At 32.0% G+C, this 134,738-nt stretch overlaps 1 protein-coding gene across 1 annotated transcript; it reads left to right on the plus strand.

The window, feature by feature from the left end:
- Positions 1–19,534: 19,534 nt before the first annotated feature.
- On the plus strand, positions 19,535–114,887 carry LOC132939236 (uncharacterized). Its single transcript, XM_061006310.1, has 7 exons — positions 19,535–20,648; positions 97,673–98,903; positions 105,196–105,327; positions 110,900–111,090; positions 111,429–111,572; positions 111,659–111,783; positions 114,166–114,887. The coding sequence occupies exons 1-7, from the start codon at positions 20,266–20,268 to the stop codon at positions 114,276–114,278; spliced, it is 2,319 nt and encodes a 772-aa protein (XP_060862293.1). The 5' UTR covers positions 19,535–20,265; the 3' UTR covers positions 114,279–114,887.
- The last annotated feature ends 19,851 nt before the right edge of the window (positions 114,888–134,738 follow it).

Consider the following 134,738-nt stretch of genomic DNA (forward strand, 5'->3'; position numbering starts at 1 on the left):
ACTACCCTAAATGATGCTGGCAGACAAAAAAAAAAACACATCATTGTAAATACAATACATTCTTTCGCTCCGCTCAGAATCTAAAATCGAATTATTGATGAGTAGTTCATGAGTTCTAAATTATAATTTATAAGTATTTCGTTTTTAGTTGAGCGGAGGTGTAATGAAACTACTGAGGTTCCCCAAAAAATGTTGTCTACTTATCAAAACTTTGAATACTTACTTTTAACTGATAAACTATTTGTCCGAAATTTAATTTATTGTTATAGATCAAAATACTCCAAATAATATTTTCCTTCGATATGAAACAAAAAATGTATGTTGTCATTAAAAAGAGTAGAAAACATAAAAAAAGATAACGACTAAACATTTTTTTCCAAAAATGTAAGTCTGTAGCGACTTAAAAAATATTTAGAAAAAAATGTTGTTGCTTTATGAAATAATGAATATCTTATAGAGTATCTTACTTATGGATCACTTTATAGATGATAGATGTATTGTATACATTGTATACATTATATACTTAATTTTATGTTATAAACTGTATAGATATGTTATGTATATATAACTCTATAGATAACCTAACTGTAAATAATATTAATTATTTCTAATTTTGTATTCAAGTAATGACTGTAGCCTGTAGGTACAGGTGCACAGCGAGACTAGACAGTAAACAATTTAGATTTATAAGCTTAAAGTCGAAAAAATATGTATGTGATACCACAAGTCACAACACATCAGTGGCTGCGGCAGCGTGATCTATTTATAATATATAAAAGTTTAATTCTTGCTTTTACTTTATTGATTATAGAATCTAGTCTGTTGAATATTCGAGTCTATTTTATATTTCTATGATCAATGATTTTGGAAAAAGATATAATATATTTTCAATTTTGTATGTTTTGACCATTAGTGAACGGCACTTTGGGTAGGCAATTTGGAGTCTGTATTATTGTCAATAATATGAAAAACTTTCCGTTTACTTATGAGATATTTTAAATATCCTTAGAATAGAGAATAAATAAAGAATTTCAATATTAATCACTAGATGGTAATAATTTATCCCGTATTTGTAAATTATTGGTACCTACCTACTTGATATTATATTCGCATGTTTTTCAATTTTTAATCAAATAATATACCTAAAAAATATGCTGACTAACTGAATAATTTCAAGTGAAATATTAAATATCTTCAAATAATAATTAAAACAATAAACTCGTCTGATTTAAAAATGTAGTGTGAATAATACTAATAAGACGTTATATTGTAGGTACCTACGTCCTATCTAACTTTCACAATTGTATTATATTTCCTAAAATTATGAGAATTAAAAAAATTTACATATCATGACGTTATACGTAGTACGATTTTAAACCAACGCTTTGTTCCACCTTGTATGTTATATATATATATATATATATATATATATATATCCTATATTTACATTAGGTCATTGTTGTTTATTATACATACATTTTGCAGTACATTTTGGTGTAACGGGATTGCAAATGGACGATTATTTGATTTATTTCAACCAAAATGTACCAATATTTTGTTAATCATACCGATGGATCTGATAACGTGATAAGACTTCTGAAAACTGATTTGAATTTGTTAATATGACTATTTGAGCTAGATCAAGTCATTTTTTCAATAATGTTGTTCCAAAACTCCTATACATTTTGTTTGAATATTTAAAATGTACAACATTTAAAATGTTGATTTTTTGAAAATTAAATTAAATATCTTAAAATGAGGCCTTACGAAAGTGTCATCAATGGGTGGCTTCTTCAATCAATTTATTCATGTTTTATTTTTTATATAGCTCATACTCTTATAATTGTGCTTGCTGGTACAGATTGTATACATAGTACCAAATAAAAAAAAAAAATGTGGCCTGATCGATCTCAAGAAGACTGTATTAACGAAATCAAATCAGTTTTCAGAAGTCTTATCGCACGTTATCAGGTCCTTTGGTAGGATTGACAAAGAGTACATACAAAAGAGCATAAATTGTTTACCGCGTTCTCGCTCGCAACGCCGTGATGGTCACTTGTACTTGCACGTGCGTGAGGATTCCGCTATTTTATTTACACACAGTCATATACATTAATGATCACTATCTTATTAGTTATTACGAATACATTTAAAAGACCTGCATGCAAACGATATGAAAATTGCCTATTTTGAACTCCTTAAAAACTGTCCGTTTGCATTCCCCTTAATATTTTGGAAATTTAAGATTTACCATAGTAATAGCGTTTACCATTTGTTTCTTACGCAGTTTTTTTTTTTAAAAATTAAGAAAATACCACGACATTAAGGTATTATAAATTCATTTGAATATATTATTTTATGGTAATAAACAATGGTAAAGCCGTTCTGTTATAATAGCTGTACCTATAGTTGCATTATCTTAAATAGATAATTGAGAGTAAATTTAATTTTAAATGCATAATAATTAATAAGTTTTAACTATACCGCGCCCCTTTTTTAATATAATATAATATTATATAATATGTACTTATGTCATGCATTCACGTTGGTGTAGAAGGAGTTCGGACTTTTGATTGCATTAAAAAAATGGATTTGATACAATTGTCGATGAGAAATTATAATTATAAAATAATTTATTTATATTTCGTTATTATATACTTGAGATATTTACTATATAATTATATAGTACGCTTTTTACTTTTTTGTGTGAATTATATGTGTTGCGTTTGCGCTGTTGTGTATTATTTATGTATAGAGAGAATGTTTTCTACAGTTATAATACTGGTTACTGGACAGTTCCTAAACTGTAAAGAAAACATGAAAAAATAGGTACCTGAGAAAAGTTGAAAAATTATACTTCTAGTTTTAGTAAGTTGGATTTTCTTGTATATATTTTTTATATAAATTTAATCTTTAATCTCCAGAGTCCGATGTTTAGGTTTGACATCAGAAAGATGTAAGTCTCTTTACCCACTTTAAGGAACTTTTACGCGCACCTTGAAAATCAATCTAACTTACTAATCCTTACATCTGAAAATATAACAATCCTCCGCGAAGATTAAAGAGAAACTGGTGTAATGATTAAAAATTAATTTAAAGAAAATATATAGGATAGGTAGTTATCACGTCAAAAGTATTACTATTAATCCCTTTAATCTATTCTTTCGAGTCAACATAACTAAATAACCACATATTTTCTTGATTGCTCAATGTACCCAAAAACAATATTATAAATTGTATATTATATTCTAATATATTATATTTGTATGTTTTGCTAAATTTTAAATGCAATATTTTAAAGAAAAACGAACCATCAACAGTTTGTAAACAACAAGAATATCCAAACCAAGTTGAATTAATTCATATAATATTCTGATTTATGAACTTGTAATATCGGACTGTTCGTACTCCAAGGATGGAGTATAACGATGTAAAAGGAACATGCGCATTGTACTTGGGAAATTTGCAAAATATACTCCCGATAAAAATGTCACGTTTCAATTCGCGTGGACATACCGACATATTATACATTAATACATTATATATTTATATATTATTATTATACATATACAAAACATATCTGCGTTAAATTTTGCAATACATTTTGATCGATGACTATGCGATAAAAATACTAATTTACACGGGAATCCGTCAACTATAAGCTGTATCGATTAATCGTGTCACGTCTCGCGTTGTTCATAATAATAATCATAGATTTAATAACTAATAATGGTTATTATGTCTATGATAAATGATAATAATAATAATATATAATATTTGCGGAGTCGAATAATGAAACGTAGGTAATAAAATATATATTATAACATTTCGCAAAACTATACCAATATGTGTTGAACTCTGGGGAACAAAACGAGATCGAATAACACGGGCTCCGTGTCTGTTTTTTACCCGCCAAATATAAATAACGCGTACACGATATCATAATATACACTCATTATTATACAATATCTCCGGGTTGTATATATTATTATAATAATATAATATCATCATACTGCGGCTGCAGCGTGTTAATTTTACGATTACACAGCACGAAACCTTTTTTGCGATTCCGTTCACTGACGATGACTATATAGGTGGGTGGGTGCATAATAATAATAATAATAATAATATGCAGTACCTATAAAGTATTATATCGTATTGTAGTGCCTGCCGTACGTTTTGTGAGCAAATAGTGTTTATTTAATGTTGCGCGCGTGTGCACATAATATAGTCGTCCCGTGTTATGCAAATCGGATAGGTAGGTACTTAGCGAGAGAGAGAGAGAGAAAAAAAAAACGAGAGAAATTAGTCGTGGCGAGCAATAATAATTGCCTTTATCTATCTATTATGATGGTCATTCTTATTTTAATTACAGACCGACGCCTGAAACGTCCTCCCTTATTTTATATTTTATATCGCTGTCCGTAATAATAATAATAATTGTAATAGGTACGCCGCCATCATCGTGACGATAATTAGCTGAACGACGATGCTGTGTGTACATCATAGCCATCATAATGTGCGAAGTTCAATTGCAGCGCGACAGTCCGCAAATTGTTTATTGCTCCGCCGCCGCCGCCGAGTCGAGTCCGTTTTCACCTCGAGGCGCGTCTGCCCGATTACAAACGTATAATATAATAATGATATTATTATAATATACGTATTAAATTATACACGTACGTCACCGCGTACAGCATCGTTCTGTAAATTTCCATCGTAAAACGCCCCGTGGTTTCACGTTACTCTATACAGCTGCGAGTCTAGGTATAATTTATAATACTACATAGGTATATAAGGTAGGTAGGTGGGTATCTACCCATAATATCTACGATGATGCGTAATATAATAATGTGTTGGATCGTATACGTCGTGTATTTGGAACACTTTACACAATATCATTATTATTATTATTATCATTATTATACTATTCTAATACGGTTCGGATATAATAGGTATAGCGCGCGATTAGCCGCAGCTGCTGTGCTGCTGCAGTTGTATTGAGGCGTAGCGTTTTAATGTTATTATATTTACCAAAGATTCGAAAAATGTTGCATTCACGTGCGAATTATATATTATATGTATCTAGTCCGACGTCTATAGTCTGTACCAAGTCGTTCGCAGTATATTATATTAATTATTATTACGGTCGAAAAGTATTTCTAAGGTCATTTAAATTATGCTGTGTTATTATTATATCGCTGTATATATTATACGTATATCTATTTAAAAAAACATAATATATATTTTATTAGGTCATATATCATCTCAATATGGTCAACTAAAAATAATTCCATCATTCATAACACGTTTTAAAAAATGGTTTAAAGTATCTTAACGGGATTTAATAGTATTATACAGTAATGCGTAATATATTAGAAAAAAAAAATGCTTAACACATTTTAACATTAGTTTTTAATTTAAATTATGTAATAAACACAATTGCCCGTGATAATTGTGGTTAACAAAATAAAGTGGAATTAATTATGTTTAATTAAAATAACATTATCTTCGTATAATTAATTTCATTATGGTAACGAGACATTTTAATATTGTTTAATTAAGAAGACCTTTCGAGATAAATAATATGTAATTTTTTTGAAACACTTGACTTGTGCCATATAGCTATTTTATTACATTTTGTTATTAGTTTTTATTACGTTATAATTACACGTTATGTTAAAACATATTTTGTATATACATTTACTAAAGTGAAGTTTATTATCAGTTTAAAAAAAGTGAAAAAAAGAATAGTTTGACATAAAACTGTTTATTTAAGTAATTTTGTATGCATCACATGTTCAGATGTACTATATTAATTAACATATTGGCTATAATTAATTAACACACATTTATTGAGTTACACTTCCACAATTAAATTTTAATGTAATTGCGGCGTGGATTATAGTTACGATAATTATGTATGTATGAGTGGGTGCTCAAAATATTGTCGATAGTCGATAGACGGTTGAGTTGATTTTCAAATCGTTTACAATAATTGTTACTGAAGCATACTTCATTGTAATAGCTAATAGGTATTAAGTATTAATAATATGGTTTGTGGTTATGATCGGGGACGGGTTGGGACATAAATTCGGCCCAAATAAACATAATGTGCGTGGTCCTTTTAATTACATTTTAAATAAAATAAACGATACCAGCCATGATTGGTTTAATAATGAAAATAATTATATTTCCCAATACAATATAATCATTATGATTTTTTCTTTCTTAACTGAGAGTAACAGTGATTTATTAAAATAAAATATATAAAGTTTATATTATAAACTGTGTAAAACTATAGGTTATTATCTACCCGACTATTCCGATCGCTCGATTTTAATCCATACGATATATATTATATACCATCTAACCCACCTTCCTATATGAATTATGTATGGCAATAATTGTCAAACGAATATTTCGGTTATGCTGAGTAAAGTCGTTTTGTTCTTATTTACTCATTGTAAGTTTGTAACCGTACATAATTCATTATTCGTTCGTTACTCGTCAAGTTGTTATTGATTCTGGATATATGGTATATTTTAATGGTTAACTGTCCTTGGGAATATTCAATCAAACTTCGATGCTTTGACAGCGTATTATATATTATTATTTCCAACAGAGCCACCGAGTAACAGACTTATGTAATACCAATACCTACCATTGAGTATAGATAGTACTATCTATACTCGATGGTAATTGGTAATACTCAAATAATATGAATTCAAAGCGTATTTGGTAAAGTACTATTAATTATATTTAAGTGTACCTATTCTTCTGAAGAAACCGTTTACCTATATAATATCCGAATGACTCAGCGAAATCGAAAATGCTATACCTGTAAGTAAAATTTACGATGGAATACATTTTTCTTGGTTATTGTACTCGTATATATTTTTAGATACTAAGCGGAGGGAGGTTTTCAATGACATGTTTTTTTTTAAAATTAAAAAGAGCAGACATTTTTGTGCATGCGAATTTATATGTAGATTGGAAACCGTACAAATCCGCCTCAATGTAGTGCCCACACTGTATTATATATTTTTTAATATATGTATATTATTTAACACACGCATTTATATAGCGTTTGTGTTGCACGAGTTAAAAATAATCCTGATAACATTTCATCACGTGACGGATATGATATATACATTTTTACGTATAAGTACCTAAGTAATTACTGCAGCCAGGTGTGTCGTTTTAGTTTTTTTTGTTGGTGTCGAAAAGTTTGCTAGTAACTGTAAGTCTATTGCCTATACCAGTCCACAATATATCAGTTATTGTATATGTATACACGATATAGATAGGCAATAAGGCAATTCATTTTTCTCTTTGACATTAAGATGGAAAATCATCATTTTTATTATTATTTGTTCTTTATAATATAATATAATATAATATAATATAATATAATATAATATAATATATTACTGTTATATATTTTAAATACTTACTCAATATCAGATTGGTATAGGTGCAGATTTATACACTGGCACTTTCATTTAACTTTTGGCGGACCAAAGATTACATTTTATAAACGATATTATCGATATGCACTGGCGCGACAGTTGCACTATAAAATATATCATCATCATTATGATTATTAACGGAACATTATGTCCACAGTGCACTGGTGCCGTAAATATTTATGTAATAAAATAAATAGAAGAAACGTTACTCCGTTTTTGATGTCGTTAATGGTTTCGAAATGGATTCCGATTTAATATCGAATAAACACATTCGCATATTATATCGATCCTCTCACCGCCACCCAGGCCTTGAGATGGTTCATAACAAATATTATAATAAACGTATAACTGGATCGCAAACTCTTGCAATCGTAGGCCGATTAACGATCGCCGCCGCCGGAATTGTGTTTAAAATAATATTATTATTCGGTCATCGATATTATTATGGCTCGCGGTGTCGCGGCGGACTTTTTATACCATCGTTTGTAGGTACCTATATTATTATTATATATATTTATATTCGTAAGTACCTATATTATATTATTATTTATTTATTTTCCGACGGCGTTTCTATAGAAAACAAATTACGGGGGAACGTGTATATGCAATAAAATAAAAATGAACTTATATCATCGGCGCACACTATATTACGCGTACATAGATATATACATATATAATATAGGTAATATATATGTACACCGTATACACCTGCGACGGATAGGTCGCACGAGATGCAACTCGATTAATCATTTCAAACGGTTTGCGATCGCCGCTGCTGTTGCAGTATGATCGTGTGACGAAACGGTGCACCGCGTTTGGAAAAGTAGGACGGCCGTGTGAGATGATCGATATACATAATGCATAGTGCATACATCGCGTTGGACACTATAGTATTATATATTAATACACATTAGAGTATAATGTAATATAAATAATAGATAGGTACGTACCGTCAAAGGCGGGCATTAACTATTTAAAAAGTTAAATCTATATAATAGTTAAAACGTAAATTTTTATACTTTTTAACCTATTACATAACTATAGGTGTGCAGTTTTTTTTTAACTTTATAGGTAACTATTTTGCCCAACTCGACTAGTTAAAGTATCCATTGTAACAACACTTAGCTTTTTTATGTTAATTTGAAAAATTATACCCTAAATTAAAATATATAATAATATCTATATAGGAACTGGTTTTTTTTTTTATCACGCTTCGTATACCTACAATGATTTTAATTAAAATTAACAACTACATATCCCTTGATTAAAGAAATTAGTTGATTAACACGTGTATTTACATAAACCATAGGTTAAAATATTAAATATACATTAAATAACTACATTTGTAGGAAGCGTGCATAAGAAGGGATAGTAATGGATACATTTTTAACTAAATTTTTAGTTATTATTTAAAATAAATTCAGAGTTGAATAACCGCATTATAGTATATAAGTCACAAGAGATAAATGATAATATATTTAAAAAAAAATAATTAACTATATACCATTTAAATGAGTTAAGTTAAGTTAAGTTATTTACATATGTTTACTATAAACTAATAATTTTACTTGCTTAACGTTGACTTAACTTAACTAACTCAAGCTAATTTTTTTTCTTTAAATTGCCCATCTTTGCATACCATAATGATCTAGGTCTAGGATTTATACTTTCAGATTCGACAGTTATTACAATATTAAAAAACGAATTAAGGCGTTTTCCATAAAAGTAAAACATATTATTATATTATTACGCGACGATCGACATCACAGCACGATTTTTATCGTCAGGATAGGCGGAATGAAGCATTCATTTTTTGTACCGAAACCCACTCGACAGTACCTATAATATTATATTGTTTATAATACGGAATTATTGCAAAGAGGTTTGCAGACTGCTGGGTTAACGGTCGCGTGTTTAAATAGTATGCATAATAATATGTAGGTACTTCACCGTTTTAAAAAATGTTTGTTCACTCGTGCAAATCACATAACGCATAACTTTGGATTTTATCAAAATGATCTGTTTACGGTAAATTGCTCCGACTTATTAGTATACCTATTACATATTTATTGTTAGGTAATAGGTAGCTATTAAAATGAACCCCAAATTAAAAGTTGAAGTTTAAATAAAACCACAAACATCAGAACTATTACAAAACTAAATAATTTTTTAATCTAGTTTTAGATTCTGAGTGGAACGATGAATGTATTGATTTTACAATGATGTGTGTTTTTTTTAAATTTTTTTAAATTTTTGTGTCTTTCATCACTTTTTAGGACAGTAAAAGTGCTTGGATTTTCTTCAACAGTAACTTTTCTGATAGGAAAGTGAATCTAGTTGGTACTTTGGGGGGGGGGGGGGGGGTCAAAAGTAAAAATTTCCTAGTAGTTTTCAAAAGCGACGTGAAAAACAAAAGAAAAATTAAGGAAAAACGGGAATTTTTACGCAAAATCTGTTTTTGAGAAAATCGATTTTGGTTTTTGGTGTAACTCTAAAAAAAATGACCGTAGGGACATGAAATTTTGACTGAATGTTTATATTAGCATTTTCTATACACCATACAATTTTGAAAATATTTTGACTCTTTTTGAGCTGTTTACGGACATTGTCAGTCTTCAATTTCTTTAATTTTTTTTTTCTATAAATATCAATAAAATTTTATTTGTTGACTAAAAAAGCTTGAAAATTTTATAGAAGGCTCCTAGGTTATTGTTTCATAGGCAGATGAAAAAAATTAAAAACCCTTAGTCACAGTTTTTATATATAAGCATTTAAAGTTCAAATTTTGACAAAATACGGAAAAATCACGAAAATTAGCAAATTATTTTGAGTTGAGAATTCATAAAAATTTTTCTTTTTAAATCTAAGATTTTAAAATGTTATACAAGATTATCCATAAGTTTGTCTACCTTTATCAAAAAAAAAAAAATGTCTACAAGAAGATCAAATTAAATTTTTATGAGCGTTTGAAATGTTTTTACAACATTTAATATTCACTCGATTTCTCGTGTAACGATTTTCTTATTTTGTTGTAATTAAAAAACGTATGACTGTAGATACTTGAAAATTTCACTGAATGTTTGTATTAGCATTTTCTATACACGATAACATTTTGAAAATAATTTTACACTTTTTGAGCTGTTTACGGACATTGTCTGTTAACTGTTTTCAATTTTTTTAGTTTTTTTTTAAATAAATATCATTAAAATTTTATTTGTTGGGTAGAAAAGCGTGAAAATTTAATGCAAGGCTCCTGATATAGCGTTACAATAGCAGTTGAAAAATATTGAAAATATATAGGCACAATTTTTTTTATAAGCATTTAAAATTCAAATTTCGACAAAATGTATCAAATTTAAAATGTAATCATTATTTTGTAGTTAAAAATTTATAAAATGTTCAACCTTTGTAGCTAAGGATTAAAGGTTATATATAAATTAATTTATTCACAAAAATATCATCAAATATACTTGGTAATATCATAGGCTGACAGACCGTTTTCGCTCAGATTCGTTTGTCTTATACAATAATATTATATCATTGAATTGAAATTTAACACCATCCACTACAGTGACCCACTTATAACCTACTGTACAGCAGAGTGACATCCACTTACCCACCTTTTTTTTGGTTTGTAGCTAAAAACATCACATTAAAAGTAAAGAATTCGAATGTGTAAGATTGTTTTTGATGTAGCGAATTTGTGTTTCAAGTTGTTAAATTTGTGTATTATAGTCATAGAGTAAAGACTGAAGGTACGCATTAAATATAAAATAATAAGTATACCTATTTCCCATGTAAATTATTCATATGCAATATTAATTTAAGAAATTTCACGTGTTAACTAGGAAATTGTTGAATAAACGTATTATTAAACAATTTTTCTTTATTGTGGACATGTATAATAAAATATACCTTCTCGGATTATTATTATTATTTTTTTTTTTTGCATATTTTGTAAGTTTCTTTTGCCTTGGGCTGTTCTACTGAATTTCTCAACCTTCGTCAGATTATATATATATTGTATTGTTTGTTATATTATAATAAAAATTTAATTAACTGATATGATTCGCACAATCTTTCTATTTTGCTCCTGGCGCACGTATCGTATTGTGTAGGTACATATTTTCCTTTTTATTTTTTGCTAAGAAAATATTTAAAAATATAGTATATATATGACTGGATTTGGGTATAGCAAATATACAATTCGATTGTTACGAAAGCCAATCTATGTATTGTAAAGATTACGTATATTTACTTTCATATATTCATTTTTGCGTTGAGTGTATAATATACATAATAATATATAGTATGCGTGTAACATTAATTGTTATTTTTCTTATTTTGTCTGCACGCGATAGTAAAACTTATAATCTCAACGATATAAACTGCTGGTATATAATATATATTATTTATGTACACTTGTATTAGTATTGAGTGTTCATTTAATATACTTATATTATAATTATAATTTAATTGTAAGGAAGAAATTGAGTTATCACTCATCAATGATTATTCATTGATTTTGTTCCTAAGATAAATAAGTAGGTATACATTATTTGTGGAGTAAATAACACTAAGTTGTAACTGAATTTTAAAATAAGAGCACTAGTTACCGATTAGTAAACAACTTAATCCGTAGTCGTGTACCGTACCTATATTATCATAGTATTTGTATCATAATAATTATGTAATAGTCTCAATCATTAAAAGAATTATAACTCATACATTTATAACTTATTCATTTTTTATTTTAATAGTTTCAAATTAAGTATCATGAAATACGATACATATTTTTGCCATCAACAACGGAGTATATAAGCCGATACAATTATTATTTTTTTTTATAACTTATTATATTATGCAATAAATATAGCAATTATATTATATTGTATCGAAGGACATTCAAAATAGTTTTTTTTTTTAATTATATAGGAATTTTATATTAAAAATGTGTATAAAATAGTCTATTTGGAATTACCTGAATTAAGTATATACAAAAAAAGTAGGGATAATTTTATTTTCAAGTAAATTAAACAATATTTGATTGAATAGGTACACAAGAGTTTATTTAGTTATACGATAAATATTTGTTAACGTATACAAATGTATGATATTCCATTTTGTTTTATAGAAATGAATAATTCTTCCAATTTATTAAATATTATTAAATCAGAGGTCATATATTGCAATATTTTGGGTAAATTGTTATTTAAAACAAAAATAATGAAAAAGTTAATTTTATATTTACGTTATCATATTATAAGGAATAAGTATTGATTGAAATCAGTATAATTTGTTATTATTATCAATCATAATAATTATATGCTTATAATATGTGGCACTCATTATGCTTCTACTAAGTAGTACTTAAATTCGTAAGTGACCGTAATTGTGAAGTATAATATTGCAAATTATGGTACCTTATCTTATATTCTATCGATGGAAAAATTAATTTTATAAATCATTTCAAGTTTTGAAAATAAAATTGATGGCATTAAGCATTTAAATATACATATAAAATAAACGATTGTTGTATAATATGATATGTTTATAGCCAACCACATTTACAAATTGATAGAGACACTTGTGATTTCTATAGTATGGAGTATGGACACTATAATTGATTCCCATCGTTGGTTAGGTAAGGTTATGCAGAGACATAAAACACGACGATATCGTTAGAAATAAATACGTATAAGTATGTATAGTATGTTAGCTTACATGTTTTATTTTGCTGTTTTGGATATTTCGTCAAAAAAATTAAGGAAATAGACTTAAAAGTATAATCTGTGTTTAACGTTTATAAAATTATGCATAAATTATAGGTATACTTATTTAAAAAAAAAGTTAGATACATAATATTATTTTAGAATTAATAATTAGGTACTTGTTCTACTCATTATCTAAATGAAAACACTTAAAAAATACATTTTAATTTAGAATTCATATTAAATACCGCGAAAGTAATAAGACAATTCTTAGAATATTATTTATTTAGTATAATATAACCTATTTTACAAAAGAATGAAGTAAAATTACGTTTGTTAAGCGATTGTGATTTTAATAAAATTACAGTTCTAAAAAAGTCTAATAAAATTCTAATACATAAAAGACCATCTTCTATTATTATAGTGGTACACATAATTGGTACTTTGCAGTCGGTGCAATTTATAATTTATAGACCATTTTACTAATGACTGGTAACGGTAATTATTCATTACATCGGAGAAAGCTTCGAGAGTAGCTTAATTATTATTCATCTACACGACTCCATTCATTATTAAGTTATAAAATACAGTGTTAGGCTTTAGACTAATTTAAGCAGTTTTACACTCTGAGCAGCAGTAGTTACCTACACAGCACTGCAGACGTCTCATCGTGAACTTATAAGTGTGAACTAAACGTGTGGTTACAATTCTCATTCATCGCGTAGGCTATCAACCTACCTTACATTTAGACCTACATTCATCACAGACGCATTATATTATACATACAGTTGCAAAATCATTAATTTGTATTTTTGTCCATCGTGTTTTAAGCATACCAATTTATCACAGAACACGTGTTAGATCAAATTCATTGATTAGTGCTGACTGAAGAGTGATGGACAACATGTAGAATAATTAATTAGTACATACCACGTATTAAAATAATATGCTTAAAGGTATTTAGAAATTAGTTTCAAAACTAACAAAAATAATTCTAAAACCAATAACACGATCTACCTACATAAAAATTAATTTTCTTGGCCATTTCCAAGAACAAAGTATAGGTTTCTAATTGAAAAAAAAGAGTTGCATATAATATTTTTAACGAATAAATTAAAAATTCAATAATACTATACTATTTAGTATTTACACAATATGAAGCCCTTTATCAGCAATATTCATGCTTATTTGTTCGTCTTATTTATAGCCGTTTTAAATTAATTAATTACAGATTTCAATATTATACGCATGTGTCTGATGTCAGTTCTCTAAACTATATTGACAGATGGTTATTGTAAAATGACCACATACAATGGATACATTAATGAAATGTATTATTTATTTGTTACATAGTTAAGTTGGACATTAAAATATAAATGACGTAATGCACAATGGTATATTAAGTATATTTTCATAATTTCATTACATAATCTCTATTTTATTCATAATTTGGTGTTTGTTGCTGTTAAAGAACAAATCCTTATTTTTAAGCTTAAACGTAATGTCAATAGTAGGCGAGTGTCTCAAGTCTCAGTATTATTATTATCGTATTATTATATTATTACCATTATTTAATTATAGTGACAGTTTCACTTATGTAAATTTAAATAAAAGATACATTTTCAAACATTTTATAATATCATATTATTGTATAGCACCTATAATATATGAATCGCAACGCGTGAAATTTCGCCCGCAGATCCGGGCCATTTGATCAGTAATCCAAAATACCTACGTAGCTCATAATAATATGTCGTAACTATATTTGGAATATTATTATTGTTTATAGGTTTGGTATAGAAAGTCCGGCTTAAAGGAAATATAATATTGCGATTGTGATAATGATAGACCATGAGATTCAAATTCGATCATGTGTTCATAACCTCAGTATCTTTAATATCATTGCGGTGGTCCTTATACGCTGCTTTGCGATTTTATAACATATTTATTTTTTGCAATAATATAATAACGTACACGCGCACCTGTACAGTATGCGTTATACGATAGGTATACAAATTACTTTAATTGATGGTGACTGACTTGACGATAATATCCTTCGGGCAACCGCTTTCTTTTCAACGCCGAAAGACTACCTGACTCAATTTACCGCGGTATGGTCTAGGATCTAATTTTTTCACGATCTTCATGAGACAGTCTATGGTCAGACATTTTTTTTTTTAAACTCGCTCAATTTAGGTTACGTATTATATTAAAGTTATTGAATCAGACATTCAGACTGTTCATTGGATATCTAAAATTAAGGGAACGTCGTATCCGCATGTGTTGTTTCCGTCTTATATATCAAAATGTACGTCAAACAGTTCCAATTTTGTGTTGTTAGCTTAAATATTAGAGTGATCTATTATCAAACTTAAATGTAGGAACTTCTCTCACTGGTTCTTCGCAATATTTTTATTTTGAAGTGAGATATGAGTATGTACAATATTAATATTTGAAAATGCTCATAATTCACTTTGAAAATTAATACAACGTAAAAAAAAATAAGAGAACACATATGATGTTCATACGTTTAAGTTTGATAATAGGTCAGTTCATTCTAATATTAATTTAAGTGAAAAACACAAAATTGGAACTGTGGACGTACATTTTGGTATATTATGCGTTAGTAAGACGATGATCTCAATTATTTTTTTCATCGATTACTTGCCTAATCATTAGTCATATAAATTATTGTTATGTTTGAAAATGCGTTTGTGGAATTATATTTTTAATTAGGTAGACAAGTGTATATTCAGTTTCTATAAGTTTCTACACTTTAAAATATTACCTATAATATCACGTTTAAATAGTATAAATTACGATAATATAGCCAATATAGGTATTAATTGTTTAATGTTAGTTAGTTAACTACAATTAATAAGAACGACAACCCGATTTTCTAAATCACAACTATTTTTAGATATTAAAAAAATGTTTTTTAAAACCAAACCTTACCTAATAAATTGTGCAAAGTGAAAACTAACACAATATTTCAGTTGTAGTTTTGATTTTACGACTATAATATTATAAGCACAATATGTATTACACAATTATTGTATTTTATTATTTATTTGAAATTAACTTTTTAGGTATATTATTTTTGTCAACTTTCTGGATAAATTACTCACAAATACGCTCCTCTAAAACTGACGAACTTTTCATCAATTCTTGGTTAACTAGGGTTCAAAGTACTAGGGACCTAACCCATTAAAACCCAACCGGGTCTGGGTATTTGAACCCTTTAGTTAACCATAGTCAATAATAACATAGTCTATGGATGATCCAATTAACCGATCCTACAGATCAGACATTTCTTTCAAACGTTAATAAGTGAATGTCGTTATGCATAGGAAATTATTATTGTTTCATACCACGAAGTACCGGTCTAATAAGCCTTATTTGCTTGAAAGGTTTGTAGTAGTGGTCTGACGTTCGAAGGTTTTGCAGATCCCCATATTTGGATTCTTGTACATACGAGCAGACAGGCCTGATTACGGACTTTGATATTTGCGTTTTATTAGTTAAGCTAATTTTCGATTTCAGTATAAGACAAAGTAGGTTAAGGCAAATGTTGAATTGTTTAAATGTTATTTTTGTACATTGAGACATATTTTGTCGGGTGATATCATTTGAGCAGTAAACAGTTTGTCAACTGAAGTTTAATTGGAATCGCAAGTTAATGATCGCGGGTGAAAATGTGCTACTTAATTAAGAAGCGTACTAGCGTTCATTTTCTGATTCAAACTTTACTGAAGGTGTGTGTTTTTAGTTAAGTCAACGCTTGTGATTCACTACACACTACTCGTATTAATTAAATGCAAAGGGCACGTGGTCGTTTATGCCAATTCAAAAAATCAAGAACAACCAGTTCAGATCATGCCGTGCCTGGGACTGAATAAGCCTTCAGGGTTTGCATACAGAAGTTAGGACTTGTCTAAACAGCCAGACCTGTTCAGTCGAGTTTGAAATTAAAACTTAACGTGTTGTTTGGAGGTTATTAAATTTGTTCAATATATTTATTGGGAGCCTTTGTTTGAGACTAGAACTATTGTATATTAGTATCTAACCTAGAATTTCTAGCCAGTATGTAAAAATGTCAAGTATTGTTGCTTGTACGATTTTTTTATCATCATTGTTCACTTTTTCGGGAATTTTTGTGTCCAATTATATGAGTATATAGACTTAAGGCTAAGTTTTAAATTTGATCACGTTCTAATGCGAATTTGCTTTGATTTAATTTTATCGATAAGCTCTCATAGTTATCTTTTTTCAGTGTACGTATTATGTGAATTACAAATTGGTATACCGACTGAGTTTCCATTTAGGAAATCTGAGTTTATCGACACGTGTTTGGAACAAGAAGCCATAGTGGCCATAGTGGTTTGTGTTTTAAAAAAATGTTCATGGAACTTTGGAGTCTCCGTAGAGAAATTACACAAAACTATTATTGTCGCGGAACCTGGAAATACTTCACCAGCGTTATCATACTGAGAAATGTATCAGCTCCCCGTTATAAGAAGAGGTGGTTAAAATACCACCAAAATAGTAATATTATTACTTATCGGTAAGTAATGTAGATTCATGATGCTTTTATTACTTTTATTTTTCATTAAAATCTCGCTTTTACAATTTTTATAAGTACTCATCATATTACCATATAATTGTATTTGGTATTATCTGAACTATTATCACTGTAAAGTGAAAAATGTGGATTACTTTGTACAAAATAATATAATTACGGCATTTTAAGATAATGTTTTGTAAACGCACTAATAAATGTGTATTGCAACCCAATAACCCTAACAGTTTCGATTCAAATACAAAAAATAAATAAATGTGTTATGTAATTTCACTTTATATATTTATCAGTAATTTATCATTGGTCATAACTTTAGTCACACAACATGCCGTCTTTAATTATCGTTTTTATCTTAGAGTGCACTGGGTATATAGCGTTGGCAGTATACAATTTTACACTGCACGTGAACTGTTTGAATAGAACGGCGTTTTGAGTATGCAATTTTAATGTTGATCGTTATTACATTTTTATATGGTATTACTTGTCATACTGTACCAATACATTTTGTGGACAGCAATATGGGAAATACTTTTACGCAATACGCAATACAAAAATAAAAATCTATAACCACAGTTGTAGTTAAACTAGTTGTGCATAAAAACATCAACATTATGGATTCTAGGATATTAATTTATTAAATAATATGGTCTTTAAAAATTATTTATGGGTAAGTATTATTTAAGATGATAAAAAAATATATACTATATATAAAAAGGTAGATTACAACTTAGTAGTACGCAATATCGGGAAAACGATGGGAATCTTCCACCGCCTTTCACAATCATATGCTGTGCTGTTATATTATTTCAGATATTAAAATATTAGCCGATCAAAATACGCGGAAGTCGTGTTCTTCTCACGCACACGACTGAACGAAATTCTGTGTCTTTTACCATTTGCATAATATGGAGATTAAATGGATATTAGGTGGGTATATTATGGTTTGTAACAAAACATATTATAATAAGTAACGTCTAAATACTGCTTATTACCTCCATAGTAAAGTACATGAGCCTTTCAACTACGTTGTTCGAAATTGTAATCCAATATCCGTGGAAGTTCACATCAAAGTCCAATATTGAATTTTAAATAGGATCGTTCGATGTCTCACAAAAAACGAATATTTTTTTGTATATATAGCGTCGCCTATAGGTTACAGCTTACAGGAAACAAAATAGTTATTATAAATATGGATATAATTTCAAATTTGTATTTTATGTTTGGTCAAAACTATCCGAATGACTGTGTTAAAAATATTTTGACGTGAGTATAGTGTACCGCGGGGTTTAACAAACAGGGTTTTACGACTTATTTTTAAAAAATTAGTTACGTTACTTGATATTTTTCCTCTGTAAGGAAAACTATATGAATAATAAATATGATTTTGGCGAGGGTTACCACGGTAACAATAATGTTATAAGCGTTACGAAAATCGGTAGGAAAAACAGTTGTAACCAGCTCAAAAACAAAAATTAAAAAAAAAAAAAAAAAAAAACTGTCATGGACGAACCTTATGGGTCGTTATAATATTTTGTACCCGTTTCGCATTATAATATTACATTATTATGTTTGCCGAAAAACGGCAAACCTAACCGATACGACATTGTCATAAAATCGTATCGTGTCATATTATTATTATTATTATTATTATTATTATACACGCGATCGGTCGGTCGCTGTGCGTGCGCAACGGCGGCGGTGATTCGACGCACACGACACCACCACGACGATAACATTTGACGCTGCACAGTGAAAGTAAAACCGTATATCCACTGGCGGCGCGCTCATAGTCGGCGGCCCGGGCGCGCGTGTGCGTGCGGTCCGCGCGTGAGGGCACCCGTCAGTCGCGCGCCGGACAATCGTCATACACAATATAATAATAATATATCCACATGCACTCACACACAGACACAAACACACGCGCGCACACACGCACACACGCACGGGCGCGCACATACACACATCGCGAGTGCACACACCTGCAATAACACCGCCGTGCACGCTGGCGAACGAACGCACGCCGGCCACTTATCATCGATCCGCCGCCGCGTGTTATCGTGCGCCGATAACGTATATAATATACAATAATACACAGTGCTATAAAATATCAAAAACGTCGAATAAAAAATAATAATATATTTTAATATTCATACCAATACGTGATATTATATAATAATAAAATAACAATAAACAAATAAAAATTCGGTTTTTGGAATTTTTCGAGTTTCGCTCGCGTCTTTCGTGATAATTTTCGGTTCGATTCGTCGTCGTCGCCGTCGTTTCCCCCGGGCACCGGGAATTTGAGTTTTCCCCCCCGTTAGAATCCCGTCTATTTAAAAATATTTTTCTCATATTTGTCGACCGGGAAATAATCGGTTTGGTTTTTTTCGCGTGGTTTTTCTTCGACATGTATGCGTCGGGCGACGCATCCGCCTAGGACCCTCGGTGATCGCCACCAACTGCATCTCCAACAACACCTCCTCCACAACCACTGCCAACGACGACGATGAACGCGATGACGACAGCACTGCTGTTGGCAGCCGCGTGCTCGTTGCTGACCGCCGTGCCGGCCGCGTCCGGTTACAGGGCGGTTCGCACTTCCGGTCCGCTACCGGTGACTGTACACGTCCGGTCCGGTGGTGTAGTCGCCGGCGGCCCGGTCGCCAACAGGACATCGGGCGCTGGAGTCGTCTTTCCGGCGTCTGTGGCGTCGTCGCCAACGACGACGACCACGACAACGACCACGTCCACGTCCACCGGGGCTATGGCGTCAGCCGCCAACGCTGCCGCGGCCGCTGCCGCCGGGTTTACGTCGTTTTCGACCAGCAGCTCAGCTTCCAACCACACCGCCGCCCGGAACCAGACGAGATCTGAGCGACTCAGAGCAAGGTGAGTCAAGCATGCCACTGTAAAATAAATGCTGTAATAATAATTAAAGTGTTGACTATATTATGCGACAGCCGTTATTTGTTTGGTCGCGGTTGGAGACTTTAACGCGCGCAAGACGCACCAGCCCCCAAGGGCGTGTGAAAAAATTCGAATCCTGTAATATTTAACTATGCATATAAAACACTTTCGAGCATTGGCCAAAACTTTATTTTCTTTCGTGTTCTATTATGGTGCTCTGTGGACAATATATAGGTATATTATTATTTATTACTATGTTGCTCTGCTAAATAATATAGTCTCAAAAGTTACAAGATCCGAACGGTGTTCTTTTTTGAACACGTTACATACGTATTATAAGTCATAAGTTTATAACATTGATTTTACGTAGGTATTAGCATTATCAATATAATATTATTGTTGGACTAGATATTATTCAAAGAAACCTTATAACTTTGAAGTTTCCTTCGATGTTTTATACTAATCTCGCGTGTACCAAAAACATAATATTATTATACAAGTATACTGCGCGATTGATCAAATTAAAAAATATAATTTATTTTTTATTTTTAAGAGATAATATACAATCTATATCGTAGATATAATAAGTATTAAGTATAATATGTGGGTTAAGAAAACAATAGAACACGATTTAAATAATTTGAGGAGATAAACCACCCAGTGATGACACTTTCATTTGATTTAAAAAATATAATTTAAAAACATGTTAAATTAGGTTTTTTATGCAATACTTGTTAGGTAGGTATATTAGAATAGTTTAACTCACTATATTCATAAACCATTATTTAGTAATAAATCATCGATTAAAAATAGGTATACATTTAATTTTAATTGAATAGAATATTATTAAAAAAATTATTATTATAAAAAATAATAGGGATTTAGTATATAATAAAATATAATATTTTATTGTTTTATTATAATAGTATTATAACAAAAATGATACCTATAGAAAATTATAACATTTCTGGAGTGTTATATATTATTATATTAAAGTTTATTTTCATAATCAATTATTATGATCATAATATACCTACTAACACAATAAATATTTTATTTTTAATCAACAAAACGGAATTCATATATTATTAGTTATTAATAATAGATATCTTATCACTAAAGTGCCTATAAAAAAAGTATCAGTTTACTATGTTTTTTTGGATTTAAAATTGTATGCTGTTTCAGGTTTTTATTTCTGTCATGGTGGATTTATTATTAATAATAGTTTATAAATTAAGTTTAGGTAGCTTATTATAAATTTAAATTTTTGCTGTTAATTGAAAATTTTATACTCAAAACTACAACTTAGAATATTAAAAATATACGTATATTACACAGTGTAATAAGTTAAAAGATTTACTGACTAAACCCATATTAATGAAACACCCTATTTATAAATGAATACTACCTATTCATTTTATTAACTGGTTTTGTTTATTTTTTTACAATTTATTTTGTATTTCATTTATTATATCCTTCCTTTAGTGGCATTCATATTTTTTTTAACATTTCATTCTAATAAACATTATTCACATGCTCCGACGATATATATATAAACCCAAACGAGAAATACTACATATTGTGTCAAATGAACACATTAGTCGTTTTTCTTATATCTAAAAGAATAATGAAGGATCGACTATATAGGATATATAGGATATAGGATAGTATTTAGTTTAGTTTAGTTATTTTTAGAACTACACCTCCAACCCAAGTTTCAACTTAAAAGACGTGCAGAAATATTAAAATGTATGTGTATATTATGTAGCATTTTTTTGTTGAAAATAAAATAAAATAAACTAAACTAAATATATCTATATACCTATAATGTATATTTAAACGTACCAGCCGGATTCGTACATCATACGTACACTGATATTATAAGAACTGAAAATTGATTTTAAACACATTTCCTATAATGACAATGATGTAGTGTCGTAATCCCTTAACTCAACTGGTTTCCGAAAACAGTTAGTATTCGTGTGGCACGCGGTAATTGTGTGTTACTATAAAGTGACGTACCTACCAATATAATAGCCGATCCGTTCTATAGAATATTTTAATGAATCGCGCAAAGCCATATGGTTACAGGTTTCGTCGTTTCGTTGGGTAATGAGCCAGCGGTCATTTTAGAGCCTCCGAGCCAAAGACGTAGGACATTCGTCGTCGGCGCGAAAACCATGATATTTTATTTATTTCATTCGAATTGCCTAGGGACATGTTTTTTTTTTAACATCCGATCAGTCTAAACACTATGTCACTGTTACTAACTGTTTGGGCCAAATATAATCCGTTCTTAATAATAGTTCAGTAAACAGTGTATAAATTATAGCTATTAAAGACTATTTATTTGGTCCGTTATTATTTTAACGTATAATATTGTGTACGTCTCAAATAGGTTATTTTAAATTTGGATTTTAACTAAAACCATTGGGCGACTATATAGAATATAAGTCAGAGTAGAATAATATTATTTGATTTGACTCGTATCCGTGTATTTACGCAGTACGCCTGCAGTATATATAAGGCATGCGCGTGAATTCAAGTATCGTCATCTATATGACTATATACCTACATATAGTATGGTATTATATCGCTATATTATTTATTATGTTATGAAATGATGGTAACCACGTGGTTATGTAGAAGCTATTAACAATTTGTCAAACCCAACGAATACGTTTATGATTTCGAAAATCCGTTTCAAAAACACTTTTAAAAATTAAATATATTTAACCTTTCACTATTAGCTTGTTGATCATTGTTCCCTTCTAGTTTTAAATGCCACCTGTGTTAATTAAAGTACGCCCACCGGGCACGAACCATTTCCTTAATTATCTAACGTCAACTGAACTTTTAAACCAACAGTTTGGCTCTCTTTTGTTATTCACACGGATACATGAAAAATCATTAGGTATCTACTTGGTGAAAAAGAAACCCATAAAATAGAGTTAATAGGTATGTATTTAGGTTTTGTTTGAACAATAATATTGTAGATATATCACCAATCTTAAATTTAATTCATAATATCCTGAGGAGGAAATTTTTTATTCATTAATTTTAGATTTTAATTATTTACTTTGACTAACACTCGGAGAAATTATTTTTACCGTATTATTATTTCCCTTTTAACCATACTACATTACCGCAGTAGCAAGTACACACACCGAGTTTTCCGTATATGGTGTGTAAAAAATGAACATCACGCTCTTCGATTTTTAGTATTGTATAATACGATATACTACCAATTATATTGATAATAAAAAATAATAATTAATTAGTCCGCGGAAATAGTTAATTTGTTTTAGTTATTAGAACTGGATAACTTACTTAGGGAACTATTTATAATAAAATACAGGCTAAAATCATTATAAAACTAAATATATTGAATTAAACATTTTATGCGTGGCTAACACGCAATATAATAAAAAATTAATATTCTTAAGTCTTAAAAAATATGAAATATGAATATTATTCATTATGAATTATAATATATAATTGCTACAAAAAAATTGTAATGATACAAATTTAATAAATTACGTCTCATTTTGATACCCAACTGCTGGGTCATTAGTCATTTTTCCAAAAATTTTTTTTTGAATGTATCTAACCTCTCTCTACGACCAGTTTAACCGGTTGCCGTAGTATTATATGGTGAATGAGAAAATGGTAAAACAAGATGATACACATGTAATACGTACATTTTAATTTTATTTTTATTACATTAGCCCGATTGTTGGTGAAAGCCAAGTGATAAATTAGAAAATTGTATTAACCAAATGCCGATTTCTAGATTAACTGGGCCTCCTCAAATATTAATTTAGTAATAAATAAAAACAAATGGATATCTTGTATCCTACACATTTTTTTGCGTTTGCCCGAATTATTTATTGAGCAAAAATATTTCTTTCGGCTCTCCCCTTAAACGGTGTATCGACTTACTTTTATATTTATTGGTTTTCGTAATGGATTAAAAATTGTGAAAATCGTATCATTTGTTTTACAATATTATTATTGTTAAATCTGTAGCAAATTTAAAACTAGCAAATTCTACTTTCTACGTAGAGCGCTTACAAGAGTACCTATATACCTACAGCATTATAGATTATAATTATTGAATCGGGCAAATTAATTACGGGTTAGGTTACGTTTTTCGACAGGAATCTCGTCGGAATTCCGACCGTTTAGCGGGCCGCCGTGCATGCGTGTTGTGCAAGAGCAAGACTATACCCGTATTACTTCGGTCCTAAAACAGTCAAAGTAGCTGCTGGCCAGCATTATAGCTATAGAGTCCTGACAGCGGTCGATACTATATCATAGTGCTGTGATATTATTATACCATAGAGCAATAATTACGCCGAGTAAAAATAATACATATTATGCTATCGGAAACCGGAAAAAAATTTATTGCGATTTGTTTATAAACGGTTATGACATCGTGAAATTAATACGATATCGTGTTATCATTATTATGTACAATATATAGAGCCATGGAGGTACATCACGATACAAAATAATATCGTTATGATACGAGTCGTATGCGCACCGGTAGACGACGACGGGGCACCTCATATAATATTCACGATCGAAGAGTGGAAGCAGTGGCGGGAATCGTAACATTCGTAACGCGGCGGCGGCGGCGGCATCGCTGTTGGCGTCTACCTGTCTGTCCAGTTTTTGCAAAACACATGCTCTTCGACGGTACACATTATAACGCGCACACCGTTGGCACGGGTTCAACCGGGTCATCGGAGAACCGTGTTTTACGTCGGGTCGTTATTAAAACATAATAAATCACGGCGGCGGCTCGAATCCGCGCGCGCTAATATACGCGGAGACGAAGCCGCGTATTTATAATATTATTATATAATAATATACATAATATTATATAGGATATAGATATATAAATGTATAAATATACGAATATGTATATTATATATATATATGTATATATTATACGCCTATATACCTATATAATATGTATGTACATTATATATTAAACGCGCTCGCGGTGTGCCCCCATACTATAAAATACATATACTATATAGGTACGATATACCTAATAATATATCATGCAGCGTACGAAATACGTAAAATACGTTCCATTCCGGCCCTTTCGCCTTGATCCATATTGCAACGCGTCGCGCACGCCATGAATTAATCGCGATATGTGTCTGTGCTTGTATATTTATAATAATATTATAATATACACTGCAGGCGTACGAGTATTATTATTAGTACCTGGGTTGTTGTAACGACCATGGTAATATATATAGAGTAATATAATATTATGTTGTATTAATAACGATAATATATGTATATGAACATCGAATACTTGTTGCGTCTGTGTGCGTGCAGTGTGTTGTCTGACGAGCCACCTCGGCGATCAAAAGAGAGACCCGATGGCGCGCTATCGAGAAGAGTGCCGATTAATAGCGCACACGCGATAATAGATATCATACCTATTATCATTATAGATATAGGCATACCGACCGGCTTACATAACAATAATAATATAATATTATTCAAACCGTAATTCTGTGCGTAAATATATTATAATATAATATATAGATTACTGTTTCGGAGTGTGCGGTACACATACAGGGCGGAACAGGAAGATCTAACAGAAAAAAAGACATGTTATTTAAATTTTTGACAAAATTTGTTATAATTATATGATTAGTAAATAATTTGAGAAATATACTCATGTAACGTGTTGGCAAATTCCCAACAGTAATATTACGGAAAAAGTTATTACATTCAAAATTAATTTAATCAAAAATATATTGATATTTTGAAAAATTCTAAAAAATAAACTACTAAAGTTAGATGAATGTTTTTTCCTTAAAAATTATTCTTATAATTGCAAATTCATAAATTGGCTATTTTGAATTTATACAAAAAAAAATTAAAATTTTTTATTTTCAGTATTAAAAAATAAAAATATTTTTGTTTACATTGCACGTGTAACGCAAGCGAAAATAAATTATATATATATATATATATATATAAAAAAAATATTTCAAAATATTGATTAGGACAAAAATTATTACATCTGTCTGGTCTTTCTGTTACACCCTATATACATTATACATATTATATTATATCTATCATCGAACTGTGCTGCAGTGGACTGTTGAATGCGTAACACGTGTATAATATAACATCATTATTATATTCATAATATGCATTGTTGTAAGTTATTACATACGATTGATGTGTGGAGTAGTGCGACCGGACTTTTTATCTCGGGACGGTTTATAATCATTTAAAGACATATTCGGCTGCAAGACGTGAAGTAATCGTATAGGCGTCGAACGATAAAATATAATAATTTTGAAGAGGAAATCACCGGTGTCGGTCACAGTAATAATAATTATCCATCCAACGTCATAATATAGCATTATAATTCGAGTCCAAACGGTATATCGCTCCGAGAGATTGACGAAGAACTATTTGGCACATGTATATTTATTATGATATGCCTTGCTTACTATTATACGCCTTATTATTATATTTCGGTTCGGTTTTGTAACTGTACAGTGCAGGTAGGTACATCCTACATAATATTATGATTTTCACATTCACATAATAGTTAAGTATATATTTTCTAATCTCGCAGGTATATGAACTTGCAGAGTGTTGTATTAATTTTATTTTATGCGATTACTGTTTTTAAAGTTACATTTTGTTTAAGAAAAATAATGTGTATGATTGAACATTGCAATTTCTCGAGTGATTGAAAAGGTTATAGCTATATATAATATTATAACCATCAAAACTAGATTTAGGTTCAATTATCAAAACGTATTTATTTACATCAATGACCCAGATCTAATAACTAACTACCAATAAAAAAAAAAAAAAAAAATCAGTTTACATTACAACTTCTTATAATAATCAATCATTGGGGAAGTAAAACTATTTGTCGAGGACGATGACAAGAGAACCTTGGATTTTCGATAAAAAAAAATAAAACAAAATTACATCGACCAGCAGATCAACGGTAATTTGTTCTTGTGAAAACATGTACACAGTATATCGTGCATGAGTCTATTGTAATAATTGACTGACAAAATTGATTTCTAGTTAAATAATATTAGTTTGAGTATATGGGTGTATACCTATAATTGCTGATAATTATCTTAAAATAAGTTGAAAATAACAGTGCACAGTAAATTTCGTACTTGCAGTTTTGTAATTACATAATTTATAATATTTTCAAGAAATCTTACATCTTAAAATAAAAAGTATATTATATTTAATGGATGGTTGATAAAAAAAAATGTTCAAAAGAGCTCATAAGTATTTTAAAATATTCAATCAATTGATATTGCAATTTTCTTTCATTCATATCGTGAACTTTTTTATATGCTTTTATAGGTAAAAAATGACTACGTACAATGTTATTATTTTTTTTTTCGGAACTTTCATGTTAGTCATTCTAATCACCGATGAGTTATGGGGGCGTTGCCATACTCATTTCATTATTACACTCCTCGCACTCATATCCTTGCGACCTATTTATCTTTTATTCGCAAATACGTTATTTATTAATTCTGTCGGTTCGGTAATTTTTAAATAATTTTAAATACGATCCAATCTATGGGAGTGAGAGAATTGGAAATAAAAATCAAACCATTATGCGTCAGTTAGGTAATATCGTCCTCTGAATTCTGCAGCAGCTGAACTAATCAGGTCTCAATCGTGAGTTTTTAAAGCACAATTAATCAAACTGCAAAATACTTTTTAGCGGAAGGAGTGGACGGGGGTGCTTTGTGTGCACAACCGAATGCCGTTACCCATTAAAACCTAATGGTGTGCAATACTCGCACTTTGTATAAAACGATAGAAGGAAATAATAATAATATACAATATTATCTTCCTGTTCCTCGACATAATGACCTCACACATTATAATGACCGATATACTGAATCTGGTATACATCATACACTAATACACTATATACACGTCATAATACTCCGGTATTATTATTTACGTTGGACAAACACAATACACATTAAGTAACAATAGTTGAAATGGAAAGTATTTATTCCTATATTAAAAAAAAAAATCTCATCGAACGATAATTATTATTCCCACCAAGTTCCGTCATCGGATCGAACCAAAATTAATCAAATTAATAAACGAATTACAAATTTTTTGAACGAATCTATTTCGTATCGTTCCATCCAAAGAGTAAGAGGCAATAGCTAGGCATCAAATAAAACCGTATTAATTTTATTGCATTTTAAGAAAAAATTCACATACATTATACAAATAAAAATTATTTAAATGATTGTCTCCAAAAACCTAGGCTTGTGGATGAGACAACATTCAGTTCTTATTTTAAAGGTGTGTTTACAGTTTTAAGACATCTACATTAATAATTCTTATCAAACTATTCAAATTAAGTTTAAACATTTAAATAAGTAATAATTAAATGATAACTTATAAGACAGGGATACAATTTAAGTACAGTACAAATTTATGGATGTGGGTTTTATAAATAAGATTTCAACTTATACTTAATATACAGTTTATAATGTTCATAATTATTATAAAATAATAATTGTTTAATAGGTATATCATACTTCATGCATAAATGTATACCCAAATTCGGTATTATATTTGTTTAATCTAAGAACATTATAACATTAATTGTATATATTTTGACGAGTAGAATAATATTATGGTTGAAACTGACACTTTCAAATTTATAAAAATATAGATTTGTTAGTACTGAAATAAAAATACATTTGATTGGTATTAACATCGAGTAACGACTATGGGACTGTAGATAATATACAGACATATATTAATCATGATTATAATATTATTATAGTACTGTGTACCTTTGTGACTTTTAGTTTTCGAATAATTTATTATTATATACCTACGCTTGTAAATTACCGATACTTTTATGTTTTTGTAACGACCAGGTATCCATAAAGTGTTGGCATATTTATTATTTACTTTTCGATTAGATAATTTAACAATGTACACCGTCGTAAAGTTTATTACAGCAAATAGACGCTTTCTATATAATAGTATCCGCTGTATCCAAATAAAGTGTATGATATTGTATTATATTGTACTCGTAAAATTCACTGTTATAATATTGCGGGGACAGTGAACACGAAAAAATAGAGAGTGTCAATGTACGTGACCGAAGTATGAAATGGTTATATTAGGACGGTCACTGGAAAAAAAAAGTATATATATATATATATATTATATGTATACACATTCATATGTCATGTTTTGCATAGAATAACAATGCGTGAAGATGCACACAAATACTAAGGACGGACGAGATGAGTAAATAGTAATAATAATAATAATAATAATGATAAAAAAAAAACTCGTTTGAATATTATTACACGATGGGATATTGTATTTGAATATTATACCAAGGTCAACAAAACAGAAAGGTGACGTGCTAATATGGTCACTGTCGCGGAGACAAATCACAAATCATATTATTCTAAACGTGCGGCCGTTGATATTGACTAACGCGTTATCTAGTTGTGATATTATTTACTTTTGGCGGAGTAAATCATTGTAAACGGCACATATTAATACATAAGTTATCGTTGTGTGAAGTTATAGCTGGCGTCAAGCACGACGACGACGACGACAATATTCGCCGTATAAATCACCGCGACACAGGTGCACTATTATAATAACGTTATCGTCGTGACGCAATGAACCTTCTTTAAGACGTATTACCTATGTAGGAGGAATGAAAAAAAATACGAAAAACAATTATAACCTTTACATAATTATTTCGACCACTGCAGCAGCAGCAGCAGCAGGCTGTGTATAGTGCACGTGCCCGCGAAAATGTTGTAAATTATTAACCCCGTTCGGCGGCAATAATGAGATTATTACGACGGGATCAGTGTTTCGCAATGATTTCGTGACGTGGCCGTTTTGTCCGACAGCAGAAATGTTTTTTAATGATTTATAATATTATGGTCGTTTTGTGAATTATTGCTTGTTATACACTCATAATATACCTATTAAACAATGAAAATTAGCGAAAAAAACATAATAATAATAATAATTACAAATCATAATAATAATATTGGCCATTGGTGCAACGCGAACGAGCCCGTGTTATAGCAATGGTTGGTAATAAATATAATATTATACTTATGTACCTAATAATATACAGTAGGTATATATCCCCAAGTCCGCCCGCGATAATAACAATACTATCTATAGGCAAACACTTTCTAGGATATCTGATAAATATCTATCGGACACGACCGTTTGTAGGTGAGTAGGTGACCGACAATTATTATTATTATTATTATTATTATTATACATCGAAGCCCGCTGTTTTATTTTAAAAATGTTATCGTGTGTCTATAACCTATAATACAGTTATAATAATTATAAGGCTATAGGTTTACATTCTATACAGTAGTTAAGTCCTCACGGAGCAAATCAATCACGGAGGCAAACATTTTCGTAAAAAAAGCAAAAACTATTAACGAGCTAATAAAATGAATATTTTTTCATGTCGTATGTTCGTGTATTTAGCTGTTGAAACAATATTATAATTTAACTGCCTTCTAAAATAAAATATCAAATACCTAATAATAATAATACTAAGTATTCCTAACGTTGCACAATACATTTTAAATTTTAAGACATTTTTTTTTCGTAATTTATGATGGCAACGATGGCTCAATTTTTCTAATGAATATTGAATGAATACCTATTTTTAAATGATGGCAAAAGGTGTATGACGCAATATTTCATTTACATTTTGTGGAAGACAATACTATCTTAGATGAAGGTTTTTTTAATCGGCCTTAAAATTTTCAAGCCTCAGCATTCTTAGGATGCGTTTGTTTCGAAGACAATATAAAATATTCATAGAATTTCTAGTTTATCAATAATCGATTGATTGCGTTTAGAGTTTTGGACACTTTTTTTTATACAAACTTTATTTTTGATTAGATGTAAGTATACTTTTTTATGTGTTGTTTAGTTTTTACCACTAACATTTAACACCATTAATGTTATGAATAATATATTCAAACATTGAGCAAATTTTTGTACAGTATACTATATATAATATTATATACATTTGTGTTCACATAGCTTTAGGGATATCATTATAAAGTTGAATATTATATGCTTGAAATGTCTATCGGATTTTTAATCCAAAAAAATATTATCTATGTCGTGTTTGAGTAATGCACCGATAAAATTGGAATATTTTTAACATTACAATAATTATTCACTTTATAATAACTAATAAGCTCATAAAAGTTTTACATATTTGCTTCATATCAGTGTCTTAATTTATTCATACTGCAGTTCTTATATACACGTTTTATTAACGTCTACACAGGCGATAAACTTAATATAAATTAGTTGTTAATGAAATAAATTATAGATTATGCTCTTATGTTCATTGTAATTTTCATATTTTTCAAATTTATTTAATGTGGCGTGTACACCAAGTATCTAATTATTCCACTATATTTTCAATCAAGTGTTATGAAAAAAAAAAAAATAAAGTACGTATGTACTACGTTCCAAACAAACTTGTAAAATATCATCACTGACATTGCAGCTTATCGCATAAACAAATCAATATGGGTCATACGCGTATGATTAATTATACCGGTTGTATCGCATTATAGTTTTATTTTTATTTTTTTACCTTCAATAATAGTGTGTTATAACGATTATGTAGTTAACAAATTGGTGGTTAAAATAAATTCTCACCTGGCAGATGGAAATTACGCGGCGTGAAAAATTGGTTTTCTCGTATTAACACCCCGCACACTAGTACCTATATATAGTGACCTCTCGGTGAAATGGGCGTACTTTAGATTATAACACGGCCGCGCAATAGTTGTCGCTGTTGGAGATTTCCGTACGATAAGACAAAACGGTCGCAATTCGGAGGCGCCGCGTACGCCTATATTACAATGTTATACACGATGCAATAACAATACAAATAATAATAATTATCGTTATGATGAATTAATGATTATGTGCGATTCGATTGCGATGCCCGGGGATTCGGTGCGATTCGACGCGCCAATTGCCAACTACACAATATGATAGGTATACTAACCTAACCTAACCTTTTTTTTTATAGTAATAATATGTATACATTGGGTACTACAGTCGTGCGATTCAAATTGTCTCGGTCGGCGGAGATGATAAAATCGACAATTCAAAGCGTTTTAGGCGCGTCTAGCAGGCTGCATAGCCATCCGTATCATATCCGTACCACACATTAGAAGTAATATTTTTTTGAATAGCAACAGGTGTTTTCAACACGGTACACCAGCTCGGTGTGATAGGGTTTTTAAGTAATTTTCACATTTTATACAACCACAGCTCTAAAACAAAACAAAAATAGTCAGAATTACAACGAATCAATTAATCATACGAGTTTAGATTTAAATTATTTAATTTTTCAAAGATCATCCAAATTTTGACGCGATGTCACGTATGTATTTTGTTCACGCGATTTACGTGTACGCCAGTCGACGATCGTCGTCGTTGGACGATAATACGCGATTTATATAATATTATAATACGTCTCTGCAGCTTGTGCTGCGGCGTTCCGTTGCGCAACGCGGTCGTAAAAATTCGTAACACTGTTTCTATTATATTATAATAATATAATATGTATATACGTACAACATTAAAAAAATCGACGCGGGCCGAGACAGACTTATTATGCTATATAATATATATATGTATATAGACAGGCACCAACAATAAGCGTATATAATGTTATTTTACAATATAGTCCATCGGACACGCGAACTCGTAATTCATGTATACCCACAAGAAGGGACGGTGTACAATATAATATATTTGTGTGTGTGTAAGTATGATTTACGATCGATCGCGTTTCGCGAAATCCCGCTGCACCTGTTGCGATCGGATCGGATCGGCGCGTGTTTCCCGGCGGGGTTGTTCCGCCTCTTTTGCGCCGGGCTCCATAGTGTAGTCGCACACGATTGTCGTGCAACGCTATGGCGACCGCTCGCTAAGTTTTTATGGTCATTATTATTATTTCGTTTTTTTCCGAACACAATCGGTCGGCTAATGTACAAGTAATAACAATGATAATTATCGTTATTACACCGTGTTATTATCTGCGCACCGCGACCGTGTCAAGCGTCAACGACGCCGATCAGAAATTCGTTATAATTATAATGGTTAATAATAATAATGGTACGGAATAATAATATCAATATCGCATATACCGACCGACGGCATATTATACAGGGTGATTTATTAAGCGTAAACCACTCATTATCTCAAAAAGTATTAATGTTTTTGAAAATATTTTTTTACATAGTTGTAGTGGACACACATTTGCGGGGTAACCCCATACCACTCCACTCCGCCCATCTAAACTTTAAATGCTTATACCTCATAGACTACTCGCCCTAAATTAGATTTTTATGAATCAAAATACTTAGAAAAATATTCTGCTTTGGAATATGAATTTAAAACTCTATGCTGTCATTCAAAAGAGTAAAAACTTAAAAAATTATATAGATAAAAAATATTTAAAATATAATTTTTTAATAAAAAACATGGTCTCTTTAACAACTTGAAACTATGTAAAAAAATATTTTCAAAAACATTAATACTTTTTGAGATAATGAGAGTTTTACGCTTTATGAATCACCCTGTATGTATATATATATATAGGTACCTATGCTACGGCTGCGGCGGTGGTATTCTCTCCGTCGGGTCTCGCTTATATAGAAAGGTTCACCGCGGCGACGTGCCCGCACGCTGACATGACGGAGGCGGCGGCGGCGATGACGCCAAGGACGAGCGTAAAATAAGAGAAGAAAAATGAAATCCAACGCGTCCTTGCGCCGGCCGCCGAACACCCAGCTCCGCGAATACCGCCCACCCACCTGAGGATTATTACACGTGTGATGTACGACCCGATCTGGACTTTACCGGAGGCGCTATAAACGGTCATCGGGGTTCGTGATGATGTTATTACGCACGCCCATATACAGGGCGCTTCGCCTATGATAATAATATGCTGTCCACCCCAATTAGATGACTTTTCGAACATTTTTAATGCAACTAGATCGAAACTCGCGCGAGTAGTTTTTGGGTTGATATTGCGTGCTGAGGACAATTATTATTTGTCCGCACGACGAACAGGTTTTGAAGATGTAATATAATATGGTCCACGGGGGCTACGATCAATTGGAAATTATGGATAATAGTAATTAATACTAATTTACAAGGCTGGGCAAGTTGATCATTTTTTTTAACTCAGTTAAGTTAAGTTAATATGCACCAATAAGTTAAAAGTTAAAGGTTAATTTAACTATAGGTTAACTCAGTTAAGTTAAAAGTTAATACACACTTTTTATTAGCTAGCGTTCTTAATTTTTCCAACCCAAAACTAAATTATAGGATATAGTGTTAATACTTCATACAGTATTTCCATATAAGTTAGATTTGAATGATATAAATTTTTAACATTAAACAATTTACGATATAATATATTATTTGACATGAAAACAAAATATACTAAAATAGTGAAATATTGTAAAATTAAAAACAAAATAAATTAACTTAACTTATTTCTTAAAATGAAAAATTAACTCGTTAATTTCACGTTAATTAAGAAAGAAATTTAGTATAAGTTAACAGTTAAGTCAATGAAAAGCCAAAAGTAACTAGTTAAGTTAAAAAGTTAAAATAAAATTAACTTTTTGACTTAACTTCAACTTTTTAACTCGTTAATGCCCAGCCTTGCAGTAATGTATTAACAAGTTGTAATAATCGTCCGAATCTATTTATAGTACCTGATTAAACATTACGTAGGCACATTTAATATTTTCGTAAAACCGTTTTCTAAGCGCCATCATCTTGTTATAGTGTATATACTCGTACGTTTTTAAAACTCACAGAAACCATATGCGTTCGGATTTTAATTTAGATTGGTACCTACACAAACAATTTTATCCAAAATAAAATATATAGTAACTCGCTATAGTTTACGATAAAAAAAAAAGAAATTTCGGTTCTCGTTTGAGCGAAGGACAGTTTGCAGCAATGCCGCAGAAACTTATTGAACGGTACACGAAATCCACGCGAGGACGGTGAGCATGCTTGGCCAATCACTCTGTATGCACCGACCGATGCTAGCATAATATACCCATTACTCGGTAATGGGTATGCATGTATAGTATGAATATACGTGTGAAATTACAATATCATACGTGCCACGGCGTGCGCGCTAAGATAACGCGCATCGACCAGTTCACATAATCCGCGATTGTGATGATATAATAATATTCGTATTATTGTCACACATCGTTATGTACGCGCCGCCGGAAAAGTGTCCGATGGGATTGCAGCGGAAAAACGTATTTTTATCACTATATACACATCGTGATCCAGGAAACCGCTGCAGCCTGCCGGGGCTGTTGCATTTTCGTAATTGGCATGCCGCACGCGGAAACCCATACGCCGACCTAGGATTTTTGTGTTCTAATAACCGATCGTTGTTGCCGTTGCACCGCATCTGCACGGTGCAAGTGCGACAGTGATAGTATCATAACGTGCATTCAACAAGTCGGTCGTGCGCGTGTGCCGCAAGTGCATTTTAATGCATTATAGGTATTGTACACATTGATCTCTTTTCGTACATTTTAACGGTAAATATTCAGAATATATTAATTCGTTATGAATTACACAACGCCCAGTCAACATTATTGTTCCGTTCTTATCGGATAGCGCAATATTATAATACTAGCGAACTAAATAAAAGGTATTACTTTAGATATTACTTTTAGTGGATTCAATTTTCCGCGAATTCAGGAAATGTGAGAATACGATACGAGAAAGCATGCCGAAAATGAGCTTGTAAAGCTTAACGCGATAATGCTTTTGTAAGAAATAATTAAATTAAAAGTCAAAACTATTAAAAAAAATCAGTTTAGGTGCCTATTTATTTTATTTATAAACGGCATAGAACAAGTGTGATAATATGATCTGTCATAATATCGTTGTAATGTAGGAATTCTGTGGAAAAAATAAATTAAATTGATATTATCAATTTATCATTTTTTAATATTTCCAATCATTATGTAACGCCACTAACACACAACGTAATTATTAATGACTTTTATGAACTTTTACTTGAATTTTTAGAAGGTAAACAGCAACAGTGTTCCTCCATGCAAATTTACTTTTCAAACACTATTGCATTTCTCAAAAACTAGTTTTGTAGATTCGTATCAATAATTCATTGCTTTATTGTGGTGTTTACTGACGTTATTTGATTTTAAATTTATAACTTTATTTTGATGTAAGTACCTATATATAATAATAATATCATCTATACTTGTTTATAATAAATTTAGTTATTTTATATTTATATTTGACACACTGTCTACGTATTATTATAAAATCGTTTCAAACAAATCAATTAATTAAATATACTTATTGAAATATAAAAATAATAAATTATACTCATAGTGTTTACATTAAAAAGCTTATTCTTAGTTCGCTGAATTCAGTTCGAACATTAATTTTAATTTTTAATATTCTTATTCCATTATTTGATTGTACCGACTTATTATTCGTTTTTACCAGTAATCCGCAAGTACTCGTATAATATATTTTATGCGGCTACATATTATTTCAACGATATATATATATATATTATATATTATTCGGCCCTCGTCAGATAAAAAAATAATAACTGCCATTTGTATCATCGTCGGCCGAACGATCGATTAAATCCGTACACGAATTTCGAAATTTTGGCAACAGCATAATTTTATGGCGGTAGCCCACGGGCTGGATATTGTTCCATAGTAATTGCCGTCGTATTGCATTATAATATTATATAGTGTATGGTCATCGAGTTTTTTTATATTTAAATGTTATCGATTTTCAAGGATAACTGTATGGAAAATGTGGATCAATTTTTTAAACGAAAAAAACGATATTGGACAAAATGTACCGTACGGCATTGTTGCGAAGTTTTCAGGTCAACAAACCCATGCATTTTTTTTTTTATCACCTGGATTATTATAGTATATATGGACCATATACAATCATTCAAAACGAGATAACTTGGCCTTGTGCTGGATTGACAGCTTGCCGCCTTACGATAATTATCGTGTCCGCACATTGTCGAAAGTGTATTAACATTTAACACACACACACACACACACACACACACACACACACACACACACACACACCATACCTTTAATATGTGTGTATGGTGAAGATTATTTTATTCACATTATTAGACATTCATAATATGTATAAGCCGGGCGCGCACGGTGTGGGCTTATTTGGTTCTTCTTTGGGTCCACGCGCGGCTGAGGTGTGAAACTTCCAAGACTCCTCTTCTTCGTCACAATGGAGCGCTGTCATCCGGATTTCTCGGACGTCACAGCCGCATACACTGCCGAATATAATAACAATATTATGCGACGTGTCGACATTATGATATTTATTCGACGAGTTTAATAGCCTACGGATCTCACGCGGTTGGAGTTTATACCGTCGCGGTAGTAGCAATCTGTATATAGGAGGGATGCTGCGCAGAATGAAATGTATATCATATACGTATGTGTGTGTGTGTGTAGGTATGCATAAAATATATGGCAACGGAGTTATTCGTAGATTGTCATATTTTTGAATCAACCAACAATATAGTATTATGTATAGTCAATACATTTTATAAGAATAATATAAACTTAACATATATTTCACTGGAGTAAATTATTAACGAGACTGCTGCAAGATTAAGGTATAGTTGGTTTTTTTTTAAACATAATTACTCAATAATATAAAATTATGCTCAATATAGTGACGAACATATTATATACAATGATAGAGAATAGTGCGCATAATATTCTATTCGTGAGATATATCACGTAAACCTGCAATAATATAATGACCGTTATGTTTAGTCTCTATAGCAACGAGATTATATACCATTCATACGAACTTTTACTTATGACAATACATGATATTGACCTCTCTTCGCGTTCAGTCGTCATCGTTAATGTCGTTTTGCGTTGTTGACAGTCGCACGTGGAGGCGTTATATACAGCGAATAATATTGTCAAATTTCCTGGTATAACATTGAATAATGTATGAGACCCGCCTAGCATTATTGCAAAGCGACTTAAGGATAATTAAAACAACCCTGGGTTTTTTTTTCTATTGGATTTTCATTTACACATTTTAATATTCTCATCCGGAGCGTACCTATTTATCTACTACAATTAATGCAAAAAAAAAAAAAAAGACACAGGATCTGCGGGTCCATAACTTACTGCAGATATGCATACTCATCTTAGTATTATTTCGTCCTATTGCAAACACTAAATGTTTATAAATTTAAAAATTAAAATCGTATACTTCATGCGCTGTCCACACTACATTATAGGTATCTACCACATATTTTAATTATAATATAGTAGGTAGGAGGTACCTATAATATTATTATGATGTTGAACTTCACGGAGACTTAAACGACCGTTACGTAATTTTATAAATTAATATTATATGTTAAGTTATTCAATAAAAAAAACATAACAATGAACTTTATAATGTGGAATAAAAGCTTCGTATTTTTAAGTATATGTTATAAAACCATAAAATGTAGTTAAGTCGTACTCACCGTTTGGCCCCTCGGATATTTATTCATTCGCCCTATATATAAGCGTTATATATTTACCCAACTATTGACTCTCAAGTTCGATCATCACAGTTGAAATTTTGAGAAAAGATAAACGGAGGGGGTGAATTATTTGACTATATCCTCTTGTTGAAGACTGTCCAAGCGTACCTACTTACATTTTATATTGAAATGTTTGTAATACTTACTGTTAATAATCACCAAATGTTTGATATTTATATATTCAAATAGGGATTGACTAAGTTACAAGATCACCTCACTCAAAACCACCAATAGATCACCACCGTATGATCGACGAATACGAATAAAAAGGAAACTTGTTTTAAACTTAAAGAAATATGTTTGATTTATAATTAAGTGATTTAGGTCAATAATTAAAAAGTTCACTAAATCAATTGTACGACATTAATAGCATGATATATCGGTTATCTAAGGGCTAATGGGAATTTATTTATATCTGTGCGTTATTAGATTAGAAGTGATAAATAATTATATAGCAATTTATCTAATGCTACTTGTTAGATGGCATATACGACCGAGTACATATTATTTTGAAACCGGTCCAGATCAATGATCATAACACCTTGTACCTTTTACTTTGCAAAGACAGTATTAGATCACAATATATTAATTGCAATAAAAATGCAGCATTAAAAATATTTAATTATATAGATATATTATGTAGGTACCTACATACATATAGATTATTTTTTTTGTCAAGTCTTATATGTAAGTATCTACTTTTCATTTAATGCATCGAGCTTTTAGAGGTCAACGTGGAACCATTCATTAATACATAATATTATGTTAATGCGTATATTATATTGTTGTATATTTTTTTCATTGCAAATATCTCAAGTCATGTCGAAGAAAAAATTAGTTTTCGTGTACAATTTCAAGTTGTTATGAAAGTATACTGGGTGGCCTTATAGTATTTAGTTGCATGGTATATTATGAATGCATTATTCTGAACATTTTTGGACCACACAAAAGTACGAAATGTTAATTGACATAAGATTATTAGATGAGAATACGCCGTGGACGGTCACAATAACTCACAACTCTAAATTGAAATTCTGATTGAACAGATATACCTAGTATATAGCTCGTATAGCTCACACATTTAATACGAAAGCATATATGAAATATTATAATACAACATTTATGTACCTACAAATACCTCCATAAATGATAAAAATATGTTAAAATTATTGAAATATAAATTAGAACTATTTGGGGTCATTTTCATGGCTATATTTCACGCGAACTATAATAATACATAATGGTGATTACTAATTACTAAGATTTTAATAAATACTTTTTAGATTGTCAGTGTGGAAATTCAAAAAAATACCTATGGCGTAAGACGAAAAAAAAAATGAAATATCATTCAAACGGAACGGGGTATGGTTATGTTTCATAACTGTTATTATTAATTGTCCCACAATCCATTATGTAGACGACGTGAAATCACGAAAAAAAAAAGACCCCAATTTACTTATTATAGGTATATAATATACTAAAAGCTAGGCTTAAATTTTCTTAAGAATAATATGTTTCTGTGCCAAAACATAATTTGTCGAGAATCGCGTATATACGCAATAAGAATACGGTCGGCCATTGTTTCGAAATTCTCCACGAGTTGCCCGAAAATGTAATATTAACACGATTTCGTGTATAGCGTATTGTTCGGTTGAAACAAAAACGGAACGATGCTTGGCATTATAGGTATCGTTTGTGGACAGTTTATCAGTTGATATTATTGTAATAATACTATAAAACTAATACGATATTAATTACGCGCGGTCTGTAGTTTTTCAAGCAAATCGACCGGAATGGACACGAAATGGGAACGTACCGTTTTACTCGAGCGACTTTGCTCGCGCGATCCGCAATCTATATTATGTACCCGTGCGTATATATGTATATATACACTTATATACATATTATTATATAGTGCGTGCGACACAAGATAAAAAAAGACGAATGTTGTCATTGATATACACACCTAGGGGGCTGACACATTTGAAATTGAATCTATGTGTAATTATAATGACACAATCGCATATATAAGCTAGCTAGGCGTCTGTAAAAGGAAATTGACCATTGTCCAATACATAATTTATCTTCCACTTTCTATCTGCGCATTTCGGATCGAAGGGTTGCGTAATCGCGGGTCCTTTATTGTACGCGCGCGTATAATATAATACACGTGTATAATATACACGTACATATAGATATGCGGCAGTTGTGCACACACACTCCACGCACACACACACACACACACACACACACACACACACACACACACACAATAATAATAATAACATATAATACGCACACACTATGATATTATATTTTAAACGTCAGAGTGCACCGACCGCGGCGCTAAAAGGACTCGTAGTCGCATGTCCTTTGGTTTTTTTTCTCCTATATATACCTAGGGTGCCGCGCTGGTGTACACGCTCAGAATGGTCCGCGAATATGTACACTAGTCGGCGGCGATCACGAATTTGAATGATCAGCGTTCAAGTGCACTAGAAAATTATATAAATCGTTTCGACATTCGCGCATACAATAATATTATGTAGGCACTATTACTATACCACCAGCACTATACTATAATACCCACTGCGTCTGTGTGCATATTGTTATTGCGCTGCCGCAACCAACGATATTATTATATTATACTCGGGCCCCATACTCGTCCTCCTCTCCTGCTCGCGAGGCGCGCGCGCGGGGCGGCACGTTTGTTTGTGCGGCGTCTCTATCAGTTATATTACGATGATATTGCCGACATGGCGGACTTCTGAAGGAGCTTGTTTCGGCTTTTCCCACGACACGTATATGATATATAATATGATATAGAAATACTCAGCCGCAGACTGTCTCAATCACCGCACTGAAAACACGTCAACTATAATATAACGGCTATAATAGGTATGTACCCATACGTCGCATACACTGCGCACTGAATCCTTGTAATAATATGTGTTTGTTGATATAAAACGTTAAGACTATGCGTAATGACTATATCATAATACGAACCTATATGTATAATAATATTATCCCGTAGCAATCGTTTCGTAATTCATTCGGTTCCATGTATGGTATATATATATATATATATAAACAAGCGCGATAAGACGAATCGTCGCAAAATATTTAATTATACATATACGCCTACGCTGCAATAATGAAATCAGATAATATTCAAATTAACTGCTGATATACCGTTGTATAGAGGCGTACATGTATATGGATAAATAATACATCGTTAATTAATTACATTTAAAATTATCTAAAACGTTCGTATGCAATAATATACATTTATATTAAATATTATGACCACTAGGAGGTATATTCACACCTTATTAATAAATGTCGATCATCAGCTTTTAATATTATGTGTTGGAGCTATTGCAAGCAGTGAAGGGAATAAAGATCGGCGGTGTTGACAAAACACGATGGCCATAAATTGCCATAAGTACGTTAAACGCACATTTTTCAACATTTTTCTAGTCGAAAAGTCCAAGGTCAACACTGTAGGCATACAGTTAAATTATGCGTATAAATGTATATAATATATTATTATTATATTGTGTGTGTGATCGTATAGCCTAGGAAAAAACTGCATTGTACGACTTTTACTCGAGAAAATATCGATGGCCCCGCTAGTCGACCGGTGAGGCCGAACTACTTTCCAACGCGTGTGATATAGAGCGATTTTTGCAATTTCATTATTTTATCCGACGCCTCTGTGACCGGAATCCGCTCGCGTTTCGTAATTCGAAAAATAGGCATAGAATAATATGACATCCATCTGGACAGGGTAAAAACAGGTAGATACTTATTTATATATATGTATACGAGAGTAGCCGCGGGAACCGATCATCGTCGCGGTCGCTTCGTCAAAGTACGTTTGCTTAACTCGCGCGTGACCGGAATAAAGATGCGTTTTTTTTTTTCACGGTAAAAATATATTGTTACGATATTATATTAATACCGCAGCCGTGCCACAGACGTTTATTAAAAACCGTTACGTAAAAATTTCAGAAAAATGATTGAAAGACTGAGAGTGTATATTCCGCGTATAAGTCGTCGAAAAAAAAAAAAAAAAATGCCATTATTTTCTTTTTAAACACTCGTCACTCGACTCGTGGTATCGACCGACTACTGTACACCTACACATCGATATTCTCGTGATTTGCACCGCGATTGTCATATTAAAAAAAAAAACTCGTAACATCGCGCAGCGGACCCATGCGCGACCTAATCACAGTCTCGCGCGAATTCTCGTTTCGTATTGAGACACAATAATTACGCGTAAGTGGTGCAGCACCCGCACCGGTGTAAGAATAATAATAATAATAATAATATGAAATTACAAAATATAACATACGACGGGGTGTTTTCAAACGGTCGGAGCGGATAATATCGTAATGTTTCGCGTGCGTTAAATTCGACCGGCACGACGCCGCCGCAATAGGTATAGTAGGCGACTGATGTATTTAACTAATATTGTCTTCTTGTGCAAACAATATGCGTTCGGTTCGCGATCGCCGTGGCAGTACAACTATATACTCGTCGTTGGGGGCAACTTTAGGCCAAAAAGCGATAGGTATTAAAAAAAAAAAAAAAAGTATTAAAAAACGGTCGCGATATTGCGCTGCAGCGTGCTGTGTAAAATAATATATTATTATAATATATACAATATACGTATAGTGTATACCGTGGCATTTCGACCGAACGTGACCGCGTTAATATTATAATGGCTGTGTGTGTGTGTGTGTGTGTAGAAACAATTTTCGCGTATAAACGTGTTGAAATAATGCATCAATCATAAAACGACGGCTGCTATTATTATTATTAATCCGTTTTTCACGACCGTCGTCGTTTCCGTCGCGACGTTTTTCCCAACCGGTTAGGCGCCTCGGGCCGCCGCGGTGGTTCGTTGAACCGCAAAGCACAACAATGATCGTTCGGACAAGTCGCGTTTGTTACACTATTTACCGCTTACACACCGTATAAACATAAGACCCTGCGATACATATGTGTGTGTGTGTGTGTGAGTATTGTATGCCGTATTATAATCCTCGTATGTCGTGTAAGTATATAATATGTAAATGAAAATGGATACACACACATATATATATATTATATATAGGTACACACAATATATACAGCCCCGTATAAGTAATGTAATAATATAATATTATATAGTCGTAGATAATAATATGATATACTATTGTAGGTTATATATTATTATAATATGCGAGTGCATCGCGCGCACCACGCGTGACCTTTCCGATGGAAAAGAAAAAGGAAAAAATTGGGAGAAAAGAATATTATTACAACAAGTGCTGATCGCGTCGTAGTCGTCGTTTATATAACATAATGTATACCTGCATACCACCGCGAGTTCGACCCATTATTGTAATAATATTATTATATTATGCTAATCCGCGCTCGCGCATAAACCTTTGCCGACGACGACGACGACGACGACGACGACGACGACGACGACGACGTACATCGATAGCTCCGTTATAATATCGACCGACTTGCTACAGCGCATATATATATATGCATTCGGTCGGGCGATGTGTCTTTCATATATTGTGTGTATAGTTATAATACACTGTTTCTGCGGTGGCGGCCGAGACGCGACATTGTGAAAGTACCTATATATAATATAATATAATAATATTTTCTGTACGGTTTTACGTTAATATAATATAGTAACAACGCCGCGAATACAATGCACGTGCGACGCGTGTTTTTTCAGCCAGCTCGACGATATTATTATTTTCATTATGTATTTAGTATTGTGCGTGTCCGCGTTATTGTTATTATTGTAAAAAAAAAAATATATATATAGTGCGCCGCGCAAATCCTTGCACCCCCGGAGGCTGTAGGAATTCGGTCATCCCAATGTAAATATTGTTTTTGGGTTTTTTTTTTCCACTCGGTCGTGCTATCTAATCACATAATATGCCACCCGTGTAGTAAAACGCGTATTGTGTGTGTGTGTGTGTGTGTGTGTGTGTGTGTGTGTGTGTGTGTATATATATTAGGTATATTATGTATACGATGTACGTCTGCAGTGCCTATAATATTATAATATTTAAGCGGCGATCCGTCTGGCTCGGTCAATTATTGGTTGTATATTATATTATATACCTACGCGTCCTAAACGCGCTCGCGGAACGAACGTGTTTACGATTGTTATTACAGATAAGAGCTCTTGTGGGTGTATCCGTTTATGACGGCCATTACACGTGCTAATCACACACCGGTGTAGTATACATAATGCGTCTTGACGGCGGCCACGGCTCCTGCGCGAGATGTACCTACCAATATTATACAGGTATAGTGTATATTATGTAATATATTATATATATTATAATGTGGGTAACCGCGGTACATGAGAGTATCGATCGTCGGCGTCACGGGATTCTGCGGGTATGCGACGGGTTAGGTGTATTCGTAATAATATTATGCGTCGGGCTCGGGAAAAAAAACCTTAAAAAAAAGTTCGCGGCGACTATTATAGGGCCGACAACGTTTTTATGTCAAAATATGTACTGAAACCTACTTGCCTATAATACTGTGCAACAGGTCTTCCTGCGGGAATCTCGCTGCTTCGCACCCGGCGGCGGAGGGTCACGAGACCGCGGGGCGTTTCGATTGGGTTTCCACGATGCGCGCGCCGATCGGATTCGTATCGTTTCTCGTCGCCGGCACAAAAGTAGAACAGGAAGTCATTTCGTCTCGCCGTAACATAAACGATGACTCGGTGTTGAAATAATTGTCCGGACACCTTTAAAGGGCAATAATTCCTTAAAGCGACATTTCGGCGTTTTAAGAGAAGTCGCAAAGTCTCGCCACATATTGTTACGACTTGCGGTGCATAAAATATAATATACAATATAATAATATTATTATGTATAATAACGGTGCGACTTGTAATTTTTAAACTGTTGCTATTAACGCGTTTAATAGATGTTGTAAACACGTGTTCTATACACAATTTAACCAGACACATTTAATCCGCGCATTATAATAATATTACTATATATAGCTGGTATATTATATTAATATTAACTATACATAGCCAAAATGTACAAGACTATAATACATTTTCTTTTATAACCTATCAGAACCGCGAGAATTATTGTGGCAGTATACTATTATATAGGTACCTACTTAGGTAAGTAAAATACGTTAAATTCACATTTTAGATTAGCATTTGAAATATGATTTCCTCTATGGATATATACTGCAATAACACGCGTATAATGTTCATTTATAATATACAGTAACAGTATATACCGATCTGTCCGATTCGGTATACCTACTATTATAAGGTATTTATGAATTATGTGTAGGTACCGTACTACCATAATAATATACTAATCGTGGACCGTTACGACGATTAACGATAATATAATCTATCATATAGTTCACTATATTATACTATATTAAAAGAAAAATAATATTTGTTTGAGTAACTATCCATTTGTGCTTGATTTTAAATCACAATAAATACTATAACGACTATTATGATTAATTTTTCACCAAAAATGTGGACGTCGAAACTATAATTTATGGGTAATTTCAATTTTAATGGAATACCTATATTGCTATATATACAAGTATAACTTTTGTAATTTTTTCGTTGTTTTTTCTAATTTATTTTTAAAACTATTTATTCGTACAAACTATGAATAATATAATCCAATAACAACTATAATAATATAATAGGTTTATAGTTTGTCTACTATAGTCGATAACGAACTGAACATCTGAAAATTAATTTCATTTACAGCGTTGGTTGAAAAAATTGAATACAAATATGTATATAATTTAACTATTATTTCACTTTATTATTATTATTATTATTTATAGTTTCATATACTTCTACGTTTTTTGACAAGTTTTCGGGCGTGGAGTTAATAAATTTGTTTGTTATTTGCATGGAAATTCAAAGTAATAAATCATTGACCAAACTAGTCTACCGTTTAAAAGCAATTCAAATATATGATGTGCCTAGTTTAGTGACGACATGTCTTTTCTTAAATCTCATATTTAGACGATTTAAGTGTATTATAGTTATCAATTTATCATATACGTACACCTATAACGTGGATAAATAAATATAACGTTTGAAATAGACAGATGAGTCACACAATGTATTAATGAACAGGCAAGTAGACCAATCGTTTGATAAGTGGTTTTGTGATAGGATATCATTCAACAATTAAAATGTAGATCATATTATGATATATAAGATAACCCAATCTTTGACAGTTTACAAATTAATTTCGACAGCGCGCTAGGATCGATAACAAGTTTTCTAATGAACTACCTAGTCGAAGACTTCGCGGATCGTATACGAATTACGATAACTTATTTAAAATAAAATTTAAAATAACTCCGGATGATCGGTCCAATTAGCACCAAGTACCTACCGACACAAAAACAAAGTCTTACAATTTTTAGTAATCGTGCGTTTTGAGCTTAAATTACAAACTCGTTTGTGATAAGCATCTCTATATTATATATATTTTTATTATACCATCGCACTTAATAAAATTACTTATACTCACCTAATTTAGAAAATTACAAGAATAGTTACAACTGATTATGTCCACCTTCAAATTTAAATCGATATGCTTACCTAATCGAATTACGAAATTTACTTGTTGCTACATTTGAGGCTTATCATAAAAAGATCAGCTTAACATTTGAAATTAGAAATCATGTTTAATTTTTTCTATGCGATCTTGGTCATAAATATATAGCTATCATCTACAATGTTTGTTAATTTTTCTGATGAATACAATAATATTTTAAAATAAATTAAATCGTAGTAGGTTATTACTTTGAAAAATGTTGACAGCAATGATGGACATCGTTTTACTCGATGTAATTTCAATAATCAACCGGGTTTCCGAACAAATTAAACAGAGTGAAAATATGTTAAAGTCATTCGAATCATCATTTCCACTAAATTGATTGTGGTTTTGTGTAAAAATGTGTAACTATACTCTGTACGTATACATATAATAATATATAATAATGAAATTATTCCGACGCGTATTTGCGAATCATTTCTACGTGTCTGGTACCTGGTACCTGCGGTATTTATGTGTGCCGTTACCAATTTAAGCGGTAACCACAAATCTCGCGCATAACACGCGAGTGGATTCAGATTTTTAAAATGCATGCAAAAATGTGGCACTTTATTGTTGGGCAATAAGTTGATTATCATACACACGTGATTCATTGGATCAAGTTGATCTCTATTTCCGTAAACATCTGTTGGGCAATTATGATTTCTAAAACGGTTTATCGAAAATTGATTCAGCCGTATATTATATTATTATATTATTCGATTTACATATATTATTATAATTTATTATAATATACATTAACAATATTTCGTAGCGTTAAATTGGCGTCATTTCAAAGGTGTCAGTGTGTACACCTAAAATATTCAAATTAAATCGAGAAAACTGGATTTAGACGCCAAAACGTATAGTCATAACATCGTGAAACTGCGTGTCGAAGAAGAAGAAGAAGCAGAAGAAAAAAAACATTTTCTAGATTTTATTCACATGGGAGGGAAAGGCGCGGTAAGATATAGTAATATACAATACGCATTTAAAAGAATAATATGATATACTATAATATTATAACAAACGCCGGTAACGGACAGGATAAATGGCTTATAAAAAAACGTGATGATCATATTATAATATTACGGCGGTCGGAAAGTAATTCGAACCATGTATTAAATTCCGAAATATTCTATTAAAAATCTAATAATAGTTTTTTCAATAAAGGTTTAACGCCTCGCAAGTGTAATTAAAAATAACAGATAATATTATGGAGGATGTCTCGCCGTCAGATTTTTGTGTGAAATAAAAATATAATATAACGCGTGCGCCTATGCCTTTTTTTAGACCTCATATATATATATTATTATATGCGTTTATTATTATATATTATGGTTTATCGCGTACACGGTACAGCCGGCGGCTCGTATAATAATAATTAATTTAACGTATTATTACGTGTGTCTTATATTATTATATACACGTGAATAGGTGTTGTCTCATTTTTTTTCGCGGTGACTGCGGCGTCCGCGGCCGAGACCGCGACTGTGGTATGCGTTTGTCGGAAAGAGACTTACCATTACTACCATAACATGCATGTATATGTAATATACGCGCGTATAATGTAATACATCAAATATGTATTTATACGTAGATTGTACGCCTGTGTACGCCGCCGCCACTTGTGCCACCGGCGCGGCCAAGTGGCGTCGGCGGCGAGAGGAGATTTATACGCGTCGTGGTGTGACAAGTCGAGTGACGTGTGAATAGATAGTAGTCGACCACCAATTACCGCGGACCGATTACGACGAACTTATGGTATCGGATGGACAGGAGGAATACGGAGAGAAAAACGAGGAAGAACAGAGAAAGAAGAGTTGGAGTACTAGTTTTCGGGTTTTGAAACTAGGGGATTATAGAGAACGCGCGTGTAGGTTTACCACTTCCGAAAAAATACGAACATTTTATGATATAATTCGTACGGACTCGACACGTAGGTATGATTATTAATCGAACTTGAAGTTCTAATACACTATAATATAATTTTGTTTGAAATATTATTTGATGACGTTTTCGCAAGAATAATAACAATTCAAGTGTACGAATTCAGATAATATTTCACTATCGGAAAGTATGTGTAGCATGCCAGAATACTTTCGTTCGGAATAAAACGCATTTAAATTGTTATAGGTACTCATTTACTTAGTACAGTTGTACACGTTTGTTGCCGCGTCGGACTCAAAGACATTGGAATACAAGACAAGACGATGATAGATAGATATGACAAATTTAGGACTTTCAAAGTTCACTGCTGCAGGATTCTTACACGGTTACATCCATTTCTTACACACACGCAAATCGTTTAATATGTTTGCGTGTACAATAATGATAATATAATATTGTGTACGATATACAAAACGCTTACATAACGTCAAAACCATAGGGTCGGTTTTTACTGTAACGCGCGCACACGCGACGCGGCCACACCCGTCGGACGTCGTATACAGCTCAGCGAGTGTACACTTATACATAATATAATATACACAACATATAATATATTATTATATGCACACACACACACACACACACACTTATACTAGGTATATACCATTATACCATTATACCTACCTACCTACCTACCTACCTACTCGGCGGCGGCGGCGGCGGCGGCGGTCTTGCGCACACGCCGGTCGCTGCTCGGAGCAACGCGAAATAATATCAAACGACCGCGCCGCCGCTACGCTTTCACTGAGGCCGAAGAGACCCGCGGAGACGTCAGCCGCGCAGTGACACGATGACCACTGTCCCGGCGAGTCTCGCCCCCACCCCTAACGCCCGGGAACAACGGTTTTCTCGGTTTGGGGATGGTAAGGGACGAGGGATGAAAACCGCGTCGGGCCGGCTTGATTACAATGTAATTATTGTGTCGACGCCTATGACCACGACGCTGCCCGTTTTCGTTCGCGGCTAGGATTTCGGACGAAAAAACCGTTCGTCGTTTCGTCGAGGAAACTGCAATGTTTTGTATTTGTTTTTTACCCAGGCGTGTATACATTGTAATGATATTATTGTTATCGTCAAAAACCCGTATCGGCGCGTGCGCGCTTGTGTGTGGCGTGCCGCGTTTCACGGTTTTCACGTTTTTTTTTTCCACCGATTTTGTTCGCGCACGCGTTTTATACGGCTATAGGTACATTATTACAGTAATATTCCCATACTCGTGCAGTTTAACATTTTAATCAAGATTTATTTTTTTTTATCATCGGGGTAAAAATCGTTCAAGGCTCACGGCTACCAGTCAGACCCACTCCGCCTCCGCCGTCGCCACTGCCCGGGGCTTGACTATTATAGTATACGATCCGTCGAAAAGCTTTTCATTTTACCCGTTTCCCACGGGCGGACGTATTTCGTTTTCCACACCCGGTTATACCTGCCCACCGATCGCCGACGATCCCCACACGTGTTCCTCCATACCGCCGGAGACCTCGCATTATTATTCATTTCACCGGTCCTTCCGGCGGGGGTCACGGTTTTTCACGTGCGTGTATATCATTATTCGATCTTATTATAATCCTCATGTACGAGGCCGGTAGCGGTTTAGACCACCGCTACCGTGTGCCAGACGCGAGTTTGTACCGATATGTAAACCCATATAATATTATTATGTGTGTGTGTGTGTGTGTGTGTGTGTGTGTACAAAATAACGTGTAAATATATATAATAATATATTATATTCCGTTTGTCGGAACTCTGTGTGCTCCGCGATACAGGTGCGCATAATAATAATATATTAAGCGCGGCGCCGCGGTGTTGAGCGAAAACGCGTTATAGGTAAACGAATAAATCCCGAAGAAGATAAACGATTTCTCCAACATATTACACGAGGGTGTTATATCTCATAAATAACGTCCAATCGATTACCAGCCACACGCGTTAAAGTATAATGCATAATATATTATTAGGTTACACACATAATAATATGGTCTCCGTCGCGCAGCACATTAATTAGTTTGAATTCTTTGTTGAAAACCTTATGTCGAATATTATTCGTCATCGCCTTTCTTTGTATACATACTTACTTAATTTATGATAATAACATACTCAATATAGGTATAAAATAGCTGGTACGGTAAGAAGTGTTCGTTTTCAGAACGGTTAAAAATAATCGTATCACGAACAAAATGACAAAGAGTCAAAGTGTATAGTTACTGTTAGAGGTTAATTATATATTGACGAGTGATATGTATACGTTTTGTTTATATTGTATATAATATTAATCGTTTAAAGAGAAATTGACGTAGAATTTAAAAACAACGTTCGTAATCAGGCGTACAATGAGAATACGCGAAAAAAATAATTAATCAATGATATTATCTAAGAGAAAACAATTACCACGTGAACTATATAGGTATATACTCTGCAGGTAATTTCCGGTTTTTAAATAACGCCGTTAATTCTTCTATTAGGTATAAAAGAGTAAAAATAACAGAAAAAAAAAACACAACATAATATACAAACAAATAATCCATATACGTCAGCTTGGTTATTAGATTTTCCCTTTTAACACTTATTTCGCCATTGGGAATTTTGATTTGCAAGGATTTCGATTATCAGTGTACTATGGATATTACCCATGATGTGGGTATAATGTCTATATTTTTTTATGAAAGGTTTTTTGTCAATGATAATAATATCATATACATTATGTATTATCACATCTATTGTATAAAAATATAATATATATATTATATAGGCACAGAACGCGATTGGATGTTAGTGTACTCGTTTCATTGGATTTAGTCCACCACAGACGATAATGACATTCTATTTGCGATCACTATTTTTAGTGTAGCTACTAATTATTAAGGGGTTGCGTACGACATCTGAAATGTGTAATTTGAATCCTGAAAAGTAATATGCATCGGTCGTGGTGCTCGCGGAAATTGTGGATTAAACGTATATTTTGTAAACACGATATTAATTCATATTTCAGTTTGTAAAAAAAAAAACTAGTCTTTCCGGAATATGTTGTATACGCGTTGTATATTAATTGAAGTCATTCAATAAAAAAAAAAAAAACCAAATGTGTTACGACTTACGTTACGGTTGTACAGGATGAGTCATTCCGACTTTAAAGTATTATTGACACGACTCGATTATTTGTTGTATATTGGAAATTATGAGTTTGCGTCTAAAATATTATACTATAATAGTATTGTAGTGTATACCTACTTTCCGATGCAGTCTATATGTACAGCGACATGTCAGATTTAATGGAATAAAATATGTAAAAATAATCGAACACAAGAAGAATCGTTATTAGTTAAAGTTTCTATATAGTGTCGAACGTCAATATTAAATTAAATAACCTTTCACGTTTCACGCGTTATTTTTTTTTTACGCATACGAGAGTCATTCGAAATAATAATATATACCTACTAATATACTTGCTACCTGTGGGTTTCGATAAGCTCATTCTTTGCTATTCTCACGGATTTGTGTTTTGTGCGGGATTTTTTACTTAGCGTTATTACAATGTCTGCACATTATAATAATAATATATTATTCACGTGTCAGATGTGAAAGTATATCTTGTCGACGTTTAGGCTCGATTTACGTTTATGGATGAGTATAATATATGTTAAGCGTAAACATTGTTTTAGAAAACGATTATATTATTATTTCTGTGTAGTATATATACGAGTACTGAGTAGGTATAATATAAAAGTGTGGAAAAACATAAAAAAAAAAAACTAGAAAAATTACCTCGTGAGAAGTGTTCCAATTATTATCTATTCTCAAACCGTTGAGCGTAATAATATTATCGTATATTATATTCATGAACCTACCACGACGATTTCCATACATTGTACTACCCATTATCGCGTAAGAAATTGTCCAAAAATTATGCGAATTACTCTGTGTAGGAAAAGTATAAAAAAAAATTTTATTTATAATCAAATATATGTATAGAGGTCTGGTTTATTTCCTTAAAAAACACGAGTTTCGCTTGCGTGAAAACTGTGAATTTTAATTATGGTCACTATTTACTTCCTTTTGGTCAGTAAAAAAAAAAAAAAATGCAAATGTTCCGAATTATATTTCGGTGATTATTTAGATTGTAAATATTTTTAACATGGCATATGATATTACAATTTAAGATACCTAGGTATTATATTGATTAATATATATATATCTATAGTTAAAGTGATTAAAAACGAGTAATAAAGTTATACCATTGCGATGAAATAGGAAGTATCATTGATAACGATTCATTCTACATTTATTCATTGGAACTTTCCGTAATATTTCAACAATAAAAATAATAAACGAATAATCGATGATTGACGAGTCTTGCGATATAAAGGTTTGATTTTTTCTTCTTCTATATTGGGGTATATTATAATATTTTGTATGTACAACAATAATATAATATAAAATCTAGTTTATATTATTATTATCGTAGATCATTGCGTGCGTCCTTCGTAGAGACGATAACCGTGTATTTTTTTTTTATTTTTTTTTTTTAAACATTTGAAAGTGCCGTTGCGTAAAGCAGAGTTTGAATTTCGAACAGGAAAAAATGACGTTATCCTTGCCTGCGATACACATAATATAATATTATAATATTATATACCTACACACCGCCGACCGCAGGTTTTTTTTTCTACAGAGAAACAAACGCGGTTTAATAAAATGTTATAGTAGGTTTTTCGCGGGACAATTACCATCTATATATACACCGTACTTAGGTATTATACACAATTAAATTATAATATTATTTACCATCGAGCGCACTTTCCTGAATAAGTTTATATTATATCCGTTTATGCACACACACGCCCATATATTATATATTATTATTATTAGTTGCAACGACGACGACGACGACGACGACGACGCCATTCGCGATTTTCAATATAGCTGTAGACACAAATTATTGTCCGGTGCGTATGAATTTTTTTACTTTTTGTTTCCTACTAAACTTCTCACTTTTTCTCGTGAACCCGTTTGGCGTGCGCGTTCACGCCAATACAAGCAAAACCATACGGTTTTTTCAGCGTAATAACGATATGCGGTCCGTATAAAAGCGGAGCGTCGTCTGCAACTGCAGGTGTGTTTCGGAGGGACGGTCGTCCGGATAAAAAAACTCTCGCAGAAATAAGTCCGGTGCACGCGTTTCGATCATTAATCGCAATTCGTTCGGTTTGCATAACACCGCATAACACAAATACATAATAATAATATAATATTATATATACCTATACCGTGGTACATTAATAATATGACATAGAACGCTCTCTGCGGGTCCGCCCCGGCGGGATCCGCCACCGCCGTTGTCCACACGCGTTTTTGCACGCGACCGATCGCGCATTTATACGTTGCGTGCACCGGCGACAACGACGACGGCCGCGACGGGTTCGCCCTCGGGTTTCTACTCGTTCGTTTTTTTTTTTTTTCTTTCCATCCACTTTTAACATGTGCGCCGGACAAGGGTCTCCGAGGCACAGTGGCATTTGCATACACGGACAAAATAATATAATATGCACGTATTCCAATGATAAAATATACGTCTATATATATTTGTTATATTTCATCGGAATCGTCGTCGTCGTCGTCGTCGTCGCAATGCCGTTTTACATTTTGTGCGCGTATAATATTACAGCGCAAAACGTCTGGAAAACGTTTCGTATTATGTTTATTATTTTTTCTCCTTTCCGCAATAGTGTGGGAAATAATGCACAGACGCCGCGCGCACCTTTCACTCTGCAGCCGCCGCCGCTGCTCTGCACTGCTCTGTGGCAGTGGCGGTGGCGGTGGTGGTGGTGGCGGCGTGCCCACGTTGGTTCTCATCATTTTGGCGGAAAAAAAAATGTTCGTAATCGATTGCTGCAATCTGCGGGTCCATTAAACTCGAGCACGGTAGTCTCTGTATAAGGCAACCGCCGCGGGGACAACGGCACAACTCATTCGGCTTCGGGACACACATAATAATATTATGCCACAGCATTATAATATACGAGTATGCGCTTATATTATGTTTACTCGCGCAGTCGCATTCAAATTAGATATGCGTATATATAAGGTATACGCGGTACGATGGTTTTAGTATACCTACATATAGACGAAACAAAATTATTATGATAATATTATAATATAATATACGTATGGGCGCCGCGCCGTGGCACTGCAAGTCGAAAGTGCAAGCTCGGGCGGCAGATAGATATGCGGATGCACGGCCAAATCCATGATATATACGTACTCTGTTCGAGTTAAGAAACGTAGTCGGCGGAGATGAGTTTCTCGGAGTCGGGCGACACCGCCGTTCGCAGTCACCGCCGCCCAGTAATGCAGCTGCCGTGTAGTATTGCCGCGTAAAAGTCTACTACGTTTCTTGACCCGAACTGCAGATGCACTGTACACGGAAATATTGGCCGTACAATTCCTGACCGGGATTTCACTGAGAAATCACCTAGGTACAATCCGGCGTATATACGCTCATCCCCGCGGTTGTGAACGCTCTGGTTAGGTGCTCGCGCGGGTAGATTATAATATATCCGAGGGATGTCCCCGTGAACGCGCTATTCGGAAAAATCCACACGAATTTGCGGGAGTGCATACCGCATATATAGTATAGTCTCGACGGAGAAAATTCTACGGCGATTTGCCCAAACACGATTTAGTATTTATATTTATATTTATCTATACTCTGGTTAGGTGCTCGCGCGTGTAGATTATATACGCCGACGGTGCGGACAATCCCGTGAACGCGCTATTCGGAAAAATCCACACGAATTTGCGGGGGTGCATACCGCATATAGTATAGTCTCGACGGAGAAAATTCTACGGCGATTTGCCCAAACACGATTTAGTATTTATATTTATTTATATATATCCGTTTGGCTCTCGTTGTGATACTCTCCTGCCGATTCGTCCGCGTCGTCGTTCTGTCAATCACGCGTGTTATACATAATATTATACCTCTATAATACACGGCACACCATCGAGATACGTGTTTTAAAATTTTTTCTCTCCCGAACCGTACGCGTATTTTTATTTAATTAAAATCTCTACGGCAATAATAATCGCGTGTCTTTGACCGCATAGTTTTTCAATTATATAATATTCTACTTCACTATGGGTGTGTGCACGCTCTCGTATACTATTATTTCGGTATAGGTTTATTTTGACGTCGCGTCGGACCATTAACAGCGGTCTGCAGCGGATTACAACCGAAGAAAATAGAAATTCGTTTTCGGATTATATTATATAGGTAGGTACGCCGCCATATCGACCGCATGCTTTTAATGCAATTTGTGTACAATACATGATATTATAACAGGTGTGTGAATCATATTATGATATCATTATAATAATAGTATAAACATATAATATAGTGTACGACAACGATAATTGCCGGTGTTCTGACGGATAACCGTTGAAACTTATTGTGGGTTTACAATGCGGTCACGTAAGTCCAAAGAGCTGCAGGGAGGAGTGTTTGACTGTAAGCTACTTGGCTACCTATAATATATAATATGAATATGTGTCCCGATGATTGGACGTAAAACGCTTGCGTATTACGCGATTGGCAGATTATTCGGTCTATGTACTTATATAAAAATAGCAATACATTCTAAAACCAGATAAAATGACATGTTATTAAATCTGTATAATTGGCGGTGTTGGGTTGCATATTCGCATTTCGTAGAACATTTTCTTGGCGATAAAAATGACGCCGTTTTATTATTTTCAGATAGAGCGATTCAAGTGGGTACTAAATGTTTTCATACACGCTAATAATTGTATTTTATTTCTTACACCAACAACTATTTATGGCATAATAATTATGATATAATATTGGTGATTAGTGGTTGCAATTAAGTGTGGAATTAAAATAATAACAAGCGAATATAATATACGAGTGTCATCATAGGTAATAATATATTGTTTGTCCAAGTTATGCATTCAATCAGGAAAATAATTTAAAGATAATATTCGTCGATCGCGAATGGATTACAATAAATTATATTATATTTATCGTCGTCCTATATAGTGCGTTTGAGTTGGAACGCTATTAGGATTGACCGATGGATGATGGAAACTTTAAGTTCTCGAAATGCAAAATATAACAGTTAAACATGGCGGTGTTGTCGCCTATACGCCATTTCGATATAGTAAAACATTTAAAAATATATATAATTTCTGATTCGAATTCCTGAGATATTACTTAACACGTTAATTATACATGCGTCTTAATACATCGTTTCTTTTAACATAATGTTTTGTATTGCATTTATATAATTTACTACCTACTTTAGGAATAAATTAAAAATAATAATAATAACAACATTATAATATAGTATGGGATAACGTTTAAATTTATATTTGATTTAACCATCAAAACTAAATTATATTGTAAGTGTAACATATAGCTTATTATAATATATTTATTAGGTAGGTAGTCCTAAAGATTGAAGATAATGTGAAGAGCAAACATACCTATATTTTAATTAGTTACATTTAAGAATTTTGATTCTAAAGTTCTGGTACCGGTTTTAAATTTGTTTTCACTATAAAGTGTCGAAGTTAATTACAGATTTTAATAAATACAAGTTAATAGTATAGACACAAATTTTATTTTTTGTTATATGAAATAATATTATGTACGATGTTTTGATGTGTGTATTTATATTATGTTGTATGTATTATATTTTATACACAAGGTGTTGTAACTATAATTATTCACATCTTTTAAAAATACTCGCATTGAATCTCTCATGTATTATATTACTATTATTATTATTAATATATTGTTTAAAAGAATTCCTTCGACTAAATGCGCATAGTTCCCGTTTCCCGGAGAGGTTATAGCAGGCTGTATAGTCAAAGTTTCCAAATATTTTCATAGTAATTAGATTAGATTAGAACAGCGAACAAAATAAATACAATTACAGTTTTTAATTCAGAGAAAGTGAATGTATATAATATACGTTTTAATACATAAGATAATTTTTTTCATAAAATTTTAGTCAAAAGTTTTGAATACCTAATTTGATGTATACATGTATGATTAATAACATAAGATAACATTACTCAATATTTCCGAGGGGCTTTCTATACATAGTTTAACGAATTAATCCACTTGGAAAGATCCTTGTTTTTTTTTTTTACTTATCAGCTTTGAAAAATAGTAATTGTACGTTAAAAATGTAATTATTCTTCAGATAGTATGTAATATGTATATAATATAAACTATAAATACACGGTGCTTATTAATTAATTAAAATATGCAATCATTTTAGATTTATCACCGTACACAAATTTATGATTTTTATTCACCTTATTGCATTAGGTACTTACATTAAACTACTTATACATTTTACGTACGTACGTACGTGTGTGTGTGTGTGTGTGTTATGCACGCTCACTGACATAATATAATATTCAATTATGCGTTTTACGGTTTCTTATGGATTCGCTGTGGGTGACTGGCGGTGACTCATATATTTTATCTATGAAAATAAACGAACCATATTATTAAGTTTCAATTAATTGGCCACTGTTGGAATAATAGGTATGTTATTTGCTCTCATACGACGGCTGCGTCCGTATAAATTATACGGTTTCAGACACTCACAAAAAAAAAAAATAATAATAATAATAATAATAATATTATTATGATCGACGGTCTGACGTCGATCCCGTTTGGGAGGACATCGAGTCCTGCGGGCTGAGTATGAAATGTATATCAACGCCGACAAGCCGTTATGGGAAGTGTTCCGATTTAAGTATCGTGCAAGGTTTATATCGATTCCTATTTTTTTCCCCAGAGATATTTAATTGACATTATTTCCACCACAGAAAGTCCTATTATCGCCTATACTGTTATCACAATGTTATTTTAATTGCGTGCGTTTTCCGACGGTGGCCGTTGCGCTTTACATGCAAAACACACATTTTATCATTGTCATGTATAGGTTGAAAAACCAAACGATGTAAAAAATACTGCCACATAGTTGGAATATTACGATAAACGAAAACAAAAGGACCGTTGTAGGAGCCCCCCTCGAAACGGTTTGTACAGAAATCGATTAAAATCTGAAGGAGGTAAAAATTCACTGATAACTACTACTTACCTACAGTTACTATATCATGAATTCGCTGCAGTTTCTATATAGGTAAGGTAACTAACTAAAATAATTATGATGTTAAAACGATAAAGCTAGGTCATGTCTCAGATTACGAGGAAGTATATATTATTATACACTATTATGATTTTAGTGTCCGACACGATAAATCCGCTTATCCTCTTGTAATAGTATTATACAACATAAAGCATAAAGGATATGCGGCGGGCACATTATAATATTCTATTATAATATTATTAAAGTATACGAGTGCGTGCGTGTCTGCAAACAAGCCGTGACTGAGCTCTTATAATTTATATATCGAACGCGTATCCATCATGAGTTCCATTTGATTTCGGGACCATATAAATGACCAAGCACTTATATCCATATCGCGCTTAGCCGTTACCGAATGATTTCGTGTCGGAGAAAAAAATTCGTACACCTGTATATCCCGTAACGACTACCTGTGGAATAACCACCGCGCCAAGAATATTGTTATATTATTATGACTTATTATGCTGCACACGGCTGCCTACAATGGGTATCCATATTATAGGCACCCACTACCTCTATATTGTATTATGCGTCTATATATATATATATAGGAATCTCTGCTGCAGGGAAATATATCATTATTATATCGGTCCGTTGCGACGTAATAATATGTACGCACCTGATTGAAATAATATCGTTTTCTATATTCGTCATAATATGTAATATCACTCGGAACCCACAGTGGTACAAGTATGGTACAGCGTAATATGTAATATTTGTACCTATCACCTATGTAATATACTAATATATATATGTTATCGTCTACCGCCGTTGTCGTGGTGGTCGTTTGATTCCCATTGCAAGACTAGAGGCAATTCGTATATGACTTTCGACAAAATTACGCGTACTGTACCGACTGTAAACTATTTCGTCCAGTGACGGCTTGACAATTGTTTTCCCCGACTCACATTTAATATTCTCACACCACCACCCATCCTAAACATTATTTCACTGATTGGTTGTTTTAGTGGTTAAGAAACGTTCAAATACTACCCGCCTTTTCATTCCACCGCCCAACCAATTAATATTTATACGTGAACCGGCCGATTCGAATATACCTCCATCGGACCGCCGCCGAATTCGTCTATACATGATTTGTATATTTTTCTTCACCCATTCCATCATAACAATATAACGTTTATTGTATGATACGTACAGTCGCACATTATAATATTACGTGTATTATTTTCATCCAAAACACGTATCGTAAACCGTATATTATTATAATATAGTTCGTTTTATTTGAGAGATAGTGATCTCCGCTCGATTATATACACATACATAATATTATTAGGTATGTTCTCTCGAAATTCGTACATACATATACAAATATATATAACTAATGAGAATTATTATGCAAATACGGATGACCCACATTGCGCGTAATATTCTTCCTCGATGATATAACGATGGGGTGATTATTAGTGAGCGTATATTATGGTGAAAAAACAACCTATGTGTGTATAAAGTCGCCGGGAAGTGTGTTATTAGGAATATAGAGATTAATAATATTAACCACGCCGCTATAAATATGTAAATTATCTCGTAATTACCGTGTATTTGTACTCGTGCGAAAAATCTTTTTTTCCTTCTTCTCGTGATTAATGTACAGCTGTAATATTAATATAGTCTATAATATAACAAAACAATAATATTATAATATAGGAAACATTTAAGACCCGGTTCTACCGGTAAGTAAATTCGTTTTAATTTATTACGAGCGTGATAAAATCACATTTCGATATAATAACATACGCCTTAACTGAACAGATTATATTAATAATACGCATAATATAACATATTAATAAAATATACTATGGACACGGATAGAACCGACTCGGTGGGGGGGGGGGAGGGGGGGACTTATCAAAAGCAACGAATGCTGCGGCCGCTGATGCATAGAATAATGTTATAGCTAACGAAATGAATGAATTCGAATATTATAAAATATTCGTACATAAAGTATATAATATTATTCTGCTCTCCGATTTCAATTATTATGATATATTATGTGCGCTGCGCATGATACATATGAAATAATTCGAACGGCGTTACGTAACGAGTGCGTATAACATTATAAAATATACCTACCAGGTAGGTATTGATAAAGAGTTTTAAAATATCTACTTCTCCGCACGTCGAGTTTGACCTTTTGCAAATTTCGAAACAGATATTATACTTTTTTTTTTTTTTTTTAAATTACTATCCACCCGTGTACAATAATATGTTCACATTATTATTATGCACAGTATTACATTTTCGCATTCGTTCGTGCCAATGGGGAAATGTTAAAAATTCATTACATGCGCCCGCCGCCGCACCGTTGAACCGTTCGGAATATTATTTGTCGTATATACGACTACGTTTGAAATGTAATAATTTTAAACGGTTCGTTGTAATGAACTTTTCGGTGTAGGCACCTTAATATATATATATATATTATAACACAGTGTGCGTATAGTGTGTTCGGTTTGGGCGGCGGCGGCACACATAATAATAATATATAATATTACACGGCCGCGGGGCTCGACACGAGGACAACTGCGTGCGATATTTGAATAATAACACTATAATAATATATATATTATAATATTATGTATATTGGTGTGTGTGTGTGTGTAAATATAATATGCAAATATATATCGATCGATTGAGCGTAGTTAAGTGCGGGTCAGTGTTATTATTATTATTTTTTTTTTTCATCAATAATGATAATAATAATAATCGTAAAAAATAATCTTTGCAAAATGTAATAAATAGCCGTTATACAATACGACAACAATGGGAGTTCGTTATGTCGCCGTTCGGAAGGACCAATGGTTGACTATACATTTGCGTAGGTTAGTGTCACGTTGTTATATATTATTATACAGTATATACTATTAGATATAGATATAATAGCGTGTACATATGCATCCGATTGCGGAGCAGTGGCTGCAACGTGACCGGTTCGCAGTTTTAGAATTTTTTTTTTTTTTATAAATACCGTTTTCAAAATATATATTAGACGCGACCGTGTGTAATATACACCGCACGTTTTGTACAACCGTCCCCCCGGACTAGGGCACGATTTTATTTTTTTTTCGAATTTCCTAGCGAAACAATATGAAAACTCCACCAACAGACAATTATTATAATGTTGCAATGATATTATTTTTATTACATTAAATATCTCCGACGAGCACTACACCTACCTGTTTGATTTTTATGCGCACCTTAGTTGTGTCCCGTAAAAAAGGTGTACACGAATTGCGTCCCACTATACATGGGTTAGGTAGTAGGGTTTTATTTCGTTTTCAGCGGTTCTCCGTGGTGTGTTAATTATTATAAGATAGCCTGGGCTCTAATATTAACGCACGTGTCCCCAACCCCCCGTCCAAAGAAAATCTCGAAAATTTCTATCCAAATATTTTGTACGTCATTTGTATGAATTTGTATGACCATTTTTGGAATTTGTACGACACCAGAACTCGAGCAATATCGGAAATATGGAAGGGGGGCTGGAGACACATGTCTCCCCTAATATAAATAATTAAGTATTCATACATTTTATACTGCAAGATTCAAGAACGCTATTTGTATGAATTTGTATGACCGATGGGCTCGATGTGAACAACTACTATAATTGTTACTGTTTATTTATTTTTGTCAGTTGTTTAAGAACCCTTGATTGAAATACACGAATCACGTTCTCGATTTTTTTGGGACGCAATTCGTGTATACCTTTTTTACGGGACGCAACTCGTGTGCTCCCCCCACCCATCGACGCCAGCCGTTAAAAGGGCAAAACCTCGCGTACCATTCACGGCGTGCATAATATATATTATTATAATCTCAAAACGAAACAATCATTGTGATTTGCTTTCTAAGCGGTGTGAATTTTCCGTTTTACACATCACACCGGCCGAGTGGCCCGTTATTATATTATATTGTTATAGTATACCGCGGTTGCTTCCATCTCGCATATACAATCGCGTGTATAATACCTCTGTGTACCTAAATACATTATATTATGTTTTAATTACACGCAAGTGGTGGAAAAAAAGAACAATAAAAAAAAAAAAATGTACACATAATAATAATAATAATAAATCGCACACATCGCCGACGACGGTATGGCTATATGTGTATATCATTATATATTATATCCTCATACCCAGGCACCTAATAATATTTATAATGGCAAGGCGGCGTGCACGCGAGAAGGTTGCACTGTACAAAATATCCGTCCATAAACCGTTTGGGGGCAATTAAAACGCCACGGAGAACGCGTGATTTTTCATTCTTTCGAAACGGGTTATCTCCGTGTGTTTGTTCTCGAATAATTATTATGTCTTTTAAAACGATTCGCATGGCTCTATTATGTACTTTTTGTATCCCTCTCGACGAAAAGAATAAAAAAAAATCAAATCAACAACGCGAGCGTACACGTTAAAGGTACAGCAAAAACGAGCTAATTGAGCACGTTTCGCCCCAAAAACCAGTTCCGAAAAATTATGCGTGCATGGCGCCAAATCGTGTTTCTCATATTATGCCCGATACACTCATTTTGCCGAGAATCAGTACAACCAGTCATATTTTGACATAACGATCGACGATCGGCGATGAAATACGTAATAAATACGGAAAAGTATATACATGATTTAGTGCAAAAATAAAAATAAAAAAATACACGAAACTAGTTCACTGCAGACAGTTATGGAATGTATAAATTCAAAAACAATACCGTAAATATAATACAATATTATGTATTAATGACTATTATGTATAATATTATATTCCCCCCCCCCTCCTCCTATATCTCACAAGAATTTTGCTTGTCAAATCGCTTTAATTTTCACACAAATTGGTTAGGAAAAAATCGAATGTTGCAGGCACATCTATATAGTCCCGAATAGTTCGTGGGAATCAAACGTAGGTACCCAGGTATCAGAGTGCCGTTTGTGACGAGTGGCCATAGAGACCGATGAGATACCTACGTAAGAGTGTTAGAACAATACAATTTTGCCACGTCGTTAGATTTAACGCGAACATGTACTGTAACGACTTGTGAAACACTAATTATTAGAACATTAGAACATTCTGAATAATAAATGCATAGACACAATAATATTATCGTATTGTAATTGGGTCGGAGACTTGACCCGTATATGATGGCAAAACAAATAAAATATGTCTAACGATAAAATTAAAAAAATCTGATTATATAATAATGGATATTTTCTACGATATTAAAGAGCTCATAACTAGCTAGTTTTAAAAACAATTCGTTGAGAATTATCGAATATAAGAATTGAAGCATTTTAATGCTTGGTTACAAAAACTTTTTAAAAACCTTAGTAGTTAATGTCAGGTATAAAAACGTTTTTAATGGTAATATTTATTTAATAGAACTTAGAATTGATATAAAATAAAAACCACATTGGTTTTATTTTTCATATTAATTAAGTATTTAATTAAAACAAACAATATTCATCATGGACAATTAATCATCATAATTAATAGTTGAAACGACTATATTATTTTTATTATAGTTTCTTGTGTTTTTGTTATTTCTACCCACATGCACAAGCTTTCTCTACATAATATGTTATTTATACGGTTTACAGCCCTTGGTCCATATTCTAAAATAGATAGATACGTTGACATTATTGCATATTAAACTTAATGCAAGCATACTCTATGAGAACTCTTAACAGAATAATAATTTATTTCATCATAAATCATTATCGTACTATACATGGGATACCACGCGATTGACTTTTAATAAAATATGCATTTCAGTTAATCGTCTAATACGTCTCGTTACATACAATATACGTTCTATATACTTGTGGCTTTGTTTCATAGACATACACTGCAGCCTGCAGACCCTTATTATTTGGAACATCAACTCCAGTTCAAAAGCATTTCAGTAAAAAGTATCAAAATTGATTCAACATAATATTACGTTTGTGTAAAGAAACGCAGTGAATTTGAATCAACATATTTTGTTGGTTTAATTATAGACTTTAGAAAATAATTCAAGCGTTAGATTTGTAGAGAAGTCGTCAATTTCATTATTTACGAATATATTACAAGTAGTTTTTTTTTTTAAATAGTCGTAAACAAATAAGGAAAAACACAATCGGCTATTATACTTATACGATCATGTCCGGATTTCTATAATAATATATAATTTATAAGTCTAAAACAAATACAACCAATGGTAAACCGGACCAACGTCTAATAAAATTAAATATTTTCATATTAAGATTAATACATCTATGAAAACTAAACAACACGTGATAAATAATAGCAGCTAGGTAGGTACAGAAAATGGTGTATGCGCCGTATTCGTTGTAGTAGCGTGGCAACTAATGAGTAGAGAAGTTCAAATTCGAATAATGTAATAATAAATCGGTTTACAAAATATCTTATCATGATATCCAAAGAATGCAAGCTGAAAATATCGTGAAATTATGTTCACTATGTATGCCATATTTAATTATTTGATATTTTGATCTAATCAATGGTCAAAGCAACGAAAACCACGACAGACGGGCATAGAAAGTATTCTATAGAAACGTAGATAAACAATATTATTTGTGATTACTGATTAGAGATAATAATTAATTCATAATGTAGAGATTTTACATCATGGTTATTGGAATGAAATTACATATTACTTTAAAAAGTAGTCAACTATTAAAATCTTAATTAAAAATGATTATGACTTTCGCTCTGTCAGACCGAAAATGTTCAGGATTTTGATTTATAAAGGCGTACCTACACCAGTTTCTCAAATGTTCTCAGAAATACTGTCTGTTTTCGATTTTCTATCCATGTGGGTATATGCACGTTGAACTTTCTTGCTGTAAAAAATAACGGTTTTCCAAAAAAATCCGTTTAATGACATAAAATGAACGGTGGGTACAAAGCTGCAACATAATCTTATGTACGACGTGTGCTTTTGCATTTTGGTATGTCAATACGAAAGGGACATTGCAAGGCTCAAATTCTGAAAGCTCAGACTGAAACATTAAATGCTGGCTTGAGAAAATAAAAATTTCGAACGTAAATCGATCTGTAGTGGAAACCGGTTGTGGAGTGCCGTCCAAAATAAACGATTTTGTTCAATCGGCGGGTCACAGTCCACCTGCGACGCAGTTAACATATTGTACCTAGGTACACCTATAATAATGGTATATTATACACTGCGTATTATTATAGTGTAATAAGGAAGTGAAGTTTGTTCGTGACCGATTAAAGTTCAACCAGGGGTTAACCTGGCAGTGGTTGGTGAAAAAGAAATGTTCCATTTTTCCATCTGGGGGCCTTATTATTATATAAACGAATATATATTATTATTATATTATCGTTGTTATTATTACTATCATCATATTATGGGTCCGTATACCGGTACAACACTACTCGACTATACGTATACCCACAACCTTGACCTAGTGAACATACACCTCTCACCGTACGTCTGCGCCCGCGTGTCGGTACGTACTTTTTTTCACGACGTATCATATTATTTATTTCTCGTCGTTTTATCTCACACACACTCTCTCGTAATGTACTTTTTGGTCTGTGAATAATGTACACACACACATTATATTATACATTTGATACGCGTTGTATAACGACGGAATCGTGATCGTACATATGGTAACGGGTCGCCTCTTTCTGGCGCCCCGCTGCTGTACGGGATCACCCGAACGGAAAAATAAAACGGATCGAAAAGAATAATAATATCGACCGGCCATCATCGTGTTTCGTTAAAGTCTCCGCGCAATATACCACGCACGCATGTCGCGCCATAAGATACGCATTGCAAATAATTTAACCGGGTTATTTAAGTGCATGTCCCTCTCCCCCGGCCCCAGGGGACAACAGTTTTGGGCAACCGTGTAATATCGTACAGGTACCGTACTGTACCGAAAACGCTGACGGCGCCGCCGCCGCGACGCATAATATTTATATTATTATTTCATGATTATTATTATTATACGCACGCGAATCGGCGAATCGTATACGAATTTTCGTCGCCCTACCAACCCATATTTTCTTTTTGTTCGGTTTTTTTCTTTTTTTTTTTTTTGTACTCTCCGACAGTCGGTCATGTTCGTCGCATCGTTTGTTTTCCGTTACGCACTGTTATTATAATGATAAAAATATAATAATAATATAATACGCGACGTTATTGCTGCAGTGTCGTTTTTCGCGTTCTCGATATCCGTCGTATAATGGCGAATGGCAATAACGGACACGGAGACAATAATATTATTGTGCATATAGGTACTACGTCTCGATACTCAATACATTGCAGCAGTCTACGCGCATCGTAATAATAATATATATTATTATTATTATTATTTGGTTTACATTATTGTTGACGTCTAGCCAAAATCAGAATCGACAGAGTTCAAGTTGGCGCCTATATAAAAAAACATCGCATCGACCCATAACAAAGCCGGACGACAAATAAAATTGGCATATTGTGTATTTTATTCACATCGTATCTACGACTACTCCGCTGATCATTAAAAATTCAATTCGTTTGGTATTCGCGGCCCGGCATGCGCCGTGTGTTCAACAATTTGATCGTAAACACATCTTGACACTAAAATAAAGAAACGCACACTCTATACAGTGTATATAAATACGCGTGTCGTACATCGTGTATACCATTATTATATTACCTGTAGCGCTGCATCTAAACTTAGGTATACTACTTACTAATATTCAATTCAAAAGCATTGAGAGGTACAACGATATTGTTTAACGGATTCTGATTTCGAGATTCGAATTCACGCGTTGATTGACCATTAGGTTCCATAGTATTACGAACCGGGGAGTGCAGCTGCAGCACTTATGATACAGACGAATAATCGAATTACATATTACTGTTGATGATTTGTGCAAAGAAGCAAAACATATCGAAATACATACTGAACGAGTTCGACATTTGATCACACGCATTTCTTCGCCATTCGAATATAATATAGTTCTCACAATAATTATATTGAAAAGTACCTACACTTAAAAATTAACATAAATAATATTAACATACTCCCATGAATGGATCATTGAATGTGTCAGTATGAATAAATATCAAATAAATATTTTAATTTATTTTCAGAAGTGAGCGTTACAAGGTATATATATACACGATAAACATAAAATAAATAGTTCACGCATAAAATATTGTATTTTATTATGCATATTTATGATTGAATTTAAACATAATGATAATCGTCGACTGTTAGTTATTTGTCTGCAATTCGAATTAAACAGAACCGAATGGGATTAAATAATCGAAAACTCGTTTAAAATGTAATAATTACCAACGACAAAATTATTATTAAAATATTATAAACCACCGATTTTGAAACTATTACAAAACTCCAACACACTAAGTGCACCTAACCTGACTGTTTGAAAATATGCTAACTTACTGCCTTAAGAGTATGAACTATGAATTCGTAGTATCCTTGTATGAAGAAACCTCTGAAACTATAATATATATTGTACTAGGTACAAATGTATAACTCTATAAACTCATATAATTTTCTTGAATCATGATGACCTATGCGCGGCAGGGTTTATTTATTTATTTTATGTTGCACGTTTTCTGTTTGATTGCGAACACACGGAAAGACCTTGGTAATTGGTTACCATAGTGTCCGTGACCATCGCTCATCTCGAGTCTGAACGTCTTTATTACCATTATCCAATATGCGATACCAACAACGAATGTAATCTTGACACAAACATGAAGGATACTTATGTTTTCATTTCCTTCAACGATATACTATACAAAGCATTTAAAAATATATATATTTTTTGAAACCGAAGTTTTTTTTTTTATCAATATAATATTTAACAATAACATGAATAGTATTGTTGTTTAAATAAACGGATAATATCATTCTAATGGTTACCTATTATTAAACCGATTCAACTATAGTGTTTGAGACCTGTCAATTTGAACCGAAATGTTTAAGACTATACGTGTTAATTTATTGATAAGCTAATTATTTTGCTTGTTTATTTCTTTGTATAGACGTTTTATACTTACAGTTTTGTATTTATTTTGTTTCAGGTGAGTTCAAGTCTCGTATAACATACTCTTAAGTCGATAAGCACCGTATAAGCTGGTAACGGTAAGATGTACATTTATCTTTGATATGGACAAGAGTTAAAAATTATAATCAAACATCTAATGGTGCTAAAATATAAAGTGTACCTACTATAGTATACAGCGTAGGGTCTACACTCCATGTATTTTTTTACATCGTAAAAATAATATAAAATGATACCTATTCAATAAAATAAGAGCATATTATAGAGATGACTTATATATATTTATTTAAAACGAATTCGTCCATCGTCATAACTTATATCCAAACAAGTTAATTATGTTCGACATCTAACTCGCGCATTCGTAGGTGTATATAAGTACTTCGTTCACGATCAAATAATTATAAAACAAAAATAGAATCAACTCAATTTTTTATAGCTTTCTTTTTTTTAATTACTTTTTTTTTCTCATGCTATTTAGTACCAGTACATCGTTATACCAGTACTAATTTTACCGGTGCTAATTTAAAAATGACTGGTGCTAAATACATGCGTAAACATCCCTCTAATTGCGATAATTAATATGGTTTATACCTATAACAGTGATGAATGAATACGGCTGGTTAAGTGTCTGTACGAAACGAGGTGGATATCAAAGAGTTAAAATTTTCATAACTAAAACAACAGTGGTTTAGAATTTAAATAGATAGCACTATACATTTTCGGGCAACGGAGTCTTAATAATATAATGCGGTTCGAAACAACGCATTTTGCAAAACGTTTTCAATAGTTCTTACTACCTATATAATAATATAATATCATCGTAATGGATAATCGTGATTGAAAAATTTGATCGCTTAGTCACTTAGGTACATAACATCGATCACGTCCGAGTCATCAGATACGATATAATTTGTTATAACTTATATCATTATACCTACTTGTAGCTGACTATATGGTCATAATATAATATTATGTCGATACTATTATAATATTCCAACGAATAACGCTGATTACCACTCTCGCCGTCTGAGACCCTTGATAATTTTAACGTAATCTCATTACAATTCGCCACGTTTAAAACAACTCGACTGCACAACACATGATGATGATATCTATATTATGATATATTATATAGGTACACACCTACAAAGAACAATATATCTATCATAATTCATAGGGATAACGGCAAGGCTGGGAAAGTTCGGATTTTTTTTTTTTTAACTCAGTTAAGTTAATATGCACCGATAAAAAAAAAATTACAAGTTAAAAGTTTATTTAACTATAGGTTAACTCAGTTAAGTTAAAAGTTAATTCACACTTTTTATTAAGTTGAAAAAATTAGTTAATTTGTTTGTACAACGCTAGCGTACTTAATTTTTTTCCAACATCAAACTAAATTAGACTATACTGTATACTTTATACAGTATTTCCATATAAGTTCCATTCGAATGATATACATTTTGAACTTTACGAAATTCACGGTAAATATTTTTCGACATGAAAACGAAATAGACTGAAATAGTGAAATATAAGAAAATGAAAAATAAAATGAATTATTAATCCGTTAATTTTAAGTTAATTAAAAAAGAAATTTAGTAAGTTAACAGTCGAGTTAACGAAAAGCCAAAAGTAACTAGTTAAGTCGAAAAGTTAAAATCAAATTGACTTTTTAACTTAACTTAAACATTTTAACTCGTTAATGCCCAGCCTTGTATAATGGTGAGTACACGCGACGTACTCGTGTTACTCTGGTCACTCGTCGTTTGTTTAGCGGTCGCGACGATAATGATATTATACGCGTTTCCCTTATCCCCGCCGGTCGCGTCCCCTTTTAGCCCCGGAGACGACGTACCCGTATAACAGTAATAATAATAATAATATCACAGCGAGTTGGCCGCCATAGCCATCGCGGTGGTGTAGTTTACTAGGAGTCTTCGGTCACGACGACTGCGGCGGACACTTTCATAATAATACATAATATAACGTGTGGGTCACGATTCGCGGTCGAGAGGGGAACGAAAAATAAAGAAACGAGAAAAACACATGATATCATAAAACGTCAATCACACGGCGGCCGTTGTGAACTACATATTATAATAATATCAAATAATGATATAATATTTAAGTAGGTGCCTATGTGCCGCTGCTGAGGTGCAGCTAGTGGCGCGATTGCGTTTTCGGAAGGGTCACACGAGCGTTACGACCGATGATTAACCTGTCCGGTGGATATGATAACGGCCACCAGTAGATCATAAATATTATGTACAATATGAGTAGTATTATCGCGCGGCACGAAAAAAAAAAAATAGGACGAAACAAAAAAAAAAAAACGACCGTTGGTGGTTAGCTGCTAGCACACATTATAATATTATATCGGTCAATTACATATTATTATACTATTATATATATTTTTAAAAATTACAATATATTGTAACTATATTTACTATTATATTATTATATACGTGCACCGCGTAATGAACTCTCGGGATCGTTTCACGCACATCGCGGTTAATATGATAACGCGTCGTGTGCCATACGTCTATAATGACTTATAATAATATTGCCCATATAACTACGCCTTAACCAGGTATTAACGTGTTATATTATTTATTATTATTATAATATCATAAGCATATTATGCCACACACATATAATATTATAATTTGATATCACTGTACTTATAACGATAATAATAATAATAATAATAATAATATATAGGTAAGTAGTTTGTATATTTTACGCGGTGTGTATTACATTAAAATATATTACGCGCATTATGGGCTTTCTCTCTCTGCAGCTCGGCCGGGCAAGAAGACGTCGTCGTGTAATGCGTTTTTATCGTTGTTGTAAATAATTATTTCGATTGCGACCGTTTTTTTTTTTCTTTTCGTTTTTATGCGAAACGTATTTTCACGTCTGACGTTTACGGTCATCTGTAGGAGTTACCCACAAAAACTGCTTTTGGTCCACTGATTCGTCTATATATATATATATATATATATATTAAATATTATTATACCGACGGGCACGAATACCATTATAGTGTACATAATATTTCGTCTCGTTTACGCGTATCGCGTTACGACGACGAACCTATCAAAAATGGACCGATATAATATTATAATGGAGACGATTGGAATAAGTCGGCAAACCGTATAAACAAAATCGTATAACATTTTACAGGAATCAATTATCTTTTTTTATTTTTTGATTGAGTCCGCACTAGTCTGCTGTACGACTGTTGTGATGCACAGTGTACTGCGATCGCATAAAACATTTACATATATTATATACCTATGTTATATCTGTATATCGAACGGACGGAGACGTGCCTCACACATCTGCATATATAGTGATTAATGTCGAAAGACACACCATCAACAAGTTGTATAGTATTATATCCACCTGTTGCACGGACCGGAGATGAGAATATGTTATTATCACAATCGATGTATGATCGATGATGGCTCGGAGTATAAAAGTTTCAATCGTGATTAATGAGCATTTGTATATTCGTGTTATTATCTTGTTCGCATATTGTATCGTTTATTCCGTCGGTTTTCGTTGTCGAGTAAACTATGTAGTACCAGCTATATAGATACCTAAATGATATTATTTTTCATGAGTTTGGAAAGACCAAAAAAAAAAAAAAACGTTTGATTTTATTCGACGTATCGATAATCGTTTTGGTTTTCTGTTTTGACGAATATTCGCCGAGTTCTTCGACCTCCTATTTCACGCGGTTTCGCGACGGGCATATCGCATACATATATATATATGTAAGGATACACGAAAAAAAAAATAAAAATGGTGCTCTGGTGTCGGAGGAATTGCGTAATGAAATCGCGATTACAAAACCTGTAGATCCGGATGCTTTCTCACCACCAAGTTTCTTTGCAAGCACGCCAGAGCGGAAACGCTCAGATGCCAGCGACCGACTGCATTCTTCTATTGCGCTCGGTGCACGCACCTCCTTCGTATATTGGTATTACGAACCGATTACTAATTGATACATAATGTTTATGAAGACAACGGGTCAACGTGTCCGTTATTGGCTACGCGCGCACAATGTAATATCGTTAAACCCGAGTGAAAGCATAGTATAGTAATAATATTATATATATATATATATATATAGCACTGCAATCTCGACAATATTGTTACAGATATGTGTGAGAGATTTTAACGCGATCTACCAAAACCGATTTTATGTTACACGTTGTGTGACGTCATAAAAGCAGACTTAAATACATGGAAGTTCAAAGTAAAATAAAAAACAAATGCAATAAATAATATAATATAATGACTCTACAGCTACACACGCGCACACACACAAGTACGACCTGCGCGCACAATGCTTCGACTGCATTGCAAGATTTATCCGAGTCCATACGACTAAACAATATATTAAGTTCAATAACTTCTCAGTCGACCTTAGTCACGAAAAATAGATAATTTTAATTTTGTTACAATCGCCGCTTTAAATTTTAGGGTTTCGTTAGAAATATATTGTAAAAGTACCCATCCACTATTTTTTTTTTTTTGTACTCGGGTATAGTGTATACGTTTATAATATTTTCCAAGTTATGCATACTGGAAAGTAAATAAAATACCACTTACTTATTGTGATCGCTTTCGATGAAGTTCTAACGGTTTTTAATACCTTATTTATCAATACAAGGATAACAAGGAAATCTTGAAGTAACAATTATTATTATATTGTAGTTTATCACCGATCTATGATATAATAATATGTTAAAAATAGAAATTTAATAACATTTTTATTGCACCATAAAGATATATATGTATTTATTTTATCATTTTACGAGGGTTTTAAATGTTTAATGAAAATGGTAAGACTATAAAAATCTAATAAAGTAATAAACATAAATTAGTTTTGTACTTTTTTTATTTACTTAAGACACTATTTATTATTTTTATATTTGATTGTTATAAGTAGAAGTATAGAATACACACAATACAAGCTGATCATAATATACAATATTAGTACGTACTAATATGCAAATAATATATTAAGTAATAAATAGTTATATAGTACAACAATTTAAATATTTTATCAAATTAACCGTGTTTATCAAATAGAATAGGGCTATTTTCAATTTTGTTTGTTTGATATGATTGTAATGGAATAACGCTACGCCGTTTGTTTTACATTTAAGAAACATAAAACGATCTTCTAAATATTCTTTATAATTTTAATAACCATAAAACACAATTCACAGTTCATCACTTTCGATATTATTAAAACGACATTTAAACATTGAAATTTTTGTTTTACGTCAATTAATAACATTTTAACATGTGCACCTATCTGTTCATTTCTAATGTACCTGTTTGACAATACTTATACTAATTTATTCTAACAACGCCCTTTCATCTCTTTAATTTAAAATATAATTTAATGTAATTTTTAGTGTATTATTTTTTTATTTTGTCATTAACTATTATCATTAAATTATTGGTATATACTGTAATTTATTGTTGATAATGCAACATAGTAGCTCTGTCCATTATTATATTATTTTTATTATAAAATTGTATGCTATAATATAATAAGTGCTTTACTCTTATAGTCTTACATATTTCAATATTTGTAACAATCTTACAACGTCTAATTAAAAAAAAAAAAACCAGTTATAATAGTCTGCTAATCTTGTCAGTTAAATATAATTTACACATTTCAAAAAACTTGCTTTACCTTACAGGATTGAACATTATTACAAAATTATGCTTATTCATAACGTTTATTTATGTGGGAAAAGTCGTATTTGAACCACTATTGAATGAATTTCGTTAACAGGTAGAGTACACTCCTTTAAAACGCCGATAAACGAAAGCCGAAGGGACTTACACGATCATAATTATAATACATTATAAATTTAAAACTAGGTTTGCCCAAAGAAAATTGTTTTATAGCGTAATAGTACGTAACATTAACATTTTTAACAATATTTTTAAACCGTATACGAATAAAATATCGATTGAACAATTCACTATACTATACTGCATTCGAGCTTAATTTATCTGGTCAAAAATACTTTAATCTACTATAATTTTGTATACCATTTAAATTGCAAACAGTACCCATTCAGTATACTTTCACTTGTTGAAAACCATGCGTACAATATTTATGGTCACTGTGAGAATAAAAATAATAATGAATTATGAAATAAAAATACAAGACACTTGTACTAGATACTTGTTTTACACCTAGTTCGATCGGCGTGTAGAATGGAAGACGTCTACGCTATAGAAACATCCTTTTATAGGGAGGAACCGAAGGTCGGAAAACCGCACAAAAGTAAACGGTATATATATATTATAAGACATATGGTCGAAAATACGAACATAAAATATAATGTTTAGAAGGTCTGAAGTTTTCACAACTTCAGCTATAAGTATAAAACGTAAAGTTTACGTCGTCTGTAATAGATGATTGGGTGAAATTAATTAATGGAATTTCCTTTTAGCAGGACTAAATCAAATCTCCGAGCCTCTTTTACGCCTAGGCTCAGTCTTGTTAAGAATACTTTTCAAATGTATTCAGAATACGTATTTAAATACTTGGTGTAACTTGTATTTAAAACACGTATTCAAATACGTTTTTTGAAATGTATTTAAATACGAGTGTTCGAATACTTGACAAGACTGCCTAGGGTAAAGCTGTACTTAGCTTGCAAAGTGGTGTAGTCAGGTGTCGCGTCAACAGAACGCAGGCGATAATTCGACGCACGTAATTTTAACACTGCAACTACATTAATTTAACCAACGACAATATTCGCGCATGATGAATAAAAGAAAAAAATATCAACACACCTATCCTAATTACCAGAAAATTGTAGGTATACCCACAACTATAAAATATAGTTAGTATGTAGGCGTACGTTTTCTTATGATTGTGAATTTCAATAGAATTTAGAATTTTAAAAGTTAAAAAAAAAATCATTTGTTTTTGATGACTAATTGTATAATTCAACAACCAAACTATTTATTTTTACCTTTATTATTAATTATTTATAAAGACTGTCCACATTTTAAATATTTATTCAGGGGTTATAATAATATACGTGGTTTAATTTTACAATCCATTAATATGTGTTAAAATGGATTAAATATTTTTTTTCGTTTATATTATTTTTATTAATTTCCGGAATTCGTTGATTATATTTGTTTGACGTTTATCTGATAAGTACTAACATATCACTAAAATCACTTAATGTATTTAATTTTGACTTTCGTTTTGCTTATGAGTGGGTATCAAATGTTACATTATTGATTCATTTTTGTATTTATATTTTGGTGATGTGTGTAATATGAAGTAGGTAATATGATATACTTATATAAATATATAGTGGATATACAATCGTACTGCTGGATTTTGTATTTGATGGTAACGTTTTATATACTTGGTAATATTTTAACTAAAAAAGATGATGAAATATTGGAATAATTAATGTCAAATAGTTGAATACTTTATTTTTAAAACGAATTTATCGAAAGAACAAGACGTCTACAAATGTATTAAAAAAATGTAAATATTACGCTATACATTATACAGTATAATGTACGGGAAAAAATACTAAGAAATATCTATAATTTGCTCATAATTGAAAATCTGGTTATTTTTAGCCGTCACCAACTGCCGCAGTAGTTGCGTTTCCCATCTGAATAATTAGTAGTTTTAAATACGACCTACTAATAGGTATAATACATATACCTATAGCGTATAATCAATTACTAACAAAAGGAATGCTTTTTAACCTAAAAACCTAAAGTTGTTTTATCTTACAAACCCGTTTGATAATATTATTATTGACGTTAGGTAAATACCGCCACGACCGCCGTGCGTTTTTGTAGTAAAAATACTTTGTGTCTCACGATGACACATTAGCGAAACGAGGTAGTCGTAATGTTTATGCTGCTCACTTTATACGCGCTGCAGAACAGTACTACGTGTGGCCACGTACATAAGATACTTACAAGTCAAAACTCGGGCAATAAAGTTGTGGGTAGCTCGTGTGCTCGACGGTTTTCAAAGTGTACACGGTCCGCGTTTGGAGTTTTTAAATTACCGTAATAAATAAAACGAAGGAATGTTATCTACCATCGAAATTTTTCCGTTGTACTTCCGTTACTCGGTTTAATTAATATTACGTTACGCTAACGTTGTATACAGTTTATTATATTATTCAGTGGATTTCGTGCACCACGTGATAATAACATAATGCTGTTTACCGCCGAAAATCAGTTTAGAATTTGTATTTTCGTGCAAAGTGTCTACGAAGTCACCGCTGGCCGGATTAAAAAATCAACTGCAGTAGGTTTAGGTACGGTCGGACAACAACCATCGCTTATGACCAAAGTCCGTGACACAATTAGTGTTTTCACAAAACCTCCAAGTATGATATTGTCGTGGCGATGTCTTTTGGCTTATCGTTTATTCGATTTGAATACCTACTTTAAATAGCAGTAACTTTGCACGAATCGATTTCCAACGCGGTAGGTATAATGATAATAATATGCAACTAGCGCATTATTATAATATAATATAAGACGGATTTGGAAAAAAAAAATCAGCACCGGTAAATCGTTTGTATGGCTTGGAAAATAATTAAATAGTTTTGTTTTGTCGACGCTTGAAATGCACACACATAACATGATGCCTATAATATATATACACACCTACACCACATAATGTGTTGTATATATGGATAAAATAAATTACAATAAATAATTACTTATAAATTATACTCGGTATAAGGTGCCTATATATTATTATAATATTATACTCGATGGCTGCGAATTCGTGGTTCGTGACCGATACGGCCCAACGTGCGCCATGTCTGCACACCGTCCGCCGACAGAATAATAACGCGAAAACCATGGCAGCACGGGACATAATAATAATAAAATGCGAACCATACCGGACGACGACGAAGAGTGTGACCGGTGCGCCGGTCGTAGGGTACCACCCTATACAGGGTGTCCCACTGAGATCTGACAAATGAAATAACTTTTGTTCTAATTAATATTTTTAAAAAATTTCTTTTAAATATAATTCATAGACTATTTCGCTACATTTTTAGTATACATTTTTTATTTTTTATTTTTTAATACTGAAAATAAAAAACTTAAAAACTGATAAAAAAAATTTCCAAAATAGTCAATTTGTAAATCTGATTTTCAGAAAAAATAATATCGTAAAAACATTTATTTAAGTCAAGTGGCTGATTTTTTACCATTTTTTTAAATATCAATATTCTCGTTAAGTAATATACGATCTAGTTTATGTTAGAAACATTATAATTTCAAAAAATATAAATCATTTTGAAATTATTTTATATGAACATTTTGTAACATAATTTCAAAATGATTTATATTTTTTGAAATTATAATGTTTCTAACATAAACTAGCTAGATCGTATATTACTTAGGTAACAAGAATATTGATATTTAAAAAAAATGGTAAAAAATCAGCCACTTGACTTAAATAAATGTTTTTACGATATAAATTTTTCTGAAAATCAGATTTACAAATTGGCTTGTTGGAAATTTTTTTATCAGTTTTTAAGTTTTTTATTTTCAGTATTAAAAAATAAAAAATAAAAAATGTATACTAAAAATGTAGCGCAATAGTCTATGAATTATATTTAAAAGAAATTTTTTAAAAATATTGATTAAAACAAAAGTTATTTCATTTGTCAGATCTCTGTGGGACACCCTGTATGTCTGTATACCTAGGTACCTACAACGACCTGTTATAATAATATATTATAATGTGTATAATAATGAACAGGTATAAACGAACCGAACAATACCGTGGTACCGGTATACTATTTTGTAATATCGCGCGATGACGGCAAAACATCCTGGCCGCGCGATATGATATGGGTGTACAATATTATCGTAATGAATTATAGTTGGAATGTATAAGCTTCTCACGTAATGCCGCGTCGCCGACGGAAATATTGGCGAATCGGCGGCGGCGGCGTGCGGTTAATTATTTGCGGATTCATCGTGAATATTATTATTATTATTATTATAATACACTGCGCCCACGCCAAGTCACGACCAGACCTTGAACCTGCCGCCGCCGCCGATCGTGTACTCTGAGCGGAGTCTGCGGCCCGTCCGATCGGCAGACGTCACGGCAGAAGACCGCTGGAGGAACGCCGTCGTCCGCGGCAGCTGCCCTGCCAAAGCATATTATAATAATATAGGCACATGGCGGCGGACGACCACCGCGGTTGGTATCGTTTTCGCGGTCAGCGGTTACCGGAGGGCTCGGAAGTGGACGCGCGGACCGAATGAAATACGATTATCGCAGTCATACGTCACTATTATTATAGTCATGACGTACTATTTGAACACGAATCTGCACACGGTCGATCGTTTGCATATATTGTAGTGCCTATATAATAAGCAAATAACGATGGAAGATTCACCGATCGCGCATCATCTGCTCCTCCGATCGTGCATAGTATATCATTCAAATTATAGTTCGTACCCACATGAACGCCGTATAGATACTCGGATTTGCAGTAGGTGTGTAATTTCACCATTTGTCTCTGTCTTCTGCAGAGTTATAAATAAACGTATGGTGCACTATGCGCGAGGGCAATAATAGTCCTTATGGCAATTTGAAAATTACCGTATAGTATAGGCGTATGATCAATCTATTTTCATTTTGTAGTTTGCAAACAATGTCAGAGTATAACAAAGTGCGTAACTTTACTAGTACCTACTACCTATTACATAGATATGTATAGGGTCAGCTCCCGTATCTAAATGGATTACTGTTTTTAGTTCATCAATACCTTAATATTAAGTATTCACTACTCTTTCTGATTTCGATTTAGAAACATAACGTTTCCAAAGAAATCATCTGCATGACAGGGAACAGTAAAAAAATAGAAAAAAAAATTAGTTGTTCGAAATTGGATTTCATATATTGAAATTCACAGAAAAATATTCTATTTTATAAAATTAAAAATGTATGCTGTCATTCACTCATTAAAAATAGATTTAACTAAAAAAAATGATGACGACAAAAAAGTAAAATACATAATATATGTTTTTAAAAATGATGTCTTTTGTGACTTCAAAATATGTAAAAACAATACTTCCTACAACAGTTAACACTTTTCGAGAAACCGAGTTCTAAAAAATCACCTTGTATTATAAACTTGTATTGCTATAATAGTATATAGATTTAACTATTTTGTACTGCACCCTGCGGGAATCAGTGTAGTTTTACTGTTAATTTAGTATTAACATAGAATGTACAGCAGATTTGTAACAATAAAGGGTGATGTACTGCTAATATTAAACAGGACAAAAATATAACAATGTTTAACAAAATTACGTATTTCGTGATAAAAAAGTTCTACGATGTTGGATACGCAGGGGTCTCTGAAAATCGTTCAAATTCAAAGATCTTCTAGATTTAGTGTAGATACATGGACCTTGAATCACTCTGTAATCCGCAGTACACTTCTATTCATATGCAAAATCGGTAACTGCAGAAATGGGATGTGTACACTTTTTATAATTTTTTATTAGTGACAAGAAACATATTATGGACACGTCTCTTTTTGTTGTAAACTGTTATTTTTAGATGTTTGGACAGTGGGATTCGTCTCTTTTCTACAGTAAACGATGCATGATTTACGTGTACCTACTTAGATAAAATCAAAATTGATAAAAACGAACTTGTCCCATTTCTGCAGTTAGCGATTATCTGTTTTTCGATAACGTTCTATTGTCTTGTTAGTATTATGTCGGTGTTCGTAACATGTATATTATAAGTTGCTGATTAATTTTTTTATAATCAGCGATATTTTCCGATGCTGTTACTCGCGATGATCCTTTTGGGAAAAAAATTAATTTGAAAATCCGAAACAGCTTCACGTTACACGTGCTTCGACCGTATACCGACAATATTATCATCCGACATCCTAAAAATCGTGCACGATTGTAACATTTTTAGTGTTGTGTTTCTGCAATAATATTATAATATAGACGTCTGCGAAGTCGCAGCTAAAGACTCCTATTGCCTATACGCGCCTAGCTGTTATATTATTAACTCTACGTCGTACCTACACAATATTATAATTATTATTGTATTACGGCCGCGTAGTCCGTTTGCCAGTGCTATTCGAACGCGAAATCTTGTGCAGTGTAGTTATAATATGTTATTATATCATTATAACAGACGAGACGACCGGCGGATGTTGCGGCGGCGACGGATAAATTAAAATTGTGCGTGTAAAAAATAAAAGCAAAAGATCGTGTGCTCCGTCGCCGGTGATTTAGTGGATTTCGTTTATTTGAACAAGCCGCGACCCGAAGCGTGTTTGCGGAATCCTTCGGGGCGAGCACGGCTCTCTAATTAACGTGGTATAAATCGTGATGCCAAACCCATTAGTGATTTATCGGCACTGCGACGGCATGCAGTCCGTTTATTATGGCGAATCTCCGGAAATCGGAGTGGCGGGCTACGCATATTGGCCGCTTTTGGTATCGTCGAGAAAACCCATCGTCGTCCGACCGATCCGTCTATAATATATATTAGGTTTCTAAACAAAAGTTCTAGAACACCAGCTCATATCACCGACCGTGTCCGACCGTTAGTTACCAGTGTACGCAGTTACGTGCCTACGATTGTTTGTATTATAATAGATGATTGTATAACCGTGGTTCTATTCAGAGTAAATGCATACAATATAATATACCCAGCTGTGGCCAGTATTAAAAGATATCAAAATATGATAGTATATTTGAATACAGATTCATATAGTAGCCAATATTAAAAAAAAAAAAAAGGCACCAAAAGGTTTCCAAATAATTATTTTTAATTTGTATATTATGGAATATTGTACCTATAGTGTATTGCGTTGTATTTTAAAATTAGTTTTGGCAATACGATTCAGCATGCTCGCAAGCTAACTTGTTATATTATAATTAGATATAGTATTAAATATTAATATACTATCATTATATTGTATTGACAAGCTTTTGCTTTTGCGTTTTCGCCAAGTAATGATACAATATATTATTTTATTTGTGTTACGCTGCTCGACTCGACTCGAGCCGTTACTATACAATATAATATGATTATTAGGGTAATAACAGGGTGTTGGAGAGAGAAACCCGGGCCCGGGGGTAATACCTTAGGGGCCTCACTATTTTTGTCCGACCATCATTACTTTGTCAGATAACTGTTGAGAGTTAATGTTTTCCGATGTGTTCATCAAAATTTTAATTTTAATTTCTGGCTCCTCTTAAAAATACCGTGCCCCCGGGGGGAATTCCTCCATCACCCCCTCTCGACAGGCCTGGGTTCCGTATATTATAGTGTTCTAATACTAAATTATTACTTACTACTGTATACGTATAAGACGTGAGACGGATTTTTTTGACCTGGTTTCTGAAAGTTATAGAAACGTCGTATACCTAAACCGATTGCGATTACGTCTTCTTTATGTTTATAGTTACTCCGTTATAGACAGTCATCGGACTACAACCGTATGATGTATTATCATAATAAAAATCAGAACGTACGAAAATATTCTGTCGGATTGCCCCGTACCTGCGTATCATATAATAATTTAAAAGTCGTCATCGGGTATATAATATATCATGACGTTACCGGCGAGTTGATGAAATACGCGAAAAAACATGTTCATAAACTCAAAGGTATTAATGACCTTCGCATGGGCAGGTATACCTGCCTATATTTTTTATGAAATCGGCGGAAAATCGAATCGAATGACGACGTCGTTCTACCACGACCGTAATAATTATCAACCGCGATACTGCCATCGCGGGTTTAATATTTGATGGCCGTGAAAGCTTTTACGGATTTCCGGCGTTTCGTGTGGGCAAATTTGGCAAACGAACGCGTACAGCAGTGTGCACGGTACGCATAATATCATTACATTAATGTTGCTTTACTATATGATACGGCTAATAAAACGTTTATCGACCTATTTATATTATGCGCACAAGAAAACGATCTGGATTTGCTCGCCAAACGGAAGAAAAAACCGGCTGCAGTTTCTCATTGGAAACAAAATAACACGCGATAGCACGCATAACTTTGCATATTATTCGACGGGTCGCATGCGCGCTTTCGAAGAAAATTAGGAATGCCATTTAGGTACCTAAATGGCTAAATTTTATTGTCATTATCGTCGTCGTCACCTGATATAATGCACTGACCGCCATCGCCGTGCACGGTATGCGTTTGATAACGTTTTGATGATGGAAAACATAATCCGTTTCGAAATTACACATATTTTATTATACTGACATGCACACGCTATACATATAGTACTACCTGTAGTCTCAATAGTTTGGGTTTAATAATGTAATATTACGCAATAGAAACGTACAGAATTAGCTTGTGACATTATAAATTGCTCGCTACCGAATAATTATCGTTTACATCGTAACGCTGTACGTCGTCACGGACGAGCAAAAGACTCACACTCGTCACGGACGAGCAAAAGCCGCACATTCGTAACCGGAATAAGGGTATGATGCCCACATAATGCGGGTATAAAGGCTATGTCACCTCGGCAATAATCTCCTCAGAGGATCGCCGCAAAACAAATTACAATTCGTCATATTATCATGACGAGTTTTGTGAACTCTATCGTGTCCAGTGGTCGTCTCACACGGTAGTTTGCGATGTCATATCATTACTTTTGGAGGTCGTAGGTATTCACAACAACAACAATAATAATAATATTATAATAACGACGCTGCTGTAGTTGCAGTGTCCTTCCGTCTGCTGCAGAGCAGAGGATAGTTCTCACGGACGAACGTATTTACGAAATCTTCCTAAACGATCACAATATGTACTTCACAGGTACCTACATAATATATAATTATAATCATAATAATTTTAATGACAATAATATATGTCACTGCGTGGGTGGACGGTGCGAGACACCATGTCAACACGGTTATGCGAACCTATTCAACACTCGTCGTGTTTGTTTTGAAGCAAACATGTCTTAAGCTCTATATCGAAACGTATTCGATTGTGCCGCACTAAGTCGTCGTTATCGTGTAATCCGTTTAACAATACATCGTCATATTGTCCTGATTTTGCGTTAAAACCAGTGGCGTGTAGCGTGGGGTCCAAGCGTTACTCAAGCAACACCTCAAATATGGGTGGGTGGGTATTGACGGAGGAAAAAATAGGAAATTTTATAGTTCGCTACAATGGTATTACGAGGGGAAGGTCACCTAAAATTATTTGAGCAACACCAATTTTTTTTTTATGTTACACGTCACTGGTCAAAACCATACGTCGTTAACATTATTTTATGCGTTGCAGAGTTAGGACAAAACGAAGTTAGAACACAGTAAAATTATTTTTCGCCTTCGCCCACCCAATTCGTAATATGATTCGGAGAATGAAATAAATTCCGCTCACCTTATCGTTGAATTGCAGTATAGAAGGTGTGAATGAAAAAAATAATGAATCGCATAAAAAAGTCCTATTATTCGATTGTAGATATTGGCAATCTACTCAGGTATCTCGGGTTCATCTTTGTATACTTGATTATAACCGGAAACCATTTACCACAATATTTAGCATTTTATAGCTATATTTTAGCTTTTTTAGGTACTTATCATGACGATTACCAAATAAAAAACACTAGGCACCTATATTTAATAAAATATTCTTTGATTACCAGTTCCTATATGCCATGATTTGATGCTGACGTAAAAATCATCACAATCGTCTTTTACGCAGGATCAATATAAAATATGGTCAATATTTACTATTGACCCCATTCATTTTTTTAAACACCGTTTTGTGCAAATATCGATTGTTATTTGAATTCATAATGTTTGTGTAATATATAATATTTTGTTCTATAAAATAATTTAATTTTACTCGTTTATCATTTCAGCTCTGATTAATGTGTTTATTTAAATTCCCTTTATTTAACCAGTTTCATTTCATATTATGAACAAAATAAATTTATTTTGGTAGCCGGTACGTCGTTCACATTATAGTTTTATTTTATTTATGTGTAGAAACATAAAATACCATATATTATATAGATATTATATTTTGTAGCTACACCGTTACCGTTATGAACGAATAAGATTAAAATATTCACTTTTTATTTAAAAAAAATGATGTTCTTTTCTATTCAGTCCCATCATTCATTAAATTATACTAATAAAATATACTTTCTAGTAGTTAAATAAAATATATTTAATTAAGAAAGATAGCAAGAAATATGTCAAAACTTCATTCTTTACATATTGAATTATAATGAGATAAACATTACTAAGTAGTTTTACTTGTTTACTATCAAATATAATATATAATATGCACATACCTATTATTTAACCCGTAAGGTTATATTTATCGCATTTGAAAATCATTTTTACTTGTTGATATTTACAGATAACATTTTTCTGTTTTATAGTTTAATATAGTTTGGTTAAAATTAATTTGAAATGGTAAAATTAAATTTATTTAAATTGTTGCCCATAGTTTAACTTACGAAATGACCTATATTGCATTATACGTATTTCTTGTACTATAAAAAATATTTATTTTTTATTATATATTATTGTAACTAGTTTCTATTGTTTGTAAGTACCTACCTACCTACCTACCTGGTGAAACATCATGTGAAATATATTGCGTATGTCTTATAAGTCTGTTATAAACTTATAATATACTCTTTAATTAAATATGATTTGGTTTTTATTTAATAATAATAATTATGAACACATTGTCTCGTATATTTAAATAATGGTGTTACCTTTTGTAAAATGATTAAGCTTATATATTTTAGTGCAAACATTTTGTTCAGAAAACACCGTGTGAATATTCTGGACTCGGAGTTTGCCTCGTGTCTTATTCGCAAGGCCTTTATTGTAATATTATTGCCCAGGTATAATTTGAGTGATTTAATAGATGGCATGCGTTATCCTGACGGAGAAGTCGTGTATACGATAAATTGAGAAATGTAAGTGAGAAATTAATGTATAGAAACTTTTAATGAAATAATAACAACTGATAGTAGCCGGTCGTATACTCTCATATTATATAATATAATATTGTATTTTATGGCTCAAGTCACGGATGCCCTTAAACTCTGTACACTACGTCATGACAATATAAACATACACGAGTCTATAATAATTGAAAAATAAAAAGAAGACGTCTCGTTGAAAATCGATAATGATTACGAGATTACATTGTCCTAAGGTCGTTTTAATGGCCGCGATGACGCGATGATGACGCGATAACGAGCTAGAGAATATTACAATATGCTTCCGGCGTCCGACCCCTCCGGACATGTCATAACAGAATAATGTTTTTATTTTTGTCTGGCGCGCCGACTTCCAAACTGAATCGTACCCAAAAGTCAATACTTCACAATTTATTGGCCCGCATTTTTTTTTTTTTTTGTTATTTTCACCTCGTTCGTGGCAATATTATAATTCTACTTTCTTCGTTATTTTCGAAAAAAAAAAAAAAAAACAAACACCGTAAACTCGAGCTGAAGTATACAACGCCTAGCGCCGGTGTGGCATACCTACATAGTTATGCGGTCGGTTCCTCGGGCCATTCGCGGCGATCGAGATCAAAATGATATATATATAATATTATCACGGGAAAACGGAAACAAGCAATATAGTAACAATATCGCATAAAATGTCTGTCCGCGTGTATATCCGTGCGCGTACGTCTATGCATATGTAACATTATTACAGGTACCTAACCTATAAGCGATTCCAGTAGACGTATGTTCGTATTATTATTATTATTATTATTATACATTATATACCCGCGGTTTGCATTTGCCTACACTTTTTCTTCTCGAATCCCCTTGTATTGCGACCCGCAGCTCCAACATATTATAATATTGTAACGTTATTCTCGCTGCAAGTTTCTACTTTCGTTCGTCTCGCTTTCGTTTTCATTCCTATACTGCAACACTGTACATATACATTGTCGCCTAGGACGTTTGTTCGTTTGATTGTTGTAGGTATACCTGCATACAAGTGCAAGCCATCGAATACTGTACTTACTACACAGTCGACGTCTTCGTAGGGTTTTTTGGCAAATCTTAAGTTTACCCAAACCCATAACTATTGTACGAGTGCGTATGGCTCGTATACATTTTACTTGCCGGCCGCCATCGGTTTGCATTATGTATTATGTCACGGAAATAATAACTACACCAAACTATGGCTGTACGCCGATGTGTATATTATACGGTACAAGCAAACGTTTTTTTAACAATAACATGACCTAACCGGATTTCGTTTCGGATTAATCGAATCTGTAGCTGAAATCACAACAGTATGTATAAACTAGCCAATCCGTTTATTTGTAATAAACAAACACGGGGTGCGAGATCTGTTGTACACGATAGGGTGGAGAAAGTTGTCCGAAGAATTCGTAGGACAATTGACAATGGTTTTGATCAAAGACGTTTTATGCGTGCGAGCTACGAAAGATAGATTATAATAATATAATATATTATTATATTTTCAATTTATAAATTATATAATGTAAACATTTTTTTTTTTATTATTACTATAATTTTTTGACATTTATTTGAAATATTATATATTATCATAATCTGTAAATCTATGTACAATAATCGTACGTGAGCCGGTAATTTATGTGAGCTCGAAAGACAAGTCAATAGGAATTACCCAACAGTAATACTTTTGACGTGATTTTTATTATACGATAAGTCTTTACGACATTTTCTCTTTAGCCTTCCAGGGGGTTTTCCTGGGATATTGCATTCCGAGTAAGGGCAAAGATCAGTGGGTTTAAATATCATTTGCAAGGCAGGAGAGAAATAGTTTGTATAGGTAGATGTAACTACTTATGAGAATGTCTGAATTTTTTTAAGTCCCTGAGTGAAGGGTACGATTAAACGATATGAAACATAAAATGGCTCACATGTTACAGTGCACTGTTATTTTAAAATACATGAATAAATCTGCCATGGAAAAATGTAAAAACCTTTTCATGCCAAGATTGCAAATGATGATAGGTGCTATACAAATGTCTTCAGTTATCCCGCCAACTAAGACTACTTCCGGTTAAACACATTTCAAGTTAAATTTCGGCGGCCAAAGACAACCATAACAACTCAAAGTCACTTTGACCCATCTCTGATATTTAATCAACTATAGTTTCAAACTTAAATTCTATAATTTTTCATTAATTTCGTTCCCACTAACAGTTCTCAATTGTTTAGACTAAATACATTTCTCACTAAAGGCACTACCCCTCAATATGTCTTATACCCAAACCCATACCACCATAAACGATACTAGTGGGTGGCTTTGGGGGGGGGGGGGGTGGTGGGCTTAGCACCCCAAAAACTTTTAATAGCCCATCCAAAAAAAATATTATATGGCTTCCTAAAATATTGATAAATCTTTTAAAATTCAATTTTAATTCTTAATTTTTTTATTTAAATGTTATAATTATTTCATTTGGCCTATGGTAAATATTATCGTTAGCTGTACAATGCCTGTATTTGCTTTTAAGAAAACGATTATTGTCGGTACATTGGTAAGATTATTATACATAATTTTACATTTTAATATGCACTGAACTATTCTATTATACAGACAATATATTATTATTGTAAAAAATTAAACTTGAGTAAATAAAAATTTGTTTTTTTTTATACAATTTCTTCATATTTTAAGTGAATATATATGGGACTGTGCTATCATGGGTTATTTTTCATGTAATATTAGGTGGTGGCTACAGGCCCCGACATTTATAATTTTTAGCACTAGTTTAGCCACAGCATAACACATATATCACATATTCATTCACATTCAAAACTTGTTTATATTATAAATAAATTGTGTTCTTATATTATTTTATAGTCATTCATTCAATCATTTATAATTTTACTATCCAGTTGTAACCATTAGGTATCTATAAAATATATATTTTACTGTTACGACTCCGTACTTGTACATGCAATATTATAAATTATAATCGTCGAGTCATTATTATTTGTCGAAATAAATAGAATTCCCGCTGAGTGCTGATATTTTAATCATAAATGAGATATCTTACAAAAATAAAATATTATGTTTATATCTAAATATGTATTTTTTCATATTTTATTTTGGCTTTTTCAGTTATAGTTAGTTTAGATTTTTTTTAAACTGTTACCTAGTGTAATGTGCTTAGCAGTCGAAAAACTTATCATGCAATACATTATCTTATTCCTAATAAAAAAAAAAAAACATGCGGTCACGGCATTTGTTTTAGACTCTTCCGTTCTTCAGTCAAAACCTTCTTATGCCTACGTTGTTTTCGACTCCAAAATGACCAAAATACTTAATAATTCTATAAACGATACGTTGTTATCGTTCTGATCTAACTTCACTCTCTCCTTCATATAACACTTATTTTCGCAGTATTACTTGTAATAATAATTTACGCAATAGTGTATTATTATATTTTATTTGTCTGTTCTTTAATTACTATTATTTTTTTTTTTTTGTTTATAAATACGCCTAAACTACCAGGGTTATTGGCTTTTCGGAAAAAAACATTACATTTCATAACTTCTAAAGCACATTACAATCAAAGTTATATACAAAATATTTCTGATATGATAGATACATTAATGGTTATTGTGATAAAATCTATGAACTTTTGTCATATTTCCTGAATCAGGTTCGTCTCTTTGAGGAGTTACAGAAGGATCGGTGTCGTCATAGTATTTCGCATAGGTGGTTGTAGGGGAGCATCAGTTTATCTCTGGAGTCTTTTGTCGGGATGCATTCGGTTAACGGGTTTCGTTTAACAGTAGGTACCTAGTTGTGGTGTAATCTTTAGTTATTATTAGAACGCCGTTAGATCATATGTCATTATTTATTACTGCGATTTAAAGCATTATACTAGTTAACCATCGGCTTCCGGCAAGGGGACGTATGAAACGACTACCAAAAAAAAAAAAAAAAACGCTCCAAACGGTATTACTATAGTTTATAATAATATAAACTGTTGATCCACAATATTAAAGATGTATATTATGTATAAAATAGTATTTTATTAGTTCTAAATTTTATTGCTAGGTATTTTTTATTGTCACTTCATAAATCAATTTGAAATCATTTTATTTTGGAGCGATGGGTAACCAGTACAATATCTTAAATCGTGTTTATTACTGTACTTATACCAGATCGGCATAGGTTTTTAGTTTTATATTTTTTTTTATTATTTTATCATTACAATTATATTATTTCGTTTATATTTTAAAATATTTTTAATTATCTGTATTTTTTTATCAATCGTAATTTGAAATATTATTAAGCTAATTTATCATAGTTAAAGGCTTATAAAAATAGTAAATAAATAAAAATATGCTTAATTCATGTCTATGTTGTAAACAATAATATTTATTTTTTTTGTATAATATTACATAATATACTGCACAAATTAATATCACATTTTAATTTTATAAAGCAATTAGAAAATATTCTTATGTAATTTTAATATTTTAAATGTGTACTTATTAATTATTATGCACAGATCGTTTGCCTATCCACTTTTTCCAAAAATAAGTAATAGGTAAATTATGTTTTTCATGTTTATCATTTATCTTCTATCGTTAAAACATTTAATTTTTATTGTGTACGTGATTACACATCACAATCAATTATTTTTCATAACCTTGATAATTAATATTTCATTTACAATATTCATTGATAATTTCTTAATTTATGGGTCGTATATTAATGATAATAATTTATATATAAGTATGATATATATCATATATTAAAAAAACAAGTTCAGTCCCACGGTTATTGAAATTAACATTAATTTTCACAATTGGCCTATATTTCAAAATTATTATTCTCATAAATAAACTATATTAAGGTCATTTATGATTTGTATAAGAGTTAAGTATCGTACAATTACATGTAAAAACTTTTTTTTCTATCTACACATTAATACAAAAATGAGTAAATTACTTTAATTTTGAAACACGTACCTACTTTATATAATAATAATAAGTACCTATTTTCAATTAAACTTCAATGGGTGATAAAATTATAAAATAAAAGTAAAATTCACAAAATATCAAGTTTTTGATTATTTTGTTTAATAATAATTGCTGTATTAAAAATGTTAAATAACGCACATGGGCGTACACACAATTTTCTCTTAAAGATATTAAGGTTAACATGTCTTGGAAATTTTATTTAATGCAAAGGATTAAAATAACTAAACAAATATTTAATTGCACAAATATATATATATATATTATATAGGTATATTGGTAAGTGTTTTTACTTAACAAGTATATGATTTTTTTTAGCATTATATACTTCACTTGGAGCGATTGGTTGAATTGGTATACATTTTACATTGACTGTTATATTGCTTAGACATCGAGATTATGTAGCAATAATATTTAATACCTATGATGACACAATTTTTAAATTTATTCAAGTACATATTCCACAAACAGTTCAATCTTAATTTTTTATCATCTGATGTATTCAATATGTTTTATAAAACTAAAATAGTAAAATTACTGTTGCCGTGTAATATGATAGTTGGTACTAATAAAACCCTTATATACTATTTACTATTTTAAAGACAATTAATCTGGACAACAGGTATTATTAACGTCTGGAAATTAATTTTTCCAGTCGATTCATGTTTAAAGTATGATTATACATTTGGATTTCGTAAAATATCGTGGGTATACGATTTAAATAAAATATCCTGGATTATTTCACACGTTGTTACAATGCGTTTCAATAATCAAACACGCATATGTGTATGGAAATTATATGTATCTTTACATTATTATACTGACATATTACACACAACACAGCTATATACATATTTTGAAAAAAAAAATAGTCATCTAATTGTTTATGCCCCCGTCGTACCTAAAAAAATATTATAATATATTTATAGGATACATAGAAAACAATAGCGTCATATATCATAATATTTTAATAATATTTAAAACCATAGTAGGTGCCTACGTGATGGTATAAAGTAACAAAAAAAGTATTAGTAAGTGCCTTATAGTCATTTTTATAAAATTAAAATTAAAACGTCTAATCCATTATAGAAATATATCGTTTCATGCCATAATAGATATATATATAATATATATTAACAATAATAAATGTATCGAGGTAAAAGTTAAAAAAAAATGGTTCAGATGATAGTTGAACGAAAGTCGGCTATCGTTATTCTCATGAAATAAAAATACGATGTAAACTGTATAATATATGGTCGGTAGTAATTTCTTGGGAGAAAACTATAAAGTATCACAATACACACGTAACCGCACTCGTTAAGGAATATTTATGATGTACGGTGGCACGGTCCGTAGAGGTTAAATACTCAAACGAACATAATATTATTTAATATAATATATTTCCATCACTCTGCGTTAATCGATATTTTCAAAATGAAAATAATAATATATAAATTATAATAACTCCGAAAACGCCACTGCGACGAGCTGCGGTACTACAGCACTGCCATTTGAATACAAACGTTATTCTTTATTATGTTCAATTATTGTTCAATTTTGTACATTATTACATACTCACAAACGCGTAAAAAAACGATTTTCCCATGCTCAGTAGTGGACTTGCACGGTATACTAAAGTGCGATCGCCTGTATATAAATATAAACTGTAAGAGTATTGATTATAATACTGTATACAGTATACAGTATATAATATGTACTCCGAGTCTTCGATATTTGATCGAAATGCTTGAAGAATAAATGTAAAACGTATGTAACTATATTGCTATAGTATAATTTTAAAATGTTTTTTTGGATAATAATATGCTATTACTATTATTAAACGTCACTGCGTGCATATTATTGCATTTAAAAATAACAAAAATGAAACGTATAGACAATAGTAGTGCGACGATATATTATAATAGCTAGGTATAATGGTTGTGACTCTTCGAACACAGCAGCACGCGCGACTTTATCTGCTCTTATAATATGGCGATTTGCGAGCAATATTATCGTTTATCACAATGTAAACACGGATTAATTGCATCAGATATTATAATAACACACGCGATCAGAGTATAATATATAATATTATATAGTGGATAATGGAACGAGTTCGGGTGGAGTCGCGGTCGGATTTCGCGTATTTACGATCGTTTTATTATTATTAGTATTTTATTATTATTTTTTCCTCAGTATATTATATGCACCTAAATATAAATATATAATAATATATACCTACACCTAATGTATATATAATATACCTATCCGTTACGATATTCAGCGTGCGCTGCAGCACGCAAAGTATCTCGCGCGGCTTATCGCGGTCCGACCATCGCGGGCTGCGTATTATTATTATTATTATTATACACGGGTGGAGGTATGTATTATTATTATTATTATTATTATACCATACGACTGTGCGCCCCGAGGAGAGACCAGTTTTGCGAGCCATTATGCCATCCGGTCCGAACTCTTTCGCCGAAATCTACCGCACACGCGCGCGCGTCCACCGGGAGACTTTAACGCGCTGGTCACCTGCCGCGACGACGACGACGACGACGCCGCCGCACCACGTGCTATAATTGCGGCGGTCTCACGTGCGTACCTATGTTATTATTATTATTATCATCATCGCTGGATAGGTGACTTCGCCTACGTTTCTGGTGCGTTTTAGTCTTTAGATGTTCGGCGGCGACGATATAACATAACGTATACCAACGCCCATATAACGTGTACATAGGCAGTATATATAATATAGGTACCTACGTGTATTAAAGTAGTAAAGTGCGTGCCAGATACGAATTCAGATAAACTACCTATATTATATTATACACGTTTGTTTCTTTACATATATATACGTGAATACTGTATTTCCGGATGAAATCGGGATTGGTCGGATTATACGAACTGCTGCAGACGCAGTGGACGACGGACGCGGGCTAAGAAAGTCGACGGATGAATGATGATAATGTGCATATTATGATTTGTTTTACTAGGCGGAATGGCGTTGTGGAAATTCAAACTCGACGAGTCTAATGGAGTACGCCATAATACGACTTAGAGAGTAATTTTTCAATAACACAGTTTACACTATTACTGCACATTTATAATGTATCTACTAAAGTATAACTGTACTAAGATGACGATCTCTGCAAAAATAGATTAGAAATAGTTGGAAAACTGCCGACAAACAAAAAACTAAAATATATAATATAAAAGATCCACCTCCTTGAGGGGCGTTCGAATAATATACAATATCTATACGTGTGGGGCGCGACGAAATTAAACAGTGCGTGTTATTTTGTTTCAAAAATTCAGAATCTTCTAACCGCGATATTAGAAACTCGCCATATAATAATATACCCATAAGCATTTTAATCGAACACGTCCTACTGGAGCCGTTAGAAACATGTGAAACGCATTACACGAATCACAGACCATAAATGCGTGTGGAATATAGTACAACATGTTAACGAATTATTTTTTACTCCAATGCCGCAAGTTGTAGGAATTTATTGTACTTGAAAACAATCAAACGTAACAATTGAACGAATATTATAGGCTGCTAGAATATTATTGATCCAGACGTTATGTAATTTAATTTAATTTGCCCGTACCTATAAATTTGAGTATTGTTAATGATGTTCGTTGCATGAAAAATAATTGAAACAATGTAATTAAGTACGCAGAATAAAAAGAAATATCAACACGATAAACTAACACGTCAATAAAGTTGATGAATTTAAATCACTGGTTTTTAAAAGTTTAAAAATGTCCCTCAAATAATAATAGAACAATGACCAATATTTTTAAAAATTATAAATCATTTCATAGCTATAATTTTCTCTTTTGTTACTCGGCAAACTTTCTTTTTTTAAGGTACGGTGACAATTTTATACTCCAGAAATTACATTAGTTGTATATTGTAATTTGTAATATAATACTTTTAATCAAAATATTCTTGTTAAATTATTTCAATATGGAGTTTACAATGTATTTATTATAATATACTATTCTCTTGTGCTGGTAAATGTATAAAACAGTTTTCTTTGTGATTGATGGATGTAATTTTATCAACAAATGATTATGGTTTCAATCACATTTCACGTTCATCTAAAATATCAACAGCATGGAAACGTGAGGAAATCTATTTACGCAATGTATTAATGTTTTCACTCAGTTAAACAAAATATTATAAATAACGCGAGTAAAAAACATGACTGTAATATTCACGTTAGGTGCTTTCGTCCAGATAATTTATTTAATCTTTCAACGTCAATGAAACGATCGAGACAGTTCCATAATTTTAAGATTGATCACATTTTTCGGTCTAATGAAACGTTTTGTACTCTCGTATATAGACTTACGCGGTTCCGAAGACGGCGTAAATCGCATTATATCACAGCAGGTCGTAAAAAGTGCACGAGTGCAATCGTCGTCGTGTTATCTAACTCGTGGAATATACTGTAACGAATTAAAAACTGGTTTACTATGTATACATATACCGCTGCCATGCTCGTCCATTCATAACACAGTCCGTGCGTGCACCGAAGATCGATATACAATACTATAATACTAATATTTCAGTGTGTTTGTGTAATGTGAATAATAAATATATATAAACTGGACACGAGAGTGAGTGTGTGTGTGTGTGTGTAAGTGTGTCGTGATCGTATCAAAGGGTATATACCTACGTTTTATATAGTAGGCTTCACAAATTGGGTTATTCCTCGTATGGAAACCACACGCGAAAACAGTTTTGGTATCACAATGTACGTCTATATTTGTGTTGTGTAATTGTCAAACGTACGTGTCAGTACTACGGTGTCGATAGGTCTCGGCATACAATGACCTTTTTTTTTATTCTAGAACCGTTGGGTGTCAAGGAGATTTTCTCTTTTAAAAATATTTTTAAATCTGTTGTGCGTATACTAATTCATATGATTCGAAATATTTTATATTTTATATTTGACCAAATCGCCATAAAAATAAATACGAGTTTTTGTCTTTAATCAATACACCTATATATATTATTATATTCGACAATTTTTTTAATATCATGAATTCATGACGTACCTGTATATAATAATTAATAATATATATCATGCATAAGTACATTTAAAAAGTACCAACATTTTATGGACATAATGTCATATGATAATTCGGTAATGACAATTGTATAGCTCGTTTTACAGTGAGGGTATCAAACTTTAGTTAAGATTTATTGTTTGTGTATATAATTATTTAACTAAATATTGAATTGCAAACTTGCAATAGACTGATTTTTGTTTATAGTTTCTTTTAATAACATTTACGTGTGTGTTATTAATTCATTATTTCGTTTCAGGGAACAATACTTGTTCAACGTGTTTGAAGTGATCGTTTCCACATTGGAGACGAAACTCCAGAGAATAGAAAACTTGGACAAAGCTGTCGAACACCTCATGCGCCGAGTAGAACAACTAGATTCACGAGTGACAAACAACATCGACAAGACAGAAGCTGTGATCGGCAAGCTGCGGTCGTTGGACACCAAGCTGTTCCAAAAGGAACCCGGTACTCTCGGTCATCATCTCGAGAACAGACTGACAACTTTGGACCGAAAAGTGGGTGACATTGACACCAAGTTGGTCGGGCTAAAGAGTCAGCTGGACAACAACTTCCTGGCACCCGCAGACGATATCAACGCCGAAGCGAGCGAAAAAAAGCCCGTGAACGTCCACCACCTGGACGTGACCAAGCTGCTCAACACGCAGATGGACAACATCCGAAGCAACACTGCCAACATCGACAGGAAGCTGCAGTTCCACATAAACATGGTATCGGACGGGCTAACCAAGATCATAAGCATGGTGTCGGACGTGCACGGCGCCATCGTTGAACAGGACAACAATAACAACAACCACAACCACCACCACGGTAGCAGTCGGTCGGGCAACAAAACGACCACTACCACACCGGCGTCAGCGCCGGAGCGGAGCAACAAGATCGACCAGCTGGTCAGGCAGATGCACCCGATACTGAGCGTCAGCGAGAAAATGGACGAGGTGTGGAATGTTGTGGTCGGCACCAAGAGCTCGGTGGATGACCTGGTGCCCAAGTCTGACGAGCTGCTGACACAGACGCAACGCCAGGAGCGGGCCATTAGCGACATTCACGACGACCTGCGCATGAACACCAACAAGATCATCGCCAACTTGGACGTAGTGGAGCGCAGACTGAAGAAACAAGAGGATGACGTGGTCACGTTGGCCCAGCGGCCTGTGCCAGCCGAGATGCTGCGCCTGGACCCGACCATCGACGATTACTCCCGGTACGACGAACAGCTGCAATCCGAGTCCACTCCGCTTTCCTCCTCCGTATCATTTACTACCCCTACCAGTGTCAGCAGTGGTGTCGGCGGTATCAGCGGTATCGGTGGTCCTACGCCTGGTACGCCTCCGGACGTCCAACTGTCGTTTCAGACGTCCAGGAACGCGCCCCAGAAGAACAGAGGAGTGGTGTTCCCGAGCGTCAAGAACAAACCGCCACCGGCTAACATCAGTTTCTTGACCGAGCAGTTCAACCGCGAAGTCAAAGTGAGTTTTCATTTTTCGTAACATTGCGGTAGGCGACGAACGTTTAAAACAACTATATAATAATATATATTTACATACAATAATATTGTATAATGTTTATCGAACTCGGTTTTGCCGGTTGAGTGTTCGTGGTAACTGATTAATGATAACTCGAACACGCAGTAATCAAATACTCGTCGAGTTCTTAAATCCCAATTAAATATTTCATTTTTATTTTGAAATCTATCTAGATAAAAGACAAATGGTTTTATCTTTGCCTAAGACACGAATTTCAAAACGTTCCATTTATAGTATATAATAACTCTGAACTCGGACATTCAAAAGGTCTCGTTCAAACTGGATAGGTAAATGTGAAAAATCTACTTCCAGATTGTTTCAACAATAGAACATCGAATAGAATATAATATTAGTTCAAATTATTAATAGGAACTTTCAAGTGTCACGGCAGTCTAATATTTAGCTATTATAAATTTATAACCGATATAACATTATAAATTACCTATACGCTTTACAGTTTGATAATTGTTAAATAGGTATTTATTATTTTTATGTTCACATTTAATAATATTTTTAAAATTTTTGTTGATAACTTATAGGCTAACCACGGCCACAATATTATAATATCTAATTTTGAAAATAATAAATAATAATTAGCCATGACTTAGTGTAAGCGGGAAGTCTTATTAATTTAACTCTTATAATATTATGTACCTAATACCTATGTTGTACCTATATATATATCAATATTTAGCCTAGATATATGATTATACGGAACTGAGTTGATAATATAGGGAAACCATCAGATAAGTATTCCTACTTGTGTAGCGGTCAAACAAATAACATTTTATTGAACTAAATACACGCGCACGTAATTTCATTGTAATACGATACGAACTACACGTAGGTAATGAATCAAACGAGAAAACGATATTTTAATCCGTTTTTTTAACGCTGCTCATTAAAAATGCGTGTGTCGCACGTTGCATAAAAGATTTGCCGGTAGATTAAAATATGTAATAACCGTTGTTTGAAGTTCACTCCGCTGTTGCATAAAAGACTTTTCAAACTTTAACACGAATTTAAATTATAGGTTACCGTGCGAGTATTATTGTATCTCAGATCTGATTTTAGTGACGTGTAGTTTTTTCAAACGTCGTTTAATTTAACAGGACGCGTATTAAATATAATGTATTTCACTAGCTTGACAGTCGGTAATATTTTCTTCGGCTCACAAGCTACCATTCAACTTTTTATTAGGTATATATCAGCTCTTTATTTTGTAAACGGTTCAAATTAAGGCGTACATTAATTACACAGATTAATTGATAATGATTTTGACAAGCCGCACGCATTAAATAAAAAAAACCGATTAGGATATACAGTTTCAAATAGATTATTATAAATGTAGGTGTATTATTCGAGTGAAATTATATAGCTATACAAATTACACGTATGCCTACTTATTATAGACTTGTAAATCGTAGATATATTATATACTTTTTTGGAATTAAAAAGCGAAAGATTTCTGTGATTCATATAACGTTATTAGTTATTATTATTATTATTATTATTCAATCTTGAAGAGTGGTTTTATTTTTTTTTTTTTATACTCTTTTGAAATTCATAAACTAATAATAGTGATCATTAATGACACCATTTCGTGTGAACCTTCAACCGTTATAACTTATAATTTACACGGTTTCCGCAAAATAGGTTTCTCGCCGAGAAGTCACCGAAGTCTGTATTCATTAAATGTTGCTTATCGAACAGGTTTATCTATGTACATAAAGCAATCATAATCGTATTAAATTTATAATTATGTCAATTTTAGCGTATCGTGATCGCATGTATAGAAGGGTCCGACATAATCAAGCGTATGAGTACACTGTACACAGCATACAATATCATATACGATATATATTATAGGTATATTATAATATAGTAATAAGCAGAAAATTATTATTTTAAAATAAGCCAGCGGATAATATTATAATACGTCGTAAAAATAACGCAGCGGGTGTGTTACCAAATCGACGGATTTTCAACCGTGTTCGTGCAACGACTAACCGAGTCGTATCGATATGTTGCTTTAAATTTTTTTGCTGTCCGCGAGCTTCTAAAACCCAACGCGGAAATCGAGGATTATATTGTTATACCCGACAGGGGCGTTTTAACAGTGATGAGACTTATTATAGATATAGGCAGGTATAGTGGAAAACGGCGGTCCAACACGAATATAGACAAACGATTGTTACCTTGGAGTTTGAAATTTGAATTACCTAAATAATATTACAGGCACACTACAGGCGATAAGGTTTTCTACAAGTATGGGTGAGCGTAATTAGGGGTAACGAATAAAAACTTTCTGTACCTACGCGTACCATTATTATTAATGGCAAACGGCTATAAACTATTACCTGTTGCGGTAACAAGACACCGACAAAACTAGATCAATGTTGTTGTTAACATCAAAATACTATACAATCGCATAATAATAACAAGTACAGGGACGAGAATATGCGATACGTGCCGACTTAAATCTTGTATTGTATTTTAATTCTTATAAACGATCCTTGAGCTACTTGGTGAAAATATTATTGATCAAAATAATTTTGCTAATAATCTGATTGTAGAAAAAAAATATAGTTCTAACTTTCTAAGTTGGGTATAACCGCTATAAATTCAAACCATATTTGCCGGCCAATATAGATTTATTTTCATATTTTCATCAACGGTATAATAAATGGTAGTAGGTACCTATTTACGAAATAAATACTTGTAAACTGTAATTATACATATACGTAGATGATATACCATATACCATTTTAAATTATAAAATGTTTTTATTAGATTTTAATAATTTCACATATTTTATTTTACCACGTGTATCCTATAATATATAGTAAATATTATTATTTATTAAACAATATTAATTTGATAAAAAGCGTTTGAAATGTTTGACCATTTAAGGAGATCGTTATAGAATTCACAAAATGTGTGACGTAAATACGTGATAATCATTCATTATTTTCGTATAAAAAAATTACGATTTATTCTAAACTCAATTTACATATTATAAAATTTTGCATTTCTTCAATGTTGGTATTCAAACAAATAATCAATGAATGTTTTATCATTACCTATATAATATGTTTTAAATTGACATTTTTAAAAATCTACGAGAAAATAATAATTTTTATATTAGGTATATCCATCATACAAATCAATAATAAGAACCAACAAAATAATGGTCGGACGGGAGTCACGATATTTAAATAAAACGCGCAATGAACCGAGGCAAATTGCATAAATATGTTTTTTTAACCATTAAAACTTAATGGTGCAAAATAATAAAAAAAAACAATAACGCGTAGAACGGCGAAATAATAATTTTATCTTGACCTATGTGCAGGTACGTTCAAGGAAAAACAACAACAAACCGTTTGCCGTTTCCTGCAGTGTATTATATTGGTAGGCGGCACTTTGTCATAATTTATCATTGATATTGTAGTATTCAATAATCGGCGCTCGTTAGTTTTTCCATATCAAAGTCCCTGATCCCCCTCGTTGTCGTCGATGGCATTTGGAGGTTGAACGTGCAAAATATAATGGATATATACCTCCAGTGTATATCGTGTGTTGTAGATACATTGCACTAGCATTACTATAGCGACAAAAGACAATCGAAACGTTGAAAACCGCAACCACCTGTACACTAGATAGGACTCGTTCGAAACGGCTTTCGCCATTGAAGAGCCGAATTAATATTTAAAAACAAAATATATTATAAGGAAAACAAAACTCAACCGCCCGTGAGAAACTCACAATTATTATTATATTATATACCTACGTACTGCACACACACACACACACACATCATTAGAGTTTATAATTTCCAATATCACGTGTGTGCATAATTGAAAACGGGCGCCGTGGGAACGCGCGTAAATACGAAATCACCGAAGGCCGCGGACTTAGAATTTGCTCTGATTCCCATTCCGTGAACTCGCGTATGGGTATATCATACTAATATATACGACACCGCATAATATACATATAACATGCGTCCAAAAGGGGGACGGGTCATCTGAAGTTATATAACAATAATAATAATAATAATAATAATAATATAATGGCGACGACGGCGTGTGCATAGTATTAGAACACGATTCAAACAGGTGAGCGCGCTGAAAATGGCGCGAGACGACAAAACCACGGTGTATACCCACGACTAGTGTTGAATGCACTTGCACTTGCATTGGTGTGCAATATTATGCCGCGTTGATAGGTACCTTACAATATATATAATATAATATACCATAGCTGTTATCGAGCGTTAGGTACAGATCACAATCGCAGAAAACGGGGTTTTAGATCGCCTCAGATATGACCCATTCCGCGTCGTTAAAAATGCACTACATTCGACTTTTTTTTTTTTATCGTACCTGCCTATACATATGGGACGTATGCGATGTAATAACATTTTTTATATTTCTGTCGGCGAAGCTTTTTCCCGCTGCTGCTGCTGCTGCAGTTGACCGATCCACCGCGGGAATATATTATACACGGCTGAATATCGTGACAATGCGACACTCGCAGGTCTCTCTCGTATAAAATAATAATATAATGTATAGTTCTAAAAAAAAATTCACACACGCTCCACTACTCTACTTATCGCTACTATACGTGTATAGGGTGTGAATGGGTGCATATGCATCGAAAACCGGCGCGACTGTGTATCGCATAAAAAATAAAAAATATCATTGTTTATATTAAAATATTAACGAGAAACCGATCAAAAGTCAATAGTGAAAGAATATAATATGATATGATATATATTATGAATTATGGACGTAATAATATTATTATTATTATTATTATACAGCCTGCTTGCTGGCCGTCGCGTATTTTATAACCGCGGTAACATAATACGCATATAATAGCATAACGACGAATACCTAATATTTTCGATTATCTACCAGGCATCGGTTAATTGATCGATGTAATGGATTATGTTAATTTGACAGGTAAACTCTCTCGGAAAATAAAACGTTGACTTATATTATATTGAACGGATAGATTATGATATGCGTAAGGTCGAGCGGACGACGTTTGAGCTGGTACACATATTATGTGTTGTATCTCAATAATATTCTTAAAATAATGAACCGTTTTCTCCTTGAACACGCCACTATATATGTACCTACGAATTGTCAAGAAATAATTACGATTTTTATATTCATCATGCGAGTGCTGCATGTGCATTTTAAGGATTATAATTTAAAAAAAAAACTTTGCGTGCTATTAACACAACTTCAAACGGTATTTTAACATAACTTAAAAAAAAAAAAAATCATATCGTATTGTAAAAATAAGGAAACATTATATAAGTATCGTGTTGCATAATTTTGTGTTGAGTATAAAGTAGTAATTAAATTTGTTGTTTCATAAATCTCTATAATTATTGTATTTGTTTTATAATTAGTATGGTATATGCCGATTATATTGATATTACCTATACCATATACATATTATAAGTACATAGTCGACGATTTAAGTCCGATACGATTATATCATATTATTATGAAAATGATCGTAAGCTGCGATCGAGTTTCGTTGGTTGATAATACAATAATATATATATATATTTTTTATGTTTATTGCATAGTATTATGTATAATATGTTTTTTTTTTATTTATTAAGTGACACCCTCGAAGGGGGTAATGGGGTACACAAATACACAAACATAGAACAATAAAAATTACAGCGTGCGTACAAGTTAACAATATAATATAAGAGTGCAGGTAGGTATAGGAGGATATTTATGTACGATCATTGATTATAGTATTTATAATCAATGGTACGATATGTTACGATAAAGATATATTTTATAACGATTTAGTAATAGATCAAAGAAATACAGTATACGAATTAAAGTTAGTGGTTGGAAAGTATAAATCTTGGATATGTTAACATTATCGTAGGAAAAAAATCGAAATTTGAGCATATACGGTTATAATTGGGCCGTGTTTGACGAAATTATTCTTGCTTTAATCGGTAAAAAAATAATCGAGACTTCGTATGTCGTATCAGAAGTTGGCAAGCAATTTGTTCCGGTAGATCGGGACGGTCGATCTCATTGTCTAAAATCGTACGGATGAATGATGCGTCTGTGTATGTTGAAAAGAAAAGTAGGGATTTGACATTTTGTGGCGACATTTTGTGGTTATTACCGGCCAAACGGGATTTTACGAGCAACCATTAATTATTTCTGTTTTTTTTGTTTACCAGGGATTTTCGTGTCTGGACCTTTTGAACGCGGGCATGAAGCAATCCGGCGTGTATTATCTGCAAATCAGGGGTACGGCCTACTGGTACCTGAAGGTGTTCTGCGAACAGGAGATTGCGGACGGAGGTTGGACGGTAAGTCTTGACACGCAAAGGGCGTGCATATTATACACCGTAATAATAATAATAATATTATTATAATCATTCGAGCCATTAACGAAACGAAACACGTGCACAACGTAAACAATAACAACAACAGCACGCAACAATAGTCATTACAATAGCGCACGATGAGCGTGCATCGTTGTTGCCGTACACCGACGCCTTATTGTACCGTATTATACCGTTTATGGTATGATAATATTGTCGCGCATAACAATATTACGGCGGCGGCGGCATAGTGATAAGATACTGATAACGATAGAGTACAACTCGCACCCGGCGCATCCGAGTTGCAGGGTCCCTAATATTTTTTGGTCAGTACTACACTATACTGGCATTTTAACAGACTCAGAAGTCTATTCAAACCAAAGATATGTTTAAAATTGTTATTTTCTTACAGTTTCTTTTTTTAGTTTCTTTATGCTAATAAAAATCTAAATTATTTGAATTTTACTAATTAGGATATAATAATATATATTATATATAGTACAAATGTGGGTACAATGTCCAAAATTAATGTCATAAATATTTTCACCAACACAAAAGTGATTTTTTCAAACATATTTTGTTTTTATTCGTATAATATAATGGGTAACCTACCTCCTAATATGTATATATTTTTATATATTTTGATTTTTATAATGTTTAACATTTTTTCTTGGAATTGTCCTATATTTTTGATGGCAAAGAACCTGCCCAAAAAAAAAAAAAATGGTTTAAAATTTTTTTTAACCATACCTTTCGTTTACATTTTAAATATATCATAGACAGGCCTGAGTCTGTTAAAATAGGAAGAATAATGTTAGTGTAGTATAGTTCTCACTAAAAAATATTAGGCACCCAACTATAGTGAAATACCTAAAATATCTCGGGACCCAACTAGTGTGATACCTGAAAAAACCAGGACCCAACTAGTGTATTACCTTAAATAATCCTGGACCCGACTAGATTAGCAATTATTAATTCGGGACCCAACTCGGATGCTCACCCCTCACACCACCTGTATATAGAACAAGACTGTCACAACTCAACGTTAATTAACTCTGAGTTACGACTACTCTAGAACAGTAACGAAATTAGTTCTAATCAACGCGACAGCGGCACACGCCTACACTGTAATTTTTAAATTTTGCCGCCAAAAAGATGTGCCAGTATTGAGTTGTTCATTTTTCAAATAATTTCTAAAGCAACAGAGCCATATTGTTTACTCTATATAATATAATACGGCAGTATGTTATGTTATTTAAACGTATCCGATGATATTCGCATCACCGGAGTCGAGGTTCAAGAATGCAGCCTTATTTCGAATCGAGGCGTTTTTGCTCTAAATAAAAACTCATTTTCGTGTGATACGCGTCGAGTGGAAAACAGCAATATGTCGTGTCGTGGCAGTACTGCATTTTATAATTAATGATATTGCAGCCGTAATGTTTAGCAGCCGGAACACTTTATCCTAGTTTTCGACTTCAAAACGTTTATTCTCAAAGCTTCTATACATTTTGAGCATTGTGACAGTGTTGTCCCGTAGAGGTCTTGAACCGTGACGTGCATAGGTAATAATAGCTGCAGTCGTACGGGTACCTACCTTCGTCTGTACGGCGGACGACACACTCTCGCGTATGATAATAATATTATTTTCTCATTATAATCATTTTTCGGACAACCTCGACGGCAGGTATATCCGACGGAATGATGTAACGCGCCGGCCACGAGCGAAAATCTCCGTTTGGGGACTTTTGACGAAACGCGAACACGATTGTTATAATAATATTATTTAGCCGTCGTCGTGGTCGTCCAAGGCCTCATCGGTCAGCTCACTCGTAATAGTATGTAATGCATAAAGTGTGAAAGTTGTGCCGGGTGTACACCGCGCGCGCGTCGAGTTGAACAACAAAAAAAAAAAAAAACCGAAAGAAAAACGAAACAAAATATTATGTAGATCGACGGCGGCGGCGGCGTGACGCACCGCAACTACCTCTGTGATATAATACAATGCATAATAATACGACTGCTATTGTGCTTTTCGCCACCGTTTATTATACGTATATCGTTATTATGTATTGTACGGCCGCTTCAACGCCGGAGACCTTGCCGTGGCGGCCATATTATGGGCAGGCACATTTTGAACGGCTCGCTGTGCGAATATAATGATATAGATGGGTATTATAATACGGTACCCACAGCTGTACCCACTACGATATACGGTCGCAGTAGTCGGTTTCGTATTTTTTTTATTCGCCATTTAATTACTCCATAATTATCCCTAATCTACGACGTGAGACAATAACCAGCGCTCGATAACGGCAGACAAAAGACAACCTTCGCGTCTCGTCGTCGTCGTATGGCCATTTGCGGTAAGAGACCGCGGCGGCGGTCACGGACGCGAAGTCTAACGACGCTCTTCGTACTATGCTGTTGTTGTTGTTGTTGTCATCATTTATTTGAGCGCAAACGAAGACGGACAGATCGGTATAATAGTGGCCGATGGGTCGATGTGGGTACCTTTGTCCCTAGGTGATTATTCCACCACTATTAACAACAGCTTTTCGTCGGTAAATATATATTGTTTTTTTTTTTTTTACTCCAAACGAGTTTAAAAACGAAATACGAGTTTTTGATTTTAAAACGACGGCAGACGTTTATTATTTACCATTTCGAAGCGAAATACTTTTCCGAGACTTATGATCTGTAAAAATCAAACTTAAAATCAGTACAATAGCAACTATGGTTAATTATTATGGCATATAATGTGCACCGACAGATCGGTATAACGGCCAATAATGGGTCGTCCTCACGGTGGTCTGCACAAATGCTGTGGGTACACCCTTTGTCTCACCATAGGTGATTATTCCACAACTGTACAACAGCTTTTTGTCGGTAAATTGATATAGTTTTTTTTCCTCTAAACGAGTTTAAAAACGAAATACGAGTTTTTAATTTTAAAACGTCGACAGACGTTTTTTATTGAAAATCTCGAAACGAATTGTATTTTTCTGAGACTCGATATTTTTATTTTTAAATTTTTTTTTTAGAGTATTAATGTCATAAACATCTTAATCCAAGTTATAACGATCATAAGTAATTTACATCGCAAATTAGCGGATTACCTATAATAATAATACATCAATATTTTTCGGAGAAGCCCTGTGTCAGTGTTCCACTCCGCTCATCGTCTACAGTTTAAATATTTGTAACTATGATAAAACACTTAAACATAACGGTATAATTTTCATTTTAAAAACCTTCGAATTATGCAAGAAAAACATTTTCAAAATCACATAAATTTACCGACAAAACGGCTGTTTAGTGACGAAATAATCACCCTGTATTGTGCGCAAGCTGTAGTGCAATACGTGCTCACGGTGTAATATCAATCATTATAAATTATAATATTAATGACATTGGCAACAGGGCGCGATGTAATATTATACATATTATTCATGATATGTGCGCGTAATTATACATATTTTATTTATCGGAATAATTTATTTAGCGGGTAATAATACATCGTAAATCTGATTACATTATATTATTATTATTATTATTATCATTATATTATAGTTCCATGCTATGTCCGACAAATTACAGCTAATTTAATTTCGCGTACCTACATAATATACAATATAATTACCATATATGCGCTACACAATCGCCTTGCATATTTCACCTATTTTCGTGCATACGCGCATATCGTATTATACGAGTTATTATAATAAAAATTTATGTTGTGTGGATGAAATAACAGTTTTTTTTTTTTTTTTCTAAAAGCGTTTGCAATTTCTTCGGAAAATCGAATTGCGGTCCACGCGCTATACATATCAAATAGGTTTATAATTGTTTATGAATAATCGTCGAAATAAGCGTAGCGGGGTGAATTGTTTTTTTTTCCTTATTTATATTATGCACCGGCACGACGAATAATAATAATATAATATGGTGTACACTGTTGCAGACCGCATAGTAGTGTACAACCTATGCAGATATAGAGTGTAATAAATCAAAATCTGTATTCGAACATTTTGTTTTTTTTTTTACTTCAAAGTGTGTATAAATAATATATAATCGAGAAAGTATAATAAATCAGTTCACGCGTCAAATGCTCACAGCCAATGAACGCTCATCTGGCCCGTATTATATTGGTCGTATAATATGCAATTTATGTTATTGCGTAGCATTCGCGTGAATGCTCGAGTTCTATCGCACGCTATAAACAACCAATTATAAAATTAACGTCAAACATCTGACACGTTGGAATTATACTGCAGTACTGCAAAATCGTAAATTATAGAACACTACGAAATCTACGAATTAATAACAACCATGAATTTTGTCCAGAACCTCGAGACATCGCAAGAACGGTCTGCAACCAGACGACGACCATAATATTATAATAATATGGTTGTTAGTTACAACTACAAAGTCAGGAAATATAAACATTTTAAATTTTAAATATTATTGTGCTGATGCTTTTACGTGTTAATGGTTTTTTAAACAATCATATTCTGTTTTCTAATGATTCGTATATAAAAAAAAAAAAACTCTTGCCAAGTCAGTGATCGGCATGTAAACTTTCTTGATTTTTAATTTTTAGAAATTCATTAACTTATATCATACCCAAGCGGTATAACGATTTGAATCCAGAAAAATGTCGGTGTGAACAGCCCCACAAAAAATCATTTTCATTTAGTGAGATAGATCTCCGAAACCGAAGAGCGGATTTCGTTGTTTGGGGTCTTGTTAGATTCACATTGGTCAGGAGAAGTGCAGTGAAGATTTTCAGAACTTTATCCTTAATAGTTATTTCACTAAAGAACATTAAAAAAAATTAAAACAAATTTTATTGGGCGTTTTTTGATGTTTTTCTAACATAGTTTAGGAGAAAAGTTAAAAAATAGAAATGTTGGGACTGTTCATGCCGACGTTTTTATGGATTCAAGTAGTTATACTGCTTGGGTGTGATATCAAATCTCTTTCATTAATATTTTATATTAAAGCTATCTAAATTACCTACCTACTCATCGTTGTTGAGTTACATTTGTATTATTTTTCTATTTAACACAAATTCTTGAAGTGCTCAAAATTTAGACTTTTTTCATTTCAATTACCATTAAAAATCAAAAAAGTAAAATATGTCCGAACTTTATTATTTCTTTTTATTTTACAAGTGGCACTAAAATCGAGCCGTTCGACACATATGAACTGCAGTGTATTATAAGTCTAAATAACATTCAAATTTATTTATTGAAAAATATTATAATATTTATATAGCCATATTATGTTATATACTATCATGATTCATACCTACAAATGTGCTTTGTTAACGGAGTTTTGGTTTGAATAATGATAATTTACACTACAATACGGTGTTATTTGTAATAAAATAATATTATGTATTATTATTATTCACATGAATATATAATATATATATTTATAGGTATTATATTTTTAATGCCAACTATTTTATAGTACATTTGTACGCAGTTATTAGCTTATATTATTAATTCAATAACGATTACATTACTTTATATTTATACTTACATTGTAGGTCATACAAAGAAGAGATGATATTGGTGATCCGATACGTGAGAATTTCAATAGAGATTGGACCGATTATAAAAATGGATTTGGTGACCCCACTAAAGAATTTTGGATGGGAAATGAAAACATTTACATGCTGACCAGTAACGATGAATATATGCTAAGAATCGAGTTGGAAGATTTCGAAGGAAATAGAAGGTAATATAATTTTATTTTAGAAACCTTAAGCTTAAACCAGCTTATTGTACTAGCGCTTAAAGACCATTGCGCGACATCATGTTCTACTATTAACTACGAACCATCAATTTTTAGTAAAATAATAAATATAAATGTATATTTACATAAAACACCGTTAAATAAATTATAAATATCGTCGGATGCAAAAAATTTGCAAATTAATCGGATGTTTTTGTTTTAAATTATGTAATATTTTGGTACACGTAATTATAAATATTTTGAATATTAAATTCCAATCGGTTAGTTGTATCGTGTGTTAGATTAATGTCTTCCGGTTTTTTTTTTTTGTTTATACATAGGTACGCTCAATATTCGCATTTCAAAATTTACTCGGAATCCGAATACTACAAGTTAGAGATTGATGGATATGAGGGCAACGCCGGAGATTCACTGAATGACCCGTGGTACGGAAGCAACAACAGTCCATTCTCTACGTACAACAGGTTTGTGACTACATAATATTGTTATTAATCATCTGTATTACCAAATACCCGACCACGTTTTATTTTGTTAATTTATTTCTCCACAGAGACAACGATAGATCGAGCTTGAACTGCGCGTCGATGTTAAAAGGAGGCTGGTGGTGGAAGTCGTGTGGAAGAGGACTCAACGGATTGTATTTAAATGATCCGCAAGATTTAACAGCCAGACAAGGTAAAGAAAAAAAAAGGGGAAGATATAGGCAGCTTAATAGCCACGAGCCAACGTTGCTAGAATAACATTACGTCGATTTAAAAATATCTCTTTAAAACGATCAAAACTATAAGTTAAAGCACTTCATTATTTAAATTCAGATGGGGGGTACTTGCAGTTTTTCTCAACTATATTTCTTAACTATACTTCTTAATTTTAAATTCAGTTTTTTTATTGCTAAATCGCTTTCATATTATATTCAATTAATTTTTTAAGATTATAAATAAATTATATCATAGGTCTATAAGTAATTATTAAATGTTGATTGGTGCACAGTAGAATCAGCTTATAACGATCTTCAAGTGACCTAGAGAATCAGATCGTTATATCTAAACTTCGTTAGATTCCGGATGACAAAAAATACTGCGCGTGAGTTATAAAACCGAACAGGTAGGTGACACGACTGGGAATCGTTACACACATTGGCGCAACTAGCTTAGCAGCCCCCCCCCCCCCCCCGACTAAGATTTAGCCCCCCACAAATATCCCTTATTGATTTATATATAAGCCCCCTATGGGTTATTTTTTAATAAACAGTTTTGTTAGCCCCGCCAGAATTTTAACCATAGTTGCGTTTATATGATTATACAATATGGCATCGTGATAAGCGGATTATATTATAAGCCAAACGTTATTACAGTGATACATGGAGGGTCCCTAGCCCCCCTATCCCCTCTCCCCTCCTCACTAAGTAGGGGTCTGCGCATCCGGTGTAGGGTTTCCTTGACGGCGAGCAAATAGATAATACAGTAGAATCTGCTTATTCCGATGCCATAATATGTATAACGATATATTTCAGATAAAACGATTGCCAGCCTCGGTCGGTTTTATATCTCACGCGCGCAGTATGTTTTTGTCGTCCGGATATTACGAAGTTTGGATAAAGCGATCTGATTGATATACCTTTGAAATCTTTGAAAAGCGGATTCGACCGTATTTTAAAATTAAACGGTTCGGGTGAACGAGTGGCATAATGTATGCTGCAGATGCTGCGAAAAATTGTCAACGGGCTTTGAACCGTCGTACGGGGAGATGACATTCTTAGATTTGTTAGGAAAATTAAAGGAAAGGGGTCAGTTTAAAAAAAAATTGAAATTATTTTTTTCACCGAAACCGTTTACCGGTGGAAAACCCGCAGCGGTTGCTTTTTCCGACGCACAATACATTGTTAGCAGTGTTATATAGCAATATTGTATGTTTGAACAATATAAATTTTACCGTTGATATGCCTCTAAGTCAGCGGTTCCCAACCTGGGGGTACTTACCCCCTAAGGGGTAAAAACACGATTTTTTGAGGGGTAAAAGTTAAATTATTTATTTTTATTTTAAGTACTCATTTTAAGTTTACTCATGTAAATGATCATTATTTTTTTTATTACTCAACTTTTTTTTGATAGGGAGGGGTATTTGTTAATATCTAACCTGACTTATGGGTAATAGTCTCAAAAAGGTTGGGAACCACTGCTCTAAGTAGTAGGTGTACCCGACCGAGCCACCGAAGTATCTTCTCGACGTTTACCGAGTGCCGACGCAATAAATAATAATGGATAGTTGTGCACATAATTATTATATTTTTACGTTACAGTCCCGTCTAAAGTGCTTTGGAGAATGCGCATACGCGTAATATTATACGTCCAATTTAAAATAATTATACAATAACAATAATAGTTCTGATAAACTGCATTTACCGTTATACATACCGGTACACTGCAACACGATGGTTGTTTACTTTAGTACAGTCGAGATTCACAAGCGTGGAAATTTGATTAATTAGAGCCATTTCCTACATGCGGTCAAAAAACCAACTATGCACAATAATAAGAGTTTATAATATTCGTTAATAATTAAGAAAGTATATAATATTTACGACGAAAGTACCTAGCTAAGTGTTCACACACACACGCACAATACGGACAACCCAATGTATAATCACTGGTCTGGAATTATTAATCATAACCGTTATAGAGATAATAATATGATTATTATAAATATATTTCGATCAGATAAAAAAAAAATAAAATAAAATTACGCGTACATCGACAGCAAAATAATAACGAATAATATAGGAATTTGGGTGCCTCCTAGTTGTTGTAAATAAAATTTCGTGTAATATTATAATATAATATGGCGCGTTCTTATTTTCCTGTGCACATTATAGCCGTTCGTAATAATAGTTAACGGTAATATAATGTAAATGTACGAGTGAGTGTGACCATATCTCGTTATGCGGAGCTTTATAATTAACAGAAAAAAAAAAAAAAAACTTATAATAATAATAACAGTTATGCACAATCCACAAACCAAGGTGCGTGAAATATAATGTGACTTACTTTGTTGTCTTAGGTATCGTGTGGTTCCGCTGGAGAGGATGGGATTACACTCTGAAGAAAGCGCAAATGTTAATCAAACCAAAGGTCACCGTCATTCCACCGTTACCCGTCGTCAACGCCGTTTGAGCGAAAAAAAGATTGTCGCGTGTCACATTATCATATTATATTATATAGAAATTATATAGAAAAATAAAAATATTGTATTAAACATTTGTGTTAAAAAAGGCTAAAAAAACTAATTAAAAACTGTCGATAAAATAGCGTCGTGTTTTAATTAGGCTCAAATTATTCACTACTATATTTTATTTTATTCTGTTCACCTTAAGACGCATCTTAGTACGTACCTATGATGACATGATGATGTTTGGTCAAATCGGAAGGCATGAGGATAAAAATGTAAAAATGTATTTATTTTGTAAATATATTTAAAAAAATGTGCCGTATATAATAATATACATAATATTTAGTATAATATATAAATATTATTTAGTGTATTTTTAGATGAACTCTGTGTAATCGTTTATTTTATTATTATTATTATTATTATTTTTTATTTTTATTTTATTGATAATTTTAGTATACATTTTGAGATAATATTTAAATGTTTAGACACATATCCAAATTCATACATTTCCATTTCTGTAATTATTGTTTTATTTCTATTACCACCACGTACGTTCCTCTTTATCCGTCCCGTCAATCTTCATTTATATGAAAATCGTCTAATAAAATTGTTTAATATTATTATAATTAAGACATGTTGTTCGTTTTATAATTGGATCCACGGTAACTAAAATCCTTATAGATTTCACATGGTTTAGGTGAATACTGATGGTATATATAATAATTTGTATACTGAAAACAGTCGGAGTCAATTCACGAGAACGACTAAATAATGTTTAGGTACTCACTTTTGTAACGACCGTGTATGAAAGATAAAAATATATAATTTTATCATGCAGCAACGATGATGATAATATTGTGAAATTATGAAGATCTAGTTAAAAATGTATATAATAGATTATTCGTCGGTACGGAATGATTAATGATACCAATAGGCAATAGTTGATACTTTATTTAATTAGGTACTTCTCTGTACCTATATAGTTGTGATGGTTGACTGTCGTATATTATTGTCAGAATAATATTTGTTACCTACTTAGCTCTATAATTGTATTCAAAAAAATGTTCCATAGACCCTGTCTAGTATCTACAATACACTAGTACCCATGCAGTGATATTATACTTAATATTAATTTGAAGAAAATTCACATTAATCACAGTTGGTCGGGCGTTTAATTCTCCACGTTAAATTTGTACTGAAAACAGTCGGAGTCAATTCACGAGAACGACTAAATAATGTTTAGATACTCACTTTTGTAACGACCGTGTATGAAAGATAAAATATAATTTTATCATGCAGCAACGATGATGATAATATTGTGAAATTATGAAGATCTAGTTAAAAATGTATTTAATAGATTATTCGTCGGTACGGAATGATTAATGATACCAATAGGCAATAGTTGATACTTTATTTAATTAGATACTTCTCTGTACCTATATAGTTGTGATGGTTGACTGTCGTATATTATTGTCAGAATAATATTTGTTACCTACTTAGCTCTATTATTTTATTCAAAAAAATGTTCCATAGACCCTGTCTAGTATGTACAATACACTAGTACCAATGCAGTGATATTATATTTTAATATTAATTTGAAGAAAATTCACATTATTCACAGTTGGTCGGGCGTTTAATTCTCCACGTTGGAGACAGTATACCTACATAATATATAATAAGCTAAAAACGCAATATTGTATTATTATTATATTATGTTTTGAACGGTGTAAATAATAGGTACAAGAGCGCAATGCGGCTTCATAATATTATAATATTATATATAAGGTACATAATATTATACCACTTTTATCGGTTTATATAATATAATAATATGTCAACACACGTCATAATATAATGACCGGCGCTATATCATATTATTATACATTATATACCAATACCCACCTACTTATTTGTAACTATACATAATATTTGTTCACATATTATAATAATATTATCATACCTAATATGTACCTATATATATATTTTTTAAATTAGCGTTCGATATTTCGTTATAATGGCGGATACGATAATATTATGTGTATACGTATCGTTATATCAGAGTCCTTACCTTTACCTATATAATAATATCGTATGGTATATACCAGGTACCTGCGTATATCTGCGTATAATTTATTGACCCACATCGGGACCTGTGCGAAAAACTCTGAATCGGAAATTACAAAGAAAATTACCCACGAGAGAGAGAGAGAGAGGGACAGACACGGCGCAGGTCGTGCAGGCGAATAATAATATAAGTAATAACACGTTATAACAATAATAATTGCTAATGGGATTATTATCTGGACATGATAATATTATGCTGTTATTTGTAGATCAAAATGACGAAGCCATCGATACCGTATTATAATAACAATAATAATATCAACAATAATATTACACCGCCAGTATCCGAGTATGTTATATTACGGTTGCCCATAATATTATTATATATTATGTGCACACGGTACACGGTGTATGAATAATTTAATAACTGTAATATCGGTATACGCGGTAGGTAGAGGTAGGTAACGAGGTTTTTTATGCCCATAATAATCAATTACTCAACAACGTTGGATCGAAACAATTACGAAACTATATAGGTTGAGCGCCGACTTTTATTATACATTTTTTAATAATCGGTACTCATATCGAAAGTATCACGTATCAATCAATAAGTCTAAATTTCACTAAAAACCCTACCTACCAGACCTCAACATATCATAGATAATATACATAGTACCTTTGTGTTTTAAAATGTATAGATAATAATATATAGGTACACATAGATTTCGATTTTCAGATTAAGCTGATTAGTTCGAATTTAGAAGGTAATAAACAGATATTATTAATTAATAATATAAACATTTCATGGGTACACAATATTTATAATAATAATGTTAAATAAAACGTGATATATTATATATATTTGCGGACGTGATCCTTATTTTTCAATGATTAACAGAGTAAGGTAAAAAGTATAAGCGTTTTGAGATATTTAAATTTATCTTTTTTATCTTGAGAATTTTTTAAGCCCAATCCCTGACAAATTTTATTAAGAAAGTATTTGGAAAATATGTTAGAAACGTATCTAAACAGTTTCACGTGATAGTTACATTTTTAAAAAATAACGTATAATTCTGAATTTATAGTAAAATTAAAAAACAGATTTTGAACAACGAATATTTAAGTGAAATATTCGTTCAATATAATAAACAATAACTATTAATCGTATAAAAAATAGTTTTTAAAATGAAATTTAATAATAATTGCTTTTGTAATTATTTGTATTTGTATTATACATTTTTATTTTAGCTATACACTCAAATTGAAAGTGTCATCAATGGGTGGGTTCTTTCCTCAAATTATGCAACTCACGTTCTATTTTTTTTTCTTAACCCACATGTACTCATTATATCCATGATAATATAGATTGTATATTTTCTCCTAGAAATAAAAAAAAAAAGTTTAATAAACCTTAACATAATAATATTAGGTACAAAAATGATTAAGTTTTAGGTAATACTAATGCATATTATGCCTATTGGTTTATTTTCTATGCTACTATTGATTTCCACGCATCAGCATATTCAACACAATGTCAAGAAGATGTTGTTTTTAGCCTTCGATATTATTGTAAGTATTTCATGGATATGAAATAATCAGAGCAGACCAACCCAGACGGAACAGTGCATGGCGAAGCTGCACTAATTATATCCAACCAAATTGAACACTCCTCCACCGCTACATACACGAGCACCAATATTCAATCAGCTGGCACAACCTTAAAAATAAACTCGGTACTATTTTAGTTTAGGGGTAACCTAGCCTTACCAGAATTACCCGGGAACCCGACCAAAAGACCCAAGCGGTACTAGTGCCATGGTTTAAAAATTTCTGTCAAATAGGTAAATAAATAAAAATATAAATATGAAAATTGCTAAATAAATAAAAAATAAAAAGTGTCAGGCTATGGTATGTACTGGAGCTATGTAATGATTCTATAGGTCCAGTACGTCTCTGCAGGGTATAGAACAAGTCTTGGAGGTTACCAGTTCCCGCCAAAAGCATACCTTTCCCTTTTCTTCCAAATCATAAATTGGTTGATTCCCTTTTTCGGCAAAACTATAAGTTTTCCTTTTACAAAATATAAAAAAACTTATAGGATAGCATTTAAATTAACTTATAGTATACAATTCGCATTATGATTGTAACTAATAGAAGGGCAGAAAATGATTAATCAGACAAATAAATGGATAAGAAAAAATATAAATTATTAAATTAAATAGACAAATTTTTGATTTGTGTGATAAAATTGTTGTTAACGAGAAAAAAAGATTAAACATTAAATACAGCAAGGTTCCTCACAATAGTTGCAACACACAATTATTATTACCTCAATGAAAAATTATTAAAAATATTTAGTCACAAAATTTTTACATACGTAGGTAAAAACCACGTAAGTATGTTCATTATTTTTCCGTGAGCGGATAAATGTATGAAGTTATGTTGAAACAAGGTTAAACTCATACTTGACAGTTATGTGTGTAACACATAAGTAGGTAAGTGCATACGTAGTTATGTGACATCTTACGATTATGATTTTAACAGTCGTAAAGTATCGCGGAAAGTGAATTTTGGTTTTGGGTGGAAATCGGCCATGAACAAAGCCTTAAGTGCAGATATTTGTTCGTCCATATATTTATCAGAAATTGATATGAAATTCGTCTGTGCTTGTTTTCATAACTATACTTAAGTGTTTTTGCAATTGTTTACACAACTACCGGGATAGGTATTTAAAAAAAATATATATATTTAAATTACAAATTAAAATTGTTTAATTTTTAAACTTTTTTTATATCTCCCTCGATGTAATGTATAATTGTTTTTAAAATTTGTATTACCTTTATTGTGTTTTTGCAAACAATGAAATAATAAACCAAACTAAAAAAAAAATAGAAATACTAAATGTAAAAATCTAAAATCTCCTTAGCTCCCCTAAGAAACCAAAATAGGAATAACTATACATTATTGATTATGTGTAAGTATAGAGGTACTTACTCTATCATAACGATTTATTATTGAAACCCGTAACATTTTTTAAAGCAATTATTACCGGTACAAAATTATAGACATTCATATCTTTGTCTTTAATAATCCACTCCAATCGAAGGATTTGTTGTATGTGGCATTATGGCACATGTAATCTAGTTCGATCAACGACGGTAATGCTTTTCAATTATATAATTTATGACTTATAAATTATTAATTATCCAACCAGATGTATTATTATAATGTGTAATATTATACTTTCTTTCTGTGAAATATTTTGATCGGGAAAATTAATTTGCAATTTTGAACAAACAAATTGAAATATGACGTGTACATAATAAATTGAAGTCGAGAGAATAATATGATCAATATTCAGGTTGTATAGTCTATATTCATTAGTCATTATACTCGCCGTTGCAGTGAACCTACCTGCCATTAAAAATTATGGTAATCCAATTATTTTATAGTTTCTAAATAACATGGTAGCCGCGGCACACTAATTTAATATCAGTTATAGCTATAATATAGATTATGAAAATTAATGATATAATTTAGGAAATAAGTATTATTATCACGACCGACGGGTTTGAATGTGTAAATATTACGCGATAAGGCCACACACGCAAAAAAAAAATTGATTTGATTTCGTCAATGTTGATAAATTTAATTAAATTACGTCGTACGGATATTAAATAAAAGCAAACCTGTATTCAAATTGTTTTCAATATCATTAAAACCGTTACGATCAGCAATAATTACTAAAGACTAAAGAGCCGTACGTCGTGTTTGCTAATTTTTTTTTAATATCCTTCAATAATTAATAAATATTTTTACACGGAGGTAGTCAAATAAACGTTTTGGATTGATATCTAAGATTCGATAGATTAATAATAATATAATATAGATCAATCAGCGATAGAATAAATTTTCCGATTAGGTGAAACTGGCTGATAATTTATTTGTTGTTGAACAAATACATCCAACCCCCTTCGATTTGAATGTTTTCATTTTATTTCACTTAATTAATTAAAGTATACCGATAATTTTTTACAGATTTTTATTTTGCTTTAGATAGAGCGTTTATTGAATATAATATTATATTTTACACTCAATACCTACCATTTTGTAGTCACAATAAGTGCATTAAAAAAAAAAAAATTATAAAAATAATGTGAAATTACTATATGGAAGACTCTTTATGTAGCAATCTCATCTCATTTACGTGGTTAAGTAATTTATATTCGAGTCCTTCAAGATTGGTATTTGATATAATGAATAGTTTATTAATAATATTTATAATATTCAATTTCATATCTGCGTCGGTTACAGCCGTCAAGCAGAAGATTTGCATTTGATTTTAGCTTGTCGTCATCGAACATTTTGTCCATGGCATTGGTCTTTTCGATAATTGTTTTGATTCGAAAATCATCGTAGAGTAGTGGATAATTTGTTACATAGGTAGTAACCAACCAAGACGGTTTAGCGGTGATAAGTAAGAAATTCGATTGAAAAGCTTGAAATTGACTTCTCTAACTGACCCCGATTGGAAGATGCCTATAATATTATGTTATGTTTATAGACAGTGGCGCATGTATACACGCCCCGGGGTGAAATCATTTTTTTCCGCCCCCTTCCAAAAAAAAGAAATTCTAAGTTAGGAAATAACATAATGGGTACATTTTACGAAACAAATCATAAATCAGCTGTTTCGCAATATTGTATTAGGTAACAGTATATGACAGTCTATAGAAATGTGACGAAGTAGACTTAGGAATAAATACAGATACATCTGTTTGCGATGCTGTGATTAGAATTTTATTTCCAATATTCAAGCTTAATTTTTACAATCGGATACGGAATATTGATGGTATTTTTTGGTCCACGGTGTGTTCTTTTGTTCGACTTATCCAATAAGTTAATCACTTTGTGTATCACAACACTTACAATATCAAATATAAACACTAAATTTAAAAAAAAATTAGTTGAAAGGGTTTCTACAGGTTAATACAATATTGTTGTCACTATTACTTAACTTGTGTTATGTAAACAACTTTAATAAATTCAGAGAATACATTCAATCGGGCATCGGCGTAATAACAGCTGTTATTATTCAAAATAGTAATTAACTATAATACACATTACAGCAATTATCCACTAATAATGTTTACTTAATAAATAAATAGGATCGAATCCCTCGAGGCACGTGGCTTGTATGATTACATTTTTTCGTATGGGAAATTCCTCCATATTTCAATTCTTAGAAACTTATAATATTGTTACATGAAAAAACAAAGTCAATTATTACTGGTTAGGTCACCTCCACGACTGGTATAATCAGTCCAGGCGGCGGACAGGGTTTATTTCCACGCAGCCTTCCATATTTTCACATTTCACCCTATGCCAAACATTTGCGTACAATGTGTTGCGGGCACAAAATAAAAATTGTCCGTTCTATTGTGACAAGGTATATAGTAGGTATATAAAATATATTTTTTAACAATCATGAAAAAATTTAGTTTCTTAATCGTTCTAGATAAATACATATTATCACCGTTACACGTTATACGCTATCACAGTCAATCATTATACCTACGTATTACTCGTGTAGTCAAAGTCTTTAAAGAACAATCCTGATTCCTGGTCAATAAAGCCTTACATTCTTGCATTAAAATTTAAATCGATTGAAAACCGTCGGCTTCTCCGCCGTGAATGCCACCGGGTCTGATCCCTGGCACAGCGACAGTGGTAAGATCGGGACCGGATTAAGAGTTTGCCGGGCCTGGAGCCTAGCAGTCCAAAGGGCCCTTACAATATTTATCATCAATGACTCGATTTTATCGCAAATAAAATATAACTTATTGTCCTAGCTGGTATACTGTGAGTGCGCATGATCCGTACTTAATCCGGCCCCGAGCAAGACGATTTGTGGTTAGATGTTTAGTACCACGTACCCACGGTACCTATTGTATACAAGACTATATGCATACAAGTGGTTTATCCATATCTCTTATCTATTTTCTACGAGTCTATCACTCGTAAACGTATTCGCGTGTCGCGTATCCTTTGACCGGTGTGTTGTTCAACTTCTTCTTAAGTTGCCTGCCATCTTAGGTCATCCTTTGGCTTTAGCAAAAATTACAAAACTCGTGCCACTATGTGGTACGATACCACGACGCGTGTCACTAAAGGTAAATATACCTTAATATTAAATAAATATCCAATACCTATCTATAATATAATATGACCAAACACTAGTATTATTTCGTTACGTATTATATTGTGTTAATAGAAATAAATAATTTTTAGAATTATTGTTCATTGACTATTTTGATTTTATGTATTTCATAAAACAATACTGTGGACCACTGCACCTATATAAAATAAAACATGAAAAATAAAAGATGGAAATTCTTATAGGTAATCACAATAGTACAATACGATATAATATATTATCGTTATGTACCTAATCGATATAATTTGTGATAAAAAATTATCATGTTTTTAATTTGTCTTGACATTTGTTGCGATGGTTGATTGTTTATAATATCATAGTATCTACTACAGTTAATAATCTTAAATATAAATTATAATATCGATGGGAATATATAAAATAGTGTAATTTGAAAATAATTCACATGGAGTTATTGTAAATTGTTTTGTAGTTAAAAATGCACGAAATCAAAGATTTATCTAAGGTTTTTAAATTTTTATAATATAATACTATCCGAATTAGCCTGAAATATCACCCGAGGACAGCTAAGTGTTGTTTATTTTGTTTTTAATGAAATTTAATGTTATTTAATTGATTGAATATAAGATGATTGCAATGCCTTTGGATGTGCGATGCTTTTGTTGATTTCGTTTATTGTATAATATGCAAACAAATTTGAAACTATTTGGTTTTCTTACACTGGAACATGCAACATACCAATAATTTGCCATGTAAATTTTTTTAAATGTACTATTCAATTATTCCACATATTTCAATATTTAAAACGATTGACCTTGTGATTTGTTTATTGTAACCTACATATTAAAAATGCTAATTTATTTGGAAATTGCAATGCTTTTTATCGGAATGGCAATCAGTTGGAATGTTGAGGATGCGCACGTGGTGTCCAGTTTTTTTTCAAGTCTGCTTTCATCACGCTTTGTCTTTTATATTATGTATAGACTATAGATTTCTTATAAGTTGTTTTTATTAGAGCATTAGAGCTTAAAAACAAAGTTTATCGTTCACCTAATTTAATTTTTTACGAGTGTTTAAAACTTAAAATATTTAATAGTAGACGTAATTTGATATCGAAGCATAAATTATCGTGATTTCTTTTCAGACGATTTTTATTTCGTTATTTTGTTGTAAATTGTAATTGACAAACACAAATTATAGATACCTAAAACATAACACTATTAACTAAATATTTTTTTATTTTTTTATCTTTATAAGAAATATACAATTTATACTAGGTACTTAGCATAATAAGTATATGTGATAAGAGACTTAAAAAAAACATGGTAGACGTGATTAAGAAGTCACTCACTATAATGACTCTTTGCTTGAGGGAAATTAATTAAATATAATTTTCTATACACAACACAATTTAAAAAATATTTAAATACATTTTAATAAGCAATTTACAATTATCAAAAATAAATTAACGAAAACCACGAACATTTCTCAAATTAATCTGTATTCAACATTTATAAATTTTACTTAAAGCTATAGCCGTGCAATATAATAGAAGGTTTATCATAAATTGTTTTAAAAGCAATTAAAAAATATCGAATATGCATGTGCATAATTCTTTTTTTTTAGATAGCTTTAGTTCAATTTTTCACAAAATTGAATATTTAAACGATAAATACCAAAAAAGTTTTATCCCAGTTGATTTTAGCAATTTTTTTTGTCATTTGAACTTTTTTGGTTCCATACATTATTATTTATTATTTTCTATTCATAATGAAACTGTCTAAATAATTGCACACATTTTAGGTTATTTACAACACACTTCTATTTACGCTGTTTCAAGGCAGGTACGTTGTGATATTAACCTATAAGTTAATACCTAACAATAATGTGTAATAATATTATAGGAAAATATTATAGTAAAATATAACATTAAATATTTGAATAATGTTTATAATATATTATAATATATGCGATGTTCTTGACAATAATTAGTTCGGCCTACCGTATAGTTAAACAATTTTTTTTTGCCAAAGTTGCCAATAATTGTTTTACCAAAGTGATTCACCAATCATGCTCACTCCCATTTTTTCCTTTACTAATATATTTATTGAAATTCTGATTATTGGAATTTTAGATTTTGAGCGGGGCAATGAATGTATAGATTTTACAATGATTTGATTTTTTTTGTTTTTGTGTCTATCATTACCTTTTAGGACAGTAAAATTGATTGGATTTACTTCAAAAGTATCTTTTCTGATAGAAAAGTGAATCAAGTTGGTACTTGGAGAGGGGGGGGGGGGGTCAAAAGGGCCGTGAAAAACATTTTCAAAATATTTTGATTTATTTTGAACTGTTTACGGACATTTTCAGTTTTTTATTCTATAAACATCAATTACATTTTGAATATTAATAGAAGGCTCCTAATATATTGTTTCAAAGACAAATGAAAAATATTTTGCAAATTTAGCTATACCTTTGTAGTGGTTCTATTTGTCCGGTATCTCCCGTGTTAGGCTTATTGTTCAACATTTAAATACGACATAATATAAATATAATAATCATACAAATAAAAAGTAATTAGTGTTCAAGATGAATGTACACATTAAATTATATTATTTGTTTTATTGTTATTACTTATTATTATTATGTACATTTTTTTTTATTTCTCACATTTTAATTTTTTATATAAATCAGAAATAAATATGACGGTATTGGAAGTAAAAATTTACAAGTATAATTAATATTTAAATATTTTATCCCCTTTACGGGCAAATAATCTGATAATATTTACAAATCAAGATAGCCAATAAGTTAAATAACCAAAAAAATACTCGTATTACGTTAAAATTTTCAAAAAAATTATCCATCAAATAAGTTATAGTAGAAAAGGGGGTTCTCATTTGAAACACGGACGTTTGTACATCTATAGGACACTCCTGTCAAAATAATCTCATAAATTTGAAAATATTATGGTATTTATACATATTTTAAAATTACAAAATTCAGATTTTGAATAACTGCATTATTTAAGTAAAAAAGGGGGCAGGATCATCCTACATATTTCATGTTTGATTTGTGGTCGTACATTTAAAATACAATTTTCTATATTATGTACTAGGTTAACAAACATTATACATTTGCGCTAAGATCCGCAACAGAATATACACGTATGTATACTAATTTGCGTACACAATTTTGTTCCGATCTTATTATTTTAATATTAATGTTATACTTGTAAGGAGTTATACAAAAAGTAATTTTTCTTAGTTCTATTCAAATAATAAATTATAATGCTATTTGATAAGAGTGAATTTAGGAGTGAGAAAATTGTTAAGGAGAATTAATAGCAATTCATCATTATATTGGGCTTGTACGATTTTAAGATTTTGACCAGAGTTATTTTTTAAATTACTTATTAGTTATTACTTTTCCTATAATTGCACATTTTGCTCCACACAATTTTATTTAATGGCTTATAAATATGTTTTACCTAAAGTCATAACGATAGTTTTATAATTTATATATTATACATCATGCATTATTTAATTATAAGAAACTACAGTGTATGGAAAGTAGGTACAAAGTAATTTTTTTATTTTGGACAATTTTTATGAAACGTTTTCTTAAATAAATAAAGCCTGATAAAATATTCATAAAGCGATCAAATTTAGAAACCAGTTAGTAATTATCGATTCCACAGCACCAATTTCCCCTTAAATAATAAATGTATTCAAGTTGTGAGTTTTTCACTTTGAAGTTGGTCTGTTGTAGATATTTAGGTATAATTGGTACTTTTAACAGGTCCAAAAAGAAAATTCCCCGAACATTTTTAAATAATCGGGAAAATGAAATGGAAAATCTTGGTGTAACTCAAGTCTCAAATACAAATATACTTTGATACTTTAAATATTTACTAAATGTTTATATTACAATTTTATATATATTATAAAATTTCAAAATATTTTTAACGCTTTTTTAGCATAACCTCACAGACATTTGATTTTCGATTTTTCCTATAAATGACGAAAACATTTTTTGCTCGGTAAAAAACTTTGTGCAATTTATTACATGGTTCCTCATAATACGTATTTTACATTTGTTATTGTTATTTAAAAATATAAAATATACAGAGGCATGTTTTTTTTCTAGAGTATTTGAAGTTAACATTTTCTCAAAATTCATCGGAATCACGAAAATATGTAAAAAAAAATATTTTATCATTGAAAATTTATAAAATGTTTATTTTTATAGTTTTAAGAATTGAAAATTTAATACAGGGTTCCTTATAATATGTAATTAATTCTGATAAAACCTAACCTAACCAATAAATTAAAAAAATATATATACATTTTTTTTATGACATTTTAAGTCAACATTTGAGTACAATTAGATATTTAAACAAACAATTACTATTTTAGTTATTTTGTTTGTAATTTAAACAAATATTATTTGTGGTTACTTGACCTTTTTATACATTGTGACTTTTTTAAATGCAATCATGGCATCGGGTAAAACGGATTCAAGCTACCGTGTTACTTATTTTAATATAAATTACTATATAATCATCAAATATACTCATCAATATTGCCTGATAGACCGTCTCTGACCGCTTCTGTCCATAGTAGTTTTTTGTATGTAATGATTTATCATTGAATTCAAATTTAACACATCTATTTCAGTGACCTACTAACTCTCAACCTAGTACACTCAACACCTACTGCCCAGCAGAGCGTTTATCTATTTCCCCCTTTTTAAATTGTTAGGGAGCTGTTTTTCTGTTTTTGTTATAAATCAAAACCTTAAGGAGTATTTTTTAAAGTCACTAAATTTTAAATACTGAAAATAATAATAATCAACAATGATAGCATAAAAGCTTATAATTTATGTCTGCTAGGTACAGTCATTTTTAAAATAATGGTTTTATATATTCGTATTCATTTAATACGTTTTAATAATACAATTTATATAAAAACTACCACGGTTTAATAATTAACGCTGAATCTAATTATTATTAGTCATTAGATAAAGTTTAATAATTTAGAAACTCTTCATTCGAATTTTTATTTAGCTTCAATTTGGTATATATTTGAAAGATTCAAATTGGCTGCTTCGATAAGACAACACCAGGAAAAACCTATTTATATCAGGGCTTTTTGCATTTGAAAATAATATTCCGTTTTATGTTATTTACAATTAAAATGTTACACAATTTTTGCATTTATCGTTATTTAGAATTAAAACGTTCTCCCAGTTTTGTGTTTATCGTTACACAGAGTTAAAACGTTATCCGATTTTTGTGTTTATCGGTATTTAGAACTAAATCGTTATAGAAGTTTTGCGTTTAATGTTATTTAAAATAGTTTTTAATACCTATTAAATTAAAAAATAATAACTAATGCAGGTAGGTAATGGCCCGGATACGGAATATAATATAATCAATAGTTAATAGTTATGTTTTGTTTTACAGTATTACATTTTTTTTGATTATCGCTTTCTGTTATAATTACGTTTACAAATTTCAATCGTTTTTTGTCAAATATAACGTTATAATCATAACGTTTGCAAGCCCTGATTTATACTGAATCGTTACCATAGTAATAATAACGATAATATGGATTTTATGATAATATATAATACATTATTCGTTAACCTTACCTGTTGCCTAAAAAGCAAATTATTTTATTTTGAAAACTGCATTATACCTGCAGTCTGCATTATACTCGATAAACACACCCCCGGATGAATATTTTTTTAGTTTGGTAATCTCGTACAAAAAATCATCTTATTCTATACCAGTTTTCAACATTTTTATGTTTACACCATAATGTAGAATGTATGCTCATACTCGTACTTATGCTACTTAGCTACTTATACTACTTATGTGGGCGCAGGTATATTATAATAATAATATAAAGATTTAAAAACGGGTTTCCAGGTAACAAGGTATTTGGTCTTTTACAGAATATAATATTATTTTATTAGTAACCGTCCCGCAACCTTGATCACACAGTCACTGCATGATCCTTGAATTATTTGTTTTGAGTTCGTTCTAATTTAAAACCAAAGTACTTACTACAGAATACATTAATTGTGCTATGTGTGCATTATAAATTGCCACGACTTACCTATTAGGTATATGCTGATTAAAAATTTATGTTTACGTTAAACCCGAATTCTCTGTTTATTTTTTCATAAAACGCTTTTCTAAGCCGAAATAAAACGTTAAAATATATTGTGAAGCATATTTAAAATCAAACTCAGATCAGTCAAATTGTGTTGAATTTTAGGGTTGTCTGTATTCATCACAGATTATATTAAACAGATTAAATAATATTAATTTATATAATCTGTGATATTACAAAGTCTAAAACCTTGATTAATCTTATACATATACCTACTTGTTATACATATGCCTACAATTTGTATTGTACCTATATTGTATTTATGTTTGATCATTTTTGTTTAAATTAAAATGGTGAAGCTCCCTATAATATGTGTTTGTGCTGATATGTGCAACTCAAAAAATGACAGACAATAGGCTCTGACCGAATAGCCTGGGATCAAACGTATTTATATCTTTTGTAATTAGCTTTTGTTTTTTTTCAGCTGCATTCGGCTGTTCCACTATTGTACATAAAATATAATCGTCTTAAAGTTATGGCTAATTATTTTCGTTCCCCGAAATCATAAACTAACATTACGTATCGACGACGAACAATTATATCATTGGACTATAATATTATTTACTGATTTTTTATGAACACCATGGTCAATAATTTAAATTTAAATAACTAGGTACATAACTACTTGTATAGTTGTGTATAACACTGACTTGTGAAAAAATACATAAAACAATACGAGTATGGATACTTAATATGAGTTATGAAGTTTCATATTTTTGTAACTTCTAGATTCTGAACGAAAATCCGGTTTATACAGAACTGGTTGAGATGTTTATTTCACATAATATTACGTTTATTGTTTATATGTCTATGCGGTATTTTGTGTGGCTTTTGTGGTTTGTTTTATTCGAAAAATTATCTGTTTAATGCACTATGCCGAGTAGGTATATAAAATACAGTTTATTTTTATTTTCATTGCACAATATTAATATTTAATTTGAAATGGTTCATTTTTATTTTGTTTTATTTTTAAGAATACATTTTATTTTAATCGAAATTGAGAATAATAAAAGTAAAAACAATAATTAACTAGGTGATTGGTATTATTGCTTGGTGAAAAAGAGGTCTATGCTGTTCCGGGGGGGGGGGGAAGGGGGGGATCGGAGTACCCAAAAAATTATATAGAAACCGTTGGCTAACCTAGGCACTTGGTGACATCAATATTCATAAAATCGTATCGATAATCATATGTCAAAATAAAATATTTCCCACGATTTCGCATAAAAATCGAATACTCGTGTAGAGCCGTAGGTACAAGCATCAGCCCTGTTACATTCCCTCCCTCCCTAAGAACGGCTATGGGCACACATGGTTATACCTATATAGATTCTGTAGGATAATTATGTACCTTTATGATATTATTAGTGCATTACTTCTATCCAGCAATAGGTATTATTTAGGTCTTTCACGATTTCAAATATCAAAACAACATCGGAACACGCGATATTATTGCTTCGCATTATTTACGCTTTGCTATTACACTTTACAGGTGGTATTTGGTGCTTTGTCAGGATGCCAGAAAGGAACACGTTTTTGTCGTTCCTTTCCCTAGGCGGACATTTCCAAATCGTGGGGTCGCGACCCACGACAAGTGGGTCGTGGACCGTGGTGTAAGCTCATAATATTTTTATTGACCTATTGATTTATTAGTAAACTATCTCAGTTGTTTGTATCAAACTTTCAAAGAAATGAATAATTTGCTCTTTGTAGTTCTTTAATTGATTATTTTCATCAATTCAAATAATTGATCAATTAACCATTGGTTACGATATTAGTAAGTATACCTACATCATTACGAATACAATTTAAACTACCTATCTGTATTTGTATTACAGTTCCTCCGAAATTTGAAAAATTGACGGAATAAAAAAATGATATATTCAAACTTCGTTCTGTACTTTAAGTGTTGATTATCATGCAATGAACCTAGGATACATTACAAATGTGTAAACCATTTTATTTCGATGATATTCACGTTTTGTTTTAATAATATTGTTATTGTCAATGAATAATAAATATTGTAAATGTATATTATACAATGTGCATATATCGGTAGATCATAGCCTATTAGTTGTAAAAACTATGGTCCATTGATAGTATATTAGTATCCTAAATTCTTATAGTAGTAACTAGTAATATACGATATTATTTTTTAAAATGCTATAAGTTTTTTAATTTCTCACCAAATTCACAAGCATAATAACGATTTTGGACACAAAAAATACTGAATTTATTTAACTTATCGTGGTGTTTAAACACTCCAATTAAATAATATTCAACCCGTAGAAGGTAGGACTCAATTATTAAACTATTATGCTTAGTAAATTATTGGATTTTGGTTAATCACATTTTTTAATAATTTAGAACAATTTTGTTTGATTGAACCAACTTGAACACAGTGGGTTCCGACGTCATACATTTGGGAACCATTGCACTGTAAGTATAAAAATATTATAACTAATTATTCTACTTTGTTTTTTCACACAGCACGCACCTTACGCTTCCACTCTACTCAGTTTCGAACAATAATTTGAGCTCTATAATAATATCTGAACACTGTCGTTAGGATAAAATATGAAATCGGACGCACAAAATACAAAAATGTACTTACAGGTACACAAACACACATTCGTATAAAACTGTTTGTACACAGAAAGTAAAAACTATATTTTATAGATTGTTTAGGTACTATTACGATTTGTAAAGGTCTGAACAAAGGAGTGTTCGACTGCAATGCCACTATATTATATTACATTATAATAGACACCCGTATAATACATGCTTTTATTATGACGATCAGACTTCAGTTTACTATGATGCAATGTTATGATACCAGTGGTACTTATTATTAGTGGGTCGACCAAAAATAAAATAATGTCGATAAAGTTATTCGTATTAGCCGATGATCGTTTGAAGCAAGATTTTCCCCGGACTCAGATAATCTGATTTTCCAGCTGTATGTACTCGGCTATATAATAAATGAATAACTATACAATACAAATAATAATAATAATAATATAGGTATATATTATTATAAAACCATCAGATTATCATATTTGAAATATAAGCTATATAAAATCTTACGAAATCGACAACTAAGGTGATTCTTTTGGAATGTGGTTTTTTTTAAAAAAAAAAACGATTGATGTTCATATCATAGAATTGAAAACGATCCCAAAGAACCGGACTTCGACTGGAAAGTGTTCAGTGACGTAGCTGATTGTCTGCTGTGAATAAAGTTTCATGGCTAAATATTGTGTGTGTGTATCACTGTGTACGTATTTGCGGTAATTGTGAACAATCACTTAACTTTTGTTGAGCTAACAATGTTAGTGCGAGCTAATAATCCCTTAAATGCGATTTAGTGGTCCATGTTAGGTCAATTACAATTTATTGAACCATTAAATCAATTGATTTGTCATGCAAACCGTAATAACTATTCAATACCACATCAATACTACTGCAGAAATGCAAAGGTCACCGTAATTACGCGTAGTAGCGCTACAATACATACCAAATGCTACCGTACTTCTCGCCTTCCCTTTTTATTGATTTGCGAGAATAGGTTCTTCTAAAGTCGTACAAATTCGTTCCATATATATTTATATTTTGATTTATGTATCTCCAAATAACACTAGCTGTATTATCATCATTTATTGTAAATATTTTTTTTTTTTTAAAGAAAAGGAAATATATGATATTAAATCGAACAGATTGTAATTTTTGTTATTTTGTCAAAGTATTTATTTTCTAACTCAGTAAGTTATGCATGGATAAAATATAGGATATGTCAATAGTGTCCTATCAGAGAACAGGAAACTTGGAGAAGCGGTTTGACATTGTGGATGGATCATTTGGATTTTGGATACATTCCGTATAACTTAAAACGATCAATAGTTACCTAATGCACAAATCGAAGACATTAATTTATAACCTTATACGAATTCATTTTTTATCTATAAATGTGTGTAGATTAAGTTTAATTTATAAAAATATTAAAATCATCACAAATTTAAAAGTGTAAATATCTGACAGTCAATTTCGACCTATAATAGTAATAATATTACTATTTACCTATACATATTATAGTACTTACTAGTGAGTGGGCAGTGCCCAAATCGATTAGCATTTGAACATTAAATTTGGGTAAACATTTATACAAATAAAAGCCGACAAATGTTTCACTGGTATTATAAAATTAATATATTTTAAATTTGTATAATGTTAATTTTTTGTACCTATTTATTGTAAGTAAAGTCAGTCTCGCAGTCGCGTTTGCGAACGAAAGTAATAAGTGTGTTTAATAATTATGAATTAATAAAACCATAGCGTAAATACACAACGAATTTATTTTATATATAGGTCTGAACACACAACAAAAACAGTTAATAGAAAAAATGAAATTGAATAAAAAATCTTTTCCTAAGTCTTCAGTCGTAGATACTTATTTACTTAATACCATTCCAATAAAAAATATTTCTTAACAGTTTGAAAGCATGCACAATATGAGTAATGAGTATTGTAGCCATTTTATAGGTTTCAAGATGCTTTTTAGTATTCAATATTAAATTCTGTTTGGTGCTAATGTGGGCTATACAGCTTCCAGTTAAGGTTTCCTACATTATTTTCATGTTATTTATGAGGTAATTACCTATTTTTTGGTTCTTTATTTTTAAGATTTTCCACTTGGTGGCGGCTTATGCATTCTTAAACCACTGCAAGTGTTAAAATCTATCATTAACAAACTGAAGATTTTATTTCATAATAAATAAATATAGGAATAATTTAAAGTTGATGGTTTTAAACAAATTTTTTAAACACTGTAGGATTTAGATGATGTATGTTGGTGTTTACATAATTACAATTTTACTATGAATAAACTAATTAGGCAGTGCAATTATCATTCACCTTAATTAAAAATCTAATTATTTAATTTTGTTTATTTGATTATTAGTATATTGTAAATTTATGATTTTTAAATTTTACGAGTAGATAGGTATAATATTTACGAACTTTAACCATATTTCTTAATATGTGAAACGCCTTCACATAATTTTCACTGTTTTATTTATACTGTTTAGCTTAATTGACTAAACTCACTAGTTGTAAATAACTTAAGATATGCAATAAAAAAAAAAAAACAACTTTACCAACATTTTAAACTCAACACTGGGGGCCATCGCATTATCAAAATTTGTCACCACATGACGTGATGGTCGTGATGTCTATGTTGCTACCATAATAGTATGTGTTACTATATGTTGCTGGTGGATGAATTAGGTATACACATCACACGCATTTTAAGAGGTAGTATCAGGTCTAAAATACATCCGATTTCAGGGGACACACTTATTAATTTAACTGTTTACTTTGGGATTTGACAGATTTCTAAAGCAATAAAAACCTGGGGGGGGGTTGTACACCAAAAATCCTCCCTCTTTTATATACCACTTACCTTATACATTAATATTTGACATACTTTGATTTTAAAGGGACACGAAGTGTGTCAGGGGACACAGTATCTTAGCCCCTGGGTAGTATAATTTTTTAGGTATATATGTTTTGGATATTTTTTTTTATAAATAACTGTAACTAGGTCAGAAATGAATGAAGACAAAATAAAAACCATCGATGTGTTTTCATACGTTTGACAGTGGCGTTACTATTATATTATGATACATTTTAAAATACCGTTATTTTTAGTTGTAGTAAAATTCCGTTAGGGATAATGTTCAAAAAAAGTGTTGAAATGTATTAATTATTCAGAATTAACGTTGTTAATCGTGTGTTTTTCTTTTTACCTTCGATATTTTTGTTGCGTATTATATTATTGTGTGTGGTACCTTATTTATATGTTTATAATACATGATGTTGAGTATACTTTATTATATTCCCGATGTGTCCGTGATCGCGAAATGTATTGTAAACGAAAGGCGTTCACCTCCACATGAATAAATATTGTTGGGCTGTTTTCAGAAGATGGCCAATTATACTAACCTACGATCAACTCCCACGTTGAATCGTCTACGTCCTTACAATTA

This window comes from Metopolophium dirhodum, chromosome 2 (genome assembly GCF_019925205.1).
Source record: "Metopolophium dirhodum isolate CAU chromosome 2, ASM1992520v1, whole genome shotgun sequence".
Taxonomy (NCBI): domain Eukaryota; kingdom Metazoa; phylum Arthropoda; class Insecta; order Hemiptera; family Aphididae; genus Metopolophium; species Metopolophium dirhodum.

Excerpts from the sequence above, each read along its gene's own strand:
- LOC132939236 (XM_061006310.1), top strand. The coding sequence starts at position 20,266 with ATGAACGCGATGACGACAGCACTGCTGTTGGCAGCCGCGTGCTCGTTG. Across the intron at positions 20,649-97,672 it reads TCTGAGCGACTCAGAGCAAG|GGAACAATACTTGTTCAACG; the intron begins GTGAGTCAAGCA and ends ATTTCGTTTCAG. Across the intron at positions 98,904-105,195 it reads AGTTCAACCGCGAAGTCAAA|GGATTTTCGTGTCTGGACCT; the intron begins GTGAGTTTTCAT and ends TTTGTTTACCAG.